This window comes from Nesoenas mayeri (assembly GCF_963082525.1).
Source record: "Nesoenas mayeri genome assembly, chromosome: 5".
Taxonomy (NCBI): domain Eukaryota; kingdom Metazoa; phylum Chordata; class Aves; order Columbiformes; family Columbidae; genus Nesoenas; species Nesoenas mayeri.
Window position 1 is genome coordinate 51064196 of NC_137548.1, and position 122331 is coordinate 51186526.

Genomic DNA, 122331 nt, shown 5'->3' on the forward strand with positions numbered 1-122331 from the left:
CACCAGTGGGAGTACAGAATTATTGCCTGAGTCTCTGATGGTGACCAATGACAACCTCATCAAATTCCCAGCACCCCTTAGTTCCTTAGAAGAAACTGCACTGAAGCTTGTGTATTTCTACAAAAATATTGTAAACCAAAAAGCAGAGACACAATTTTTTGGGTTTGTTTGGGTTGTTACAGCGTTTGGGTTCAATAAAGATTCCGTATTGTGGATACGAAAGCAACCGTGTGTATGGCTAAAGAATGACAGCTTCGTGCACAAAGATGCCGATCACATTCACAGCACCTGCTTAAGTCAAGCAGTTGTCAGATTTGCTCTGGGGCTCTGTCTGTTGGGGCTATCCACATAATAAATCATTACCATTATAGCCTTTGGCACTAAACATTATAGTTCCCACAAACTAACCACTAATGCATCATGCACTAGTGCTAAATACTGTAAACTGAGACACTAACCAGGCTAAGCAGAAGACAGAAATCACAGAGCCTCTCCTGTAACGAAATCAATTTAGAAACAAGGCATAAATTGAAATTACTGAGACTTTAAACCACTGCAGGAATTTACTAACATGAAAAAAAAAATAAACAGAGCTAAAGCTTAGCTTGTCAATGCTTGATTTTCAACCAGTTTTAGCGAAAGATATTTAATTGGTCTCCCCCCTTACATTTTGTGCTGACTCACCTTATCAGAAGAGAGCAAGATGCAGAGAGTCCAGCAGATATTAAATTTGCTGGACATAATCTGATGGATTTATTTGTTCATTTACCTTGGTTATTACCAGCAACTGTTTGAGAGGTCTCTGTCTTAAACTCTGATCAGATGGCATCAACTTGTACATTTTATTTCTTGTAGAAAACATTTCAGAAAATACATCCAACTCTGATGCCATCCCAGCTATGTTTGTCTGTGTTCAATGATGCTGAATTAAGGAGCTTAAACAGAAATTTCTGTTTTGGTTTGTTTTTTTTCCTGCTGAATTTTATCAGATACCAACAATCACATCTGTGCAGTAGATCAGACAAGGTTCTTTATTGGAAAAAATGCAAGTTTATTACAGATACGGTATAAATTACAGAAAATGTTTTAAAAATCACCTCTCCAGGATAACCAGGTTAATTGAAGGTGGAGTCTCAGTAAAGCAAATAAAGTCTTTCCCAGATCACCTCTTATTTTAAAGCAGGTCATAAAAATAGTCCAGGCCTTGTCCCAGTTCCCAGATGGATATTCCAGTGCCCAATTCTTTTGCAAGCTCTAAGCGCAACTGGATGGACTAAAACAAAGACACATAAAGCAATCACTTTTTAGTCAGAGACACTGGACACTCCATGCTGCCATCTCTTCATGCCATATCAGATTTTTTAAAACATCTATCCTTGAATCAGATATTGAAAAAACTAGTCTGTATTTCAATTACTCTCTGGTTAGCAAGCAATCATTCAGTAAGGGACAGTTAATTGCACCAGTTAATTCAATGGCCTAATAAAACATAACGAGCTAAACAGACAAAATGTCACCGAAATAAATCAGATTTATGAACTATGCAAAGGACTATTCTAATTTAGGCTATCATTTCACAATGTATAGGAATTCTAACTCTTCCCAGAAATGTCTCAGGGGTAAAATAAAACTTTATCAGTGAAGACAATTAGAACAACTTAGGAAATGACATCAAGATCTCTTACCTACCCTTGCCTTCTTCCAGGACAGAACCACAATTTTCATTAACAATTCTATTTTAAAGAGAGTGTGGGAGACTAATATTTAAAAGTATTCCTATTTAAGCTGCAGTCCCTGATTTAGAGTTAGTTTAGCCATTGGTTTACAAGAAAGAAGTGCAGAATGTGAACTGTGACATTGCTTCAATGCCACAGTTCACATTCTGCACTTCTTTTGGTTCAGACAATAAAAATAATTATTTTTCAATCTGTTACTTTCAGGTTTTCTTACTTTAAAGTGCAGTATTGCAATGTTTAAACTGCTTATGCTAAGGATGTGTTTAAAACTAATTTTCATGGAAAACAGAATGAAGTACCAAAGCAATATTAACAGATCCACTGGGTGTGACATTCGTGACTGCTTTGAACTAATGAACAAACCAGTTTTGAGCAACCTGGCAGTGATTATAACATTAAAAACGGGAAGAAACACAGTTATCATGGTGTAATAAAATTAAGTGTTCCCTGAACATCTTGATCACCACTATGTGAACAACTCTTTGATTTGCCCCAGCATAAAAAATCTCAAAATATTTCATTACAAGCTTATTGAAATTGGAAAGAAAACCCGTTTCCATAAATTTACCAACCACCATGGTTGAGTAGCTGTTAGAGAAGAAGTAATGAAAGAAATGTACAGGAGTGAGTGTTCTTAACCCGGTTAGTACTGACAATAGCAGGGTGAAATCCTTCTAGAAGGTCAAAGAGAATGTAGCATAATAACACTCAGCACAATCCATCTTTTCTCTTCAAGGTTTGCACTGAAACTTTCTAACACTCTAAGAGGGATACTACTAGCAAGAAGATAATTAGACAAGGTAATTAATATCCCATATATGCTAGTACTTCCACAAATATTAGATTAACGAAGGGAACAATCCTTGTACTAATGGAGCTTAAGATAACAATGCTGTTCAGAAAAACAGAGCCTTGGATCAATTCACACAAGTTTAACCATATAAAATGTCTCTGTTCTCTGTAAACATGAAGTACTTTCACTACAGAAGCAATTCCATTCCAATATTAAAAGCCAGCAGAGGCTTAAAATATTACCTGTAGCTTAATTTGAGAAAATCTAAAGACAGCTCCATAGGAACTAAGGCTGCAGGTAACCATTTTATTCTGTATTCTGGTGTGTTGCAGACTGTTATGTGGACAGAAACTGTATGTCCTGCCAAATGACTTCAGTAAGGCCAAATGCTTAAGTTTTCAAAACACTAAATTATGTTCCAGGGAAACAGAACTGAAGAAAATAGGGTGATGCAGGCCAACAGGGAGAATCAGGACCCCATTAAAGAGGAAGGCAAAAGTTCCAGCCAACCTGATCAGAGGGAAAATTTCTTCCATCTCTTGTCTGACAATCAGCATGTCTGTTAGCACATGAACTATGCACTTGAACAGATCCTCTCAAAGGACTGATTTGCCCTGATGTGTTTTATCTCTAGACACGGCTAATCTTCAAAGATCCCAAAACCCCATTATGCATGAAATAGAAAAAACAATCTTCTTGTACAGGCAGCCGAAGCTTTGAATCATAACAACTACACAAGAGTAAACTTATTTCACAAAAGCCTAAACCTAGTTCAACATTTTCTGAAGTGGCTTAATAACGCAACAACTCAAGTAAACATCTCCTTCCTCTTGCAGCCCTCTGACATGAAAAAGTGGTACCTACCTTCAGTGTTGGGTAGAAGACAGCATGTTTTCCTCCTTTATTTCTGCAAAACAGGAAAACCAAATAGTTACAATACCTTTGACAGATTCCCACAGGATTTCTAGCTGAGGTTAGAATTCAAAACCAGTTTTATTCCTTCCCACTAAGAGAAAACAAAGTCAGTAAGAAAACTGCTGATTTTATTTTGAAGAAGTTATTTCTATAAAAAATAAGATAAGCTAGTATGTTCAACACATGAGCATTAATACACCCATATGAAAGATGGGGACTACTTGCCATTTAGTAGCTCATATCTTTGAGATTTCTTACCTAGTGTTCATTTTTCTCTGGAAGCTGAGGCACTCTCTCTCTGAAATCAGACACTTTTGCTATCAGCTTCCACTGATTCCATACTTGCACTCTGGCTACTTTATCTACTGAGGGCAGGGCAGGGCCAAAGTCTTCTCTACTTCTCTTCCTTTTCCCCTGAAGATAAGAACTTCTACTCCTGCTTCTTTTCTACTATAAGCACATAAATCCAAAGTGGTGCAAAAAGAAAAGGCATTAAGAAAAGGTACTCAACATATCTAAAAGTCAAGTACTTAACGGTGTTACTGTCCTGCAGGTATCAGTTATAGGAGTATTTGTCAGAAAGGTCCTCCCAACAAAATCACCCTACTTCAAATAGGCTTTGACAATGATAGCAGCTGGAAAGTTAGAAAGTTCAAAACATGACAGTATAGAGTCCAAGACCTGCTAGGGGAGTCTTTGCATAGCAAAAGTCCCAAACTTCTTTGGGACTAACACTTCATCCAAGAACAGGTTACAATGAAATACAATACAGGCAGAGTCAGACAAGATACTTATTTACCCATAAAAGTGGCCTTTAAGGAGGACAACTCTTAAGAGAGGTGAAAAGGTTGACAGTGAAAATAGAGGATCAAATAAGAGCTCTCACAACAAAGATGGTTTGATAATAGCTGTAAGTAAACACATTGAGATATCTTGTTGCAACTGGATTATAAAACTGTCAGACAGTAAAAGACAATTGCATCTGCTAAATACGCATTTGAAAATGATGAAGACATTTGTTTTTCGAAAGCAACTGTGAAAGACTTTCCCCCATTACCCAAATTACTGTCTTTTGGGTTAAATTAAATGCTAGTAGTATAAAATATACAGCCAGGGCAAGCTACACTGGGCATAAATGCCAAGGCTGCATTTTAAATCCCTAATAATGAGAAGGATGAGTTACAAGTGGTCTCACAGCACCATTTTACCAGTTAGGCTAGGAGGAAATGCAGAGCGCATGGACAGACCTATTAGGCACTACTCCTAAAATCTCCCAAATTATGTAAATGCATACTACCCGTAAAATGCACTGGGACAAGCACTTGGAGACAACCAATTTCTGTAACTGTTTCTGCCAGCTACATGAAAGTCATTAGCTGTGTTTTGCTTAAAGATTCATGATTTGATTTCTTAGCAACTGCAGACATGTGAGATTTCCAGGTGAGATGCTTTACCAGTGAAGCCTATTTTAGGCCTGGCTGCCATCCCCATCCAATGTAAGTGAACCTTTGCAAAGCAAAGTGGTAACTGAAAAAGAGTTCCCTTAAATAACCCACCCCTGCAGCCAGCTGAACCGCAGCAGACACGCTGAGCCGCACGGCAGCCTGCCAAGCACAGCACAGCAGGTGACCTTTAGAGTGATTTTCAGATCCAGTGTGCTTTATGCATCAAAAGGTCTTCCAGGAAGCCCACAAATAAGAATCTTCAAATACTGGGTTTCAAAGGCAAATGATGTAGTACTAGGGACAAGCTATCCCTTTCCCACATGTTCAGCTTGCAAGGAGACATCTAGGAAATGAGTCTCAGAAATGAATCCCAGAAGCATGCCATTCAAACAGACCCCTCAGATTTACTTTTCTGAGAGCAATTTTTCATCCAGCAGTTATTGTGTCTCCAATTGGATTGTGCATTAACATGAGTAAAACAAAGCTTCTGATTTTGCCTCTTTAATTAACATGAAAAACTTGGTAATTGTTTAGCAGAAAGTAATTTTGCAACAGGATACCAAAGAATTAATTATAAAGGAAAACATATCCCAGTCCTTTCATTTAAACAGAGAAAAGATATTAAAATACTGTTGACCAACAGGCAAATAATTTTTTTCTGATAAAGAGATGTCGCTGAGAAGTCAGGAGAAAATTACAGGCTGAGAGAAACCTTGAAAATTAAACTGAAAATATAAAAGTAGGACATTTTTGGCTTTGGGTTAATTTTGTTTTCCTGTTGTTTTTTGGGTATTTTCCTTTGTTTTGTGTGTGTGTGTTTCCTTTGTCTGATTGGTTTGAGTTTTGTTTGTTTCAATATTTAAAATTACAAAAACCAATACGATATTTTGGAAATGACAAAATAATTCTCTTTTGTTGTTTTGTTTTTTTCTTAAAGCACTCTAAAATGTGTTCTACTCTTCTTTTCAGTGGTGTCTCACGCATTAATATACAACACATACTTTTGTAGAAGTAATAAGATTTTGTTTGTATAATTTTACCACATTTTTGTATATTTGCACAAAACCCAGCAAATTATCACTGAAGCTTGATAAGAAGTTATTTTTTTTTTAAAACTGTTTCAAATGGATTTTTCCTAGCGTCAGGAATCCTTTTATCATTTCTTGATAAAAAGGGAGGACAATCACCCCTTCCCTTCATGCTCATAGTCCTTTTAAAAACTTTATCTGGAAGTCACTTGATATGATTCTCATTACAGTTCTCTACAGTCTTTAGTGGAAGTCTGTTGATTGACCAATCTTGTCACTAGGACTTTTATACCACAGATTTTTCCAAGAACTGTTTTTGGCCAAGTCATTGGTAATCACCCAACAGCTCACAGTACTAATCTCTGAGTGTCTGATTAACTGACACTCAAGAAATAATTTTGATGGATAATTCTAAAGATACGACTCATCAGACTTCTCTCCTAAAGATTGTTTTAGCTTATGTTATTTCATTAATCCTTCTCTGATTTACTTCTCTTGCCTAAAGCATTCTTTTATGCTGCAGTTCAGTGTTGATATATGGATCACAAACAGCAAAAATTCCATTTGCTGAATTCAGTTGCATACAACAGTTAACTGATAATTCATTGTGTACTGGGCCATGGCCAAAAATATTTGCAGAATGGTAAGCTAATAAATGTAACTCACTTTTTGTATTCAAAGTAGTGTTCAGCAATTTGTTCATCCCACACAATTTTTGGTTTGTGCTCCTTCAACGTTTCAATGTACCTACAAATTAAAAACACAGATATGGAATTAGCTTTTCTAAAAAGCGCTTAGGAAATTACATTGCAGAAGGTTCTGAAAATGCAGTTTTACCATGTTTAGATTGAACACTGTATCAGAAACATCTTCTTGCTGACAATTAATTTCCTCAGCCACATTACAATTCACGGTGTTTGCATTTTTTGACACTTCTTTTTTAAAGCAATGAATTAATTAATTTTCATCAAATGACAAATCCATAAAAGCACGTGAAGGCAATGCTTCAATATTTCTACAGCCTAATTCCAATATGCTAAAGCACAGGAACTCAAGTCATCCCTTGCCTGTACCTAATTGTGTCCTCCAAGGCCAACCAATGCAATTCTTAATTATAAGCCATTATTATGTGATGAGAAAAGTTCTTCTATTAAAGGGGCTTAATTAATCTTCTAAAAATGAAATTTAAAACCAGCTTGTTTTCAAGGAAAAGTTACTGCCAAGTAACTCTGCATATTAATTTTCTCCACCACTACTTCCTTGCCATTATTCATGGAAATTTTGAATGTGGGATGACCTACCTCATACATACTTGACACAAAGTGAGGACAGAATATTACTTGTACCCAAAAAACTGCACAGTAAGCTGGTGTGGAATAGTTAGTAAGCTGTAAGTTCATGTTCTTGTTTATCTCACAGCATTGTCCCTATTTAGAGACAGTGTCTCCTTGTGTCTGCATTTCTGACTGCACAACAGAAACAAAGCTGCTTGCTGCCTCATGTAAGAAGACCAGAAGATGGCAAGCTACTCCCAATGATAGGGACCACATGAGTGTCACAGAAATAAGAGAAGTCTCTATCACATGTTCCTCTGTCTCTTCTGCATCTTTTTAACCTGTATCTTTGGCCTGCAAGAAGGCTGAACTCAACTCTGCTGATGACTTTCCTGACTAGACATAAGGGGGCTGATCTAGCTCATATAGAACACGGTACCAAGATGTTGCAGCCCAGAAAACAAGAATTACCAGCCAAGACATCCTGATACGTGGTTTTATTCCTGAATCATAGAATCGTTTCAGTTGGAAGAGACCCTCAGGATCATTGAGTCCAACCATAACCTAACTTTAGCACTAAACATTGTTCCTAAAAACTATGACTTTAGATGGGAAACCTAATTTCACTTGTTAAAAATCTCAACATAGTTAAACATACATATGAAAAAGCTTTAAAATTAGAAATGCAACTTGAAGCAATTACTATAGCCTATTATTAATACGGTATATTATTATTTTAAAGCTGTTTAAGGATGCACCACATTTAATGAGAACCCATCATGACCAGGCACAGAGAATTTATTTTCCTTTCTCCCACCTCTAGGCATTTATTACCATGTTATGTAAGAGCAAAACCAAACAAGTTCATCTTCAAATCACATCTATGGTGATGAGACTAGCTCCAAGCTTCAGTTGGGGAAAAAAAAAATAAATTAAGCCTCAAATTGTCACTGCTATCCCTTAATCTTAGGGGACCTACTTGAAATGTATTAACTTGTTTTTTACATTGTCTCTAGTAAGTACAACAAAAGTTCCAAGTACAATGTTCTAAACAATAAGCTCCCATTTACTCCGGTTGCAACTGTGTACTCAATTCTTCTGAAAGTCAAGTTCTGTATTTTTCAACCAGACAACAATGTTGCTGTGAAGAGTCTGGAAGAGGTGCAGCAACAAACCAGAGCTGTTTCACATAGGCTTTCTATTATCGCCCTAACCTGGGAAAAATCTGTGCCCTTCCTGTAGTCATCTGCCCCAGTCACTAGTCATTTTCTTACAATAAAACACAGGGGCTTTACAGGCAATATCTCCCAGCTACATCATACTTCCTATTATCTCTATGCTATCCTATGATGTGCATTGTAAGCAGAAAAGGTCCTGTGTATCACAGCACAAAAGGTCCTGTATCACAACATACTTGCTTGACTCAAACTAGCTGAGGCAGTACTTGAATAAAAAATATTTGAATGCAGTTATTTAAAAAAAAAAAAAAAAAAAAAAAAAAGAGAGAGAGAAAAGAAAAAAAAAGAAAGGAAAGAAAAGGAAAGAAAATAAAAGAAAAAGATACATTTTCCATCACACTGAACCAGATAAGCATAGGATATCAGTATGTTTGGAGTACAAGAGATCTAGATTCATTTCCAGGTTCTCAAAGAGGAAAAGGGATGGGCAGGGAGCTTAGCACAGCCAGCCTTCCTCCTTCTTTCCACCTCTCACCTCACTCTTCTCCTGTTGATTCATATTTATTGCTGTTTTCCTCTCCTCCCTTTCTAATTTATTCTTCTTTCTACCCCTATTGTCCCAGTACACATCTGCTTTTATACTCCTATTGAGACTAATTTATTTGCTTCCTCATTCATCAGCACGTAACTTACTAGCTTTCTTCTTTTACCAAGCAGCCTCAGCAGTTAAGAGTACGATAAACACTGAAAACTCAGCCTCACTGCCTTGCATTCCGTATCTCCTGGGAAGTTTGTGACCATTTGCAGAGAGTCATGCTATTTCTCTGGTCCCAGCCTGAAATGATGTCAGCACAATGAAGTATCTGGAGCATTGATGTTAGTCCCTCTCTAAAGTGCCAACATGGCACATATTATATAAATGATAAATTTGCATGGACGATCAGGAATAGTAACAAAAGGCATATATCACCTCCATGTCTACCTTGCACATACTTGTTCTCAGAGAACTGCCATTCTGGCTCTTTTAAATAGATTTTGGTTTAACTGAGCCAAAACAATGTTTTTGTTCCCCAAAACAGTCTTTCTTGAATGAGAAAGCAGCTAAGGTATCAATTCAGTTGTCACAACTGGGCTTTGAAAGTTTAGAAGTTATAATCTAGTAAAAAACATGGCCACATAACACAAAAGTGTTTGGAAACAATTTTAAGTTTGCCTGCCACCTTTCATACAAGACTTCAAATCTGCAGTACTTTACTGCAGTTTATTGCCATACCTCCATTAAAAAGGTCACTTCTTGGTCTACAGACACTGACTGTTATGACAGACAGTCCTGGTTACAGAACCACTGGGCAGGGTTGGACTACCCAGACATAGATTTTTTTATGAATAAGACAGTGGACTTTCATTAGTAAGAGCAGTTTTTTTCCTCTCCAAAATCATCATGTGGTCCCACAACTTTCTCTCTAAATTGGAGAGGTATGGATTTGATGAGTGGACTGTTGGGTAGATGAGCAACTGGCGGGATGGTTGCATCCAAAGAGTTGTGGTCAATGGCTCAATGTCTGGATGGACACCAGTAACAAGTGATAGCTCTCAGGGGTCCGTATTGGGACCAGTACTGTTAAATATCCCCATCAATGACACAGACAGAGGGGTTGAGTGCACCCTCAGCAAGTCTGCAGATGACACCGAGCTGAGTGGTGCAGTTGATATGCCTGAGGGATAGATGCCTGGGTAGGGGCAACCCATGGAATCAATACAGGCTGAGGGATGAAGGGATTGAGAGCAGCCCTGCCAAGGACTTTGGGGTACTGGTGGATAAAAGATTGGACATGAGCCAGCAATGTGCACTTGCAGCCCAGATGACCAATCACATCTTTTGTTGCAACAAAAGGAGCATGGCCAGCAAGTCGGAGGAGGTGATTCTGCCCCTCTACTCTGATCTGGTGAGGCCCCACCTGCAGTACAGCATCCAGCTCTGGAGAAAGACATGGACTTGTTGGAGAGGGGCCAGAGGAGGCCACCAAGATGATCAGAGGAGAGCAACAGTTCTGCTGTGAGGACAGGCTGAGAGAGTTGGAGTTATTCAGCCTGGAGGAGAGAAGGCTTCAGGAAGACCTTATTGTGGCCTTTCAATACTTAAAAGGGGCCTGTAAGAAAGATGGGGACAGACTTTTTAGCAGGCTCTCTTGTGATAGGACAAGGGGTAATGGTTTTAAACTAAAGGAGGGGAGATTCAGGCTAGACATGAGGAAGAAGGTTTTTACAATGAGGGTGGTGAAACACTGGCCCAGGTTGCCCAGAGAGGTGTTAGATGCCCCACCCCTGGAGACATTCAAGGCCAGGCTGGACGGCGCTCTGAGCAACCTGATCTAGCTGAAGACGTCCCTCTCACTGCAGGGACTTTGATTAGGTGACCTCTGAAGGTCCCTTCCAACCCAAACTATTCTGCGATACTACAAAACAAGCATTCCCTTCCACAGAATAAATGGGAAGCTAAAACATACACATGATGGAGTACCTGTAAAGTCAGTCCTGCCAAAGATGCGTATCTATGAACAACACTAATACGGCTACTCCTACACACTATTGCACTTTGCTGCCCATAAAGGATCCAGAAGAAATGTTCTCAGGATTTATAGCTGGCGTTTCTTTTCTAAGACACTTTTGTTCCAAAATATTAAAAGTAATATGGCACTGGAATATGTTAAGGTAAAAATCATGATCTATGGTCCCCCTGAAGAAGGCATTTACCTTCATGTGTAATGCTTTTTCACCAAGAATATAAAGAAACAAGTCTCTAGTATATATTTTGCAACAAGAATATACATTCTAGGAAAATACATAGCTGCATATATTATTTTTAGACTAGGAATTATTTATGAAGGTTAACTTTTTTAATCCTCAGGTGCTTTGCCTTACTAGTCCTGAGTTGCTCTTCAACAAAAAAAAAAGCTTTAGTGAAAAGGAAACCACTACTGTGCATACATCCCATTTTGATGCTCTTCTCTAACACTTTAAATTTTCTCCTCAGTTCTCACATAAACAAAACTCTGATTAGAAGCAACACAATCATTTGCTCCTTCTGCAGCAAACTGAGCTTATCTTACACTATAGCAAAATTGAGTGACTCAGTCAAAGGATAAAAAATGCTGTTCAGCTTGAAAATCTATACCATGCACTTCCTGTTCAGTTAGCTTCAGTTACAATAGACTTAATTTAGTTATTAAACCCTGAACCTACCAGGAATTGCATCTTCATAACTGACATTCAGCAGTGCTTGTGCAAGGCAATGGATGTTTTAGATTCAACTAGATAGGGCCCCTCCCATTCTCAGAGAGCTGTAGCTTGTAATAAAAGAGAAGTCACATAAAAGGCCATATTCTAAACCTGAAGAGTTTATATTTCTGATGTAATAGACAGAAATACCTACAAACCAGCTTTTACGGTACTGCTCCTAAGAACATTACCTGTCTTGGTACATATCTTCCATACAGTACTGGTCAGTATCCCCACTGCTCAGTATACATCAGAACACCCTGTGGAAGGGCATATACCCATTTTCAAAACAAGATTTTTCAGAGGGGTTATATATAAAACCCGTAAGTCAAACCACCTTCTATTTCATGTTTAATTTCAACTACCATGACGCTATCACATTTCAGATGTTTATGCTTTTCTTAAAGCCTAGAGTTCAGATACACTAATACATCTGCTGTTCAGCTTCAGCTGTAAATAAGAAAAACTATGCTAGTTCTGTTGTATGTAAAGTTGAACTTGCTGGGTTTTTTTTTTGCACACACCAAAAAAGATTTCCAGACTTACCTCTTGCTCAAAATATACAAATCAGCTATATCCATACAGTGCTACACACATTAGCCATGAAAACTGCTATACTAGATTTTAAGACTGGTCAGATTTAGATGATCTTAATTCAGTGTATAAGAGATGAAATTTGATCCACTCCAAGGTTCAGTGTACAGTCACCTACTTTGACATTCTTAATTATTCCATACCTACTTCATTAAAAAAGATGGATATTAAAAAAATGCTCTTCTTTTCCATCCTTGTTTTAAAAGTCAGATGACCTTTATGCCAGTGATCACTACTAAGTCTTCCAGTTGCTTATTACATCTCTCTTCAACCATTCCTGAATTAAAACCATCTGAACACAAACACAAGGTCAATAGAGGCATCATCCACCAGATTTAACAACCACAAAATCCAGCAGGAATATACTTTCCTCACCTTGTGACAGTAAACGAGCAGTGCAGTTCTTCTTCCAACCCTGTCTGACCTGGGTCTGGAGTACCAGAGGACAACCTTTGGGGTTGCCGGGAGGCCTGTGCCAGGTACGTGCTCAAGCCCACTGTTTCCACAAGGTTGCTAAGAGGCCCTGGCTGAGACATACGGGCAGAGGGCAAGCCCCATGCAGGACATGGTTACAGAAAGATTGCACTTGGTAGCAAAGAAGAATAAAAGGGAACATTAGATATAAGCAGCAGAAGGCATCAAGGATGGGACAAGGAAGCTGTGATTGAAGCAGAAGATCTGATAGCAGCTTAGCTCCCAGATCACCTTCTTAGTCAGGCAGAGCACAAAACTTGCAGGCTGCAGGACTCCGGGTATGTAAAACTGACCCAGGTCAGCAACAGCTTTAGGAGAAAAATGCTGGGTCTTTTCTCTCTCCAGGATTAGGATAAATAGTTTAGGCCAGACAGAAGCAGTGTTGTCTGCAAAGAACTAGAACTTCAGGTGATGAACAAAACTAACTACAGTAGGAGATTGTAGCCTGATAAAGCTGACTGCTATTTGGATTCCATGTACTTCACAAGGTGCTGAAAATGAGATACAGATTAGAATCTCCACTTCCAAGTAGCCTCAGAGGGTGTGCAGATTGCTTAGCTGACACTCATGTCAGGCCTACAATTTCCATTACCAGTATCTCTGCCTGCTCCTCCCTGGCCTCATGACAAGTGGGCTTTCAGTAAAATGTGACATGTGAAAGCAAAGTTAATACAAAATGCTAAACCATAAAAGTCATCCAGTGGTTGAACAGCCCACTCCTTTCAAAGCAGTGGGAATATCCATATTCTTCAAATCTCTTGGAGGAAGTCTCTGCTACGATGGCCCTTCACTTCGGCATAAAAGATATGCTTCATTCTTAAACTATAGGAAAAAACTGTCCAAGAAGCAAAACCACAGCATTTACCACTGCCTTGTGCAGGCCTTCTTCAGATCCTTGAGATCCCAAGCAACCTGCTGAATGCATCACATCAAATGCCTTTGAGAATGGTCTTAATGTCAGCCCAACAAACAAATTCATAGTATCATTTCCTCCACTGGGGACACTGCCAAACTCTCAGCTATCAGAGCCCTGGGACTGTAATTTTCAATGCTTCTATGACAAAAAAAAGGATAAAACACTTGTACCTATTTCTGTTCACTTGAAAGGTATATAGTAAATGCTTTCAAAATACAAGATTACTTACTAGTATTTAAGTGATTCCTTACCAAAAAAGTGATAAACTATGTAAAAGAAGCAATGAAATTAGAGAGTTGCTCAAGCTTTATGTGTCTTACTGTGCTGCTCTAGTTGATAAATGTTGCCCATGGTCTCTTACAACTAATGCATTCAAAATCTATTTCAGGTTATGTTCTTAAAAGGAAGCATATTGTGGTATTCTGACTTTTAGAAGTAGCAAATACCAAAATCCAGCAAGTTCTTCTCTTACATCTGAGAATAACCTGCCAAACTCCCACTGCTGATAAATCTAAAAGAGGACTTCCAGGTTATCACATACAGAGTTTTTTAAAATTTTCTGTGTTCTTTTGTTCCAGTTTTTACTTTACTTAGCTGGCATGTGAATTATATTTTGGTATTTCAACCTAGCTCTCACAAAGCAGACAAACGTTTCAAAGCTACTCCGTGTCTTCTAATTATCAACTGGTGTGACTCAAGTTCAACCTTTGAATACCTGAACACCAAACACTGTCTATAAGGTAAAAGAAGCATAATTCAGGGGTAGTTTTTTGGCATGAAGTAGTTTTAGATGTGCAGCAATGAATTTAAATGATCAAGCACAATACAGCAGATAGTTTTGCCTTCATGTGAAAAAAATCATAAATTCAATCCCTCACTGGGAGGATTGTAACCAAAGAAGGCAACTACACTCAGGGAAAATCTATGGCAGATCAGTAAACTCTGCAAACCTCCAGTGTCCTATGAAATCATGATTATATACTCTTTTCCATCTTTTGGGATCAGGCTAAGTGAAGAACGAAGAATATTTCTGCTGACTTTCAAGTTCATTTTTTATTCTTGGCAGAGGGATTTTTCTCACAACTGACCATGTTTTAGTCACTGTGATATAGATTTATTCTGGACTTACATCAATAGAACTAACATGAGACTTTCAACATTTGTTTTTGAAAAGATAGAGTGATGACAAATTCATGCAAATGACTATTAATATTAATGCAAATCTCAGAGGGTTAGTACATTTTTAACACACCTTAGAATAATCTGGATGGCATAAAATTCCTCCATTTTTGGCATGACTTGAAGATGGGCTACGAAGTAATAAACTATATTTTACCCAATGAGAGTGGAGATTTATGCCCTTTAAAGAAACTATCTTCATTAGGGCAGTTAAGTAAATACTTGAGAATGCGGATTTTAAATCTCTTGATATTTAGTTAATCTAATACATATTCATGTGGCAGTGTTCAGTTTTAAAGAAAAGCCCATCACTTTTCATCACGAAAAAGCAGGAGAAAGTCTTCCATATCTTTGCTGTAACTCTGACAAATATTTGTATATTTTTATCTGTTTAATTTGTGCTGAACAAACATATCTGTGCTGGCTGCTAAGATTTGTAAGGTTGAGACTAAATTTTAAAGCAAAAAACAATATGCAAATATTTATTTGAAATTATTTTCAAATTAACAAACTGGTATTAGACCAAATGGCAACAACTGGAGTGCAAATCAAGGGATGGAAGGATGGCCATATTATTTCTTGCTCATTAAATTAACTGGAAGTTTCAAAATGTAATACTATTTTACCTCTAACAGGTATGTGTGTATATATATATATATATTTAATTCTTAAATAAAACAGCACTACTTTTCCAATTAACCATAACTACAGCCCTCTACTAGGTATACAGCACTCTGTACACAAACTATCTTTGGTTTGCTGAAGAAATTGTTGATTTAGAGGAGCAGTGTAAGAGGGGATTATAATCACAGCATACATGGGATCTGTGTACATTCTCAAATTTTGTTAACATCTGGGAAAGTTAGAAAATAAATACTTTTCGCCACGTTTGAACGATAAAAAATTGCATTTTGCAATTATTCGAGCAAATTCAGACAGTAAGTGTTCATGATTTATCCTAGTACACTGCCAAAGGTAAAACAGCAGGGCATTTATGTATCTGAAATGGTTCCACTTGCAAATATATAAATTGCAAAACAATTTCAAAATACTATCATCATTTTGTATTCCCTTCACGTCATCCAACACAGAGTAATCACCAGTACAGCTGTGTAATTAATAAAAGAATAGTGTCCTTTAAAAACTTACTAATTGTAAATCTAAACAAGTTAATTATTAACAAACACTATGATATCATGTAACAGAAGGTAAATCCAGAAATCCTGAAGCAAAATTAAAAAGCAAAAATTCCTGCAAGGCATCAATTACTGAAAACATAGTGGAAGAGAGACTGATACAATGTGGAAAGAAGAAAAAAATGTAGTTTTTGTTTTTGTTTGTTTGGTTTGGTTTTGTTTTTTTTTTTATCACAATTTGGAAACAACTGTTGGAGGAAAATGTTATTATTTTCCTTTTTTTCTTCTGATTTCATGAGTGAACATTGCTTTTTTTCAAAGGCTCAATAAAAGTATTTGATTGTTTTAATTAAAAAAAATGGACTCAATTTAATTAAGTCTGGCAAGATACTGAATAGGTTCCTGGCCACAAATAAGTCAACTTTTCTACCTTAAGGCAGGCATAAGGGGAGAAGGAAAGCTTTATTTTACATTGCAAAGAATCATTTCAAAACCATATGGCAGAGATGCCACCTGGGAATAACTCCCTGTGCCCCACATCTCTAATTATCACAAGCTCCTGTTACAGCCCTGTGCACAGAGATGAGCTATGAATGACCTTGTTAAGTAAAGAAAACATAAAAAGAGGAGAATAGCAAAGCTAGAAGATGAAGAGAAACAGATGGGACAGTCAACTGTAAAACTCCAAAGCCCTACAATGCAAGAACATGAATAACAGGGAGAACAGTGCTTGGATTAGATGAAAAAGTTCCAGCTGCAGTCACTGAAAGACTTACTGACTGATACTTGGGACTGGTAGGGCTTTTGCTGGGTATTATTTTAATTGTTCTTACTTTTACAAAAGGTGGAGGAGTATACTCTGGTTCTCTTTCACTTTCCATTGCAGGTGTTGCAATAAACCTCAGTACTGCTTTACAAACATTCTAGTCTACAATATAGCTATTGCATAACTTCAGAAGCCCTTTTATTCCAATCCCCTCCACCTTCAGGATAGCAGTCTTCTCTTTAAGCAAAGAACTGTTACTGTCAGATGACAGATTCTGTACTTAGCATCAGAAAATGGCTGGTGAATCAAATCCAGAAGTTCTGAAGAGAAGTAAAAATTACCTCCTCAGACTATGAAAAAAATGCAGGTTCTTGAGTTTTCAATAAGGTCTGATTCCAGAACTGGGATTGGCTGAACTAGTTTTTCTGACTGATTTTGGCACTTGATGACTTGAAATCCCAAATATTATGTTGTGAGTAACCTTTTTTCCTCCCAAAGCTCTACATTTGTGGATTATGACAAGTGCTGTCTTTGACCAAGTGCTTAGAAAGTTTCCATGCAGAGGACCACACTAGGAGGAAAAACAAAAGTATGTGCAGACAGACACGTCTAAGAGCCAAAATACAGAGAAACACACTGAAAAGACAAACCCAGATTTTATTGGGTCACTTGTCTATGTGGCTATCACATCAGGGAAGGTCTAAATACATCATACAATGTTATAGGTTTCTTAAGCTGACAAGAAGAGACAAAGGAAAAAAAAAAAAGAGCGGGGCCAACGGTTAATTTTTATCCATTAATGTTTCTGAGCAAACAGCAATTCAAATATGCTGGATATTTTCTTGGATCCTGCAGAATTAAGAGACAGTTAAGATTATAAGACCTATTAATTCATATTCACGAAATATATTCCAATTACAAGTAGTTTCCGACCCTTTCTGGCCCCACAGCCATTGCAAGAACCTCTTTAATTACTTACCTCTTTTGCAATAAGATACAATTAAGCAGTACTAATTATTTGACACAAGATATTCTAAGTCTGAAAGAGGCTAAGCAGTTGCTATAACAACATAAATTATTGAAAATGACTGGCAAGTATTACAGATTCTCATCCCATGGCAAAACATTTCTGAACTACGCCCTCACTTTCAAACCTATCATCTTCGTTGCAATTTGCTATTTTGTACCTACAGTAACTTAAGAATATTTTGAATATACGAGTACTGAAAGAATTCATAAAACTGTCAAATTGTCACAGCACTTCACACTTTGGGATGATGCATAAACATTAAGCAATTAAGACAGAGGTGGGAAGGCTACTGTTGAAAATAAAGAATCTATTTGGAAATCCATTTCTTCCTCTGAAAGACAGAAGTCTGGTATAACAAACTAGACGAAAGCAATACCAATTCAGTTAGTAATTGTGAGGATTTTGTATAATAAAATAGTGACTTCTCCCAGCAACTAAATATGCCACAATATATCAATATTTCTTCAGAAATATTGCAACAGCATTAGCAGATACCTAGAAAAAAGAATTTAAGACTGATATCAGAAAATTATTAAAACTCTTGAAATTTCTTTATACAATTCCAGATAATCATCGTGATGTCCCCTAAAAGGATGCCTGGTCACAGAGGGAAAGTGAAAGCTAAGAAGTTATCAATATAATACAAGAACAGTTTTAGCGAAGTATATTATATGATAAGATTGTATCACTTCAGGAGCACTTTGCGCTAGCTTATAGCTGAACAAATTATACTGTTTGCCATTTGAATTTGGTCAGTCACCCAGATTCAAATTTTATTTTTAACAGAATGAAAGGATGAGTAATTAAAAAGGAATTCAGAAACAGGGTCAATTTTTACAAGCACAGAAACATCATTTCATAAAGAAATGGTTCTATAATTGAATGCAGAATGACAACACACAAGCTTCACAGACTGAGAGGTACTGTTTAATTCCACCAAATAGATCTCTGTTGTTTATTAGAAAATACAAGTAACATATCCAAGTTTTCTTGAGTTACTGGATACTCAAAATTAAATTTAAAGCTAACACAGAGTATTCATGCTTGTTTTTACTCAGTGGCTAAATAATTTCTTGAAAAGGTTCAGCTCTAATAATTAAAATGGACGGAAAATGCTAGAATTTTATAACTCTGTTATTTGTAAGTAACTAGAATCTCAAACATAACAACTAAAAAAAATTCTTGACTGATGTTTGATATTCACCTGCACCACCAAACCTTCCTTCTTGACCTTATGACTTCTTTAGCAAGCCAAACCAACTTGTGAGTCAAACCAAGACTCAAAAGTGCTTTAGAAAGCCACCCATAATTACTGTTCTGCCAGTATCAAATAAATCATCTCTCCCCTTCCTTGAACAAATAGGCAAAATCTACCTCTGTTCCTCTGTTAGTCATTGTTAGCAGAACACAAATATTTGCATTTTGTTCCACAGATACTTCCAAAATAATTTAGCTAAATAATAAATTAAAAAACTACTCAAAACATTAAGATATTTTAGTAACATTTAAGGAAACATAAAAATATAGAAATAAACCCAAAATGTTTATTTAGTATTCTAAACTAGTTAACTTCCTTTGTGTAAACAGCAACAGCTTTTTTTGGGTGTTGAATTTGATTTTCAAATGCATATCAAGGAATTTACAAGTAAAATTGTGTGTCTACTATTACGCATAACATTCTGATTATATAACAAAAAAAAATCCGTTCAAGGTTTTGCTTTGTTTTCAGAAGATTTTCATGAAATCTTACATAAATTTAAGGTTATTTTGTTCCTAAAATGTATACAGAGTTTTAAAGATTCCTACCTTAAAGTCTATGAAATATTTCAGTATCACATACTTGAATGTTTTCATATGAAAGCTCTTGGGTGGATGTATTGTATGGACTTCTGGGCGTAAAAATTAGGCATGTTCATATTCAAATTCATATACACGTATCAGACTTCAAGAAAGGAAAATGAATGAAAAGGATCAGAAGTGTTTTAAAGGGACAGAAATATATTAGGGATAAAAACAACTTACACACAAACCAGATTTTGCTAGAAACAGACGCATAAGAGACATTACATTTTACCTCCAATGTTACTACTATTCAACAGAAGAGTAAGACAGCTACACATAATACAAACATCCTCCACTTTTCCACACAGTACTGAAGTCTACTGGTTTAGGATTTCCACAACTATTTAAAAAAGCATTGACTACCATTTGAATTGCCTCTTAAAGTGTTCTCAAAGGAGCATAGAAGACTATGTGATCTGCTGTTTAGTTTGATTTGCACAGCCACTAAGAAAACAATACAACCATCAGTCATCTGAGAGTTGATATCAGTTAGACTGTAGGATGCTATTATTGATGGTATTCCACTCCACCCTCACCTGCATTGCATAATATAGTCCTTCTGTATGGAGAGAGTCCTTCTGCATGGGCCAGTACCAAAAAATTGAAACTAGAGCTTTACATTTTTTTTTAAATAGCTAAGATGACAATTTTCATTTACACAAGCAAACACAGAACAATTTAACTTCAGCACATCTTAAACTTGACTAATTGACCACTTAACTTTGAGTGCACTGAAAGTGTATTTTAATATAACTATGCAATCACTGTATGCAAAACATACTAATAACTTCCATAATTTATGTATTTCAAAGCATTATGGAGGCTAATGAACTTTGCTGCTTTATCAAGCAAGAAAATCTGGTTAGATATTTAGTCATTAAGAAACTGCTTTCTCATAACACAAAATAGAAGTCATATGCATTCATAGAGAAAATACTATAAAATACATCATGCACGTACATAAAGACTACTTCACCCATTTCCAGAATTCTCCTCAGATTTTTTCAAGGACAAGTTGAATAATTCTTATTTTCACAATGCTCTGGCATCTTCTAAATGCCTCACTGGCATTATCCATTTAACCTTCTGAGCATCTCACCTTCCACATGGAGGAAAAGGAAGAGATGGTAACTTATGTTACCAGCAAGAGCTATATATTCAAAATCATCACAGGAACAGAAGTCCGGCATTGTAAAAAAAGGTGGGTCTGTACTGGTAAATGACAGATTAATATAAAAATAGTTTATTGAAGAAGATTTAAACTAATATTTTAATACAATTATTAAAAAATAATGGCCCACATGATTAACATTTTTCTTCCTCAATATTTACAAGAAGGACAACTCTTGATTAATTCCCAGTTTGCTCCTCAGTTTGAGCATCACATTAGAAGTCAAGGCTGTAACTAGATTCCAACTTAAAAAACAAGTTTATTTCCTTCTGTTGAAACTAAATGCAGATGAAATTTATTAGGTGCCATGGAAATTTCAAGAGTCTGTACTTAGGCTGACATGTTCTATAGCTAAAGTTACAGGTGGATTTCAATTTAAACAACAAAGTTGCTTAGTCTTTGGGTAAGTTTGAGAGATTTGATAATAGCTTGTAAATAAATTTAGTAAAAATAAACAGATGTAGTAAACTGAATTTGCCGCAGAAGCCAAAAATAAAAAGCATTTGGAGTTCTGGCTTTATAGGTACAAAGAGCTGCAAACTTGAAGTCAGTTATTCAAGCCATACTTCCCTCTTCTTTGGAATCCTGTTTTAAGAGGAGTTGGGGGGAAGAAGACATATGAACCTTCAAATTACTTTGAATCTGTGAACCTTAAAGGGCTAACTTTCTTTGATATATGTAGAAGAATACTGTGAAGTAATATAGCATTTTATCTACCATGTTCCAGAGCAGAGATATTGAAGGATGCCAAGTGCCTTCTCACCTTGTTCTTATAACGATTTCAGAGGCAAAGACCAAAGCTCTTGCCTTTCTTGGGTCTCCATACACATGCCCAGAAAAAGATTTCTTTATGAGGATTGTCACCAACACATCAACATGACACACAGTTACTTCAATAAAAAATAGGTTCATCCTACCTCTGTGTGCATTTGCACAGTGAAACAATTGGTGTTATGTTCACACGGTGTGTTTCACAAAGAGTTAGTTTGGACTACCCCTAACCTGGTTACCCAGAATGAAGGTTCATGAGAAGAGCAAACTATATGCACTCGTGCAACTCAGCTTCCATTCAATGTTTTCCAAAAGGAATTAATTTTGTATATTCCAAGACTGCTCTGCAATGTGAATTTAAGTAACAGAAATGGGAGATGATGTGGAAGACAGACTTCAAAAGTGTATTCCAGAACCAAACTAAAACACACCACACTATTTTTAAATGTTTGTCAATAAAAGAATGATCAATGCGGGGGGTTAGCTGGTTGGGTTTTTTTTACAGTCTATATGCAGCGTATCTTCATCTTACCACATTTTTAAAAGTCTATTATGAACAGCCACACTATGTGTCAAGTCTGAGTTATAACTGTTACACAGAATTATTACCTGAATAATAACTTGTATCCCAGCTGATAAGTATCCTTAATAAGCACACGTAAGATCTTGATTCTATTGCTAAATGGTGTCAGAATTCAAGGTATCTCCAAAACAAAGCTGTAAAGTCAGATTTATCTGCATTAGAGGAAAGTGAGAAAAATGTTCACCTTTGGAAACATGATGCACACAACGGTGACACAGTAGTATATCTGAACTACTTGCTTTTGGCACTCCAGTAAGTTCTATTTAATTCATAAATAAGAGGGACATTTTCAGTAGCTCGTAACACTTCCAGATTCTACAAATTTCAGAATTTTTATAGAAAATGCATGTACTGACACACAATCCTGAATACAAAAATACATATTTCATTTTTTTCACCAAAAAAAAGTAGCTCCTGAGCACATTTGCTTGTTTTGTTTATTTCAGAAAGATGCAAACTTTCTAATTCAGAAAAAGAGCTTCACAGAAAGGGTCAAAGAGTAATTTCCAACAGTAGTTTTGTACTTACAAGAAAGCAATCTGATTTCTAGGAAACTTAAAACATCCAGGGCAAGGCTGGATGGATATATTTTCGATATACGCTATTGTAAAATAATAAATGAGTACATACCCCACTGATTTAAAAATCAAGTTTATTCATTTTTTGATAGAAATAATTTGGTCTAAATTTATTAGTTACTAACTTAATTCTGCAAATTAACTTAATTTGATAAGGACCTTAACACATGCTTGCTTTCATGCATTTTTCCTTAATTTATCCTGAAGTCTTAAGATTCCTGCAGTTTTCAGCCACCGGTTCTATCTTTGTGATGGTTAAATATTTTTGCTCAATGTAGAACTCCTGTTTATTTCTGCAAATCCACAAATCTAATGGTTATTTATGTGAGTCACTATTTGTTGGTGCTTAGTCTGAGTCTTCTGAAAAAAAAAAAAAGCCCAAATGAAACATGGCAGGATACAGAAGTAGTTGTAATGGCACACTCCTCTATCTCTTCTGTCCGTTTTTAAAAAAAAAATCAAGTTTGATTCTCACAACCTCAGCTACAGTCTAAATTATTCTGTAAAATTTTATCTTTTTACCAGAATAATTTTGCTAAATCTCTTAAGGATTTTCGTAAAGTGTTCTAAGAAAATACATTTTCTAGTTCCAATAATGTGTGTGACATTTCAATCTTATGCTTAAAATGATAATGTTTTTATGCTAAAAATCACAGATCACTAAGCATGTCTTGGGAAATCTCTGAAAGAACCTCCAAATTGAGATCATTAGTAAACCAAGCATGTATTAGAAAACAGTCTGACTGAATTATCTTAAGTTAAAATTTGCACACAGTTAATTTTGAAAAAAATGTACACTATTAAATACCCCTCCCGCCCCCTCCCCGCCGCCACACACACACACACACACACACACAGAAAAGCATAGTACAAACCAAGGGTCATTACATTTGTAATACTAGCCTGTAATCAAGGAGAGACAAGGGAGATTGTGTATATCAGGAGAAGGAGGAAATGCGATCAAGATATTAAATAAATAACCAACTAGAGAATCTCTAAAATGATGATGTAAGAAAAAGCTACAAGTTGTTGATCAAACCTTTCACAGCTGGAGTTGAACAGTACAGGGGTCTGGTTTAGCACACTTTCATGGACAAGGGAATGAAATCTGATCATCAGCAAGCCTCCCAGATGAAGCAAAATAGAACAGGAAAACAAGAGTCTCATTACAGAGCCTCAAAGTGTCCCCCAAGACATTCATTATGCACTAAATGTCAAACTCAGCTTTAAATCACTAACAGAACATTAAGTACATAAAAGAAAATGCTGATGTGTGATATTCTGGCACTGGCCATCCCAGTGAGGCATGTGAGCAAAGAGAATTAAGTAATTTGTGGAATTCTCCCTGTCTGAAGCAGGTTAAATGCAGAAAAGGGCCTTGAAAAAGTGTGTGGTCTGTTAAGACTGATGTGTCAGACAGGACTATGGCTGAATTGAAATATGATTTCAGGGGAAATAATAAACTACTTGGGAGGGCACACTGCAGTCTAGTGGTTACACTGTGTTAAATACTTACTCTGTGACAGCATTAATTGCTGTATTTGAACTATCTGTATATCAAAATACTGGGCAGCTCCCTTTCTACCATGACAGTACATTGAGTGAGGAGCATTACTAATTAAAAAAAAAAAAAAAAGAAAATATTTTTGTTTTATATTTCTTTATGTCATCAAATCAGCTGTCCAGGAATAAGTGAGCAAAGGAATCTACAACTGTCTAGGGTCTCGAAGCCCAGAGAGCAGTCCAATGCAGGAGAGGGAGAAGCGCAAGCAGGCTCCAAGAATCTTGCTAACTCCAAAAGTGCACAGTTTGCAACTTTGAATCAGAAAGCAACATAACTTGGCTAAAGTAACAAAGTAACAAAGTTAAAGTACAGTCTTATGCTCCTAAATCCAGCAAAATGTCTTGCTAAGTTATTTCAGGCAAATAATCGTAATCATCATGCATAAGCCTCAAACGAGTGGTTGTTAAAGTCAAGCCCATTCATTTTAGGAAAAAGAGCAGTGCCAGGCTGCTGCAGGGACAGCTCAGCAAGCTGAAAGAACTGTATCCTTTGGTTTGCAATTCAGTGTTTCAAAACCAGTGTGCACAGCCTCAAAAATATCAGGTATTTTAAATTGAAACATTTAGATACCAGTGTCTGAAAGACAAACTTGAAGGATTTATCTCTGGGAAAACCTGAAGCCGAATTAAAAGCAATCTACATGCCTCCATTTCACCTTCTGATTACTCAAAATGGTAGTCAGTACAGATTTTCTCCAAGTGACCTGTTTAGAATGTCATCAACAAATATAATGTCTAAAGCATATAAATTGTACAAAACAAATGTATAGAACCCAGAGCTGAGTTCATACAGGAGACCTGAAAGAAAGTTGGAAGCAGTATGTAGCTATTCTTGTTTATCATTCGGATGTTACAATCCAGATCTGATAAAACATGATTTGTTACTGGTTTCTCCTAAATCTAAATTTCTGTTCCTCCATATCAATTACCAATATAAATGTTCTTTTTGAAAAATCGTCATCATCGAAGTACACAAATAAAATACTGACTATAAAGGTGTATATATACAAGACTGAGAAATACAAATGCTTCTAACTGATTTGCACATGACACAGCAACAAAAAACTTGCATGCTAGGTCTGATCCTCTAACATTGTGCACTGCTTTTTAGGAGGTGAAGCATAGATCTTCAAACATTTTTAAAGGTTTCACTTCTGTTAAGTTCCTTCATTATAGAAAACTTCAGTAAGAATTAAATGCCCAAATGCTTTGTGCAATCAGGCTTGCAGACTCTAGAGCTTGTATGTGATGTGTCTGGGAAAAGAGAAGGCTTAGGCCTTAAGAGTTCCAAATCTCTCATATTTTATTTCAAGGGTTGGTAAGGGAAAGGGTGGCCATCTATCCTGTCATTTAAATATACCTAAAAACTTAAAAAAACCCATTGAAATGAATAATTAAGACGATCATAAATTTTGCACTACCCACAAAATGAATGTACTTTCCATTTTTCAAATAGAAAAGGAATGCATATTTCATTACAAAACAACATGGATTGTTGCTGGCAGTAAGAGCTGCGTTTATGCATTATTCACTCATGAAAAAATTCATTAATTCAAAGATTGCCTGATGGTCTTCACGCCCTTCTGCAATCCTAAGCCTGAGAAGGAGTGAAGGTATTTCAAACTCAAAACCTGTGTCACCCGCTTTTGCTGGCAGTGGAATGCCTGGGAAGCACCTGCACGCTGTCCAGTCACTGCCAGTTACACGTTGGTAGGCAGTCTACAGAAGAAACAACAGAAAGAGTATGGCAAAGCTAGACCTGATGGGCAATGTTTCTGCAAGGTTCTCAGCCTGGCCCACACACAGGAAAAAGCTGCATAAGCATTTTGCAAGATCTGAGCACCCAAGTGGATATGTGCTGTCACTTACAAAGAACGGTAACGTGTGGGCCCATCAGACTACATTTTTCTGCTATTCATTTTCTGTCAGCAAGCAAATGAGAGCAGAGGATGGAATGCAGATTTAATTGTGAGCACGTGAAATTATAGAACTGAAAGGCAAAAGCTACTTTAGCATGAGGAGACTAATCTGTGTGACCGAAGGATGTAGGCATTTATCTCCTACTGGCAGCGGAAAGGCAGGCTGCAAGTCATAATTGGGCATACTAATACATCACTAAAAGAGAGAAGAGTTGACATCTCAGAAGCCTGGCTTTTTATGACTTGAAACTCTCTCGAAATGGAAAGAAGATAACAGGAATCCACAGTTCTGCGCTGAATAAGGTTTTTTCATCAAATTAGTAAACATGGACTTTTTATCTGGCATTAGTAAGTGGCTGGTTTTACAAGAGAAGCAAGTAAGCTACTGCATTTCACAAATATCTGTGTTGTGACCTTTGCTACTCAATCTATATACATAAAAATACGAAAAAGGAGCAAAAAAAACGACGATGCAAAATTTGCTGATTATATGAAAATATTCAGAGCCAATTAAAACCAAACTTGACTGAAATGAGCTGCAGAAGTTCACACTAATGAATTACATGGCCATGAAATAGCAACCAAAATCTGATGCAAATAACCACAAAATAATAACTATGAGGAAAGTGAAGTATTGGTTCTGAATAAGCTGTTATCACCCAGAAAAATGACCTTGCTACACATCCCCTTGAACTGAGAAATAAATATCGAACCAGAAATAATTTGTATTACTTTTGAATGTAAAACCTGTCTTAGTCTGAACACTTATTTCAATTTAGTTTTTCCATGGGGCAAATAGGTTCCATTGCAGTAGATGAGGAAGACACACAGGAAATGAAAAAGTGTGGGGCACAGTTCCATTATTCATGGTTTTTTTCTCCATGTGGGAACATAACAGAATCTGCCAATCACCAGAAAACTTTGTAGGGTGGGGAGTAATTAGAAAAGAGGAGATGAGATATTGCATTGTATTCCAACAAGTGCTGATTTGGTCCATAACCTTTGCCAGGAGACATACCAAACTCAAAAGTAGGCATACTAATTTTACAGTATTTAGAAAAGCATTGGAACTAGAACCAGGTTTTTAATTTTAGTTGCAGCAGACCTGGCATCTTAATGATATCATCTGTCAACTTAATTGTACAATATATTTAAAGGATCAAGGGTTTTGAAATTGGGTAGAACATTTTCTTTTTAGAAACATACACTATACAAATATGCTGAGAAACACCTTAAAAAGATTTGTCATTTATGTATGAGTTCTGTAACACTAACTAGTCATTAAACATGGAAATATCTTTCTTTTTCCAAATTAAAGTCTTTTAACAGATAGAGATGAGCTACATTTTCTAATTGTTTGCTATTTTTTTTAACTTCTCTCACTGTAAGCACTATGAACTTTCAATACAGACCAGTTACCACCAAAAACTGACTCTAAAAAAGTCAGTGCCAGTGTAAAGTCTGTTAATATACAAATAGGTTTGTTACAAAGATTTTAACTTCTTTACTAAAAAGAAACAGTAACATCAAAATTATTTTCCAATTGGTGTGATAAAGCAGCAACAAACAAATTATTTGCAAAACTCCAAACATCTTCCTCCAGGATCAGCTGTTTTGAATAACATAATTGTAACATACTAGAACTTTATGTAAGCAACCCAGTATCACAACTGTTGGCAGTAGTAGGATGCTACTATGGTGGAACATCATGGTTGTAACTTCATTGCAATATGCTCCAGAGATTTCACAAGTGCAAGATCATGAGTGTGAGTGATCACCCTTAAGATGATGCTGTGAAATCTGAGGATTCAAAAAAGACATCTAGAGTGACCCAAATTCTGGAAACTTGCAAGAGAGACTGAAAGATGGGTATTCTTTACTTTTGAAATGAAAATAATAAAAAATCCATAAATAACAAACACTTCAGAGATCAAGCACAAATATCTCTTGCCACTCTAGCCACTTTGGGGCTACAGCATAGAATAATCCTGGCCTTTCCGTAAATGTACAACCCCACAAAGTTCCACCTTACTCTAATTGCTAATGCCAGCCACATTTCTGGATGAGACATAAAACCATAAAATATTAGAAGTGTTTTCCCTGTCAAGAAGACCAGGCTAATCTGTCAAGTGGTACACATTTAAATGTTCAAAGTAACCAGCTTGTCACGATTTAACCCCACTTGGTCATCCCTACAAAATGAAAACACGCCTTCAGGACTGACACAGTTTTTATTGGCAGTGCCTAAATAATTTACTCAATTAGAATAAGTAAAATAGGCAAAAAGAAACTGCAGTAGGGTGTGCTGGTTTGACTGAAAGCAACTTAATTTTCTTCATGCAGTTAAAAACTTTTCTTCTTCTTTAGTTAATGTGGTTGTTGTTTGGATTCAGTTTGAGAACAAGAAGATAACACCCTGGGACAGAGTTAATGTTTTTCTTCAAGTGACTTTCCTCTGTCTTTGAGTTGGAACAAAGAGAACATAAGAACTTACTGTTATCTTAGTTGTTGTCTGAGAGCCAAGGTCTTTGTGAGATCTCTGCCTCCAGGTGTGAGGCAGCTGGGAAGGGGGCATAGATGGGGCAGCCCTTGACTTACATCCAGAATGATCAATAAGAATACTCCATGCCATTAGCTTCGTATTTAAGGAGAGTAGTTTTTCCAGCTAGGGAGTGGAGACCTGTTCTGGTTCTGCTCCATTTCGGTGGAGTTCTGTTCAGGAGTTCTTTTAGTTCGGCATTTTGCCATCCTGCTGTTTTGCAGAGGCCTCTGGGCCTTTCTGCCTTTTTCCGTCTTCCTCCAGGATCAGCTGTTCTGGACCAGCGTTCTCTCTTCCTAGGACTGGCTGCTTGGTGTGGATGGAGTTTGTGAGGAATTGCACTGAGTATCTTTTACTTTAGATTCTATTTTCCATTTTATGTATCTTATTAGTAGTAGTGGTATATTACCATTATTTCATTAAACTGTGTTTATCTCAAACCACAAATTTCTCCCTTCGCTTTTGTCTCCCTTATTTGGAGCTGGGTGGGTGGAAGTGAATGAGCAGCTATTACGGTTTTGATTGCTAGCTCAGGTTAAACCATAACATAGGGTTTTATCAGTATAAAGCTTTGCTAGTTAAAAGCATAATTTTCATCACTCCTCCTCCTAATATTTTAGGTAAATACCATTCTAAACATTCTACATCTTAAACATCCCCTAGAGTAACAATTTTTGCATCAGTCCTATCTAACTTGTGCAGATTATGCAATGCAGACAGAATAGGAAAAAGAATAGTTTATCTGTTAAAACCCCACAGTTTATCTGTAAAACTGAAATATTTCAATGCAACCAATTTTCTCCATTTCTCTACAGAAGTTTAAAAAAATCTCCATGTGTTTTGAAGTCACTTGTCATTTTATGCAAGTAAAAAGAATAATAAAATAGTTAACTATGTAAACATAGAAAATGAAGATTTCCGAAGTAGAGAAAAGCTATTTACAAATGTAATCCAAATGAAAACCAGAAGCTGGACAATCCAGCTTTTTTTTTGCCTTTGTAAGCACATTTTTGCTGTTTAATAACAATGTAAAGCTATGATGCATGGAGTCTCACTGCTCATAATGAAGTGCAATATTTATATACTTAAATAGAACTATATTCCAGAATTCTTGCATTGACAAACTTCATTTTGTGAAAGTAATAAAGACATGTCTTCACGTGTTTCTTTCACTTCCATCCCTTTCCAAATAAAACATTGCTTTCACTGGTGTTAAAAAGCCTTTACATTGCCATTCTGTCCACGTTCTATCCAAAAGCAACATCACAATAAGCTTTTCAGAACATTTTCTCATAACTTCTGCAGTACCGGTCATAGAACATACCCCTCAATAAATCTTTCAAATTTCATTTTTTCAAGATGCATTTCTATCAACTACCTCTGACAACTAAGAGTATGTCACTAAGTTATGAATTTTTCTTAAGGTTATGAAAATGTCGCCTCAGGGCGCACACACTCTGCAGTTCTCCATCAGAGTGACATCTGGTCTCACAGGTCAGATGCAATAAAGCATCATATACTGACCACCTATTCAGAGGGAGCAACCTTGGAGAGGGCTTGCCACACAAGACAGAACTCACTTCATGTTTAAATTCTAACAGGCTCTAAATAGGCAAATGAACTTTGATCCTTAGACAAGGCTGTCTGAGAAAGAGATATGAAAAGAGACAAGGGCTTACAAAAGGAGCAGTTACATAATGGCTCTTTGGGGAGAAAATAGCAAAGCAACATTTTTTTTTTTTTCTAAGCAGAAGAATAAAAACTATGTGCAGGAGGGGAATAATGAACTCTTAGAGGCTCTGATGTTTACTTCAAATAACACTTAATGAGGAAAGTAAAATTATAAGAAATAAGAAGGCATTTTTTATTTTGCCCTCTGTATGTTTCTTTTTCTAGCTAAAGAGAAGATTGTTTGTTTTCTTGGACCCATTAGCAAGTCCCAGTGTGTCTTGACTTGTTTGTTTTTCCTGTAAGTAACACAAACATCTGATAAGACAAATGGCAAAATGAAACTGTACAACAGGAGCTCAGGGACAGTGTGTGTTAACAGTGAATTTGCAGAATCCATGCTCATCTGGGAATTTTAAGATGCCAGTTGCAACGTACAGTCCATTACTGGGGAACAAACAAGGATTTGCCCCAAAGAAAACTATCAGGAAGGCAAGGAGAATGACATCCCTATAACTAACCAAGCGAGACCCAGCAAAGGTATGGGCACAAGTATGACAATGAACTTCAAAACCAGCATTTGCAGCAATAGAACCAAGTGGTACTTGTGCCACCACTGCCATTGCTTCCCCAGACCTTTTGTTTCCAGTTTCTGCAAGAGTTTCCTAGGTAAGTCCCCACTGTAGAAACACATTTTTTCTCTGAAATCCCTGTGGAAATCTCACCACATTAAAAGCATTAATTACATTAACTAGAACGGCTGCAAGTGGAAAATAAACATCTAAACTTACTTAAAAGAGTTGGGTGAGCTCTTCTGGAGAACTTATCTGTGTACTTATTCTATTTCATAGGAACAGGCTATTACAGATGTATATTTCTTTTTCTACATGTAGCCACTAATTCCAGTATTACTTGGAACACACGCACCAGATAAAAGATTTGGTTATGGCTCACACAAAAAAGTTTGTGTATTTGATTGCACAGTAGAAGGAACCATAATTATCACCAAGTATAATTTTACATACTTCACTGTTTTGAATTTAGGCTGTGTTTAGAGTGACTCCAGAATAAGAAAGAGCCACTGAAGTGAACAGAAGCCAATACTTAATTGGTTTACTTACAATCTCTGTATTGATTCTATTCATCCTGCAGGTAAGTCTTAAGTTGTTGTAGCAACAGCTTTCACCCCAAACTTTTACTAATAGAGTGGCTTTTATTTATTATTTATACATTTAATTAACTCACTGCCAAGAAATCAGATGTAATTTCTAGCAACAACTCTAGCCTAAGTGAAGTTTTTGCTGGAACAGTCATGATGGTGTGATTCTTTTCTTGTAGCAGTATTTCTTATCTAGTGAGGTGTTGTATATGTAACAGTGTCTTTCACATACTTTAACCTGGAGTGTTTCCTCTGGTAGCTATACCTACAAATATTTTTAGTGCCAAATCCAAACATTTGCAGACTGTAACAAATATTTGTAAAGTCTTCAAGCAAACATTTACAAAAACACTCAGAGACTGTCAGTTACTCTAAGTGCAGAAAATTTTAATTAGAATGCTGCACCAATGAGGAAGATAAAGAAAAATTCTCCAGGACATGAAAAATATCTATATTAGAGGCATCATACATTACATACGAAGCCTACACTTTTGTGCAAGAATCTAATGTTTGAACTCTTAATGTATGGGGTTTATCTTACCTTCGGGCAAGTGCTTTTCATGCATAGGGCTAAAAAGAGGACATAAATTATGAAAAGTTATTTTCCATCCTTAAGCACGTAAGTGGATGTACATATATGCACACACATGGATCATGGCAACTGCCCTGAAAAACAACCTGATTTTTAGCTGAACTTACATTTCAGTAATGGTATCACCGAAGTAACAGTGCTGGACTAACCACGAGTAAATGTGACATCAGAAATTTTAAAAATGTAAATTATTAATTTTGAGACTGTTTGGAAATTAGGCAAGAACTTCTCAAGAATTCACAGTTACACTTTGTATCAGTCACCCATATGGAATTCTAGGGATCCCTGTGAATTTAGCCTATAAAAGTAAGACTGATTAAATACTTTTTGAGTTCTTCACTACATATGGTATTTTTAAACTTTAAGCAGTATCTTATCTGTCAACATTTTACTTCCTACAACTTCCTAATTCTTAAATATCTCTCTATAAATCTTTTATTTATCCTAAAAAAACAACCAACCAACTAAAACAAAACAAAAAACCAAACCCAACCAACCAACCAAACCCCACCAGCCAGTGTGTAATATTAAATAATCATTTTGGTTCAGAAAAATAACATTAAGCCAATCAGACATAGTACCAGACAAGTAGTTACCAAAGTTACTTAAGCCTTGTGTTTTTGAATGGTGTTTCCCCTAAAGATGGTTTTGTGTCATATGGAATTATAGATAACACCTCCCAATCCCCTCAAACCTTCTTGGTTTTCTTCATCGACTTTTCTGTGATTGCACTATGACTCCACAGCTGGAAGTCCCATCCTTGGTTTACTGACATGGAAAGCTAAAAAGATGACCCCAAGCCCTGATTTTCAAACTGATTGCTTTATCTGCTAAAGTAAATTAGAAATATTCCCTAAACTACCAGGATTTATTTGGAATGATGTCTCCACTCTTACATTTGGCACACAGTCCACTTAGTCCTTCCATTTCCAAACAACAATGTTAGTTGGAATTAATAAGTACTGGTTATGATCCAGCCTTTTAATAACAAGATTGATCCATGGGGTGTTTTATAGCTTGTTAAAAGTTTATTAGCTATCACAGATCATCAATAAAAACTGTTTAATTGGCTAACTGCTACAGCTGCTGCTGTCAGTGAGCTTGCGATTCTTCCTCTGCATATAGTAGCATCTACCGAGCACCACCTGTCTGATAATCCTTTTACAGGAGACTCTTATTGCCATTTTTTACTCTCTGATAATGCAGCAGTTTTTACTTCTTAACAGGTGCCATAAGAAAAACTAGATTAGGTTACAGCTGGAGTCAGAATAATGTTCAAAACATATGGAAAGTTAAAAAATTAAAAGCCTTTCAAGTGTCTTGTTTTGATAAGTAGTGAACTCAGAAAGCCAGTGACTAGGGATTACTACAGTATCTTTGTTCAAGCCTTTGTTGCAGCTGTTTCACAATCTCACATGGCTCAGCAAGTATTTGCACTGAAAAATATCAAGAAACCACACATTTGGCCAGCTGGAATTAAAATAATGATGATATTTCACAATTATTATTAGATATTATGTCACTTTATTTGAGTTTCATTCCAAGAGACAAAATTATCATGTTTGATGTGCAGAAACTTTTTGTTTTCTCCATAAATTACTCTAATTGCTTTTAATATGAAAATTGTGTTCAAATACATCAAGAGTGTATTTTTTGCTCACAAAACAGATCTTATCTATTGCATATGAGCAGCTGACTGCCATGCTGTACTGCAGATGTCTATAGGAGAGTATCAATTCCTTCAGTGTTCTCAGAGCAACCCAGAAAGTCAATACACATAAGGAATATGATCAAGATTTTGCTTGTTAGAATATGTTGAATACTGCATATATTTTGAGGTTTCAAACCTACACTAACCAAGTACAGCTACCTTCTCAATATGTATTCTGGATGGCAGTGCCCAGTCTTTCACCAGTGAAGAGCCAGCCCTTGAGCTGAAAGACAGGGACAGGGAGGAGAATGAAGCCATAATTACCCAAGGGGAAAAGGCTGGTGATCTGCTACACCACTTAGACACACACAAGTCTATGAGGCCAGATGCGATCCATCCAAGGAGACAAAGAAGCTGGTGGAAGTGCTCATCAAGCCATTTTCTGTCATTTATCAGCAATCTTGGCTAACTGGAGAGGTCTCAGTTGACTAGAGGTTAGCAAATGTGAAACCCATCTACAAGAAGGACCAGAAGGAGGATCTGGGGAATTACAGGCCTGTCAGTCTGACCTCAGTCCCAGTGAAGATCATGAGGCAGATCATCCTGAGTGACATCACATGGCACTTTACAGGATAAACAGGTGAATGATCCCCATCAGTATGGGTTTATGAAAATGCAGGTCCTGCTTGACTAACCTGATCTCTTTCTATTACAAGGTGACCTACTTAGTCCATGAGGGAAAGACTGTGGATGTTGTCTACCTGGACTTCTGTGAAGTCTTTGACACCATTCTCCACAGCAATCTCCTGGAGAAACTGGCAGCTCATGGCTTGGACAGACATACTCTTCACAGGGTAAAGAACTGGCTGGATGGCCGGGCCCAAAGAGTTGTGGTGAACCGAGCCAAATCCAGTTGGCAGCCGGTCACAAGTCATGTTCCCTAGAGCTCAGTACTGGGACCAGTTCTGTTCAATATCTTTGTCAATAATCTGGACTAAGGGATTGAGTGCACCCTTAGTAAATTTGCAGATGATACCAAGTCAGGTGGGAGTGTTGATCTGCTGGAGGGTAGAAAGGCCATATAGAGGGATTTGGGCCAGCTGGATGGTTGGGCTGAGGCAAACTGCATGAGGTTTAACAAGGCCTAGTGCCGGGTCCTGCACTTGGGTCACAACAACCCCAAGCAGTGTGATAGGCTTGAGGAAGAGTGGCTGGAAAGCTGCCTGGCAGAAAAGGATCTGGGGGTGTTGATGGACAGCCAGCTGAATATGAGCCAGCAGTGTGCCCAGGTTGCCAAAAAGGCCACCAGCATCCTGGCTTGTACCAAGAATAGCGTGGCCAGCAGGACAACAGAAACAATCATCCTCCTGTATTTGGCACTGGTGAGGTCCCACCTTGAATACTGTGTTCAGTTTTGGGCCCCTCACTACAGGAAAGACATTGAGGTGCTGAAGAGAGTTCTGAGAAGAGCAATGAAGCTGGTGAGGGGTCTGGAGCACAAGTCTTATGAGGAGTAGCTGAGGGAACTGGGGCTGTTTAGCCTGGAGAAAAGGAGGCTGAGGGGAGACCTTATCGCTGTCTACAACTGCCTGAAAGGAGGTTGTAGCGTGGAGGATGTTGGTTTCTTTTCCCAAGTAACGAGTATTAGGATGAGCGGAAATGGCCTCAAGTTGTTCCATGGGAGCTTTAAATTGGGTATTAGCAAAAAATACTTCACCAAAAGGGTTCTCAAACATTGGAACAGGCTGCCGAAGGAAGTGGTGGAATTGCCATCCCTGGAGGTGTTTAAAAGATGTATAGATGAGGCTCTTAGGGTCATGGTTTAGTGGTGGACTTGGCAGTGTTAGGTTAATAGTTGGAGTCAATGATCTTACGGGTCTTTTCCAACATATATTATTCTAAGTGCACAGGCCAAGTATTCTTCTGAAACAGGGTTATATTTGCAGAAATTCCTAAGAAGTAAATAAATAGAATATTTATTTGTTCATTCATCTATTCCTTCTGTAGATGCTAAAACACTACATGCCTGAATAGATTAAGCCCTCAGCACTTCTCTGAAGTAGGTATTTCTACAGTACTCCTCTTTAAATGTTCTGAGTAAAGAGCAGCAGCACAACAGCTGAGAACACTTTGTTATGCCTGTGAATTTATTTATAAATGTACAAAAGCTGGATAAAGGGACAGGGGATGTTCTAGCAACAAGTCTCTCCAGACTTTCCAATTTTCCTGCTGCTGAAGGGTATTGTAAAAGAGCTAAATAGAGACACACATAAAAGAGGGTTCTAATTTCAGTTATTTCTATAGATCATCTAAGGTTCATTTTACAACTGTATGTCCCTTATGTAGCACAGCTCCACATTCCTGGCATTCAAATTCTAAAGCCAGTGTTATATATACCATATTCTGTTTTACTTTGCCTTCCAATATCAGCTTGATATTGATATGATGCACAAATATTCTACCCTGAAATCCAGCAACACATTATCTTTGCTTGTTGAACAACAGTGCAGATATGACAATCTTTCTCTTGTGGCTTCCTTCTGCCCTGGATTTTGTGAGATATGAGCACAATAGTTACGCAATGGGAAGTATTGTCCTAGCAGATTGTTAAATCTGCTTGCTAATTACCCATTAAGCATTGACCGGTGCTGAAAGTGAATTAATGCACTACAAGTACATGACACGTATCTTAAGCTACTTAAGTCTACAGTCTTCTGAATAATGAATGAAGTAGCAAAGAATTTTAACAACAGTTTAACAGCGTAATCACACAGAACAATAGTTTATGGTACGCAAGCCTGAGTGCTTTCAGAGCCAGTATGAGCTTATCAGGTCATAAAAACCAAGGTCAACTGCAATTCATATTACTGTTTTAGAGTCTTACACATAATACTTTAGATCATCTCTACAAACAGCTATAAGTATTCAATTTTTAGTAGTATTCCAGTTATTCCAGTACTTCTTACCCTTCTTTGAGCCAACTTAGATAGAAAGGCAAGAGAAGAAAATATCTAATAATTAGAAATACGACTAGCACTGTCAGTTGTAAACAAAAAGAAAGATTAATTTCTCAGTGCTGAGCTGCTGCTTCTACTCCAGACCCTCTTACACTCTCACTTATTTTCTCATCATTTCACAGAATTCCATCAGTACTGTGGACAAATTTACAAAGATCGTTACTATACTAATTCTGCACGGATGCAATGTATCAGAAGCTAGAAACAGAATAGTCTCTATAGTTCTGCCTCTCTGAGATTTGAGTGAATTCACATGCCTAGATCTCAGTTCCATATTTAGATAAACAGAAACTCTTGAAGCTCCTAGGAGCTGTGACAATGGCTATATCTAATTCCTTCCATGAATAGCGCCAATGTCATAGGCCACTTTTTGACAGCTTTTGGGTTATTCTAGACAACCAATATCTTCTGTTCTATTCAGCCAAAATAACTAAAAATAAATATGTTGCACAAGAGAATTTAAATCAGTATACACAATAAATATTAAGATCAAACATATATAAAAGCTACTGGAGAGTGTCCAGAAGAGGGCTACAAAGTTGGTGAAGGGTTTGGAGGAGAAGCCATATGAGTCACTTCATTTGTTCAACCTGGAGAAAAGGAGAATGAGGGGAGACCCCATTGTGGCCTAAAACTTCCTCACAAGGGGAGGAGGAAAGGTAAGGTGATGATCTCTTTTCTCTGGTGACCAATCACAGAACCCAAGGGAATGGCAGGAAGATGTGCCAGGAGAGGTTTAGGCTGGACATCAAGAAAAGGTTCTTCACTCAGAAGGGAGTGGAGCACTGGAACAGGCTCCCCAGGGAGATGTCACGGCCCCAAGCCTGGCAGTATTCATGAAGCAATTGAACAATGCCTTCAGACACACGGTGTGAACTGAGGGGTTGTCATGTGCAGGGACAGGTGTAGGACTCAGTGATCTTTGTGGGTCCCTTTCAACTCAGGACTTTCTATGATTCTGTATCTTGAAATTTCTTTCCTCCTTGTGCTGTGTTTCTATGTCTTATAAGTGTTCTGGATATTCACAGATATGCAAAGCTTTAAAAAAAAATGGAGTCTCAGCTCATCAGTACTAGGATGCAAATAATAAATAAATTCTTAAGCAATATGATGGTCAACAGAGCATTCATTAAGCCAAAGAAAAGGTCACAGAAGATGTACAGCTATACGACAAGGCCATATTCAGAAAATATCTATATGCTTTGTGGGAAAATCTGAAAGAGAACAAAAATTAAGAAAAATACATAAATTCCACTGGAAGATTTTTATTCTAAGACAGAGTAAAGAGGATATGCCTGCAATGCAACCAAGGCTATGGATAAGCTCAGAGCAGAGCATGCAGCCACTGACTCTGTGGGTTACAATGCAGTCTATCACCTATGCTTTTAGGAGAAAAACTCTTAGAGCTTTGTGATTTCCAGTATCTTCTGTCAGGAAACAGAAACCTAAAAACAAGGATCCTCACAAATGGCATTTTGAGACAGAACAGCCAGCCTTATGATATGCTTCAGAATCATGGTTTTGTCAAACTTCAACTTTTAAGTCAAAATTCTTAAGAGCAAGTTTTGCCAAATAGAAAATTAAGCAGAGAAAATTTTATTCTAAAGTAGCAGTCAGCAAGTCTTACAAAAAAAACCATACTGAACTTCTTCTAATACTATCTGTTAATACCAGATGAAGATGTGAGTACTGGGTTTATGCTTTATGTTTTCAGTTGTACTTCAATAAACCCCACATGTTGGTTAATGACAGACTGTCTGCAGAGTACTGAGTAAGTCCAGCTGGGCTGATTAAGAAAACTTTCATACCATTAAAAGGCTACCATTTTCCTTTAATGCAAAGAACTGAAAGGTGTAACAGGATTCATAGGATCACAGAATCATTTCGATTGGAAGAGACCCTCAGGATCATCAAGTCCAACCATGAGCAAAATCACAAGCCAGTATGAATATGCAATCAAATGCATCAAGATTTTGTTGTGATTGACTGATAGTTCTCACCTAAAAATATATAGCTGTTTCACACACAAGCTGGCTGTTCATACAGTCTTTTATCAAGAACTCGACCCATTATAAGCAGCTCTTCCCAGTGACTATCTGAAACTGGAAATAGTATGTCTCAAATTTAATGCATATAGCACTGTTGGCTGGTACAAAAAGTAACCCTGCATTCAATACAACTAGGCAAGAGGAAGAATCCATGTGTTTTGGAATAACTTTTTTTGCTATTAGCTCCTGATACAAGAAATTACTTAATAGTACCAATCTTCATCTAGTGAAGAATAAATTAAGTGCTACACACTGTGGGACTGACAATGTTCTTCCTATAAAATGCTTATCATGCTACTTAAGATAATAATTAACCTCACCGGCACCTTTACAACTTCTCAACATCATGACAAACTGAGCCCAGGAAATAGAATTCATTCAACCCCTTGTGAGGAGTCCTTTTAGTCATGATAGTAGATTTCAGATCTATTTAGTTAGAAACATCAATGAAATAAAAAAACTGAATACAGAGACAATGAATAGTGATTTTGTCAGCATGTTACAGAAAATTCTCCATGTATCAGTCTAGTAGCACCTAGAATGAAAGTTTAAGGTATGATATTTGGGTGCTAAATAGTAACTAATTGTAAAGGATTACAGTGTGAGAAAGATCACTGTTATGGCTATCAACATAAAATGTATATATGTTTTAAAAAGTTAATTCAGTCACTGTATAAACCTCTAGATTACCCAGAAGTTTATTATACAGCCTCACAAATCATTTAATCACCTTGATCTAAAAGGCAGATAAACTCGCATGATCTGTTCATGAAATCAGCCAATCTCACATGAATCAACAAGTCTGAATCAGTATTTTTTAGTCTGTAGCACTACAACAGTTTGGAGGTTTTTGTTTGCTTGTTTGCTTTTTTAAATGCAAAACTACACTTTCATTTAACTGAAAACAGTCAGGCTGGTATTTTTCAATTTATTAATCAAAAAGGCTCAGTACACTTGGTAAGAGATAAAGTTACATTATACCAGTTATTACCTGTGCCCCAAATACTTTTATTTGTCAGGCACTTAACTTTGGCATTACTGAAATCCCTTTCCACTTTAGAAAGCCTTGATGTGCTACTTATGAGGACAGCACCATCACCACTGAATGATCTTTGTGCAACATCGCTGTCACCAGCTTTGCAATACCCTTGCATGCTATTAGGTTGGTGCAAAAATAATTGCGGTTTTGGACCATGAATTTTAAATCATTGTAACTAGGCTTAAACACATATTTATTAATCAAAATAGGAACCATTACAATCAACATGTTTTTGTCAACAAGAATTAAGTTTGTTTATTCCTGTAGTGTGAAAATCCATGCTTTGGGATTTGATGAACTCTTGGAAAGCATTTTCTGCATCCTGCTGGTTGTGGAAGCATTTTCCCTGCAAAAAGTTGTCGAGATGCTTGAAGAAGTGGTAGTTGGTTGGCAAGAGGTCAGATGAATAAGGTGGATGAGGCAAAACTTCGTAGCCCAATTCGTTCAAACTTTGAAGCATTGGTTGTGTGACATGTGGTTGGGTGCTGTTGTGGAGAAGAATTGGGCCCTTTCTGTTGACCAACGCTGGCTGCAGGTGTTGCAGTTTTTGGTGCATCTCATCAATCTGCTGAGCAGACTTCTCAGATGTAATGGTTTCTCCAGGATTCTGAAAGCTGGAGTGGATCAGACCAGCAGCAGACCACCAAAACAGTGACCATAACCTTTTTTTGGTGCAAGTTTGGCTTTGTGAAATGCTTTGGAGGTTCTTCTTGGTACAACCATTCAGTTGGTCGTCACTGGTTGTCATATAAAATCCACTTTTTGTTGCACGTCACAATCCAAAAAAGAAATAGTTCATTGTTGCTCTGTAGTATAAGAGAAGATGACACTTCAAAATAACATTTCTTTTTCATTTTCAGTCAGCTCATGAGGCACCCACTTTTTTTTTCCAATTTGCTTGAAATGCAAAATGACCACAGAATGGTTGACGTTGAGTTCTTCATCAACTTCTCACGTAGTTGTAAGAGGATCAGCTTCAATGATTACTCTCAACTGGTTGCTGTGAACTTCTGATGGCCGCCACTACACTCCTCATCTCCAAGGCTCTTGTCTCCTTTGTGAAATTTCTTGAACCACCACTGACTGTACATTCACCAGCAGTTCCTGGGCCAAATGCATTGTTGATGTTGCGAGTTGTCTCTGCTGCTTTATGACCCATTGTGAACTTGAATAAGAAAATCTCTTGAATTTGTTTTTTGTCTAACCTATAGTCTAAAATAAATATAAAATAAACAGCAAGTAATGAGGCAGTAGTAAAAAAAAACAAAGCGAGAAAAAGGCATTAAGTATAACATAACCGCATTTATTTAAGTATGTATTCCAATATCAAACAGCAAATTTCAACAACACAAAAACCAAAATTCCTTTTGCACCAACCTAATAATGTCAAAGTCTTCACATCTAAACAATCATTTCAGGGCATTGGGTGTTTTTGCACTGAGGGAAGGACGGGGAACCCAACTTCAAGCTCAGATGTCAAGTTCATAGCTGGAGCATGAATTTCACAAATTAAAGTAATTTCTGTTGGTTACAATTCCCTGTGCAAGCATAAAATTAATAAAATGGGAATAAACCTTGCTGTACAATTTGTGCCAGCACTTGCTCTAATTTCCCAGACAGCCATAGCCTCATTACCTTCAGATTTGTGCATCTCATTATGATGCTGACACTTACACTTGTGCGATTAGTGCTGAAATTACAGATTCATCCTGATTTAGTGTGGCCTTTATTGCTGTTAATTAGGCAACAAAATGTGAAAACTGTTACGGCATTTTAATTATCTGAATGGAATGAGATTTGTATACTAAAAAAAAAAAAAAAGGAGAGAGAATGCAATCTTTTCTTTCAAACAGTTGCTAGTTTGGATGGAAACAGCTGACTGGGAGAAATTTGACAATTTATTTTGATGTTAGTTGAGGTGACCCCTTCTGTCTGTATCTGCCATGTACAGTTTTATTTTTTGCAAAAAGATAGATAAAAAATGCATCAAAAAGGGCATCAAAATGTGCACTAACAAAAATCTGAATGAAATACAGACAGATGAATTGCTTAACCTAGGTAATATTTTTGTATTATTTTGGCCGAGATCCTGGAGGAACAGCTACCAGTAAGCACAGCTATGCAGAAACACAGCCTCAAAGCAGACAGCATCAAAACCCCAAGGGAAGAAGCAATAAAGTCTCACCCTTGTTGCTGAACCCAGGTTGAAGTAATTTTAGAAGCTGAGTGGTCAGCGTGATGCCCATCCTCATCAGTTATCTCAGCCAAGTCCTCCTGCAGTCAGTTGCCACGGAATGTGCATGAGAGTAAAACTTAGCTGGTGTAGCATGGGCTATACACAGCATGTAACTGCAATGTGCAACTGAGGTATGTGTCTGTGTCTCCTACTATTTGATCTTCTTGATGTTTAAATGTTTAATTGAGCATTATTGCTTTGCTTCACTAGTTTTAGTTATTACTGGTTTATTAATTTTTACTAACATACAGTAACAGATCAATTGCCATAGCACACTGTGGAGGACTTCGGTTTGTGGGCAGAAGAAGGCTCTAAGGAAATGGAGAGCCACATAACCTTGCATGCGGGCACCATGGCTGCCCTATGACAGCTTGCTGGAGAAGTCAGGCAGCAGGAGGATGCCCTTCAGAGAAACAACTCCTGATCTCACTAGTAGTTCTCCAGTGGTTGTGTACTTCTAGGCTTCACTTACTAAAATGGTATTTGAGGCACACAGATCACAGACGGGCACTTACATGTACACATGAACGTACAGGTCTGAATCCGAACTGCACCACGCCTTCTGTGTTTGTATTTCTGCAAATAGTTATGTCAGAGCCTGTCTTTACAACCACTCATAAGAATGCAGAGCCTGGCAAGCCTGCAGACAGCTGCTGATAAAACACATGCAATCTGTAAAAAAGCACTGCCATCCCACACTTTCTATGATAGACTCACATCTGTAGGACATTATCCTCACTACAGCCATTTAAAACAATCTTCAATACTAAACTGTTACTTTATTTTATTATAAATAACTTTTTATACATAAAACTTTCATTTTGATACTTCTGATTAAGCTCTCTTAAACCTATCTACTTCTTTCATCATATATTGGATAGAATTTTTTGCATTTTCTTCTACAACATCACACACGCAAATTAGTATTATGCTTATTTGCAAAAAGGAAATTGAACTGGTGTCATAGTTTTTCAATAGGTATGAGATTTTAAATAGATTTTAAACAGACAAGCGTCAGGAAGGCTCTCAAAATGTCAAATTTAATAGATGTTATGCATATAGATATATATACACACACGTATATATATCTCATGCATATGCATCCATCAGTAGTCCATAACATTAAAATATAATTGGCATGGTGCTGCATTGGGAACTTCTCTGATCTCTCATTTATATTGTCAATTTATGGACATTTCCGGATTTGTAATTTTTTAATGAAATAGCTAACGAAAATATTCTCAAGTAACGTCCTGTCCCAACTCAGCTGGGGTGGAGGCAAAGGTTAACTCTTGAAATACTCTGCACAGTAACACAAAATGACAACAACCACCTGAGAGGTTCAATTAAATCACAAATTTACTAAAAACCTTCAGTGGAAGTACAGCAAATAGTGGCTTGGCAAAAGTTTGTAACTGTATCACTAAAACTTAACAAGAATTTAACAATAAAACTTGCAAGGTATTACTCTCATGTGCCCAGAATAAAGTTAGAAAGAGAGAAAGAGAGAGAGGAAAAGGAGAGAGACAGGTTAAGATATCAGAAGAAAAGGTAAGATCTCACCACTCCATTGTTCTCTGTCGCTGTCTTGGTGGTGAGTGCAAAACTTTGTTAATGCCACACAGCACACACACACACACACAAAACCACAAAACATCCCCCAGTGTCCCAGGTGAGGAAGTTTCTTCCTCATAAGGAAGCTCCTCCATTTGTATGCGAGATAGGAGAGGGGTGGCTCGTCTCCTCCTTCTGCTTGCTCTTCATGCTAATTAAGAAGATTGTTCCAGAAATGAGTTGATGGTCGAAAAATTAGAGGAATGTATGTGTTTGTTCTGCAGGGCCTTGAGGTGAAAAAATGAAGTGTCTGCGTTCACAGCACCTATCTTTTCCTACCCAAAGTTGCAAAAAACAGCTGTTAAGGACACTATACTATTTAATGGGTCTTTTGCTTTGCAAAGGATGGGGGCGAGTCCTTCAAGGCTGTCACAAGTAAGACTATTTTTTACTGTTCTCTATAACTCTAGTGAAACCAAATTCAAAATACTATGGTGAAAATACTGAAGTGCTTGCATTATTGCTACTACAGACCAAGTAACTTTCATGATGTAAAAACCCAGCATGCCATCATGTCTTCAGAAAGCATGGAAAACTGAGTGTTTCAGATATCCATTGTTTCTCTCATGTAGATAAAACGATTAGTATATTTTCTGGCAAAGAAGTCAGTAGCTTTCCATGAATGTTGATTAGGCACGAGGACCAAATTTTACTCCAATTGAAATCAAGGCCATTACTTTAATATTTGGTTTAAAATCCTCCTTGAAAACATCGTTCTCTTAATTTCAAGACAACATATTTATAGGTGTGCTTATGGAGTCAAAACTCATCACCTTTTCCTTCCACTGTGACATGCCTGTCTGGACATTCTGCTTAAAAAATGGAAGTACCACTGTATTTGGAGCTAAACCCTGCTCTGCTGGGGGTCAAAGCTTGAGTATGTAGGAAAAAACCCCATGTGATTCCCTGCCTTCTACCTCCTCTGTACTTTCAATATCACCATCAGTCCCCTGAAAATAATTTTGGGAACTGTACAAGAAAGAAGATACTATTGATTTGAGCATCTGCCTGAACTTTATGAGGAAGAAAACCTAGACTGATGGGCTTAATATATAGAAATAAACATGAATGTATCCAGCAACTTTTCACTCTAAAGCCAGCTTCCCCCAGAAGTATTATTCAAGAATAAACACCAACATTTTTCAAATACTAGAAATGCAAATATCAGGCAATTTGCCAAAGGCTACACAAGTCAATAAGAGAAACATGAGCACAGTCCAGTTCCTCGCTGAATTCATTACACTGCTAATCAGTAAAGTCCTTAAATCCAGGGCAAGCAATGCATATTTCTAATATAAGTACAGAAATTATGTTGACAGAATATACATAAATAAGTGCACACACTCAGTCTGACAGTATTGCAGCCCTTTAAGCTTCCTGAAAAAGCAGACATCAAAATCTATAAAAATAGAGTGATCTTTATCTTATTTTCTACTCAAAGATACTGCATAGTTTTCTGTTCCATTTAAAATGCTCAAGTTCACCCGCTCCTTTATGCATTGTTCCATAGGATTTATCTTCTAAATCCCATAAAATAGATTAACTTGCTGCCTACATTCTTAATAAATATCCCTTTCCCCTTGTCCCTTAAGCACTACTACCTTGGAATTATTGTTCTTGCCAGCCAACCTTTCACTTTTTGACCATTCATTTGCACACAAATAATGAAAAATCTCCAGCTGGATAGACACTTTAAGGAAAATTTTACAGCTCTCACAGAATGGTAGAAAGGATGGTACTGGCTCCGCTAGGCCAGCTGGCTGTCCCAGCTCAGTGCACATGTTCCCAGTGAAATGGATACATCTTCCTATGAATATGATATTTCTGGAGCACAAGGATGAGTGCAGCCAGTTAATATAAAGCAGTACGACAGACTCCAATATGTGAAGTTAAATGTATTAGAAGGTACACGGACCAGTTTCATTAAACCAGATCAGAATAATGGACATCTTTAAACTGAAAGCTGAATTAATCCCAAGTAATTCATGAAGTATATTTTACCCATAACTTCATACAGTCTTTTTCAATGGCAACTAAGGAGAAAAACAATGAAGTTATTCCTGCCCAACCCCTTATTTTTTGGCTCTGTGTGGAGAATAAGACAGTGAACTGTTATTTCTCCAGCTGAAAATCAGAAGGTTTATGTGTTACACTGAAGTCTAGAAGATGCTTCCCTCAATAACTTTGCAAGTTAATGACTCACATTTTAATAATTCAGCAGACTGCTATACAAGGATATTTTCCATACAATAGTATCTAATTAGTACAAGATGGGTCATTTCATTAAACATTTTTAAGTGATAGAAGAATACAGGCACTCACATTAATTCTAAAATAAGCACACTGAAATATCATACAACAGTTGAAAAAAAACCCTACTGTACTACCTGGCAAAATGACACAGATTGTCATAAAACCATATTCAGCACCTGAAATGTCGCAGTCATACCTGAAAGAGACATTTGCTATTACAGTATTCAACTTACCTTTTTTACAAATTCTGTCTTTGCGCTAATAGTATCCAATATTTCAGACAGAGAATATACACAAAGTTCTTATCTCATACATACATAATAAACAATTCAAGAATATCTTTTGCCAAGGAAGTCCATCATTTTATGAAGCAATTTTCCATTATGAATTTAAAAAAACAAACAAAACAACAACTAAACTTTGCCATCAGCAGTGTAGACTGCAAAATCACTCAATTATAGGGCAATATAATACAATACATAAGGCAATTAATGAACAATTACTAAGTGTTCACAACAGCCAGCTTGGATTAATAATATAAGAGCGGATTGTCACTCATGAAACACTCACTCCCTGAGCCTGTATTTTTACACCAGATATTAGATCTCCTTTTCCATATTCTTTGCTTGTTGAGACTCACTGATTACGACAGTATTTGATACAAAAGAAGATGGACAAGAGAGATGTTGTACGGGAAACCTGTATTATAGAAAAAGTAAACGTCAGAAAGAATTTAACTAATCTTTGGCTTAGTAAGAGGGACTGTGTCTGTCTCTTGCAAAGCTCACAGAACTAGAGACAGTGGAACACTAATTTCACCTGAGATTACAAAAAGCTCTGCACATAGCTTAAACACAAGAACATCATAGCACTCCAACAGAAGCATTAAAAAAAGAAGGAAGCTGCACCAATACTGCAAATGAACACTGAAACAATTAAAATTAAGTGTAGAGCAGTTCACTTTCAAGAATGGCTGTAAACGATAGTGTATACCTCTGTTCCATTCCTCAGTCCTTCAACATTATGCTTCAGCATCATCAGTACAGCACACTCATGCATGGTTGATAGAGTACACATCATTTCATCATCCAGCATCCCTGTACTCAGCTTTTTTTTCCTCAGAGAGGAAGGCTGATTAAGAACCTATTTTAAATCCTAGGCATGCATGTTCTGCCACTTGTCCTCAGCCCCAAGATGAGTACTACATCTTTCACTATATCTATGAAACTTGAAAGAAAAAAATAAAAGGCATTTAAAGCCTGTAATTCAAAAAGAAAACACCCAGGAGCAGAAGAGATGGGGATGCTGGTGAAAAGTAGTCAAGCATGAGTGCATTGTAAAATCATTGTCAAGGTAGCCAAGAGGGCACTAATACTGATAGACCACAGCAACTACAGGGATAGAGTACACATGAATTCTTTGTAGGTGGTAAGCATCATCCTTAGATCATAAAGCAATAGGTAACTGTCTCCTGAATCTTTTTATGAACACATTAAGTTACAAAGGTTGACTAAACATAAAAAACTGTGTGACTTTGTAAAACACTTTGAATACCTAACAAGCAACTTAGAAAGTTGCTTAGTTGCTTAGAAAGTCAAAATGTCCTAACACATAGAAAGTTTACATAAAATTTTGTGGCCAGTGTTATTCAAGACAGTGATTCAGATACAAGAATTTGCTGTCTTCTGTAAACCACTTATTACCTGAAGGCAAGCTAATTCCCTTTTTACAGAAGTCAAAGTATTATGTCTTAACAATACCTCTTGGATCTTGAAATACTGTCTTAATGTGAGACAACTGCGCTTCTGTTGGTCCATCACAAGGGTTACACCCTTTCATCAAGTACTGGCTCTTATGCACCACTCAAGGACAATCTGCTTAATGTCATTCAAGAAGTGCTGACCCACCTTTTCTTGGATATCATTTCCAAAATTGCATCATCTTGAAAGAATACATAAAATGCCAAGTACACTGTCTACTAATAGCCATTATTAAAAGAAGTATGCTTATTATCCAGTGTAATATGCTACAAGCTTCTGAACGTCAATTGACCACACAGGGCTGAAAGACAGGAGGGGAACAGTCAGTTTGACCACTGAGGTCTTTCTGAATTGCAGACATTAGCAAATCTCAGTAAGAAAATGACCTGAAGTGCATATTTGCAATTTCACTGCTATTAGAGAGTATTAGAAGTTATTCATATACCACAGCTAGAATGAGATGAAAATAGAAAGCTTACATAAGCTTCTATTATGTAGAATGAGTATTGAATGTAAAAGTAATTGAAAATGATATTTTAGGCAGCCACTGGAAGGCTAGACTTGCCTTAGCTCTGAAAATACACAATAATGTATTTGCTAGTTAGCGGTTGTGAAGGACATACAGCTGATCTGCATCAGCTTTCAAACACTGCATGTGACCTGGTTACTGAGCTAGTTACTGTATGTATATATGAATCTGGCTTAGTAAAAGAGCTTTTCAGAAGCTATACAGAAGCATTTGATTAGCAATAACTGCCAGGTTATGAATCAATTACCTGGTAAACATCACTGATTGGCTCCAAAGTCCAAGAATAATTTTGCTAAAGTTGGAAAAGCAAAGATCTAAAGGATAGTAAACAACCAGGGAGTAGTTTTCAACTTTCAGCTCTGCAAAAAACAATGCAGGGGCTTGCTAAGCAATCACAGTTTGTACACAAGTAGATCACCCAGCACTTAATTTAAAAGCAAATCCTCCTGTGGGTGTGTCCTGGTTTTGGGTAGGATAGAATGATTTTTCTTTTTTCCTAGCACCTGGTATAGTGCTGTGTTTTGGATTTTGTATGAAAATAATGTTGATAATACATTGATGTTTTAGTTATTGCTAAGTAGTGCTTATACTAAGTCAAGCACTTTTCAGCTTCCCATGCTCTGCCAGCGAGGAGGTGCACAAGAAGCTGGAAGGGATATTCCATATCATATGACGTCATGCTCAGTATTTAAGGACTATATGGGGGCAGTTTGCTGAGGGACTGGGATCACTGCTTGGGGACATTGGTCAACAGTAAGTAACCGCATTATGCATCACTCGTTTTGTATATTCTATTATTATTATTTTCTCTTCCCTTGCTGTCCTATTAAACTGATTTTATCTCAACCCACAAGTTTTACTTTTTTTTTTCATTCTCCTCCCCATCCCACTGGGGCAGGGAGGAGCGAGCAAGCGGCTGCATGGTGCTTAGTTGCCAGCTGGGGTTAAACCATGACAAGGTAAATGTCAAGAATCCTTTAGTTTTCCTCAGGAAACCTCTTTTCTCTAATACTAGGAGGTTCCAATGTTCAATATAATATATGGATTCACTACCATGTATCAATCACACAGTGATTTAAAGTGTTCTGGTGTAACTAACTTAAATGCCACGCTTGTTAACACCAATATGTTCTAGCCTTCCCTAATACTTACGAGAGTATGTATGGAAAAAAAAAACCAAACACATTAAGTGATTCAAAAGCATTATTTCATGCTTCCTATAAAAACACACACAAAATGGAAATTTCTGGTTTTGCTCACAGTAGCAGATGAATACATACAAAAAGTATTGCTAGTAAATGGTTGTTTGCTCCTTGTTTTATGGATTTTAACTGGTATTTGCATCAAGCTTGAGCAGAAGCTATATAATACAACTGATGCAGAATGAATTTCATCTTACTAAAATTAATACAAAGCTTCTTAGGTCAAAAGGCAATGGAAAAGTTGTTTCATTCCACCTCATACTCTGGACTTTACCTGGAGTTAAGTAGAGTGCTTTAATATCTGGATGAATTTGGATCTGCTCATATCAGATTTAATATCCTTCTATAAACAGCAAGTTCTGTCTAAGTTAAGATACCACTGGTACAGGGATAACTCCTGCAAGTGTTAGTATATTTATTGGTAAAATATATACCATATTCTTTATGTGCAATATTCTCCATACACATATGTAGAAAATGTAATAATGAAATAAACATCTTTATACTGCAAGTGCTTGTATTCCCACTATGATAAAAACAGTTCTGTGTGGATTAGTAAAATTTCTGCTAATTCTAAAGGAAAAAGCACCTACCAAGTTACTATATCAATTAAATGGAACAGAGACAAATGAGGAATCTACTATTAACTTCTGGAATAAGAAATGTTAATTCTTTTACATTAACTGGCCTTCTGGGGTTTCTAATAGGCTGAATCTAGCATACTGTGGGATTTTAGCATTGACATGTTTCTAATGAGAGGTTAATGAATCTAATCTCTCATACCATGCTAAAACACAAGACTGGGACTCAGGGAGCCAGTTCTGACAGTGTTTGGCTGTGTTCCAGTTGAGTTAACTTATTGATGAAGAAGTTTTCATAAGATGCTCCACTTCTTACTGAAACGTGAAGTGAGTTGGAAAAGAAAGGTCCCTGTGGTGTAGAAGGAACTGTCAGCAACCCAAGGAAAAGGCCAAATTAAAATTAAAATTAATTAACCTCCACATCTGTCAGTTTTGAAAGGAGGAAGGAAAAAAAGAAGGGTGAATATAGTAACCTAAGACAAACAGATTTACCACTCACTACATGTTTCCCAGAAAACTACCTACTACATCAACAGCCTTATTTCTCTAAGAACAGTATCTTTTTTAAAGAGAAATAACGTAACCTAAGTAGGTAAGATTCTTCATTGACAACTCCCTTAATCTATCTGGCATTTCACAGAATCACAGAATGTTAGAGATTGGAAGGTACCTCTAAAGATCATCTAGTCCAATCCCCCTGCCGGAACAGGAACACTTAGATGAGGCTACACAGGAAGGTGTCCAGGTAGGTTTTGAATGTCTCTTGAATAGGAGACTCCACAATCTCCCTGGGCACCCTGTTCCAGTGCTCTGTCACCCTTACTGAGAAGAAGTTTCTTCTCAAATTTAAGTGGAACCTCTTGTATTCCAGTTTGAACCCACTACCATTGGTTGTCACCAAGAAGAGCCTGGCTTCATCCTCGTGACACTCACCCTTTATATATCTGTAAACATTAATGAGGTCACCCCACAGTCTCCCATTTGAATGTGATGAGAGCACCTTTTCCAGTCTTCCTGTTATTTTGTTTCCCAAAAACCCCTCTACTTTTTCCAAATTCTTTCTTTAAGGAATGTAAAATCCAGTAACAGTTTGCAGTCATGTAAGGCAGAGATCTTGTGGGGAAAAAAAATAAAAGAAAAAAAAAGTTGAAAGATTACTTAAGGCTAATGAAGCATCTATACAGGACCAAAATCACTACCAGTGAGACACAGCATTTTTAATTTGTACTGTGCTCATGGAGTCCATATCTGGGTTTCCTACCTGCTACTGCAGTGCAAATAACGTATAAGAGAAGTCTGGCAAAAAAAACCAAATCTTTTGCTCTATTCACAATTTTTTTTTTAACATTTTTGGTGGGATTTGAAGATGGAAGATCACAAGAAGAAAAGCAAGACCTAGTATGAAATAAGACTAGCACTACTAATGCAAGAGAAAAACAAAAAGAAGGCATAAATTGAAATATACTGATTATTGGATATATACCTTGTATCACATCTGTATCTACCAAATACACCTGTGTCTATGAAATAAGCCATTTTAAAGACCTGGCTCTGACATGTGAGAGTGATAGTATATTAACAACACTCTTTATAATTTAAAAAGAACTTTGTAAAATAACTTGGCTTGTTTTCAGCAGAATTGTTAACACTGAATAAAATTTTATTTTTATTCACTTTTGAAACTTTCATGGTGATAAACTAATACTGCTCAGCTTTAGTACCAGGTAGAGCCAACAAAAGGAACATATGAGAACTCTCTTCTTCAGGAGACAGAACAAGTTAGTGATAGCCATTGAAAGATGAAGTCTTGTCACTGTTTAACCTGAGCTAGTAATCACGACTACGATCACTGCTCACTCCCCTGCCCCCAAACAGGGAAGAGAATTGAAAGGGAAGGGAGAATCTCATGGATTGAGACAAACACAGTTCAATAAAATAACAAAATAATAGTAACATTTATCAAATGGAAAACAAAGAAAATACAAGTTTACATACCTCGCTCGCAGCAGAATATTGCTTGCTGGGCAAACCGACAGCAAATACATTTTTATCATCTTTTTGAGCCTTAGATCAGTGTAAAGCAAATAAGGTTCTATTCCTCAGATGTATGTAAGGTCAAGCAGAAAGCATCCTACCAGCCAAGTCTGTCCATCAAAAAGCTGTTGCAATATTCCATGCAATCCCCATCCAAAGAATCACAGTGAGAAACTCACAGACATAACTTACTCTAGCCCAACTACATACACAGCTCACAGCAGACAGGAGACCCTAAGTACTAAAACCAGTGAAGTCTCCTGCAAATTTTCTCCCCCAAAAAACATCAAGGTCTAGAGTTATAGCAAGCAATTGCATGTGCAGCACAACTCCCAAAATCTGATTTGCTGTCTTAAGCTGAATTTCCCTCTATTTAATCAAATGCAAACTTCCCAGTTGAGCTTTACACAGATTCTCTGGCAACCAGCAACCAGCTTATAGTAGGGAGGCTTAATCTCTTCACAACAATAACTTTTAATTTACCGCTCTGCTAAGCCATTTATATTCAGAAAAGTTTTCATATCTTTGACAATATTGGTCTTTGTCAAACTTGGTTTAAAGTAGTTCATAGAACCAAAGGGCACTGCAGAGAACCACTGCATGGAAAAGCTGACCAGTAGAGACAACACAAGTCATAAAACTTATTTTCTTAAACTAAGAATAACAGTAAAAATCTGGGTGACTGAGTGTAGAATATTCAAGATAGGAAATTTATCAAAGTAAATCAAACAATGTATTTGAACACTAATATATATGAAACATGGAATAGAATCTAGTGAAACTTAAAGCAGTTCGTAAGGAGATATTATTTTTCACTGCTACTTCAAAAATCGCTCCTTTGCATCTCAATACATAATCTACTTCAGCTGTCCTCAAAACAGCCTTTTTTGCAGACTACGCTAACAAATACTTTGAATTTGTTTTCATACATTTTACATTTCTTAGCAGCTGGGAGCACAATGCTGCACTTTAACATTGCCATAACATGGATAAATAAATAAATAAACTTTACGCAAATTATTCAGCCAGTTTTATTGCTTTTCAAATGTTGAAATATTTCTACTATGCAGCTGTGAATGATTAGCATTCCATCTTCATCCCTCTCTGCTGAGCTTCCTTTTAAGTTTGCTCTTGCCTAAAATAAAACTCTTTTTTTAATACAAGTGGGTCAAGGTGATCAAAAGTCCTATAATACTTCAAATATGTGACTTATATCTCCAATTTATTTTAAGAGAATACGCTCTTTGCTTCCCTCACCATATCTTGAGTTGAATTTCAGATGCTAATCTAATTCATTTTATTTGAAACTCTGGTTCCTTATTTGGCTTAGGTAAATTCCATCTCCGGCACCAGGAATGTCCCTTTTTGGTGATGCAACACTGGGAGAAGGTTGAAGCCACAGTGAAAGCAACACACTCAATATCAGCTTGAAGCATTCTTATTTGAGAGCTTTTTATTATGTGTCAACGTTGGAAAAATTTGTGGAATCTGGAATAATAAACAGAATCACTTTTTAAAACTATGCTTTAGCACAGTGTAGGATAAGAGATCATGAGTGAGTATGGTGAACATTCCATGAAGGAACTGCAAAAATTAAAAATATGTAGTAGAAAAATTAAAGATTCTGAATAAATAGCTGAAAAAAAATCACACATCAAATAACAAGCCTAAATAGAACAACATGGTAAGTATAACAAGGTTTACAGCACTGGTAATGTTATTGGACCATTATTTGTTTCCAGCATAGAAGAAATCCATTACAATGGGCCTTTGGTACTGCTACAAGACAGTATCATGTATCCTTCTCTGACAAGGAATAATCTTTCTTGAATGGACAACATTCAAAACATTTACTCTGTGCACAGAGTAAAAACCCCACAATAAAGCAACTCACTTGCCAAAATTTAAACCTATTTCATTCCTTCAAAGGCTGTAAAAAATGGTCAAAAAAGCTCCCCTTCGTCAGGCTATCAAATAAGGCAGAATATTCAATGACTTCCCCTTATTCTCTCCCAGTAGCTCTGACAACCATGAAGAGAAGAGAGCAGAGGTCAGAATTGTTATGCACTGGAGGGCTGGATAAAGGTTGAGTTCTCTGGCTCATTTCATGAGATGATTCTCACACTGTCACTTGCATGATAAAAATTATTTACCTGAACTGCTGTTAGTATGAAACACATTTAAGAAGCAAAAGTTCAGTTTATTTGCCATGAGAGTGAATTATTTTTCCCCCTGACTTTACAACAACCATGGGGGAGATTTTGCTAGTTTAATAGACTTGACATTCATCATTTTTCTCCCTGTCAAAAACCTATCCTCCAGACAAATTGTCTGGAGAGAAAACACAAAGTGACTCCATTCATGAAGGAATAATAAACTAAGACAAACAACTACTAAGAGTGTGAAGGTGCAGGACACAAGGCAGTAAGTGACGCTAACAGGCCTCTAAGAGAAATCAGAGAAGTTGGGAATCAAGTAGAACAAGAGATAATGCCTAGGACTCATTAAGTAACTGATTAAATCTACATGATTAAAGTAATTTAAGAAACTGGAATATATGAAAATCCATTATTGGGTAAAGCAAAACACATCTTTGCTTTCAGTGAAAACATCTAATGTTCTTCTAGCGTCGCAAAAAAACGCAGAACAAAATACAAGCATAGCCCAGTTAAGGTCTCTAGATGACACCCAAATATTTATTATACTATTACAGTTCAGTGTTATGTAAATTTGCATTACTATATCCACCATTGTTCTGAACAACATATCATGGATTTTAAGTTATGGTAACTTTCCAATTTTAGATACAGAATTGCTACAAAAGCACAAACTGCACATCAAAATTAATTCTAAGCTGTTTCATCTGTAACAAAAATCTCAACATTTGCCAAAGTTCAAATGTACCTACTTGTTGGTGGGGTGGCGTGAGAAGCAGAATAGGCCTTGACTCTGTGTGAGCAACTGCTTAGCAATAACAAAAACATCCCTGTAATATCAACACTGTTTTCAGCACAAATCCAAAACACAACCCCATACTAGCTACTACAGAAAAGATGTACTCTATCACAGCCAAAAACAGCACAGAAAGGAAAAAATTTAGTACATTTCAGCACAGGAAAGACATGGACCTGTTGAAGAGGGCCAAGGGAAGGGCCACCAAGATGATCAGAGGGCTGGAACATCACACTTGTGAGGGCAGGCTGAGAGAGTTGGGGTTGTTCAGCCTGCAGAAGGCTCGAGGGAGACCTTACTGTGGCCTTTCAGTATTTAAAAGGGGCCTGTAATAAGGACAAGGACACACCATTTTGAGAAGGGCATGTTATGATAGGACAAGGGGTAATGGTTTTAAACTCAAGGAGGGGAGACTCAGATTAGACATGAGGAAGAAATTCTTTGCAATGAGGGAGGTAAAATACTGGAACAGGTTGCCCAGAGAAGTGGTAGATGCCCCATCCCTGGAGACATTCAAGGCCAGGCTGGATGGGGCTCTGAGCAACCTGATCTAGTTGAAGATGTCCCTGCTCATTGCCGGGGGGTTGGACTCAATGACCTTTGTAGGTCCCTTACAAGCCAAACTGCCACAGTTCTGTGACTTACACAGCACTATTCTCAGATAGCATGTTGGCAAGTAGCCATTAGTGAAAGATGGAGAGGCTCAGTATGATAGTCCTAGCAAAAAAACCAACATTCTGAAGGTGAAAAGTCCTATGTCACAAGGTCAGGTTGTTTAAAGGATGGATCCAACTTAGAATAATAAAAGCTGTATTTAAACATAAAAAGAAACTGTTCAATGGTGGTGCAAAAGGCAAGGCAGGTCATCTAGTCTAGCTTCAGGCAATGGGACTGGAAAGTTGTGGTCAAGGGTCACAAAAATGCATTGTTTAAATTAGATGTCTACTTCAGGACAAACTGACTATTTAAAGCTGTTCATTTTTGTTGAAACAGTGGAAAAATAAGTCCATATAAAGATTCCATTGATCAATGATTGCTTTATTATTCTATTAAACTTGGAAACAAGGCTACAGAAAAGTAGTCACTATATTACGATAACAAAATGGCAAAATACTGAAGGAAAGAGAACAGGGGAAACTGAAGACATATTTTGTGCCATTGCACTAGAGCACTATAACATGGTCATCCACAGTGTATGTTACACCTAATACCCTAATGTTAAAACTACTTGGGTTTCATGCATACTTAAAAGGTAATCATATTAAATGGCAAGACACTCCAAACTTTAACAGCTATGAAAGAGATTACATAAAGGGAATCATTGTTCCACATACGGAAATGAGATACTTTACAAAGAAGTTAAATTCAGGATTTGAGCATTTTGCAGTAAATAAGTATATAATCTATCAGCTACACCACAATTTCATGGGTTTTTTATTTCTTTCTTCAGGGTCTGGCACCTGTGTAGAAACAGTCAACCTTTTTTTTTTTTTTAATATGACTCAGGGTTATTTCTGCAATTATTTTTTCCCCATATTTCTATAAATATTGCTAGTTCAACTTATCTATTACTGGATACCAGGGAATACAATTAGACCGTGGAAAGTAAAATCAGCTTTAAAACTGACATAATAGTACTGAATAAATAAATACACCAGCATTTTTCACATTATGCATTTATATAAATGAGGGAATGTTAATTTCAAAAGCCTTCTCTATCCCATTACTCTTCTTGCCTTTATGTCTGATTTTGTGCCAGCTGAGGACTCATTTTCATGAACCAGTAGTTTTTCAATGGATGTGGATTATCTGAGCTGCAGGCTTTACGTGCAAAATATGCAAAAACAGATAAATGTTAAAATGCGTTTCTCATTCCTAATAACAATCAAATAAAAGATTTCAAGCTGAATATTTAATGTGAAAATAAGCTCTGAAAATAAATTAATTACCCTGTGAACAAAAAGCTTCCATTGTATAAATCAGGGCAAGAAACATCCTATTACTAAAATTCAGATACCAAAGAAATTAAAGCTGCCAAAAATATTTTAATTGCAGAGATTTCCAAACTCATGCAAGGAGGAACAGAGACACTTAAATAGCAGATAAAAAAGTGTCAGAATCCAAGAAAGATTCAGAACAGTGGTCAAAATATAAACAATCAAGCAGAAAATATGATCCAGATCAGCTAATACTATTCTAGTGGTCTGTGAGCATATTTTGGAATATAGGATACTTGGGAGGTAGAAAAAAAAAATGGAAATAACACATTCTTAAAATGTTAAACTCTCTATAGGTATCAGAATTACACAACATTGCTTCAGTGGGTTTTCTACAAAGAATGAAAGATCCTATTTCAAATGAGAATTTGCTAACATGTTCCAGAGCAGAGAGGGTGATCTTAAATTATGTCCGTTGCCAAGACAGGAATCCTAGTAACTAACTGCAGTCAACTTGGAGAAAGTAAATGGAAAAGAAATGATTTAGATTGCAATTCTGAACAGCATGTCAATATATGCATTTTACTGTCTTTTGAAACAAATGGCTCCATGTCAACTCTACAAAACACTTTTTTTCCATGCTCCAAAACTATTAATACTGCTATTTTTTAATACATTCACTTTTCTTTACTTCAGCTAAAAGATCACTTCTTTTCTTATTCACATACAAGATTACTGAGTAGTCCTTCAGAAAAAATTGTTTCACCTGTTGCCACAGACTCCCTGCTGCTGAAATGTATCTACTAATGCGCTTAAAGATTTTAAGTTTATGTTCCTAATACACTCCCATTTATACATCTCTTTCTCACTGTACCATAAAGCAGATTCTAACAAAGTATTACTTGCTCTGTAAGATCTTACTGTACATAGTATTGCATGCCATCACTCCTTTACTATGCAGCTTGATAGTCACCATTTCACAAAAGACTAATGGCAAATGGTTTACTTGCAAATTATTAATATCAGTGTTTTACTTCAGGCAAGCTCACAATTCAGTATTATTAATAGATTTCTGCTTTAAAAACCCACAGATTTTCACTTATTCTTAATACAGTTGCTAAATAAATGATGCCAGTCAACTATGGGGTTCCAGGCATATCTTATGTTTAATATTCCCTTTATGGACTTTCTCAAATAAAACTCTAGGGGTAAGGAGCAGGAAGAAAACTCTTCATTTTTGAAAGGGTTTTCAGATCTGATTGAAATTTATTGGTGGGTCTCTCTATGAGCTTGACATACTACCATCAGTGGTATGGGGCTTTTTTTAATCTGAGGAGAGACTAAACTTACTTTACACTCATCAAGTATCTTAGTTTTTCCTGACTTAAATTTTAATTGATGTTCTTAAGACAAAACTGGTTTTGGCTGACAGGTTCCACCACTAGACTGATCATTTTTCTTTCCTGATTAGATTTGCATTGGAGAATAAAGAGAACAGCTAAAATATCCTTGAGTATAATTGTTTCTAAGTCAGAATAATTATCACACGTACTGCTATACTTGGCCATGCATTTAAATGGAAGCACTGTGTCTGCTGCCCTTACCAACTCATAATTCTAATATCCTTATAATTGGCATCTTCAGGTAAGCTTTACAGAGACACTGACACAAGATTTAAAACTTCACAACATGATATCCACTTTACACATACAGATGCTAATAGTATTGGTTTCTAGGGTCAAACATAAGAGCAATTACAAATGACAAACAATTTACCATTCATCTTTATGTACTCAGCCTATTTCCCCCTCTTCTAATTCATTTTCCCAAGGATACACACATCAGCAAATGAAAATTGTTCATGAATTGTTCAATATGCAAACTCAAATACAGAAACAAAACCGGGGTGAACTAAACACTTCAGAATGCTTGGACTCAGCTAAGACATAATGTTAAAAAAAAAAAAAAAAAAAGGTGCAATCTCAATACAGAAGAAACTAGATCTTTAATTTGTAAGTAGCAATCAACGTGATATGAGACACCAATACCATATTTATAACTCAAAATTTCAGTGTTAACTGCAAGAGACACTATGCTCCCCATGATGTTTTCATTGTGTGTTCATTGGTTAATGAGGGCTCAGCAGTGCCAGTCTGCAATAATCATACTAGTTTCTCAGGTTTGGTACATAGAGGTCTCTGTAAGGATGCGTGTCTCATTGATTTCTCTCTTAACTCACAAATACTAAAATCTAGGACCAATTCTATAGGTGATTATTCCCAATAGGAATCATAACTTCCCTCACATTGTCAATACTAAAATATATTCCACTTGGATATTGAGTTTACTCAAACTGTCTAGTGCCTCATTACTATAAAATGTACTATAAAATGTATAACTTCCCTCACACTGTCAATACTAAAATATATTCCACTTGGATATTGAGTTTACTCAAACTGTATAGTGCCTCATTACTATAAAATGTAGAATCCAGTGAAATGTAACTATACTTAAATCCATTAAAACTGACTCAAAGCAGTGCAAGGATATGGAAAGTAACAGCTTCATTGACTTTTACCTTTCCAGGTTGATGGCTCCAAGTAATAAGCATCTTAAGCAGAGACCTCTAACCCGCAACTACTTTTCAGTTGGAAACACCTTAAGAGAATAAGTTACTCGCACTCAAAGCCCAGAACTCATGGAAATTTTGCTTTCACTCAAACAGCAAAAAAATGTAAAACACTAATGTCTCTAAATTTTAGTAAATACAAAGGAACTCTAACGATAGATCTCTGCTGGGTTTTAACCATTGCAACAGATAATTTTATAAAGATCGGAAACATCATCTGCCATCTAAAGCAGCAAACTGTATTTGAGGTTGGCAGTAGGACTACCCCCCGTCTTACAGAAACTGGCTCACAGAACTCATAGACTCCATTTTAACCCTCTCACCTGATCATCATCCTTACTCATAAACAGGGAGGTCCACGTATCTGCTCTAAGTTTGGAAATACAGCTACTGTGAATTTTATATGAAACACCACTTTAGAGGAATTTTCTTTCCCTTCCTCAACTGTAAGGGCAGGTAAATAACAAAAGGAAGAAGCTATTGGCAAAAGGTTTACAAAGATGTGGTATATGGAGAGATTTTTAGTTTTTTCAAAGACAGTTTCTTTCTAAAACAGGGTAACAAACCCAACATTTGATTTAAACATGAAAATGACACACATAATACTGTCAGAGATAACTATTTAGGACATACTGACTAATTTGGGGGCATAATCTTGTAAATTTCATGGAGTTTCCAAATAACACATTTGTAATAATTTTCATAAGCCTGTATTTTTTTCCTAAAAGTAGATTAAGTATCAGAGTCTGCCTTGATTTCCATTTTAGCCATGAACAACACTATATTCCAGTAACATTCTGAAATTCAACTCTCCTGTTTTTAGAGCACAAAATCAAAACACTATTTTAGCTAAAATTTATTCCTCAACTTTTCTAGATCCATTTTCCTAAATTAGGCATGGACTAATTTAGTCTGGAAAAACCTCCCCTCCCTCTAATTCCTAGTGTTGATAATATATTGAAATATTTCATAAAAATAGAAAGAAAAAATTTATTGGACTTTATATTGCTACTGAATGTTATTAGCAGAAACCTCATTCAATCATCCGCTATGTAACTCCAAATGTAAACAAGCTCTTTGCATAAAGCAAAAGCTGTTAATATTGTGGAACATACCTATATGCTCTATTACTGTTTTCTGTGAGTATTATTTCAAGGTTTCAAGCCTATTCTAAGTCTTACATATTTCCACACTGGCTCTTGACTCAGTTACCAAGTCCTTCCATCAGGAATTAGATCACTCTGCATACTGTGTTGTTGCAATTGCTACTTTTCTCTAGAATTGTAATAAGCACACACATTTATTTTTGCCCTCTGAAAGGACTGTGCACAAAAAACTGCCTTGAGAGATATTAAAATATTTTTACAGATTTTTTCCCACTACCTTATGCAACGAATAATCAATTTTTTTTACCTTTTATTTTTTTTTTTTAATTCTACTGTTTAAAAGCAGGCATTTCAGTTTAAAAGGAGGCATTTAGATCAGATGATTCTGCTTACATCAAACTTGGAGTTCACATCAGGATTGAGCTTTTACAAGAAAAACTAACACCATACTTTGGGCTGCATCATGGAGACATCTCAGAGTGCATGAAATAGATGCTTTTTTTGGATGAAACAATGGCAGAAGAGGCACTCTAACTGTTGAGTTTCAGTCCATAGGATCAGACTAGAGTAAAAGTATAAAGCCTCAAAGACTCATTGTATAAGGGTCCTCAGCACCAATTTTGTGCCAGCTTGCTTGACAGCATACACGTTTCCCGAAAACAGGCCCTAGCATGATTTTTCGGGATTTTTGAGGATGCTAAAATATAAGCTCTACTCACAGTTCATTTAAAAAGTCAATTTAAATAGGGTCCAGGCAGTTATACATGAAAAAAAGTAAGCACCTTTTAGAGCAAAAATTAATACTGACCCTGTCTTATTTTCAGGAAAATAGGGTAATGAAGACATGATTTCAGCAAATCAGGAAAACATAAAGCAAATAATTGTGCTTTATCAGGATCTACCCTAAGTATCAGAGCTTGCTAAATCATAGAATCATTTGGGTTGGAAAAGACCTTTAAGATCATCCAGTCCAACCATTAACCTAACACTGCTAAGTCCACCACTAAACCATGTCCCTAACCACCATATCTACACCTCTTTTAAATACCTCCAGGGACGGTGACTCAACCACTTCCCAGCGCAGCCTGTTCCAGTATTTGAGAACCCTTTTGGTGAAGAATTTTTTGCTAATACCCAATTTAAAGCTCCCATGGAACAACTTGAGGCCATTTCTGCTTGTCCTAACACTCATTACTTGGGAAAAGAAACCCATGCACTCCTTGCTACAACCTCCTTTCAGGTAGTTGTAGACAGCGATAAGGTCTCCCCTGAGCCTCCTTTTCTCCAGGCTAAACAGCCCCAGTTCCCTCAACTGCTCCTCTCAGAACTCTCTTCAGCACCTCAATGTCTTTCCTGTAGTGAGGGGCCCAAAACTGAACACAGTATTCGAGGTGCAGCCTAAAGAAATAAAGCTTTGAAAGTGGTGCTCTTTAGAAAATGAAGGAGTATGTAATTGTCTTCCTATAAAGTCAACCAACTGAAATTATACTTGTATTCCCAAGAAAGTTAATTCCAACTTTTAAATCTATACCGATGATATTCAGATTAGTTTCAACAGGTATATAGGAAGTTCTATCTTGGTTTTAATTCTGACTGCTTCTCCAATAATCATGGCAATTCAATTCACTGAACAGTTTAATGTTAAAATTAGGTAATGAGGATTGAAAAATCAGTTTAGAATTAGAAAAACCCCAAGTTGCTCTCTTAAAAGAAAGACTTAAAAGAAAAGCCTGTCTGTTAAAAAACAAAACAAAACAAAACAAAACAAAACAAGCACACGCCACATATCAAACAATGCCTCTCCTTCAACAAAATACAAATGATCTCATTACCGTCAATTTTATAGGGAATGGAACAGATTCAGACTCTGGGTCTATTTAAGTTCCAAAATAAACAAGCCGTGTCTTACAGTATCTGTATTCAGAAACATGTATTCCATTATTTTTCAAGCCAGCCCAATTTTTCAATCATCAGACACCAACAGTAAAAGTAACTTAGACATAAACCAGTTGAGGGGTGAGCAGGGAACCAGGAAAAATATAACAAAACATAAACACAAAGAAACAAACAAAACCCCAGGATGTATTCTTTTTCTCAGGAAAGGTCAAAAACTCTCCCAGGTTAGAAATAAGGGAAAAAGATCCAGCTGCTTGGAGCCAAGACTTTTAGTCTTTAAGATGGGGCAATAGGAGCTGAACGGTTGATAGCAGGGGAATCTGGATACACACATAATGTTACCTGTTCCATGTTAATCACCATATATTTGAAGAGATTCAGTCAGGGCTAGTAGTGGGTATAGCTCCACCACTAGTGATCTCACAAGCCTAATCCCAAAGCAATGAGTTTCTTTCACTTTACACTTGGTGCAGACACCCACATGCAAATCTATGAACATAAGTAAATGTAACTTACAGTAAAGGTTTCTTTTTCCTCCCTTTGTTTTAAACCATAGAAGTATTTTTTTCCCAATTCCATCATTCTATCTTCTAATGGTTAGAGTATAACAATGAGACAGTAAAGAACTATATAATTATTTTGTCAACATTTGACTGGGTAAATATTGCCTATAGCAAATTTAGTATCAAAAAAGATCCTGAAAGACAGAGAAGAGCACATTTCACAGCAATATGCCCACCATTTAAAATGTGCATCACAATGACTAATTTTTTTAAAACAGATGTCCTGAGATATACACACTCACCCACAACCAGTATGCCATTGTACAAATGAATTTCAGAACCAATAATGTGCCTAATAAACACAAACCACCTTTCAGTTATTTAAAAAATAAAACCCAGTTATAACAGCTTTTGTATTTAATATTGTATTTACAACTTGGGCAAGCTGAGATATGATAAAAATTTTACTTCATAAGATGTTCTATCTACTTTATAAGAATTAACTAGTCTGTCACTTTCAGCTAACAGCTCACATTCACCACCATTCCTAAAGGGAAGGAGACACAAATATACCATGGAAGCCACACATAATAGAATAACCCAGAGGGATTTTAATAGAAGAAACCTCTTGAAACACTCCTGAATTATTTAGATATTTGTAATACAGAAATGACTTCTTTCCAATTGCAGGCCCAATTGTAACTTCCTCCTATCACTGCCATGATTTTACCATCTGATCCAGCTGTACAATTTAAGAAGAAGGAGCTTAACACTTTCTCCACTGAAGCAGAGAGGTGAACAACAGATCAAGAGGATGTTCAGTCCTACAGAGCTAATTGGTCCATTGGTTTATTTGAAATATTAGTATCTCCCCAATGTTACATAAAGTATGAGCAAAATTGATTAAATCAGGAGACAGAATCCTGCTATGCAGAGAAGTAATGCAAATTCTGAATTACAGCATGAAGAGAAACATTGTAAAAGCTTGAAGAGTAAAAGCGTCTCCTGCACAAGGTTTTTGTTACCTTCCGTAAGACAAAATAATGAGTCACGCTTGACCCAAGTCTTCTTAAATTGCTGCTAATAAAGGCACTGCCCTCGTAACTCAGGGAAAATGCTCACCTCTAATTGTTTCTAAGCACCACTTCTTATTATCTGCTATTTACAGAATGGCGGGCTGCCAATAAAATTCTCAGTAGAACTCTGCATCCTCAGATAGCTTGCAAGTAATCTTATTTTCTATCTCTGAGCTATACAATGCATTTTCAAATTAGTTTCTCCCTTTTTTTTTTCAACCAGCAATTTATTATATCAGCCTTCTTAATTAAAAAAATTAACATAAAAATCCCTATTTGGATTCCTTTAAATAAAAAGTAAGCACATACAGCATTGTCTCACAGCAATGGAGTTATTCACATATCTATTTTCAACAGCTATATTTGGAACAAAAGCAGCTTGGATGCAGATTATATTCCAAAGTTATATACAGCTGGGTGGAATATCAGAGATGTATCTTCCCTCTATCAACACTATATGCAAAAAAAAAAAAAAAAAAAAAGGAGGACAGAATGTCTTCTTTAACATATTAAACTTAGCAGGGATGTGCTCAATAAAGAAGGCTGAATAAACCTAAGTGGCACCATTAGCATTAGCCTTTGATTTACATTGTTTTTAATTCACAGCCAGCAATGAAGTTTCTCAGGTCCCTTTTTGGCCCAGGTCATAAAGACTACAGATATTAGATGGCATGAATCAAAAAAAATCACTGCACTGCTGTCTAACCTCCCACGAGAAGGTCAAAGAAAATAATGGGTATTAATGGGTATTACCACAACTGAAATATAATGTCCCAATGATTAAGACAGATTCTTAAGAGTAGATTGCTAAAGGTGAAAAAAGTACATTGGAAGTAAGAAGCTTGTGCGATAGAGGGGCTTGCTGTCCTGCTAAAGGCCTCAAAAAGGACTCTAAGGTAAACATTCTGCAGAAAGGCTAAACAATTTCTTAAGCTTCAGGGTATACTGAATAATTATTTACCCACAACACACACTTTTGAGGTGAAGAAGAAATGCTGTCAGGTTGTGGTATCAATAAGGACACACTGTAACAAACTGATCATTAGAGCAGCAATTCAGAAACACCAGATGGTTATGTTCTGACAGGATTTTAATACAGTGGTAAGTTTTAATGACTGCATCTTAGCAGTTCAGATACCTGATTCTTCACAGTTAGAGGGCAGAAAACAACTCCTATTGTAACATCACTCAAGCACAAACTACATTGTGCTGTAAAAGAAAAACTGTTTTCATTTCATTTAATCCTGATATACATGTGTACAAAAGCACACACACATATATATTACTTTTTATGGCGCCTACAAAGGAAAAAGGGTATTACATGGAAAGGTTGTATATTTTTTCAGCAAAATGGTAACCAAGTACACTTCTACCTTTAGATTATATTCTGCAATAAAAAAAAAAAAAACAACACTGCAACATAATATTTCATGCAAATAGGAATTCTATTGGAAGTTATTTTATGAACTTCTGGACTAAAAAAACATTCAGTGAATGAAAGCTACCCATGTTCAGAGCTTCTTTGCATCACATAATTTTTATCCTAAAGAAAAACTCAAACATTAGATCAGCAAAGGTTTCTGCACTCTGCATGTAATCCTATATATGTGCTGTATTAATACTCAATTTAAATGCATGCTACCTTTACATCAACAAACTTGAGAATATATATTTTGCCACTGAAGCTTAAAATTCTCTAGCTGTCTTATTAGACATGATCAGATTCTTCCAATGAATATGGTTCAACAAGACAGTGTGCACTTCACAGTGTGCCAAGGAGCACTGGCATGTTGGAGACCTGTACATGAAATCAATTTCAGATGCAAAAACCTCAAGAGGAACCTGCAACAAAAAAAGTTGATACCCACCATACTGCACTTCACTGATTAGATTTAAAATTCACTTTAATACCAGTATTTTAGCTTAACTTCACTATCACTACAACATATGGAGGGTGCCTTAAAGGAGCCATGACTCAATCCATCACTTTTTTACAGGTCATTACTAACACTGGACTACAGTCATCAAGAAACCAGAAGCTCAAATTCACTAAGGAGCCAAGGTGAAAAAAAAATATTCAAGCCATCCACTTCTACACTGGACACAGCTTCAGATCAGCCTTTTAATGTAGCATGAAGCAAATACAAAAATGAGAAGGAATAGCATCAGCCTCAGTCATGTTTCTTGTGAGAGAATGAAAAAGTCTTATGTAGCCAGAATATTAATAATGAAATGGGAGGGAGGGAGGGAGGAAAAGAGGGAGAAAGAGCATCTCTGAACAAGCTGTACATATTCTGGGATTCAATTGGATGTGATAGCTATAGTTTTCAAAGACTCATAGATGCTAGAAACTAGGACTTTTTTACAAACAGCCTATTACCAAATAAGTGGCAGAAAGATTATTTTACACTAACCTTTTCTCTGTTTTCCTCATGTCAGAAGCTCAGCCTAATGTGGAAGTTGGTTTACCTTCAACCTATTTCACTATTAAAATACTATACATGACATATACAGCAAATACTAATACATAACTGTGCATGCTCAAAAATATATTTCTGGAAAAATAACCATTGACAACATTTAGCAGGTAAGGCAGCAAACGGAAAACTAATGTGTTTTATGTTTAAACTCAAAGTCTCTTAAAGACTTTGTCCAGAACCTTGCTGCTTGTAGATATCCACAAAACGACAACATCATGGTCTGTCAATAAAGAATATTTTAACAGGACCATTCTCTGTATAAAACACATCGTCCCATACCGTGTGCCAGTGCCCTACATACAGGTCAACATAGCCTCTTTTGGTAAAAGTTAGATTAATTGTACATTACTCTTTTTTTTGCCATTAATTAAAAAGCAACTTGAACTTACACTATAATATAGGCCAGAAGAATCTATAAAAAGTAAATGCAGATGCCATCCTAGTGTGAAGTATGTTTTCAAGTGGAAACTTCATTCCAAATGTTGCAGTTCAGGAAAAAAGTGAGATCCTTTTATTCTGCTAGATAGTGCTACACTCCTACCTGCAAAAGGTACTGTAACGATTACAGTGAAGCTCCAGTAATTGTACTGAGCTTGTAAAAACAGGCCTGTAAATCAACAATGTTTAGGCTGTTGAGTATTTTTCCTGCCTATCCACCACAACTAACTTTACAGAAGCGACTCTGATATACTCATTATATATCTTTCACTGTAGACAATGGTTTTATTTTCCCCACCCTGTAGTAATTTTTTGTTATTCAGACGGATTCAGACATAATTCAGCACTGGGAAAGAACTCTGCCTACAGTATCATACCCCTTCAAACAGCCAAGGTGAAGCAAGAAGATAGCTGAAGCAAGTGCAGGGATGACAAAGTGTTTGTGTAATTGAAGGCATGGACATAAAAAATTCAGGTCCTTACCTTATACAATCCAGCTCAGACAGTATTTCAGTGCCCAACAAGCAATCTGTTACCACATTGAAACATCCTGGTGTAATAAACTTAGTAACCTGTGAAGTGAGTACAGTCACCTCTTGTGCTTCAGATTTGTTTCTACTTGGCTTAGTTCTATTTTGTAAATTAATAACCAATTTATGAACAAATCTGATTGTCCTCACAGATTCAGACTGTTTTTCCTGCTTTTTCTTCTGGCTTGATGTTACTGTACCCTGACTGTATTTCTACAAAGCTCAATGTTAGTATAGGTGGTTATTACACAAAACTAAAACAACCGTTTTCCTCTGAAAATCAATACAAAATTTCAGGCTGGCTTTGGAATACTTCCCTTTATCTGGTTAAAGATTTTTGTCTCCAGCTAAGATTATTGCAGTTTTTTTCTACCCAAAAGAAAACTGGTGGCATATTGCTGTTTGAAACCAATATCAAATTTCAAAGTAACAGGTAACAACTTCAGGAGCCGAGAGAAACTATCTTTAGGTCAACTACATTAACTCCCCCAATGATACAGAGCATAAGAGAATACTGCAGGCCAGTTTAACACAAAGATGGCAAACTGCAGGTACAAACATGGATAGAAGAAAGAGGGAAAACTATACAAATCATTTTTCCATAGGAGTTCTGACAGGATAACTGTGCCATCTATCTGCATTTCTGTGAGAACACATCATACATAAGTACTTACTACCCAGAGAAGTCTTACCTGCTACCAAGGATTGGCTGCCCAGAGGCTCCCAAAGCAGAATAGTCCATGCCATAGAAATTCAGACCTAGAAGTATTTTATTTCTCCATTTTGAATCAGGATCCAGTACTTGAACACAGGCTCGTACCCAGGGAAGAGGGGAATTTGGACCAGGTCTGTCAAGTTAGTAATTATGAAACAGCTTGTCAGAAACAGAACATATTCATTCTCAGCTTTTTCTTTTTGACTAGTGTAATTGACAAGAGCAAACTATGCTACACAAAAATCAGTGAACGTTAACCTACAATCCTATGAAGTACTGATGCACAAAACTTGTTTGCCCCACTCTTGACTTTGTGATTAATTTCTAAGGTGAAGGGACACAAAACTTCTTACAGTGGGTAAGAAAATGTTTCCAGCTAGCACATTTTCGCTGCCACTGGATCTGACAGAACGTCCACAGGATAAATCAAAACTCTGTACAAACTCCATTGTTTTCCAATACCATCCTCAATGTTTTAGCACAACATAATGGGTCAAAATCCACTATTTACTTACAGAAAAAACTGTAGAATCAGTTACCGCTAATCAAGACAGGTTTCAATGATTGTTTAACCCTTACTTATGGATAAAACCCTTAACAGGCAATTATCTAACAAAAAGCTACGTTAGGAAGAAGGGTAGAGCCTTAATACACAGAGTAATTAAATTGTCATATGTTTAGTATCAGAATATCATGCTCATTCTATTCACATCTCATCAGAGAGGAGAGCAGGCATTATCACAAACACTCACTAACATGATAAAAGGAAAAGCATATTTTAGTCTTACAAATATCAACATATTCTACTTCCTCCTAATTACTTGCCTCAAAGCCTTTGGGATATCTGTACCATTAAAACTCAATGTGCTAACACAGTATAGGAATGTTGCTGGAAATTGTGTTCATATTTAAAAGCAAAAAAATTGTGAAAATATACATTTATTATTCTGTATTTCATATACTCAAAGCAAATGCAAGCAAAAAAGATTTGAACTCTTTTTACTAAATATTTTCTCAGATTAAAAGCACTACATCTCAAAAACTAAGTTTCTTCCAAATACTATAGGTGTGAATTCAAGAATACTTCCCTCCTCCTTTCAAGTAAAAAAGATTGGCAGCTCTCCAAGTGAGGTCTAAGTAACTGAAAGTGCCAATGAAAGCATAAAGATGTGACTGCACCATAACAGAACCTGTGATTTTAACATGGCATGAAGCGTGGTGCAGCTTCGCCACATTGTAAAGATGCAGCCTATAGCACAGTCTTTAAAAATGCATTCAGGGTTCCAGATGGGTTTGTATAACCTGTACAAAAGCCCTTGGCACTTCACCCTCATAGATGTCCATTTACCTAGAGGAAAGCTAAAGTGGATACATCTATGGTACATTATTCCAGCAAAAGAGTAACAAAAAAATCCTGTTATAACTTCAGTAAACATTACTGTTTATGTTCTCCCGTAGGCTGCAAGGCTTGAAGATGTAGAGAGAGGCCTGGGGAGAGATAGGAAGGAGGTATATAAATTCTTTTCAGAAGAGATAAAAGTTCCTTTCTGTTAAACCCGTCTAGACATTATCAGAATGCTAATATACTACAGGTGATAAAGGTTTTAGTGAGGTAATAAACACAAAAGGATGGTATTTCTAAATCTGCTGGTCTACCACAAATATGAACTCTGGACAGCCATGTTGAAGCAAGATATACAGAATCTCCCAGGAATTCCAAAGCATATCCCTACCTGTACTTTGGAGGTGAAATGAACATGCTTTTGCAGAACAGTAACATAAAGAGCCTCTTTAGAGTTTAAGGACCTCTCAACTACACTGCTGTTCCACAATCACACAGCTAAAAATGTTAAGTTCCTAAAAATGAATATTCATGTGTAGGTTTTTGTGTTAGTTTTCAGTCACATCAGCTCCCTGCATGAGCAGCTCTATAAGTACAAGGGAGGGAGCAGTGGAAGAACTGAAGAACATACTAAAGCATGTCCACATTACCAGTGCCGCCAAAAGGCAGTCTGCTGCCTCAGGATGAAAAAAATGAGTTGTCAATTATGCTTTAAAGCTATTTTTTTCAACAATGACATGTAGTAGATTATTCATGTACAGAATTGTGCTAAGTAACTAAAACCAAAAGAACCTGGCCTAGAAAAAATAAAGTGTCAGGGAACTATTAAAAGGATAATTTTTTAGCTTGAGTGCAAAGCCTTTCACAATATTAGGGTGCCAAATATATACTGCTGTTAAAAATGTTCTGAGTTATTGGCTTGTTCAAAAATCACCTATCCTAAATACTAATCCAGAACTTCAGTATCTGATACAGTTAACACGCACTAGCCACTTTACTAAAAAAATGAGCTCATACTGTAGATTTAATAGTGACTTAACTGGGAATCAGTTTCATCAGCAATTTTTTTTTAATTTTAGAGTCTTACCGTTGTGGTGTCGAATAGTCGTATGTCATGAGACTGAAGCTGTCTATTGCAGAGGCCAACTGATCAAATTCTTTCTTTGTGAACAGTCCTGGCTGGTTAGTCCTTTTAAAACAAAAACAATGGGAAGAGATAAATAACCTGTCTCATTCTCACCTTCAGGTTTCATACCATTTGATCAGGTAAGAAAAATCTTTCATTCTGAGGTGACCAAAAAAAGACACTTCAGTACCATTCTTATAATAAATATGTAAGAAAAAAAATATATATTTGAAGAATATCCACAGCATACTTACCAAATAAGCATTTCCAGCATGGCTACAGTAGTGACTAAAAAGGCTGTGGACTAATCAAATTGCCTTATGTAGCAATCAATTGAATTCAAAGCTTTTACAAAATCTTTAATTGTTTGGCCTAGTTTTGATACTTATAAAACTAAGTTATCTGAGCCATACTTAAATAAATCGATAGGTGTAGCTGTTAATACAAAACCATAAACCAAAAGTATTTTTTCTATTAATCTCAAAAAGAACTATAACTTCAGTTTATACTGTACTTAAGAAATTTTATCTCATCTGTGAGAAACACTTTGGTTTCTCTTAATTCCCTTTCAAGAGAGTCCTAAAAAGCAGAAGGCAAATACAACTGCCTTATTTTAGCAAAAGACTATACAAACCTCTTTTCTTTAGACAAAATCAAGCCCATTTCTTTCTTCCTTTAGAGGGGAAGAAGAAATCCATTCTATGACCTTCTCTAGACAAAAGTCTAGTTAGACCTTCTGTGTATCTTTGTAGGAAATATGGAACATAGTTCTTACTTTCTACATTTTTTTGTTTATTCTTCATTTACAATTTCTATCACTGGGTTATCACACAGTATCACAGTATCACAGTATGTTTGGGATTGGAAGGGACCTCAAAAGATCATCTAGTCCAATCCCCCTGCCGGAGCAGGAACGCCTAGGTGAGGTCGCACAGGAACATGTTCAGGTGGGTTTTGAATGTCTCCAGAGAAGGAGACTCCACAACCTCCCTGGGCAGCCTGTTCCAGTGCTCTGTCACCCTTACTGAGAAGAAGTTTTTTCTCAAATTTAAGTGGAACCTCTTGTGTTCCAGCTTGATCCCATTACCCCTTGTCCTATCATTGTTCGCCACCGAGAAGAGCCTGGCTAATATCTACCTGAGCTTTGTGGGTGAGGAGGTGTATTTTTGATGGTTTCAGATGCATGGAAACTAACTTCCTTCAGCCATTCAACTCAGGAATAATGCCCACAAGTTTCCTGAAAACGCTGAATCTTAACTTAAAAGTAGGAGCACACATAGCACAGCAGGAAACACAAGGCAGCCCTAATAACCTTGCAAAGATGGGACTGAACTAAGAAGGAGAAGGTGCTGCCAGGAGAACCATATCCTCAGTCAGAGGGCTCTGAAGCACATTAAGATGAGACAGACAGGTACCTAAGTAGCATATTGTCCTAAATAGCCTGGGAGAGCAGGGCTCATTGAGTGGAGAGGGGGGAGGGAAAGAAGGGAGGAAAGGGAAGGAAAGGAAAGGGAAGGGAAGGGAAGGGAAGGGAAGGGAGAAGGAAAAAGTGGTTTAACTGTTAAACAAACAGTTAAACAAACTCTGTGGTGCAACTCTGCCATTTGAGAGGTAGGCTTAAGAAGACTGAACAAGATTCCTCTAGAGAACAGAGGAGAGAGACTGAAGAATCCAGACCTTCCCAGTAATGTAAACCACTACTTCATCTAGAATTTAGTAGTTAACCCCTGTCTAGACAAGGTACACATTAAAACTACTTGTATTCCATCTCAAATGTAAAAAAAAACCCAAAAAGATGTGCATTGACAGATGCAAGCAATAAACTGAAAAATCACTTATTTTGACCCTGTCCTGTTTTGTTAAAAACAAGTTTCTCTTTTAGTGATTTTGCTTGTCAGCTAAAGCCTTCATATTAGCTGCATTTTCCTGGAGAACCAGACATATGTTTTGGTAAACCTAGCAATGGAATCCAAACTTATTGATAAGCACAAATGGACATCTCGCGAGAGGGGCGACGAGAAATCGGTGACCAAGAAACTGACCAACTGTGTATAACATTCCATTCACGTGAATACTTCATATAAAAGTGGGAGATCACGAAGATCTCGTCCCTTTTGCCTTTGCTTTTTCCCTTCTGCTTATGGCCGACATTAGGAGAGGACCTTGCTAGTCGTCCCTGCGAACTGAGGCCTAGTGAGAGACTGAATCCAGCTCTGGTTGGCTGCAGAGTCTAATCCAGGACTTTGGTTGCCGGCTCTGCAGTTGCTGAGACTTTCAAGATTGGTTTTGTATATTTTGTATTATTTTCTCTATTCTTATTAGTAGCCTTAGTAAAAACATTGTTAATTTTTCCAACTCTCTTCTCTCTGTCCTTCTTTCCCTCCCAATCGCCTGTCCTTAGTGGGAAGGGGGGAGAAGGAGGGGCAAAAGGGGGAAGTGGGGGGGGAGAGGAGGTTAACAATACATCTGCCAGGGTTTTATTGTCACCCTGCAATCTAAACCCTTGACAGACCCTTATCACTTTTGGATCAGTGTGCAAATTCTCAGCTGAACAATATGTGCTGAGTGGATCACCAGAGCATAACAGCATTCATTTATCAGTTTACTGATAAATGAACAACATTACAACATTTTCTGTTCCAACATATTAGGAAACAGGTTAACAGAGTACAGGTTACAAAGTGGGGCAGATCAAGTCACCTAACATGCCTGTGATGTTATAAAGGAGCAAAGCATGAATGATATTTACAAGTCAGGTCAATGAATCTGACCAAACATACACTGGACTATGTAGCTCTAATTAGTATGAAGCACAGTGGTGTTCCAGAAATTGCAAGTTTTTAGAACCAGCAATATACTTGTCATATTAAGAAGAAATCCTGTCAGTTCCATGGTTTTAACAGATTAAAACAAATCTTCACTTCTGGAACCTATTGTTGGACCTCAGTTTTTTCCATAGTTACCTGCTTGTTATTTACTGCAACTGCAAACTACAGTTGTTCTACAAGAATAACAAAAATGAAAGATATATTTGAAACAATATCATGGCAACTTGGATGTCTGTAGGCAAAGCAATTCCCCAACACACAATCCAGCAAAACACATTTTCAGTAAATTGATTGTGATTACTCATGAAGGGAAAAGTGTAAGAAGTAATTATGTATTAGATTTTAAGGCAAGTTGGATTGCTTTATAGATTAAGCTAGGCAGTACTTGAACAAAATTTGTATATGTAACTTGCTCTCTACATCCTTTTTTCATATACACTGTCGAGAAATATTAAAAAAAAAAAAAAAAAAAAGGATATTGTCTTTATTTTCTCCAAAGAAAGGAAGCTTGTAAGTGAACTATTTCCACTACAAATGAAGGCCATTTGAGGAACGAGGTCATACATTTTCAAATTGGAAGAAACCCAGTGGCAACAAATATGCTTTGTCCATTCATGAACAGAGTTAAATCACCATCACAGTTCACAGAAAAAAAGCACCACTCACCAGCTCAGTCAGCACCACCAGTCAACTCTGCTCTAGTCAAACACCTGAAGAAACTGTCCACTGGAGCAAAAACAAGACTATTGATTCATACCTCTAGAATTTTTTTTGTTTTTAATCACAGAATAGTTTGGGTTGGAAGGGACCTTCAAAGGTCACCTAGTCCAATCCCCCTGCAATGAGCGGGGACATCTTCAGCTAGATCAGGTTGCTCAGAGCCCTGTCCAGCCTGGCCTTGAATGTTTCCAGAGATGGAGCATCAACCTCAATAGCCTCGATCTTTAGTTTAAAACCATTACCCCTTGTCCTATCACAACAGGCCCTGTCTGTCCCCATCTTTCTTACAGGCCCCTTTTAAGTACTGAAAGGTCTCCACAGAGCCTTATCTTCTCCAGGCTGAATGACCCCAACTCTCTCAGCCTGTCCTCACAGGAGAGCTGTTCCAGTACTCTGATCATTTTTATGTCTCTCCTCTGGACCCTCTCCAACAGGTCTACGTATTTCCTGTACTGAGGGCTCCAGAGCTGAATGCAGGACTCCAGGTGGGGTCTCACCAGAATAGAGTAGAGGGGCAGAAAGCCTCCCTTGACCTGCTGTCCACACAACCCTGATGCAGCCCAAGATAGAACTGGCCTTCTGGGCTGCAAGAGCACATTGCTGGCTCATGTCCAATCTTTTACCTACCAGTACCCCCAAGTCCTTCTCCACAAGGCTGCTCTCATCCCCCAGCTTGTATTGATACTGGGGGTTGTCCTGACCCAGGTGCAGGACCTTGCACTTGGCCTTGTTGAACCTCAGGAGGTTCACATGGGCCGATGTCTTGAGCTTGTCCAGGTCCCTCTAGATGGCATCCCGTCCCTCAGGTTTGTCAACCACACCACTCAGCCCAGTATCAACCACAATTGTTCTGAGTCAAGAAAACTGGCACTCAAGTTAAAAAACGAAATATTTTTCTACAGCTATTATGTTTCTCATTTTAGGTTTCCCAGTCATTCTGGTATTTAATAATAGAGTTAACTCAAGGGCAGGTATGTTCTACTGACTATATGGTTGGGAAAATGAACAAGGAGAAAGTCAAGAAACTTGGCACAAAAATGTGCAAAGTCTATGAGAATAAAATTTTCTAAGTCTAAGCCAAAAGCCTGTAGTTCTTCTAAGCCTTGAATATAATTTCCAAACTATTGAGTAAAGTGGCAGAAACTTCATCATCATTTATCAACATTGTACAACATACATGCTAAAGACAGCTTACATACATGCTAAAGACAGCTATTTAATGGTCAGATGACAAAACCTTGGTGATTTTATTTGCTCACTATCAACATGACAAATGTGAAGGAACAGATGTCAAGTGTATGAACATGAATAACAGGAAAAGCATATTATTTAACATAGCTGGAAAGTTTCTTCACATGCAAGCAGCCCTGACCTCTGAACTGCTTCATTTGCTTTATCTTTGAGTTCACCATAAGTCATCATTCAAAAGTTACATCTCATTTGGAGTCTAACAAATGTACTTATTAAAAGAGTGAAGCTGAACATCGAATAAAAGAGAAATATGCTGTTTAAAGAAACCTGCCCCTATTGGCATAAAATATACTGAAATGATGCAATATGTACCATAAATATGAAATAATTTGGACTCAATAAGTAAATTTAAGCAGAAAAGGGTAATTTTTTTATGTTAGCTTATACTAAATCCTTTTTATTGCTGTTCCAAGAGGCAGACACTTCATATGATATTTGCATTTGTACTTTTCTAACGCAATACCTTAAGCAAATGTCATTCAGTTTCCTTAACATTCTGCTCAGAGGCACTAGTGCTCTTAAGTGATTCTTATTTCATTGTTCAACATAGTTAAGTCTGAAACTTATTAAATACTAGCAAACCCCCCCAACTATTCAGGTTTGGAAATGTCCATCTAATCTTGGCAAAATCTGCATCTATATGGACTGTAAAAGTTGCTCCATGGGGAGAAATTCACCACAGAGATGAAATTCATGGCACTTTAAATGCAGTAAAACCACATCCAATACTGTATATACAACAAATCATTAACTTCAGTGGAGGTCTCAATATGATGTTGGTAGTGATGTGTATTGGACATTATCCCAGGTGCTTGTGCTGGCTGACAACAGGCTCAATATGAGTCAGCAGTGTGTGTCCTGGCAGACAAGAAAGTAAAGCACATCCTGGGTGCATCAAACACAGTGTAACCAGCCAGGCATAAGTGGTGATTATCCTGTGTGTTTAGCCTTGGTGTGGCCTCATCTTGAGTACAGTGCAGTTCTGGGCCCCACAATTGAAGAAGCATGTGAAGGTCCTTGAATATGTCCAGAGGAGGGCAACAAACTGGTGATGAAAGGGCTGGAAGGAATGTCCTATGAAGAGTGGTTAAGGACTTCAGATTTGTCTATTTTGAACAACAGGAGGCTGAGGAGGGACCTCATTGCTCTCTACAGCTTCCTGGGCAGGGGATGTGGAAAGGGAGGTGCTGATCTCTTCTCCCTGGGATCCAGTGACAGAACGCATGGGAATGGTTCAAAACTGTGTCATGGGAGGTTTATACTTGACACTACGACGCAGGTAGTGGTGCGTCTCTGGACCACTCTCTGGAAGTTTGGTATTGTGAATCTGTATCGAAAACACTGGAACAGGCTTCCTAGAGAGTTGGTCAATGTCCCAAGCCTGTGTTTAAGAGGCATTTGGAAAATGCCCTTAATAGTATGCTTTTACATTTGGTCAGCTGTCAATTGATCAGGCAGTTGGCCTAGATGATTGTTGTAGGTCCCTTTCAATGGAAAATATTCTGTTCTATTTTTATTGCCCCTTTATAGAGAATCACTGATTTACTGAGAGAAAAAATACTCTACTTGTTGAGCACAATGTTTAAGACAAATATTTCTAAGAGGTGACACACTGCTTTTCTTGTACAGAGAACAGCTGTCCCTGAGACACACCAAACTTTTGCTTTAGACCAGCTCATCACCTTGAGAGGTGGTAAAGCTTCCACAACACACTTTTAAGAGATGCATTTTCTTGGATAAAATACTGACTTTCCTGCTGAAACCTTATTTACATAGCCCAGTATTAATTTCTTCCCATTCTTAGCTATGTCACTTTTGACTTGACTTCCTAACTTTTGACTTCACTTTGTTGAGAGATTCATCATTTTCACTTGCAGGTTCCTGACCCAAATTTCTGCTAGACAACACAGCAAGAGAAGAACAACTATTACCCTGAGAGCATAGGTCTTATTTGCACGTATTTCCAACAATTTGTCAGTATTTTCCAACGGCACACTACTATCTATATATATGTATATATACAGCCTAGAAATTCACAGTCCCTTAAGTGCAGCAGAGTTTGTTTCATAGCATAGAATGTCTATTACCTGAATCTTCCAAATAGCATATCGTTATATGTATCAAAATTCCCATTAGTGCTTTACTGATAAGTATTTCTATAAGGTTTTGACTTTGTAGTCTTTCATATTGAAACACTAGAAAAAATACTTCATGCATGCAAGTCACTTTCACTTACTTTCAAATGAATCTACATTCTCAATTATTTCTTGTGTCACTATGATTACTCTCAAAATGAAATAAGATAAGAAACAAAAAAAGGTCTTGTAACTGACTGCTATTCCCTGCAAGTTCGAACTGCATTCTTATTTGGTTACATTCCCTTCTCCGTCCCTTACAAAGGAGAAGTTTTCTGTATCCTCACATCTTTAAGTAGTCATTCATAATGAAAAACTGTCTGATTTTCTGTCTCCTGTACATATCTATTTCAGAAGTCATCTTCTCAGTAATAACTTAATTTTCTCGTTGTGCATAATTCAGTTTTCTCTGTAAAGCAACTGTTAGCAGATCTTCCCTTCTCCCATCTTTCTTCACCATCATTTATCATTGGTTTTCATAGCTCCTTGCAATTAGCTGTACTAAAGTATAATGCTACTGCATTTTATGAACACAGACCAATGAATTCAGTTAATGCCTAATCACTGAATAAAAATTCACCGTTTCTTCCTGCACCCAGTCTGTTCCACAGCAACTATGAGAAAGAGCTGAAATCTCTACTCTGTGCATCCACAATTATAGACATTGATAATGAAGCAGTCAAATGCATAAACAAGTTAAATCTGATACCATTTTCTTTTCAGGAAAAATCCTCTTCGTGGTATTGTAACTACCCTATGTCTTTTTAGGTTTTCCAAAACTCTGTAAGGATGACAGCTACTGAAGTAATTCTCCACTATCAGTATTTAGAAAACAGCTCTAAGTAGATCCTGGTTTCTGTGGGTGTTTTGCAACTCAATTCTCTGGTGTCTTATAGATATTCCATTTACAAAGCCCTCTCACTGCCAGGTCTTGGGAAAAAAGGTAGGTCACCTTCCTCCATCCAGCGGCCTATTTTCATGAAGTGGTAGACACCTGACTAGCAAAACTCTATGCCTATGTCAATTTTGTTTGAAAATGGTCAAATACTAAAAAACTTTCATTGAGAGATGAAGAACAGAAGAGATAAAGCTTACAGACACCTTGTTTCCTCAGAAATTATGCTAAAAATAGGATTAAGGTCTGTCTGCAGTAGTATTGGATAAAGCAGGCAAGTCAACAACAGGACCTTGACACAATACTGATATTCAAAGATATGAAAAACAATGATAGATTTAATTCTTGCTGTCAAAAAAGAACATGACTGAAAGGTAACTCCATAAAACCAGTACAATCACCACTGCTCACATACATTCTTCCAGTTGTGGCTTTTCATCTGGTTCTACTCTTAGAACACTCTCAATTTCGTACATCATCCCAAGAGATAAAAATTCTGAAAGAATAAGTAAACGAAAATAAAAGGGGGATATTAATTGAAATATAACAATTTAGCAGTTAATTTCTAATGAGTTAGAACAGTCTGAATATCCCAAGATAATTACTTTAGCAAGCCTGGACTAACAACTAAGGAGAAACTTCTAATGGTGCAGGTAGTCTGGAAGTAGCAACACTCATTCATTGGTAGATTTTAAGAGCTTGTCAGATAAAGTTCTATCAAAAGTTACCAAGTTATAGTTTATTTTGCCTTAGGATAATGCACATTCCAATATTACTGTCTACTACTCAGATCAGTAGCTTAAATTCAGGAAAAAACCCCTGCAACCCTACTTACGTGCTGTCTCTGGCTGCTGCACTAATTTCGTGATAAGGATCATAAAATTCAGATGCCTTCAAAGAGCATGAGGGCTATCTGTCAGTTGTCCATAGAAAAGATCACAATTTAAAATTAAAAACAAAAATCTCTACCAAGCACACCCTAAAAACACAAACATGTCTGATTTTATTAGCATTACTACATTAGGGGGACTGTAAATGGTAACAGACTGGTGAGTAAAAACTTGCTGTATTTTCATCAGTAAACAAAACTGCGCCTATGTACCAAATGAAATTTTTGCAGAGCATCAAGGGCTGGCACTCATCCTTAATATGCATATCCCATCCCAGCTGTTGTCTTTGCAGTACTTCCTCTTCAAACAGAGAGAAACATGGGATCTGTTCCTGTCATGGAGTAGCCTACACTGTTTTCATGAAGCCAAACTAATTGCCTGTGGCCCATCTGGTTCAAACCAGTAACAGAAGTCAAGAAGGAGAATTATGCCAACAATTATATGTCCTGAAAAGAAAGTATGAAATCCCAACAGACAATGAGGGACAAATAAGCCTGAAAACTGCATCCTCAGAGCTGAGGCATACTGACAGGCCAGTCTGCATAACCTACACTGTATTTTTCAAGTAACTTAAGAATTTGCACATGAATCACTTACGCCAGCATCAGAAATTCATCTGTTTGTCAAAAAGAGACAATCTGAAAATATCAAAGAAGAAAAAATGTCTTTTGTCATTGCGTATACCGTTTCCATTTTTGGGGAGGTTAACTGCTCTCCTTTAATGCTGTTTCTGTTGGGTTGCTTCAGCCTCTTCAGAGGAGTCACGCAAGCAAGACTATGCATAAAAGAACATCCACTGTGTCACCATTTGGTTCTCCTAATTTCCAAATTATTCTAGTGCCCTTCATGCCAGGGCTTCATGCCTAGGCAAGCCATGCTCCAATAGCAGAACATCATGCAAAACAAGCTTGTAGTCTGGAGCGTATGAGCCTAATTTAAAAACTCTAACACACCAAATGTAGGCTTAATTACTCCTTGCAAAGATTAAAATGCTCTTTTTGTTGGTTTTTTTGGTTTTTTTTTTTTGTTTTTTTAAAAGTTTTCTAACTTCATCCTGAAACTTATGCAGTAATTGCTCTATAGCAGCTGTCTCAGAACTGGTAGAGCTACAAATGCCAGACACGGTGAGGAACACCTTTCACTCTTTCTTCTCTTTGGCTGCCACTAGTTGACCTACAGATTATTTTAATGATTCTCCCTAGTGGAAGTTCAAAAACTGATGTGCACACCTGTTTCAGCACATGTCAGTGGAGTCAGACCTTGGCTGCATTAGTTTTATATAGTCAGGCATAGCCTTTAAAAAGCCACTTCTAAGAATAGATTCGTTCCTCTCAAGTCCTCTCTGAATCTATGCAAAATCCATTGAACCTACCAGGGCTGCAGTCAGAGACATGCATTACTGAACTGGCAGCCCAAAAAACAGTAGCAAAAACAGGGAAGTCATTGGCAAGGGGAACAGATGTAGTTTAGAGCCATTAACAAGCATCCATACTGACTGTAGCTAACAGAATTCAGCTAAAAAGAAATATCACTGACAGACCTATGCTTTAAACCTTTATACAGGGAAGAAATAAAATCCATGAGCCCAACAGCATGACTCTGAGTATGATTCAACAGTATTACTATAATTTGGAGAGGTTATTAAACTTTCTCCAGTAATTGTTACTCAGAAGTAGACAGTAGTCATTTCCTACCCAGTTTTCTGCTCTTCTCAATACAAAGCCCCATCTCAAGCTGTATCTTTGTGATCCAAGCCACTCACATTTTTTATGGTTATCTAATACACAATAAAAACAATTATGCCAGTCTACTAGCCTAGACAGCCCACTTAAGAGTCATTTCTATACCTTCTGGAGCGTTAAATTTTACACACAGAGTCCAATTTCAAAATCTCTTGATATGTAACTGTACTCTCCATATTCCTGACAGTGCCTTTTTTTAGGATACTCACATGAAGATTGACAGCTACGTGAAAAATGGAGGGCAGTGTGTTATTATCAACTAGGCACAACAAACAGGAAACTCTGCATAGTTATAGTTTACAGATTTTCCTTCCCAAGTCCCATTCTGTATATTGCTTGCCCAAAGAGATGGTTTTCCAACATCAAATTCCTTTCTTAGCAACAGCAAGCATGTGATACCATACTTGGAGTGTAGACTAGATAACTCTATAATGAATACAGACTGATCATCTTTAGAATTGCTTGCTTTTATGTGACTTCATTTGTCAAACTGAAAGGAAAAGAAAGATAATCAGACGTTTAGAAAGATCAAAAAAGTACAGTGATAATATTGATTCCAACAAAATAAGATTATTATAGTCAGCTTTCTTACCAACATTTTAACCTTTTATAACATTAAGTGTAGGCATTGGTAAAATTGAATCCTACTTAATAAACACAAAGTTGTTTTTCTAATATGCTGTTATTTGATTTGCTTTCTGATAATTTAAAACTCCACCTGTAACAAACAACAGGCCTCCTATTGTTTTGATCTCTGGCATTACTTACGTACCAAAATTTCAAAGCTTTACCTACTAGATCGCATAGCCCTGCCTGAGAATAACGTTAAAAGTAAGTGAGGGTTCCCATTTCACTCCAAAACAGAGAAATATTAGAAGCTGTTTATAATTTAATATAATTTGTTTACTTTATATTATCATAAAAATTACCCTGTTGTTTACTTGTGTATTCTGCATGATAATTACTGCTTGCTAGAAATGCTTCTAAGGAAAACAGTGCATAGGTACTGGAATAGTGAACCCACAAATATATCAATCTGCATGCACAAAGTTATGGCAAGGCAATTGAATCTGCAATAACTTCTAAAGATTATAGACTCCTGGTGAAAAACACAGATCACCTTAATCGTTACAAGTATACATTCACAGTCAACTTCTAAGAGACTAAAATACCTGTTTCCTTTATCACATATGCAAAACAGTGGTCAATTGTGGCATCCATTGAGCTGGGAAACTGTGAGGTCAACAAGCAATTTCCCATCATGTATTCTTCATACTTTTCAGCTAAATATATATGTATATTTATAGAAAAGGAGAAAAAGAACAAGAAAACACAAAGAAGAAGGAGGGACAAATTGTCTGCCCTGCTGTCAATCTTTCCCAAGCAGCAGGGTAGAAAAACAAAGCTGATATCCACTACTGGACAGTAGTAATGAAGGCTGCATAGATTATGGTAATTTTAATTCCACAGCAGCTCTGGCAAGAAAGAACTGAAGTCTTTCACATCTGCAATGTTTTTGCAGTCAAAAAAAAAGAATAAACTGAGTAGCTAAAATCTTAATTTTGGAGAAGCGGGAGTTCAGAGGTAGAAAATACTGACAGTGCGTACCTAGAGAAGCTTTAACTAACAGGGAGAGAGGCTGTAGGTTGTTGGTTTTTTTTTTTGTTTTTACTCTTACATAGGCAAATATGAACATCCGAAGTGAAGAATGCTTGCTGTATTTTGAATGAGCAGCATACATTATGTTCAAATATTTGAAGAGAGAAAAGTGGTTTGGGTTCCTGTGGCTTTCAAATGAAAGCTGCTGAACCACTGCTGTGCATCTCAAGAAGCCAATAAAGACAGACAAATTTGATATGGATTATTTGCCAAGACTGCAGTAGCTTCAATATGCTCTTTTCAAAGCCTAGAATCTAAAAAACTGAAAAACAAAAGACATGCTCAACTACAGATTCACCTGCATGTGTTTCACAGGCAAGTAACAAGCTGTGAGCAAGACTGCCACACAGCAAAGGAGTATTTTTCAAACTCTTTCAAGAAGAAACAGGTATTAAAACAGCATTACAGTGGGGTCAGCTGAAGAATCTGAATATCAAAACTTCTGTTTTGCAGGGTGTTTTGACTTTGACTGGCCTGCTTTTCAGCCATCTCTGGTTCCAGCTGCCTAACAAAGAGATTTTCATTAATTCAGTTGTCTGGCTTTCTTTTAAAGTTTAGAGAGTAAATGCATACTGTTTACCATTTTCTTCTTGTATTTAACTTAAGAGATTATCCTAACTTTAGAATAACAACGGTAGTAACAACTTGAACTTTTTTAGCAAGTACATTTTTAAAAAGATAAATAACTTCAAAATGCTGGGAGGTGTCCATTCCCCAAAGCCATTGTACATAAATTGCTGACAGCACACAGAACAAATCTAGGATTCACCCCATATGAAGGTGGATCTTGATCCATAAAACTTATAGTGAGGTGTAAGAGACAGCTGATTCTCACAAGAAACGAAAAACACAAGGAAGCATCCACCTATTCTGAACAGTTAACTAGTGGTCTAAAAGAACGAAACCCCATTACATAAATATCTCTCCATAAACAGCAGAGACACTAGAAAAAGTTTCCCAATTTGTCCAGAAAATTTTCTCTTCACTTTTTACTCCACCAGAAGAACTGTTTTTCAAAAAGATAATATATTGTGTTCCTGGAAATACAACTCATTCTTTCTCATAGAAGTAACTAGTATACTCCAACCTTTGCAAGTCCACATACAGTGCTGGAGGATTTCAGCTATTTTTTTCTTTAGAAAAGACTAAATATTTGTCCAGATTACTAACAATTCTGCCTAAATGGGATACACTAAATATGAACCTGTGTTAACCGTCTCTTGTTTTCCCCAGGAATCTCCTAAAAGAAGCTAGGTTAATTCCATATATTTACATCTCACCATAGCAGACCTTACTGTTCAACAAACGACAAATGCCGTTTCAAAGCTACCATACAAGACAGACACCTTTTCGTTACAAACATACGCATATTTAGAATCAGTATTGACTACCCTCTGCCCCCGCTACTATAAAACTAAAGCAAAACAAGTATAAAAAATTCCTCCTGACCTTGTTCAGGAATATCAACAGATCCAGCTCCTAGAACAATGGCTGCTATCATGAAGATTTTCAAAATAGTACTAAACAACATTTGAGCATAAAATGCATTCTCTTTAATGGCTTAAATCAAAAGCACTTTGAGGCTGAAAAGAAGAAAATTACTGAATCACAGTAAAAGACTGTCAAGGCTTTATAATCTCCCTACTCTAAAAACAGTGATATAGTAATGCTTCTTAAGATATTTTCAGTTTTTCTTGAAGTTCCTTGTCTCATAATGCATAAGTAAAACAACAATATCTTCTGCCAGCAACTTCTCACTGCTTTTTGTCAAGTGTCAAATCTCAGCATAACCCAAGTCTTAAGACTTCAGACTGTTTGAAATGCAAAAAGTGCTATTATTTTCAACTGTTTTTTGTTTGTTTGTTTGTCTGATCAAACAAGAGATCAGCCACAGTAAGAAGCAGCAGTTAAAAATAATGGTTGGGATATAACTGCACTTAGCTCAGGATGGATGGGAAGCAGAAACACACTTTGAGATGCTGTGCTTCACATACAGATGTGGCAAACTTTTCAGAGCAAGGAGAAAACAGCCAGCACAGTATTTGACAGAAAATGTTTTGCCATAGGCATGTTTTGTCAATTTTAGACGACTCATGAAAATTCACATAAAGTCATACATTTAATAGCATGGGCCTCTTCGGTGTTTTAGACATTATTTTGGAAATGTTTACCTGTCATTTTAATTCACTGACGCAGAAAGCAAGCATAGAAAGTCTCAATTTGAGAAAAGAATGCCAAAACCTGAATAAGTATCTTCAGCACTCTCCATACTTTTGCTGTGTCTGCCCCACCCACTCCTTTTTAATCACAACTAAAAGAAAAACTTACGTTGGTTTCTAGCTTACCTAAAATTTTAGTAGGAAGACCTAACAAACAAAGTCTTCAAAAGTAGCTATAAAAAAAAGAATAAGGCTCGCTTGAGTCTTAAGTATATCCTCCGCACAAGGAATTGCCCACAGCTCTTTGCAAGAAACCGGGTGAAGGTGTATTTGTGAATGTTTGCTTTGTTTCTGAGACAGAGGAAGGACGTTTCACACCAAAGCATACTTTGTCTTCTTTTGCCCACTGGCTTAGCTCTGCTTCCTTGCACTCTTCTGCTGAACAGACATTTATGAAGCATTGATTATGCTACCAAACAAATGAACAAAGGTGCTGCTTTTGCTTTTCTCATACAGCTCTGCATCACCTGCTGCCTAGGTGTGCATCATCAAGTCAAAAATGTATATGAAGACTGCAAAATTTTGCTCGGTGTTTCTACAGTGTTTTGCCATCTGACGTTCTTTTTCTAGCATTCAATCTAAGAATTCTTCATCATGAACTAAGAGTATTTTTATCTGTTTCTTCCAAGCTGATGTAAAGATCAATGTATCACCGTCATTTATACAGCCCCTGTTGACACATTTGAAGACTTATTATGTCTCTTGACACTTTTTTCCTCTTTTTAATATACTAAATACAGTTTTTCAAACTTTCCTCAAAGGAGACATTATCAACCTTTCTAGCCATTTTTCTTGCTTTCCTCTTAACCCTCTCATTTTTCTACATCATCCTATAAATATAGTACCCCAGACTCAGTTTTCATTAGACCTGCCTAGCACTGAAAGCAGAATAATTACCTTTCAACACCCTGAAAGCTCCCCACCAATCATCTCCAAACAAAGTGTCCCTTTCTCTACATCTCATAGAGCCATCGCCTCAGCATTTTTAAATTGTCTAATCCTCTTCCAACACAGGTCTCCCCAGAAAGTTTCCGTGAATTTCCATGTTTTACTTCCCCCTCCTTAGAATTGTATTTTATATCCATCTTTGCCTAATTTCACGACATTAATCCCAGGTAAATATAATGTTTCTGGAATATATTCAAGATGTGATCACCTCCTGTTAAATGTTTACTTACCAGTCTGGTATCTTCCACAAACTTAAAAACAAGCCACCAGAGCCACACTTTTAGGAATATGCTTTAGGTCACTTTCATATGAGATACACTGCCCTGCCACAAAGGTCCAGCAGCCTCTGCAGAGGACCAGCAAAGATCAATTTTTATACTTCATATACAACAGGTCTAATGTGTCCAGAATATACTAGACTTGCTAGGCATGTGCCACACAGTTTATATGGGCCATTCTATACAATCTGTTCTATACCATGTGGACACAAATTTCTTCCTGGAAAATGTACAGACCATGGCTTAAAATAGATGGTTCAGGGAACGATAAATTAAGGAAGATGTAGATTTATAAAGAATCCAGAGAAGGATGGTCTAAGGTCTAGAAAATATGACCCACACTAAAACACTAACAGACTTTCATTTAGTTATTCCATACAAGGTTTGTTGATGGGTCCCACCTGGGAGGTCAGTCTGACAGTCACACATCTGCAGAGTGGACTATTTTAAGCAAGCTGGTGTTTACATCAAATTCCTAGAGAGATCTTTTGTTTTGCAGATGAGGAACCATACTTCGTATTTCCACTAATGCTTCTCAGTCCTTCTGCAGATGTCAATCTGTGAGGTTAAGTGCCCCTTTTATCAGAGACAAACATACTTGGTTTTAATTTAAATACTACTTTCACAGAACCATCTTTGTTGGAAGAGACCCTCAAGATCATAGAGTCTAACCATAGAGTCCTAACTCTAGCACTAAACCGTGTCCCTAAGAACCTCCAGGGATGGTGACTCAACCACTTCTCTGGGCAGCCTGTTCTAGTGCTTCACAACCCTTTCCATGAATGATTTTTCTTAATATCCAACTTAAACTTCACTTGGAACAACTTGAGACCATTTCTTCTCACCCTATCACTTGCTACTTGGGAGAACAGACCAACACCCTCCATGCTACAACCTCCTTTCAGGTAGTCGTAGACAGCAATAAGGTCTCCCCTCAGCCTCCTTTTCTCCAGGCTAAACAGCCCCAGATCCCTCAACCACTCCAGCCAAAATGATTCTATGATTGTAACATCAGCAGTCTTTCCCTTATGCACTAAGCAGGTCACCTTGTCACAGAAGAAGATCAGGTTGGTCAAGCAGGATTTGCCTCTCATAAACCCCTGCTGATGGGGCCCGTTTGCCTGGTTGTCCTGTACATGCCACATGACGACACTGAAGATGATCTGCTCCATGACCTTCCTTGGCACCAAGGTCAGACGGACAGGCCTGTAATTCTCCAAATACTCCTTCCAGCCCTTCTTATAGATGGGCATCACATATGCTAACCTCCAGTCAACTGGAACCTCCCTGGTTAGCTAGGACTGCCGATAAATGATGCAAAAGCAGCTTGGTAAGCAACTCCACCAGCTCCCTCAGCACCCTTGGGTGTATCCCATCTGGCTCCATAGACTTGTGAGTGTCCAAGTGGTGCCTTCTGTTCCCCTTAGGAAAGCATCACCTATGACAATGATACCTTTTTTTTTTTTCTTTATGGAAGTGGTTTTGATGCAGGGTGTAGGCTAACTTAACCTTGGTAACTCTTCCAATCTAGATGAACCTTCATCCTCGTCACTGCTTGGTTCCATTTGCAGAGTCTCATATCTATTATGCAAGAGCACATGGGAAGGTGGGGTAGTCACAGAAGAGATGCGTCTGCTGCACTGGGCAGGAACTTGTCACCATTGCCCTCTATCCATTGAGTCACCACATTCAGCAAAGTGGAGAGAGGACAGGGAGTCCTCCACGTCATGTGCCCTGTCTGCCTGACAGACCTGTCCCAGGGAAGGTAGGGTGGGATTCCAATAATCTGTCTCTCTCTCGGACTCTCTGACACTCCTCAACCTACTCAATCTCCTCTCAGAGCTCTATCACTAAGCAGAGGGAGTTTCTCTACCTAGGTGCACCTCCCACAGGTGTGCTCACTGCTGCCATCCTGTACTGGCATACGAGCAGGGCACATCCTGCAGCCTGACACCTGGGTGGCAGCATGTTCCCACCAGAGCTCTATCTGGAAAGCTGTGTCCACTGTGATGGGTGCAGAGTTTAGAGAGGCTATGGCTTTCTACTTGCTGGATACCATTTTTCCCTGGTCAAGCTGGCAGAACTACAGTGCACTTCTTACATGCCCTTCTGTGCAAACCACCCTGTTTGCCCTCCCTGATCACTAACGACTCCCCATGGGCTGCTTCTATAAGCTGGGGGATTGAGGAGCCAAACCCCAGCCACCATTGCTCCTGACCCCACCAAGGTGTTGTCAGCCTCTGAGCCACCAGGAGCCTGCAGCTCATGCCAGTCTCAGCTCCCCCCAAAGCTGCACCCAGTCTGGGAAACTCCCCTGTGCACCTCACTAGAGGTGCATATCTTAAGCATCAAAACACAAGTAAAAAGCAGTGCTATACTATGAAGTGACACAGCCAATGCCATTTTTTATTGCTACTTTGTGTAGAGGATTATACTTCAGGGGACAATAAAAGTGCAAGAAGAGTGACCACTAACAACTTGTCTGTAAATATGCAGTTATTTAACACTGGGTTTAGCAAAACTAACAGCTTTTAATGACTCAGTGTATATCAAGCTGATCCTTAACACAGTTACACCATATGTCTAATGTCTGTAATAAGCTACAAATGCCAGAAAGGCCATGGTTATGCAACTATGATTAGATTCAGAATCCTAGTGAAGACAACATCCTATTTGCAGGGTGTAGGCACCTTTGCTCGTTCTCAGGACAGCAGGAAACAGGTGTATTAACCAGCCAGTCCCTGTAATCTTCAGACTTAAGAGAATAGGTGCAACCAAATTTCAAGTCCCATTTGGCTTTTTTTTTTTTTTTTTTTTTTAACAGCACATTTAGGCATCAAGGTAGTTCATTCCAGCACAGCTATCCTATTAAGAGGCTTGTGATATCACTGTAAAAACATCCACACAGCTTTCACCATTATAATTTCTGCAGTACAATAATCACTGAAGTGCACATATTTAAGCCAGGAATTTAATCAAGCCTAGGATTAGTCAGCATGAATGGCATTACCCACCATCACCAATGGGCAGAATATGCCTGGCTACCCATTGCCCTTTCTGGAAATGGTACTCATATAATTTATACATGCCTCCATATCCATGCATGTTAAAAGCAGTAACACTCTAACATTTTGAGACAATCTGTTGAAAGACAGTCTGGAAGTCTTCAGCAAACCATCTGCTCTAGCAACCATTTACATAACACAGCAATCCTAGCACCTCTCTTCAGACACACGCAAGCACAAGTTTCCCAATCCCAAAGGAGAGTCACAGTATAACACACACACTTTTTCAGAGCATTGCTTTGGCTCCTGCTGTTCCCCTGTTGCAAATCACTTATGTTTGCAGGAAAATCATTAAATTTCTGGACATCAGATGGATGGAAATACTATCTCAATTTTTGCTGGCCACCGTGGTAGCTCTACATGCATTCTCTGTGACAGCAAAACTTGCTAGACAGATTCCTGCCTCTTGATCAACCTCCACACATATTCCCACTCCTTGATTATTCCAGTGCAACTATCTGTTGACAATGCTGCAAACAAATACACAAAAGTTCTGTAAAGAAATATATGAAATGTCTGGATTTAAAAAAATAAGTTGCTTTGCAAGTGAAATTTTATTTTGGCCCAGAACATTTCACAAGCAAACCAAAAACCAAAGGCCTCACCAGATCCTTTAGTTATGAAAGCAAGCTTCAGCCAGTGGATCAGTCTCACTTTGTTTTTGTTTGCAAAAGCTGAATTCGCGATGACCCAATATGTTTCCTTCCTGCATCATGTACTTGATCTCATGCACAATGCTGCATTTTCCAGGCTGTTTTTCTCTAAACAAACCAGTATTTTTACTTCTTAAAAGCGTCTCCTTTCAGACAGCATTTGCTGTCAGACTGCTTTGATGTTAATGCATATCAAAAGAGTTTAAATTACAAATTCTTAAATAAATTGCTTACATTTAACTATGCTCTCCCTTTAAATCTTAATCGGGTAAAACACAAAAGGAACAATGTTTCAGCTCCTAGCATCCCAGCTGGTTAGGGTATTCCACACTCAACTCATGTCTCCTTTATCAGTCTTTTGCCAGCTGCTGAACTCTAAACTATTATTTGATTACTGATGGTACTTATTTCCATGCCTTTTGCTGTATTTTTGATTAACAGTCTACAGTGATTCAAACAAATAAAGAATATAAGACACACAGTTGAAAGTGCTTTAATGCATAAGTGTTAAAACCCAAAGTCAGTTTCAAGACACACAGAATTTGGTAGCACCAGATACTTAATACACAATGGGAAGCACTTTTCAGTTGAAACCTTGTTATTCTATAAATAAAAAATCTTCAAGTATAGCTACTTTCTAAAACATCAAGTAAGGCAGTGTTGTGGTCTAACCCTAGGCTAGCAATTAAGAACCATGATAGACGCTTGCTCCCCACCTCACTCACCCCAAATGGGAGAGAAAACTAAAAGGGAAGGAGAAATTTGTGGGTTGAGATAAAAATCATTTAATAAGGCAACAAAATAATCATAATAATATACTAATAATAATAAAATGATAAAATATATATTTAAAAAATAAATAAATTATATTCAGTGCTATCCCTCACGTAACTCCAGTCACATGGAACAGCCAGTCCCAGAGAGGAGAGCACCCTGGTCCCAAAGAGCTGTTTCCAGTGAGATAGCAGAGAAAGCAAAAAGCCCAAAGGCAGAAAGGCCCAAAGGCCAGCTGCAAAGCAGCAGAACGGCACAAGGCTGAACAAAACTAAATGAACTAATGAAACTCCCAAATGGGACCACATTGAACTTGTGAGCCAGAAAACCTGAACTCCAATTATAGATAAAGTGTGATGCTAATGGTATGGAATATTTCATTGATCAACCTGGATGTCAACCAAAGTCTGTTCTACCTATGTCACTCTTCCTAGTTGCCTTGCACCCACAGACAGAGAGCCTAGAAGGACCTAAGGACCTTGGTCTCCCTGACAACAGCTAACATATCAGTCAGTTCTTATATTCTTTCCATACTGACTCAAAGAACAGCTAGCCACTGAAAGAAAAACATTATTAACTCTATCCCAGAAAAAAAAAAGCCATGTTGTCTCATTATTGTTATAGTAAATCCAACTCAAATACCATGTTAGTGAGATGGAGGGAGAAAAGGAGGAGAAAAGGAGGAGAAAAGGAGGAGAAAAGGAGGAGAAAAGGAGGAGAAAAGGAGGAGAAAAGGAGGAGAAAAGGAGGAGAAAAGGAGGAGAAAAGGAGGAGAAAAGGAGGAGAAAAGGAGGAGAAAAGGAGGAGAAAAGGAGGAGAAAAGGAGGAGAAAAGGAGGAGAAAAGGAGGAGAAAAGGAGGAGAAAAGGAGGAGAAAAGGAGGAGAAAAGGAGGAGAAAAGGAGGAGAAAAGGAGGAGAAAAGGAGGAGAAAAGGAGGAGAAAAGGAGGAGAAAAGGAGGAGAAAAGGAGGAGAAAAGGAGGAGAAAAGGAGGAGAAAAGGAGGAGAAAAGGAGACATTTTCTAACTGCATAAAGAAAATTAACTCAATTTCAGTCAGATTATCACAGGCAGAAAGAAAATTTCAGGATTCTGCTTGTTGATATAATTAAATCCAATGTAGTTCTAAGCTTTAAAGCATGCATGGACACTGAAGGTTTTAGGATGCCTCTGTAACTGATGAACATACTTTCAGCTACCTATTTACTGAAGAAGTTGAAGTGTTTTTTCTAGCTAATGCAATAGGAAGACATACATGGAAGACACAGAGGTGTGGCTTATATAACAATATTAATTGAAAATAATGTGACTAATGCATTCTCCTGGGCAATAAATGCTTATGAATCAACCCCAGAAACTTTAGGAATGCATAAAGAAACAAAACAACTGGTTTAGAGGAGTAAGACTTTCAGATTCTTTCACATAAACCATGGGTGTTATTTCCTACAGTTAGAAAACAGGAATATTTCACTACTCATCTACAGATACAGCCACTTAGTGACAGGTATACAATACATATTTCAGATTAAAAGTTGCACTTCTCAGCTCTAACAGAGTGTCTCTAAATCCCAGTTCAGAAAGGTTTTGAAACTGTGAACCCATTATCCTGTTAATATGCAGGACAGCAGCAGGAGGGGCAATGACAACACAAGGTCCAAACCTCCATGTGGTGTTCAACTGTGAAGCAGTCCTGAAAGATAGTTGCCATACCAAGAAAATTCTAGTCAAGGCAAAAATGTGTTTAAGAACCCAGAGGGCTTACAGTGGCTTCAACTCTTGCTTCAGGAGTATAGAGAAAGACCGTAGATCTCCATGTGGCTGTATATAAAGAAAACAGATTTAGGTCTCTCTGGCTACGAGACTGAATCTGGTCATGTCAATAGGCAACATGATGAACAGAAATTTTAAAGTCCGTAATATTTTGCACTTTCTCCCTAGCACAAAAAGAAAAAAATGCACTTTAATGTGAACACTGTTTACAGCAATTACTTAAATTCTACCAGAGCACACATTAGCATTTTAAAAAGCTTCTGTGTGATAAAGTGACTGATAAAGCATTTTAGAAAAATGTTTTAAAGTGCTCTCCTTTGCTTTATCTGTAATAGACTACAATTAATAGCAACAGAAAATTGCTTTATAAAAAGAACTACCAACTGGGATGAAATGTAGATCATAAGAGAGCAGCATGAATTATTGGAATAAATGACAGACAGAAGACATAGTAATTTCTCATTATTTTTGACTTAACCAAAGCACGAAAATCTCAAAGTATTTGTTATCACCCCTGAACATCCATGTGAGGCAAAGGCAAACCAGTCCACAATTTTCCAGAGAAATTTGCAAGAGGTAAGTGTATTAATGGTCTGTGAATGTTGCAAAGGCTCTCTCATGAGCCACAAATAGATTTTAAGGACTTAATTTGTAGGTTTTAAAAAAATAAGCATTACAGCTACTGCTCTGTGGTACGATGAGTTAATACAACAAGGCGTATAACACTTTGGCTTACTGGGAGCCATACTGGCATTTCAGAGGGCAATAGCCAAAAGTGTAGTTCAGTTTCTGGAACCTTCCCTATAGTAGAAAGTTTTACCAGCACAGCCATCCATGCATCAGAAAAAGTTCTTAAGTATTCATATTCTAAATGAAATCTGAATGACTCTCAACATTCTCTTGAAAGAGAAAGGTGGCTTCCTAAGACTCAAGTATTATCCACCACAAAAGTGGCTCTCAACAGCCATGCAAAGACATCCATGACAGTAAGGAACAATGTACGTGCCCTTATAGCTCTGTTTACTTGCAACACATATGATGTCTTATCCTGAGAAACAGTGCTGATTAAAAGCTTCCTTCTTTCTAAAATTCTCTGCATATTATGACCTGAACATTCTTCCAAGTAATTTTGTGGTGGTCAAGCAACTACTGCTTCCAGCTCTGCAAATACAACGTATAGAAAAGGTCTGATCAATCTGAGGAATTTGCACAAACTTCGAACTTCAGCTGAGAGCTGATGAAGAGGAAGAAGATTGTGACAAGAAAACATGTGAAATAGCCTCAAGTGAAACCCAAGGCTGACAAGAAACCTCCAGCACGAAGGTCACATTGCACCAGAGAAAGACCTCACCATGCTGATGACTCATCATTCTGCTCAAGGAATAATGAGTGTCAATCCCAGGACCCACAGGAACAGTGGAAGGGTGAGTGTAACACCACAGAAATAGGGTAGAAAGTGGGAAGGCTCTGCATAACAATTCTAGCTGTGACATTAGTGACACTTTTCTATATTAACTAGATAATTTGGACTACCAAACCTTTAAAACATAAGTGGACAAACAACAAATTCTTGACCCCATTTATATAGTACATTCCTTTTACACATCACAAGATTTAGAATGTAGCAGCATGCCAAACTGCCTCAAGATTATTGAGTGTATTTTCAGACATGGGAAGACCATTGAAAATTCAGAGCACAGGGAGGAAAAGGGAACAAGCCACTCTGTATCTAGAGAAAAAGAAACAACAGCATAAGTCTAGTGTTGTCCTGAGATTTCAATCTACAATCCTCATGCCATAAGGCACTATAAACTAGTACTGTTCTACAAATAAAGCCTCCTACAAAACATGACACAAAAAACACCAGAATTGAGGTAGAAGCAGAGAGGCTTGATAGGAAGAAATCCCCAAAATGCAGCTAGGCTGCAGAGCCCTTTAGTCTGTAAAGGGCTCTGTACAGGTATTATTTTACAGGACTGTCTACTTTACCAATTTACATGGAATTTATTTTGTTTACTTTTGCCACAGCCCTCAACACATTGCTTCTCTCTCTCTGCCTATCAAAATTTGGTAGCCAGCCACACATAGAAGCAAAGGGATTTTTGCATTAAACTAGCTACTTAATTTTAAGGCTATAAAACTATTATATCTTGCAACAGAGGAAAATATAAAACAACAAAAAAACCCCCGAAGTACATAGTTTTACAGAAAATAAACTGCAATCAGATTTCATGCAGCTATTGAAGAACAAAATTACAGGTAGCTAGTGTTCTGGGCTTACAGTCTTAAGATGGTAGAAAGTACATATCTTGTATGCAGGAATTGGTCTGGATGTCACTAACCTACAGAAGAGATAACATCATAGCTGTAGTGCAGACACTAACTGACCTCAGCACACACAAGTTTTTAGTCATCTACTACAGGGTCCCTGAATCTTTTCAGCAGGCAGCAGTTAAGCTCTGCACAGGTATCTGTCAGCAGAAATACTTTGTTTCCTCCTTGTGCATTTGGACCTCCTCACAAAACTCAACAACTTGAGACCATCACAGAGAAAAGTCCAGCCACAGAAGAGACAATGACAAGCCTGCTCAGCCATTCCATTTTCTCACCCTTTTTGGCACCTTGATAATGAATGCACACTGAAAGACTGTGACAGCCTACGAGAAATGTAGGAGGTTGTACAACACCATCCTGAAACTGTACTGTTAAACTGTCATAAACCCTGGTGGCTATGACCCTGTCCATACTATTACATGGCCCAAGGTGAGAAAAATAAGACATTGTAATATTTTTCTCTAGCTGTCTACTAACTCATCTGAAAAATACTTAATAATGGCTGTCTATTTAAGACTGACTTACATTACTGAATATTCATGTGCAGGTATAAGGTTGTGGAACAGCTTGAAAGAAAAAGGACACTTGGAAAAAATAAATCCTACATTGCCAACTATGCAAATTTTTAATGAGTTCTCCATTATAATTATCAGCAAGTCAAGCCCAGTAAACCAAATATATCTGCATAACCAGGAGGTACCTATTCCATTAGGTAAAATTCAGGGATAAGGAATAAGTATGACATGGGATTAGCACATGTGACATCTGTTACCTATTCTGCAGTTAGCAGAACCCACTGTAACACAGTCAATTACTTTATGAAGACTGTTTCATGTATGTAATCCTCTACAAGTTATGCTTCATTATTCTGAAGTCCCATATAACAAGAGTCCCTACCAAACCTCTTAAAAATAGGGATCTGTGGCTTCTCAGTCTGACTGTAAAAGGCCATCATCCATGACATATACATAACTAACATTTGGTCTATCCACAGTGTAACAGGGACATTCATTACCTTTCAGAAAATTTAAGGATAAGATAACTCTTATTACCACAATTCTCTGAAAGGCATGATGCATTCCTTGTATCCATGTAGCACAACAGTAACCACATACACTTTTCCACAAGGTAGCACAACAGAGAGCTATGCTCACAATGCAAGGATACCAAGCGTATTTTCACCAGAAGGGCACATAAATGTGAACAAATGTTACCAAATGGCAGATGGATACTGGTAAAACTCTTGCTAATAAAGCTGAATAGCATTGGCATAGCCCACATTTCCATCTGAAAATACAATAATGAAGTCACGTTGCTCTGCTGGTATTGCGAATCATCTTCTATGCTTATCTTCAGTACTGTCTGCTCATTCTCACATGGATGTAATCACTGATTGATCATACAAAACCCTGAAGGACTAGACACAATCTCCCTGAAATACTGGAGCGTGGTCTTCTTTCCAGAAAGAGACTAGAGATACAGTAAAACTGATTTTTCAGTTTTACTATGTATCACTTAAAGACAATGTAGACTCTTTTTCTAAAAATGTAAAAACTTAAAGAGGATTCAAATGAAATTACATTCACATTTTCCATATAAGTTTTGTTTTTTCAACAAATACAATCTTAGGAAGTAAACATCTCTCTGCTATGAACACTGAAAGATAAGAACTGCTTACTGCTGCTGAGCCAGAAGAGCATATAAACTGCTATATCTGTCAGATTCAAATCATTGCACAAATAAACAGAATCATTAAGAATTCTAAATATTATCCTCTCACTAAATGCACTTTCTGTACATATGAAATCAAAATAAATAATTTTAAAGCCTCACAGCCCTACTATGGATATAATTCCTTCCTGTAACTGTTTTTCTTACTTAAAGAATAACTTACCTATCATAGCTGAAATTGTGCCCAGAGGCTTAAAATGTTCTTTTATATGCTACCTGTATGAAACCCTTTTCACTCCTTGGCAACAAGTCATTAAGCTCCACAATAGTTTCTGCTCTTGTTCTCCTGGAAGTTCTTACCAGACATTTTGGGTTAACACCACAATAGGAGGTCCCTCTACAAAAAGTTATGAGGTATATACGAATGCACAATTACTAAGATTACGCAGTGCAACATGCGTGAAGATAGGACTACAAAATTAAAATAATTTCTTATTCATTTAAGCTGCATGGCTATAAACAAAGCTTTGAATTGATTGTATATCAGACAAGAAAGTATTTATCATCCTGAACCTGCCTTCAAAATAGGAATACTTACCCTGCTGCAACTGCAGGAGGGATGACCAGTATGAGTTTGAGTTGTGCTTCATGCAGAGCTTCAGAAAGGTGAATGAGCAAGTGAATCAACTCCCTGAAATATAAACATATTGTTAGAGAGAAAGGCAGTAAGACTGGCGCTATATATTGTCAAGAGCGAGTTAACAAGTAGCAGTAGAAATAACTGAAAAGATACAGCTGGCAAGAAAGCCAAACACAGTTTGCAGTGAATGACCATAGCAGAAAAAATTAGGAAGACTGATCAGAGGCTTACCCTCTTTCAAGACTAAGAACACTGAACTGCTGATGATAGTCTTATTGGAAAGGGTCATCACCCTGGGACTAAAATATTTCCTAGTTTAATTCTAATCTAACAATGCATTGTTAGCATGTAAAACCAGCACACCTTATCAGAGTAGGTCACCACTTGAGGTCATATTCAGTAAAAAGAATTAAATCAATAGAAGAACCAAACACTGTTGTGAAACAAGCAGTTGTTAAATGGATTCAAGTTGCCACTGTACTACTACACGTGAGATCTGAGAATTTGTAAAGATGCTTTTACAGCAAGACATGCAATCTTCAAAGGTTATTTCTGAGGCCTGTATTTAGAAACATTTCTGCTGCTGTTCTTTTTCTGTACAAATAATCCTTTCATTTCTCAATACATTACTGTATAGCTACAAAATAAATGTTTGACAATGCCATATCTGTAAGTATAATCTTCCATATGCATCATTTAAAGGCCTTCACAAAAGCTGATATAGATACCCATGTTCTAAACATTTCAATAGAAAAATAAACTCAAAAATTCTCATGTAAGCTGTTTTCAGTCTTCCTGATTTGAAGGGTGATATTAATAGAAAATCCTTCAGAGGCAGATTGCAGAAATATTTTATGGCTATTTTTATCTTAAGAGGACTGATATTACCTTCAATTTGCACTATAAATATGGCCCTTCTGCGTGCCTTCCTTAAGTCATTTGATTTTTCAGAACGAAGCCAACTTGCGTATTTACCCACTGGTAGGGCAGATCCACAAAAGTAGTCAGACAGATGATATTATTTCTGTATCTGTGCAGAACTATGCTTAAACCTGAGCTGAGTAGAAAGCAGCTACACGACCCATTCCAGTAGGCTAAGAGTGCTAAAGCAGGAAAGGCAGGACATACATAAGTGACACCCAAGTTGTTTATTCCACTTAAACTGGACTAGACATGAAGTCTCAGAAACAACTTCTGCTACTGTCAGGCCTTTCAAGGCAGTATCATTCTAGAGATATTCCTCTGAAATCATTGATCTTCCAAAATAATTATCCATCACAGTAAAGGTGCTTGACTTGCACAATGTAGACACTACCCAAAGGTAACAAAGTATTTTAATTTTCCCTGAAATGGTTTGATGCCTGATGAAAACTTCTTAAGGACCCTATAAAAGCCATTACTCTCAAAATCCTGGTAAACAAACAGAGCAAGTTTTATCACTTTCCCAATACCATCAGTATTTTGTGCTTGCAATTTGAGAGCTGGCTGTGCTGAACAGCTCTTGACAATGAACTGTCACACTGACACCCGTATTTCTCTTCCAGGGAGAGACATGAGATTACAGGAATCAGCTTTTGGTCTATTTACAACAGGTACTTCTACCATTCTTGCTCTGGGAAAGTAACAGCTTTCCCTCCCATCTTCTTATAATATGCACTCCACATGAAGTACGTCACTATTCAGACAAATCAACTACAGCAAATAACAATCCTTTTCCATAGGAATTCATTCAAAATTACAACATTAAACTAAACAGACATTTATTGACTCCACCATACACATCACAGCACCCACATGACATAATCTTATCAGAAACTATAATCAATATTAAATCTAGCTAAGCCTTCTTTCCCACTGATTTGTGTCTCACAGTTAAGTGACCTTTTTGACTAATTACGCCCAAACTTCAGTATGAGTGCACCCCTTTATGAGATGTCAGAGATGCTACATACAAGAAAAATTTGACCAAAGAATCAATTCCTCTGGCACTGAGATTATTCTACACTGTTCATCAGCAGGGATCTCTATTCTCTGCTTGGCTGCCTTGGTTAGCTGTAGGAACTTTGAGACCTCTACACCATTCAAAACATTTGCTGACTTTTAAATTTAATTATTTATAAGGTGAATGGATAGAAAGAGGTGCAGAATAGGCCAAAAGAACCCATTATAGGTGCAGAGCTAGACAATATAATCTTCATTTAGAAGCAAGGCTCTAACACCCTCACTCCCACTCTGCATCTTCACAAACCTTTCCCAGTTCCTAAAATGCTGCTATCCAGATAGCAATGCTTTGAAGCATAAGAGGAAAAGCAGTTGGGATTATTTTGAACCAGATGCAGAGAAAAAAAGAAAAATAAAGTGAGTATTAAATTCAAAGTTTCCCCTTTCCTTACAATCTCAGATACTTGTGGTTTGCCAGCATGGGTAAAAATGTTTCCACAAAAGCAGTGACAAAACAAAAGCAGCCATATTTTAAAACTAGAAGGGCATACAGCACAGAACCACAATCTGCATCTGTAAATGAAGGACAGATTCGTGGCCTGATACAGGGGCAGGAATGCAGTTTAGATTATCAGTTTTATTTTGTAGCTAGTAGACCTGACTCTAACTAAAACCAGACCTCATTAAAACAGCGTTTTCCTCTCCTCCTGCCACCAAATCCAAGCAGTATAGCTCTGGCCAAAAAATAATCAACTTCAACTTGGAGGAAGTCAGGAAGAAAAGAGGTAGCTGGACAAATGCAGATTCTTGCTTAAGGAACCCAGGTAAACATCTCCTCACTAACAGGTCAAACCAGGTCTCTGGGCCCTGAAAACCTTCTAGGAAATCAGACAGGACTAATGGTTAAATAATTAATTTAGGCTCACTTCCATTTGTCAGCCAAGACAGATTATGTAAATCAAAGTGTACTCTTCCCCTCTCCCCCAAACAGCAATAGCAGAATGTTCATTTATTGTGTGCCATAAATTAAAACTACTGTGTACCAACAGTGCTTTCTGGTGTTTTAAGCACAATAGTCTCCCATACTACCATAGGTAATTTTGAAATAAAAGCTACTGACATTTAAAACATTTTAATGAGGTACAGAAAAACATGAATAGAATCGGTCTTCCTAAAAAGGTTTCATTAAATATTTACCAGAGACTTCATCACTGTCAAATTTAACTTCCAAGTAGTTACTAAAACATTGGGAGCTTTAAGACTTTATCTTGAGCTAATTAAGGTCTACTTCATTCCTACTATTTCAGGCCTTTTTTTATCACTACCATTTGTTAGGTCAATTTTCCAAGAGTTCATGATTTCAAAGTATCTTGTCCCCTAGAAAGTACGCAGACCTCCAAGTTTTCATCACCCAAAGTTTGAGGGAAAACTGCCTTTTCCTGGCATTGGTCTACTGTGTTTGAGACACCTTGCAGTACAGTTTACTTCAGTGCACAAGAGTGGGCTGTAGGTATATTTGAAAAGCCTTGCAGAAGACACGTAAGGCTGTTACATCCCTCCCTTGAGTTACATGATCCTTTAGAACTCTGCAACTTTCAAACTTCAGCTACTTTTTTGCACAAGTTGGTAGTCAGTACTCCCTAAAATTTATGCCTTGTCAAGAAAATTGGACAGAATAAAGCTGTCTACTTCAAGAAGAAATTGCCCTTTTGTGCCATTTCATTGCCTAGTTAATACTAAGAAACTGGAGTGAATTACGGCAAATCTTTGATTAATAGATTAATTTTTCAGGGACTAACATGAAGGATAGAACTGCCAGAAGAGCTTTTTGCTCCTATACTCCTACCAACATTAATAAGATGTCTGAAGGTCATCTTCTGCATGATACCAAAAGAAAAAAATCTTGTTTTTTAGAATGATTCTGTGTGATGGCAGTGCCATCTATCAGCTAATGCTAGACTAATCAGAATAATGTGTGCACTTTTATATATGCTGTGAGATTCTTATGAGACTCATGCCTTTTTCACATCATTACCCAAGTGCCTGGGGAAAAAAAACCACAACAATAAACCCACAACTGAGATTAGCAAGTGAGGCATCATTCTGTCTAGCAGTTAACTAAATAAGCAGGACAATTTTGCTTGCTCAGTTATCTCAGTATTTCTGCCATGTACACTGCTAAACTTAAATGCCACAGGATTAATAACTTGGAATATTTTATTGCAAAGTCAGTCAAGAAAGTTTTATCTGAAAGACGGTGATTTAATTACAAAGCAAGTTTAAGCTATAAGAAGCAGCGAAACATTACAATTGAGGTATCATCCACATAGGATACCTTGGTTGATTTAGAAAATTAGTCTCCTAACAAAAACCTATGTGTTAGAATAAAAGATGGGAAGCTGAACACTTTTTCACTGTGCAGTGATTGTCAGCATGAGAGGAAGCAGTACCAGTTATAAGCAGCTTTTCATCTCACATTAAATTTGACTTCACTGTGATTTGTATATCTAGAATTCTATTCCCAGAAATCACAGGAAAGAAGTAGGTATCAGTACTATAGAGGGTACTTCAAAGTATCTGCATTAGATGTCTACAAGAGCATGAATTGGTCAATATAAAGCCCCTAAAACTTAGGTACACACACACACATATCAAGACAATTCAGGTTCTTCAGATTGAACAGGTAGTATTTTGACACCTAAATATAGGAACCTAATGTCATTTTATACACCCAAAGGTATACAAAGCATGCATACGGGATTGCTGTATAAGACTTTAGGCATCTAGGACTCTACATTAACAGTCAGGCTATCTAATATGAGACTAGGCAGCTATATTTAGGCACATGATGTCTTGGTAAAATCAACATTTAAATGAATATGCAAAAGAAAACAGCACAAAGGATTGATATAATTTAAGACTAAAGTCTGTTGAGAATTATAAAGCAATTCTAACCCCAAACCAGATCAGAACATTTTTTTTGTTCTTGAAAACAGACAAAACCAGATTAAGTTAGTTCTGCTTAAGAAGATGTAAAATAGAAGACAAATGGTGAGCCTGAAACCACAGAATTTCACATCTTAGTGGATGACAGCAACATAACTTCTGAGCAGCATCTCACCTCATCTGTAATGCCAGCCAGGATAAACAGGAAACCAAAGACTCTTTTTAGATAACTCCACAGGCCTTGCAGGAATAATTTTCATTCATTTATAATGTTGAAGTGAGTACCCCAAAAAATCAAGATTTTCTAGAAACATGCAAAGGATTGACAGAGAAGTGTCTAAATTTGCCTCATTTTAAAAATGCTTAGTGATCACAAGTTCCTAAGGAGGCTGGTCACAGGAATAATGGGTTACAGAAGCTCTGCACAGAGATAACACAGTTATTTGGAGATGATTTACAAAATTTAATTGCCACAAGGTCTCCAGGCAACTCAGTGTTTCAAGCCCCAACATCAAACCAAGGGGGAGAGCATATGTTATGAAGATGTCATCATGCCATTTTAATCCAACAATAATTCATGTTCAGCTATTGAAAAAAGGTATCTCATGGGGACACTTGCTCAGCTGAGGTCCACTAAAAAAGAGACCGTTAGCTGCAATTAATCCCGATTTCTGATTTATGAAGTAGTGCTTAAATCATAATCCAATTTATTAGTGAGTTTAGGACACCAATTTGCAGGTTTTCAGATTCTTTTGCAAACCCACCTGCCTCAAGAAATATTGCTGCACTTCACTAAAAAGTATCACTGCACATTGTCTTTAAGAGGGGATGTTGATTTCATAGCTAAAACACCATATCAAGCACAAATGTTTCATAAGCAAATCCCACTTCCTGGTCATTTTAAGTCTGATAGAGAAACCTGTGCTGTATTAAGTATTCCTGCACCATTAAGGTAGTGCACTGGATAAGATCATGGCTCTTTTCAAAAGCACTGCTAAAAAATGACAGGAATCATTTCCACAGCTTTTCCCTCAACACAGATAAACAAAATGATGCATTAGAATAACTGAGTGCCATTTTATTATTTATTAATTTAATAGCTAGATATCCACTTATGTAGGTTTTGAAAAATGAAAACTAGAAATATTTCTAAGTGAAATATTTTTGCTTAGATCCATACCACTGCTCTGCCATTTCAAAAGTCAAGCTGCAGCATATCCCCAGATATTTTTATGCACCTATATTGAGTCTCAATAACCTGTTGCTAACTGCTTCTGTGAGACTATTCCTTTTATTTCAGAAAAATAAAAGCGTGATACTTAATTTTCTTTTTAAACTAAACCAGGTTCACACTAAATAATAAAATGTATTAGCTAGGCAGGTCTCCTTGTATTGTCAGACAGCTCTGAAAGTAATTTGAAGACAGACTACCTGTTCCTAGGAGTATCATTATGATCTTTTGTTCCTTTACCTAGAAGCCGGTTAAGCTACTTTCATGTGTTTGACCTTGAAGCATCTGAGATAGGAAGCCTACTCTATGTACCCAACAGTTAATCCAGATGCTTTATATGGAGCATACACAATTGCTGTTCTACGAACACTTCACATCTCTGAAGTATTAGGGGTCATCTCTGTTGACACCTGTCAGCTGACCCACAGCCTTTCAAGGTTAAGAACATGCTTTACTACTGGTGTTAGTAATTTTCAAAAAAACCACAATCTGACAGGATCGGTCAGGTATTAATCATGTTACAATGCTGCCACTCTGTGGGCTAAAGAGGTCAGGGGCTGCTCCAGTTCTTTTCTGGCAGGGACAATGAAGCAAAAGACCATCTATGCTTACCCATTTATCAAGAACAAATCTGCTAGTCAAAAGGAAAGTAACAGATCCCAAAGTAAGCACTCAATGTGCAACAAAAAAACAGGCTTGCTAAGGTGCTACGTTCACTTAATTCTGTCTTATGATGTGTCAAAGCAACTGTTCACTGCAAAAAGCATTGATAGGGAAAGCCACATGTGCACTGGATACCCAAGCTATCCAGTTTTAGAGCAAGTGACAGATAAATTGACTTAATCTCAAAATGAAGACACTGGTCCATAACTTACAAGCATCAGGAGAGAAATTTTTACTGTAATTATATGTTTCTACTCTCACAAACCAACTGTTACTCCACACGCAAGTCTAGCTTCAGCTTGCTGCCTACATTAGCCTTATTCAGAATGCTTACCTCTAAGGAGGTAAGCTCAACACAAAGTATTTTGCAACTTAAAACACCCTAACCATTTCTAGGGGAGTGGCAATAAAGAGAGGAAAAAACCCCACAGAACAGTTACAATGAAGCACTTAAAACTAGTCTTGAAGAGGAGGGAAATCTGCAGTTCTTAACTTTTCTTTCCTATTCATGTTTTCCTGCCAAACATCATTTTCGGTTAGGATAATCCTTAAATCTTGTTCATAGGTAGCCACATATGATCAAATATTACTGGTTCAGAGCAAAGGAGGCAGTTACCATTCTGCTCTATGAGAATAACACTTTCCTTCTCTGAAGTTATGGAAAACACTTCCCACTCATGTCTATCAATAACAGACAGTGAATATGTAAGTGGTGCTTCTATACTTCACCTAAATAACACACTGTACTGAAGGCTAGAACAACTACACAGCAGTACCTCCTATAGTATAAAGTTTGTAACTACACAAGATGGGTCAAGCAATGCTGTTCTGAACCAGCATTATGCCTGGCAAAGCGTAACATTTTTACCATGTCAAAAGTAAACTCACCCTGGAGCTAATGAAAAAATCCCATGTTTTTTCATGTGTGTCATTTGCACTACAGCACTTTGATGCTAGTGTGCTTAAACTGGTCTTCAGTGAGTCTTAAAATTACAGTAATACAGTCTGTCTTGCATGAATGTAAGTTAACTAATAGGAAAAACATCAATTTTACTAAAATATAGTAAACACAGTACATAAACTGACCACTACATCCAGCTTCCAGCTGGCAGTTACTAAATGCTTAGATCACCTTGTTGGCTGTCTTATTACGACATTACAACAGATTCAGAACTCAGTATGGATTCTTAGGAACAACCTCACAAATTACTTAATTATGAGCAAGAACATCTATTTTAAGGATTATTCGTTCCAGTGCAAATGGTGGAGCCGCTGACAAAGCTCTGCAGTTTCGATTCTTTGCTCCCAAGTGTTGATTTTATAGGGAAAAGGTACAACTCCACTAATAGCACACTCAGTTCCAGAAATAACTATTATATGCCACCGGTCAATAACATTTGCCCTAAACGGAATAATCTGTAACCACTTCTAAAAGGTGAAAGACTTCCATAATGAAGTCTACCTTCTGTGGAGCTTTCTTTCAAGCTATCAACATTTTCCCCCAGACATTTTAGGCAATAGACAGCTGGTAGGAATGCTGTGCTTTAGGGAATGGATGCCTGAATTTCCTGAGGCAGCTAAGACAAAATCCTCAGAGTGCTGCAGTGCCTCATTCATTTCACCACACATTCTACCGTTTCTTCCCAAAGCAGCAGTTTTGAGTTTGCCTTGTCTTGACTCTGTCAAAGGTTTTAAGACATCCAAGGGGCTTTTGTTCAAGGAAAACAGATTAGAATATGACAGGAAACAGCCCTTTACTTTTCGCAGCTACAATAAATTCAGACTCGCTGAAACTTCATAGCAGAGCTACCAAAAGGTGGAATCAACTATTCCAAAGTTGTGCTTGCAAGAACTGGAAGCCAATTTCTCCCTAGATTTGCTTCAGGTTGGAGATTTTGGTTTTAGTTTCAGTATGCCTAAAAGATCTCTAAATAGAGGTTTGAAAGGTTTCCTAATCAACTCAAATTTGGTGGTTCTGAAAGCATACCACAATTTCAAGCTTCACCCAGTAATCCAAACCAATCAATGTTGTAATAAAGGCCAGGGTCAACATCTGAGTAAGCAACACAATTGCGGTGCCCTCCGCACCCTTGTAGAACGGTAACATCTTGCAGAATGGTAGTATGAAAGGCTAATGTGTTCTGCTAGGTCTAATACGAAGATTATTCTGTAATCTTTGAGTTTATGTAGAGTGGAGTACATTATCCTACTTCATTCAAAGCAGAACAATCTTCAGTTGTCGCAGAATGAAGTGCATTTATTCATAATGACAAATTTGAATCAACATGGACAAATTAAAAAGATGCTTTAAAAGAGTTGATTTTTAGGACTTGCATCCTGAGGACTTATACTCACGTTTGCTTCTGATTTCCCATCTGACTCCAAACTTCGACTACAAAACCATCAAAATTTTCATTCTAAATAAAGGCAATTAATAACAATATACAGTTAATCATCATGCTTGTTCATTAGGCTTGTATCAGAGATGATACAAAGCACACAATCACTGTAGTTTTTCTTGTACTATTACAGATGGAACATACTTTGTATTCATTTACCAGCTTTGTCTTCAGTGCAGCTTTTCATGAAAAAGTGTAAGAGAAGTACAAATTAACCAACAAGCAAAAGCTGAAAATCTCTATTAGTTATCCATTACTTTTACTCTTACAGGATAAACCAATATTGGATGGGAAAATTCAGCCATTAATGAAAGATGGTTGTTAAACAAATCATTTGATACACATTCACAGGTATCTTGGCAAAAAACTCATGAGCTCTTATGTCTAAAGATGTAAATGCTAACTTGGCATAGGCATGATTCCAAACATCTTCCACAATTAACCTCACTTGTGATAATTTATGTTTAGCATCACGAAGCATACTGTTGCACTTGAGCACCGTTTCCTTAACAGGTCAACTGTTACCAAGGGCCTAAAATTGATCTATATTAGTTATAAATTTTAAGAAACTATGCAGTTTATATCCATATTCCTCTAGAGTACACTAAAATTTCTTTACATCATGTAGCAAGTGAGAAAACTTATTCTGACAGTCTTTAAGCTGGCTGTCATGAATCAACCCCTAAAGTTCAATGTCTTTTGGGTGCAACTTGTCTGTCCCTACACATACATAGCTCTAAAGCCACTAGCTAAGAGGCTGCCCAGAAAACCTTAGCAAAAAGCAACCATTCCTTAAAAGCAAATCCTCTTATCCTCTCCCCAGTCTCTTAACATTTGAAAAGAAATGGTTTATGAGACCTGAGCAGAACTCTACAGTAATAGATATCCAGAGTTATTCTTGATATTTAAAGTGGCTCACTAACTAGCACACTGAGCCTGAATGTACTCCTGTAACACAGAAAACAGCACTCCTTGCATGCCTGACCCTTTTTCTGCCTATCAATCACACCACTAACCAGTTTAGCCCTTGCTTAATAGATTTATATAAAATAGATTTATATAAAAGAAAGCAGTCTGCTCACTAGGCAACCTCTATGAGAAGTTTATAAAGTATCCACTACTGCCTCAGTAACATTCAGCCTGTCAGCTATTTGGAACAGATTTTATCAATCACAATTTATAGCACACAAGGTTATGTTGATCAGACTTACACAGCTTCACTTTAGACTTGTAGTTAACTACACTTAACTGTTGCTATACTTCATATTTATAGGAATTGGACACATACTATGACACACTCTTAAGAATCCCACTTCATTATTGTTTTCAGCAGATTTTTATTTTGTAGAATATACACCTACTGGAAATGGGAAAATACGCATTACAAAAGGAATCAAATATCATCTCACACTATTTTACAAGCATTAGCAAAAACTTTTACCTTGGCTAGCAGAACCATGTTCTTGGAAAGCTCTTCTATCTCATCTTCACTGCCAAAAAAACTCTCAAAGTCCTGGTAAGTCCATCCATCAAACAAAACTCGAGGCACTATCAATCAAAGTCATCAGTCAGTAGTGAAAACTAAGAATTTATTATTGACACTGGAGTATTTCTGCAGAAAAAGAATACAGCAGGTACAAGCAGCAATGCCACTAAACAACATATCCCATGACTGAGATAAGTGCTTTTTCACTCTGTCCAACTTCAGCAGCACAGATAAATTGACACTGTAGAACATTCTTCATTTTATGTTTAATCAACGATCAGGAAGTTTTAAAAAGACACCTTCACTTGATTGAACTATCTTAATTGAACTATCACTTAAGGCCCCAAGTAAAGTCTTAAAAGGACACCAACATGATACAGCAATCTTTCTGGAAGTTGTGCATCTCTTCTACCACAAGATAGAAAAGTTCACGTCAGACTGTAATTTACTCGTTTGTACACAGCCTTATATCACTTCAGTCTTCTACTCATCTCAAGACCTTATGACAAATTTTTATTTTGGAAAACATGGGCACTCGAGCTCACATCATTTATTTTTCTAATGACACACTGAAAACATTAAAAACATTGTTTTTAGTCAGCAAAACTGCTGTTGGAACAGTTGATGACCATGCACACTGGAAAAGCCAACAACTTATACAGAGCTATGTCTAAGACATTTCTAACTACCAAGGATGTAAAAGAGTATTTTAGAAGAGTCTAGAGAGATTTCAAAGGCTTTATCATCTGGCAGCTGAAGTAATTTAAAATATCTGAGTACTCTACTTTTTAAATGCATTTCAAATTTCATACTTCCTTCTGAATCAAAAAAAGGTTTCACAGTTCCATAGGAAACTTCTTCTCAGTGAAGGTGACAGAACACTGGAACAGGCTGCCCAGGGAGGTAGTGGAGTCTCCTACTCTGGAGGCATTCAAGACCTGCCTGGACACTTTCCTGTGTAATCTCATCTAGGTGTTCCTGCTCTGGCAGGGAGATTGGACTAGATGATCTTTCAAGGTCCCTTCCAATCCCTAACATTCTGTGATTCTTGCTATAGACAAATGTGAGAAGTGTAGCACAGTATGACCTCTATAGCAATGTTTGCCATTTTCACTAAGGAGACACACTGTAGCACACCCCTTGAGTTCCCAGCTTCAAGGGGAGAAAAGTCCAAGGAGGACCTTTCTTACAATCATACAAGAAAATCTGACTGACTCACATTTGGATTTTTTTTTTTCTTTTTAACTAAGCAGAACCCCTGAACAACAAGTCTGACGACTGCTCTCCCAGGTAAGCATGTAGTGCTATATGCAAAGTACTCCTCGGAGAGGGCCCTCTGACACAGTGTTTATCCAGAGATAAGAACTAAAGACAAAACATTAGGGCACCAACATGATCAACACTTCAGTTACTTAACTATCTGCAGTTAACTGCTGTTATTTTTCTTCTCAGACTTCTGTCTTCAGACAACTATGCTACAGTAACCTCCCTTTCTCCCATATACACCAGGAACAAAGCCTTCTTTTGTTCTGCTACCGGTTAAAAATGATAAAAAAGCAAACAAACATAAAACAGAGGCTCACCTATTCTTATGGTTTTGGAGTTCTTTCTGACATCTTTTATCCAGTCTGTCAAACAGTATCAAGTAAGAGAACAACTGTTAACACATAAATGATGTTGACAATAACATGTTTTCAAGCATTCCTCAAAATAATGTAGCATAGTTCCATCATACCTGTCTTCCTGCCACAGGCTGCTAGCTCATAACCACCACAGATGGAACACCTTTTGACGCACAGGATTTGAAGCTATTCACCTCCACCACAGCATAACTAGCATTTACTACAATCTTACCGTAGTCCCTACCCAATGCCTTTCTGCTTGTAACAGTTCTGTCTCATCATGGAAACTATCTTACTGCCTGCTCAGAACAACACTTTTGTAGTCACTTTTTCTTTTTTTTTTTTTTTCCTAAGATGGTATTTTCAAGTGTACCATCCCCTCCTCTTGGCAGTCATTGCTCTAGAATGAATTTGTTAGTACACAGCAACATGGTAAGAATTATAGCTGTTTCAAATGAGATTCCACAGACAAATTTTTCAATCAAGTTCAAAACCATAAATTATTTAGTTATTATTTAAAAACATACTAGCAAAATATGAACTTGCTGCCAGTTTCTTTGCAGTGAAGGAAAAAATTCTCTTCAGATTAAACGTATCTTCCATTCCCAAAACAAATTTACAAAAAGGTTTTTGCAGACAGGGGAAAAAAAATATAACAGGTAAACAACTACACAGTACAAACACTAATGGCTATGTCTGCCTGCACAGATTCTTTGTCCCGTTGTTGTTTTAAGAGAGGTTTTGTAGACTGTGTGGCAGATGCACACGCCCCCTCTCCACCCCCGCTCCCCCTAATTTTCCCTTCGATATGGAAGGTGCAGACACATCCCCACCCTTTCCTACAATGGGGGTAACAACTTCTTTTGTTTGACCCCAGAACCCATTGATGCCAAGGAGCATCAGGGCACAGAGAAGCTTCTGGAATGCCCACAGTCAGATCTGACAAGGCTTTAAAAACAGGACCTCTCCCACTAAGGTTTTGCCGCCCATTGTGTGGACCTCTCAGAGCACGGGTCAAATGCTGCTGTCAAGAGCCCTTCCAGGGCAGGGACGCTGTTTGCCTCATCTCCACGTCTAGGTGAGTGAAATAATTCCTTGCCACTTGGGCAGTTGCTTATTCCATGCTTAAATACAAGCACGTGTATTTTCTTTAATAATTCCTTGCCAGATCCAGCCAAATGTATACTTTTCCTAGAGTCAGGGATGGCTCTGGCATTGTTTTTGGTGAGCCACGTGTATGCACACTGTGGATTCCCATTGTTATTATTTGTTCCACCTCAATAATTACCTCGACTGATACTCGAACCTGTATTTATGTCACTATTGGAGAGCTAAAACCCCATTTTCTACCAGTTAATCTGCTGCATCTTCTTTATCGAATAAAAGTTTGTTTTGGACCCTGTTGTCCACCTAAGCTAACTTCGGGGTGCCTCCGTGACAGACAGCCTAGTGGAAGAGCCAATCTTTCTTTAAACAGATAAGCTATGCACACATGTGGAAGCAGGTAGGGACAGAAAAAAGTTCACTCTGAAGAAAACTCCCCCAAAAATGTAACAGAAGCAAGTACTTCACAATGAGGCAGGGCCAGAAAAACCCATATGCATTTATTGCCAAAGCTACCCAGTCTGCAACAAGACCAGTAATCCTACTTGCAATGCATATGCAAAAAAAATTAAAATAACAACCTTTATCAGCATCGTGGAGCCCAGTGAACTGGAACCTTTCCTTTCCTCTTCTTTTCACTTGTAACCACACTGGTGAGATTAGTGTAAATTTGTTTCCAAATATTTTAGCAATGTCATAGCCATGGCTGTTCCACTTGCAAAACAAAGAAGAAAAAAAAACCAAAAAGTGAGAGCCTCAAAAGCAAGATATACAATTCACTTTACTTTTGACTCATACAAATTCTTTTACACAAACGTAATCATTTGCTAGACTCCCATTTATCAGTTTGAGGAAACCTTCTGGGACATTACTTTTATTTAAGTAAGAAAGTGCTCATGAAACTCTGATAGCTACATGAAAAGCAGTCTTCAAATTGTGCAAATTCACCTAAACCACAGGAATTGGCATGCAGATTCCATCACAGTTTTGCATTTATAGACTTGGGATTTATGTTCAAGAGAACCTGAGAAAGGTGAAAACTTACTGGGCACCTGTTTCTCTTTTTTTCACCAGTATAAGACTGAAAGAAGTGAAAAGCATTCTCTAAACAAAAGGAAGAAACATTTATTATTCAAGAAAGGGTGCTCTGAATAATAGTAAGACTGGATAGCAAAAGAGATCAGTTTGACAGCAGCATAAAAATGTTACTGCTTATTTAAAAGGTTCAAGTTGGTAGCTGCATAGTATGAGAACACTTAGCAGCCCTCCTGTTCTGACTTTACTGCAACTTCTCCTGGCTCATCAAGGACAAGAGAATACTACCATCTCTGTTTCAGCAGTGAGAACACAAACAGTATGACCTAGACATCCTCGAGGAGATGGATGAGAGAACAAAGGTTTGAGACCACCTGAATCCCAAGCCTGCTCTCTAATAATCCTCTGGCTATTTGACTGTATTTGACCAGGAGGTCCATCATTATAAAAATTATTTTAAAGCAAGGATGCAAGATTGTAGATTAGCAGAGTCTGCTGCATGTTTATTCAGAGCACCAATTTTATTCATTGTATTAACTTACAGGAGTAACATATCCCAAAACATCTCCTGAGAAATGTCTTTCCTTCATCTTCTTGGAGCAGTAACTTCTGTGTTCCACTATAATATCCTTTGCCTTTGGATTCACAACTACCAGTCCTCGGTCCTGCACATTTTTATCAGAATGCAGCATCTGGGGGGAGAAAACAATTTTTACAACCAGCTGTATGAAGTAACCGTTTTCAATAGCAACAGACTTCAAAAAGAGAGGGGGGGAAAAAAATAAATCACATAATTAAACTCTGAGCACTCCTTTTAAAGGATGCAGAGCAGTTTGATTAAAAACTGAAACAGGAAAGTGCTCAGAAATTGTCATCATCAGTAAACTTTGTTTTCAAGACAAAAAGCATATAAACAACAACAACAACAACAAAATCAAGAAGCAGTAAGATTAAAGAACGTCATTCACCATAGCTGATGGTGCTTTGCTCTGCTCTCTAGTCAGTGCTTTCTGGCATGTTAACCCTAAAATGATAAAAAGGGGTCAGGAGTTCTTAACCAAGAATTTGAAGATAAGTTTTAAACTGGATATATTTTTAACTGAGTGTGCCGCATTGTGGTTATTCAAGGCCAAGATTCTGAACATCTTTCTTTAAGGAGGATCTGCTTCAACTAAAACAGCACAAATAGTTTTAGCAGACAGAAAAAGAGTGAGAAGACCTAATAAAGCATGCATGGTGAGTACGCAGAAATCGTCTATTGATTCAGTGTAAGGACTTCAGGGATAAGCCTTGTCTTAACACTTTGTATTATCCTCACTACCTGCAGAGTAGATTTTCTTCCTGTAGACATTGAGCAAGCAAGCAATAAGAACAATGAGAGATGTATCTGGATGAGGAAGGATTAACTATACTTAAAATTTAAGGGGAGGATTTTGAACATGTCTACTTTTTTACTTAATGTGCTTTAGCAGCATTAAGTACATATACTTGGTATATGCATTGGTAAATATACTCGCTCTCCATACACACCCTTTCTATTGCACTGCTGTGCCTTCTTGCAGTTTTGAACTAAAACAGGCAGGAAACAAGAACATGCTCAGCAAATTAACAGAGAATTCAGCATGTTGGCTCTGCTTGCTCAGATTGCACAGGACTCTGAGCCATTTCTGCCTAAAAAGAAATTGCTGGTTAGAAGGCTCTTCAGATCTTATCAGGGTACAGATTTCCCACTGGCAAGGCTGAGAACACCCTCCCTTCCACCAGGAAACGATCTAGCACTCTTGACCCAAACTACTGCTCCTTGCCCCCTCTTTCCAAAGGGATGGAAATATGTCTCCTCTAGGTATTGGAGAGGAGAAAAAAGCTTCCTCTTTCTGCAGGCCTGCACAGTGGATAAAGTTCCAGAAGTCTACATCATATTTGTCACAGAGTGAACCATTTGTGACATTCATAAAAGCTGAAGGAAAGGACAGTTTCAAGTGCCTTATTTATGAGCATAAGCTTCAATAGAAATGCACGGTTGCTTTTAACATTTAACTTCACCAAAGTTCAATTAGCTCATCGCACATGTTAGATAAGATGAGCATTTCAGTTATTTCTCTTACCTTTTCTTCCATTTTTTTTGTAGCACCTTTCTTTGCATCTGTTTTTGACAAGGTACCTTCAGCTAGCCAGCAAACCATGGTAAGAGAAAGTGAAGTACAGAGAAGCCTCATGGTAGATTTCCCCATGTCAAATTCTCCTGCCCTGAAAACATACAGGTTCAAATCTCTGTGAACAGAAGAACAGAAGTTTAATTCAGTTCTCTTGTCTAAGAAAAGTCAAGCAATTGTCTTATGTTCTGCCCTCTAAAATCAGACTTATTAAGGCAATACTGTATTCATAGCGGTTTTGCTCTGGCAGCAAAATAGCAGAGTATTTTAAGAGATTCCTAGGCTCAAACATGGTTTTTTGTCCCTTGTTTTAGTAGGTGTATCACAGAGAATGTGGGTTGGACACTTTCTAAAGTGTCCTAAAGAAGTAAAACAGTTTACAGCTGAAGTGCCCAGAACAATTATAGTACCACCTTATCTTTCCTATAGCAAATAAGAGACACCATTTGCTTCTGCTCCTGCCTAACCCATTCAGCAAGGCACAAATTAATTAAGAGACAGAAAGAATTAGAGCTATATGCTTTCAGCTATGTGTCTTTAACAGGCACAGAGCTTTGCTTTCAATTCCTTGCCAAGTTACTGATAAACACAGAGTTAAGAAAAACATAGGAGTCCTTTTGGTCTAGAAGAATTATTTTGACAGTTTGTCCTCACTGCAGATAAAAGAATAGAGAATTAACAGAGAACAGTACTGTTCAGCGCTACTTATCTATCACACCTTAGTTCTGTCAGAGGAAAGCTTTCCCAAAAAAAATTCAAATACAGCCAGAGCTTGTTTTTCAACCTCTACCCATTCATGAGTTGCACTGGTTTTCCAGCCTAATTCCCAGAAGTGGATAAGAAGAAAACAGTGAAAAAATACTTAGCATTAGGGGAACCATGGTTAAAGGAGATAAAAACCAGAATGAAGAAAAACAACCTGTTACTAATTCTGGAACTCCTAATTATCAAACTGGGACTAGCTTTAATCTATAATAAACTAGTGGCTCTAGATCTGTATTCAGGCTTATTCAGGCTGCTTCCCATAATTACGAGATCCTAATGAAAAAGAAAAAAAAAAAAAAGGTCACCTTTCCCAGAGTTTTCTGAAGTTTTATCAAATTTAAAAAATATTCATGCTTCCTGTATTACTCTGAAGAATTAACATTTCTATCACCGGCTTTAAAGACTTAAGAGTTCATTTCCTCAAGTCATATTTACAAGGCTTCTTGTTCACCTGGCACTGGTAACAAGTGCTGCTCAAAGTTTTAGTGTTTTGCTTCTGTACAAAACATCAGGCCAAGGATGCCACAAAAGCAGACTGAGAACTCTAAAGTACTGTGGCAGTAATACGGTGGCAGAAAGACTGTGAAATGTTAAATGGAAGTTTACTCAATGAAACAGCAGTTACTTGATGCCATCAGTGGTAATGCAGAGACTAGGTCAACAACCTAATCAACTTAAGCATATTTGGATGTGGCTGGCTGTGAGGTTTGAAATAGCAGATATTTACTGCAGGAAAGCAGAGAGAAGTATGTGATTAGGGAACAAAGCAGAAAGATGATGGTAGCAGAAGTGCTTGGAAAAAACAATGCCACTAGCACCAAATAACAAAAAGCATAAAAAAATTCATGAACAAAATTATTTGAAGGCTTTAGTCAGTTCTTACAAAGACTGCAAAATAAAAGCAGAAAGCCTTGTAATACTTCTTGGATCTAGAGGGATACAAGCTAAATTGCTCCAACATTTGAAATTCACTATTATTGTGTTAGGTTTCTACTTTGACTTCAAGGTTACTGGTAATCCCCTTGTTCTCCACATCCTAAAAAATTAGACAAAGCAGGTTGCTCTTGATAGCATCTATACTGTTCCATCTAGCTTGGCAGGATCTATAAACTCTTGCAAAGAGGAACAATTGAGAGTCCAAACAGTCAATATAAATCTTAACTATTTTGACAGGATATCAATTCTTCCAGAAGCTGGTATGTATTGATTTGGAGGTGTTTGATTTCACTTTCAGAAACAATTAGCAACAGCATCCATTTCCCTGAAGAGAAGTTAACATTTAACAGTTGAAACACAGGACTTCTAAAAAACCATCACTGAACTCTAATTAGACATCAAAATGTGCTCATTTCCTTGACATGATCATATCCATCTGCCAATTATTAAGTCATCATCCACTCCTGGATCTATAGGAAGCAGTGAGCCTGTGGTAAAATGGTTTTTGCCAGTGACAGTCCAATATTGACTTCTGGTTGGAACCTTGTTTTAATAAACTGTTCTTTAACATCAGTTTAGTGAAAAACAAGTAGACAGGATCACTCTACTACATGAAGATGAATTAGTCAAACTTTAAATGCTCTTTATGGAAACTATAAATATTAATTTCTGCAAGCTTTACATAACCAGATCCCCATCAAGTTTTTCTTCTGCAAATCTTCATTATTAATTTTTTAATTCTCCTCAAACTAAGTAAACTGAGTAGAACTCTATGAACCTGGCACTCCTTGTTTATTTTTTGTATCACTACAAAACACAAGCAAAATTGAAGACTGACTCTGTGTTCTTGTTCAACTGATACTATGGACAACTTAAGGTTTAAAACATCTTATGACAAACTGATCTAAGGCCCAGGCTTCTCTCTAGCTCACACATGTTGTTTAACCTGAGTGTACCACATGAGCTGTTTTAAATGCACCTTTTTTAAAAAAATGGAGAAAGCTGGCATAGATTTACTCCGTCCAAGAGAACCAACCAAATAAATCAAATAATCTCAGAGGCTACCACAGTAACCATTTGGAAATCAGAGTTAATGTTTATACTTTATTTCTAAAGAAGAAACTAGATTCTAACTACTGCTGCAGGAGTCTGCATCACTTAGTAAATGGAGCCCAGGGAGCATACTGTTTATGTGTTTTCAAATTAAATCAGCAAGCTAAATTCAGGAGTAAAAACAACCCCTTTTCTAACCTGTGTAAACACCTCTCCCTTTCCTCTTGTAAGGTGCTCTACTTTGACAGTTAAGAATTGCCTGCCATACTCGTCTGACTCTCCAGATACCAAAGCTTTCCCTGCAGACTTCAGAGACCGCCAGCAGGCCCCCCCCTAAGCAGGCCTACCCCTGACCCCCGGGACCACCCTCAACTGCCTCACCCCCTCACCGCGGCCGCGGCGCAAGCCGACGGCCACCACACCACGGCCTCACCGCCCGCCCCCATCTGTCTCCCCAGACAGCACTCAGCAGCCCACTGCCACCACCTACCGCCCGCCGCCGCTTCGGAAGTACAGGCGGCGGCCCCGCCCCGCCGGCTGACGGGGCAGCGCGGGGAGGGCGAAGGAGGAGTAGGAGGGCGAGAGAGAGAGGCGGGGATGGTTGGTAATGAGCCGGTGGCGCCAACATGGCGGCGAGGCAGCGCTGGCAGGCCCGGGGAAGTGGCTGTCTCTTGGCGCCGGCTCCCCAGGCGGGGCGAGAGGGGCGGGAGCCGCTGCCTGCCCAGCCGACCCCGCCTGAAGAGACGCTGGCTGGGCGGTCCTTGAGCGCGGCCTGCGCTGGTGCTCATCAATACCCGAGGAAAGCGAGTGCTCGTCAGGGTCTAACCGTAAATTCCTTTAGAGAGCCTCTTGTTTTTCTCCAAGCTGTAGCAAGTAGTCTAGGTAAGCAGGGAGTTTGGGCCAAAATACATGTGCCGGCCTGGAGAAAAAATAATATGGAGAAGGCTGCAGAGAGCAAGCAATATTACTAACCCCAGGTGCATAGAAAGAAGTTCAAGCTTTAAAATAAAAAGTTTATGTTTTTAATTGAGATTGTTGTTATCTTTGGTTTGACCTTCTGCAATTCGTGTTTTTACATAGAATGTGGCTGCGCTACTACTATTTTTAATGCAGCACGAGTTTTGATTTAACCCTGTTATTTCATGGGCTGCTTGTAGGGACAAAATACCATATCAAAAGACTTGATAAAAACAGATGTGATGTAGTGGCAAGACTAGCATATCCTGGCAGCATGCTTCCCGACAGAAGCCTTTCTGTGACCTATTTTCTGTGTTGGTTACAGCTTGGTGCAGTCTCCAAGAAGCTGAACTGGAAGGTTACCTTATTTTCTCCTGATCTGTCCATCTCTTTCATACCCTCTTGTGCTATTAAGACCTTCAGGAACATTCTTCAGCAATGAAAAGAAAAATAGTAGTGTTTTTCCTCTGAACAAAAGTCTTGCCAGTGAACTAGATGTATGGTCTCTCTGTCAAGTGCTAAAAAGTTACACTTTGTGCACTAAATCACACAGATTTAAATTCTAGCAAGGACTTCAGAAAGAAAACTGGAATTCACTAGCACATTTGGATCCAAATAGACTAAAGAGCAGGAAAAAGGGATGTCTCATCTCACTTTTTAGTGTCACAAAACACCTCTGAATCCTCCAGCTTTCACTTAAGGAGTGGTGGTTTTTTTTTTTTTTTTCATCTCATAGGACTGCGTGAAACACAGTACATTTTCATGTATAATCTCCTCAAATTTAAAAGGTACATAACTAAACTACAGCACCTTAAGTAAATTACATCCATGCAGTATCAGATTTTCTGTTGTTTCGTAACATGCTGTTCATCTCTCACAACCTCTAAATGCTTCTAGTTTACACCTCTAAATGGCAGGAACAACAGAGATAAGGCATGAGGTCATGAAAAATCAGTTTTGTTTCCAGACTCTCTGTAATGAAATCTGTAATTTTCCATGTTGCATTCCCATCTCCTATTGACTCTCTCGTAGCCTTAGCAGGACTGATCCAAGGGTTTGCTGCAAGTAGTTGACAGAGTATATGCTGCCATTGAGGAGACCTGTAGCTACCTGTAAGGAAATCACATATGTAAGGATGTAGCCAAATTTTTAACACACCTTACAAGGTATTGGGCAGTCCCTAGCAGAGGCTCACATTCCACTAAGCAAGACTAAAAGGGGATTTTATCTTTCTACATTTTGAATGTTCTCCAAAGAGAAAAGAATCTGTACCTGTTCTTGGAATCATAAATGTAACTTGTTTCACTCTCATGCAGTACTTACCAAGTTCAGTAACTGAACTTGGCATTATGAATTCCTTTCCTAGAGCCAGATAATTGAAAGCTGGGTGCCACAATGCTGGGCATCTCAGCACCTAAGTTCCCTGTACGTAAGTAACTGTACCTCATTAAATTTCACTTTGCTTGCGCAGTTTCCTGTTTGTTTTTTCCTCATACTCCAGCAGTTCTTAATTATTATTATTACTGACAGTGTCTTTTGCTTTAATTCTATGCATTTGTGGCCAGACCAAAGAGGCATAAATAAGTTTAAAGATGGGGTATGGTTGCCTGTGAGAGACCATATCAGTTTTATTTCCATGTTTTCAGTCTATACACTATTATTCCTTTAAGTAAGGAGTAACTGAGTAAGATAGGACACCTGGGGGAGAGTTAGAAGTGTACTTCTTTCCTCTTAACTGTGCATACTCAGAAAATAATAATTGTGTGGCAGCAAGAAATGAGTGGAGCCTGTAGTTAAGCAGAAAGAAAGCTGAGAGAAACAGTAAAAGGACCTCAGAGGTTAAATTAAAACAAAACAAAACCAAACTATGAACTAGAAGAAATTATACAGAGTTTATTGCAACTCACAAATCCATCCAGCTGGCTGATGTTACTCTGCCAGCATGCAGGTAGCAAAGAAGATCTTGTTTGTAAAACCTTTATTCACCCTTATTGTATCTGATCTATTATCATTTATTTTAAAGCTTAGATATTCTACTATACATTTTAATATAACCCTGATGTTTTGAGGGTAAACCCCTACTGATCAGAGAAGCATAGAATCATTTCGGTTGGAAGAAACCTTTAGGATCATCGAGTCCAACCATAACAAATCTAGCACTAAACCATGTCCCTAAGAGACTCATCTATACACCTTTAAACACCTCCAGGGATGATGACTCTATCACTTCCCTGGGCAGTCTGTTGCACTACTTTACAACCCTTTCTGTGAAGAAAAGTTTCCTAATATTCTATCTGAACCTTTCCTAGCACAACTTGAGGCCATTTCCTCTCGTCCTATCACTTGCCACTTGGGAGAAGATACCAAAATCCTCCATGCTACAACCTCCTTTCAGGTAGTTGTAGAGAGTGATAAGGTCTCCCCTGAGCCTCCTTTTCTCCAGGCTAAACAGCCCAGTTTCCTCAGCTACTCCTCATAAAACTTGTGCTCCAGACCCTTCACCAGCTTCGTTGCCCTTCTCTGAACTCTCTCCAGCACCTCAATGTCTTTTCTGTAATGAGGGGGCCAAAACTGAACACAGTATTTGAGGTGGGGCCTCACCAATGCTGAGTACAAGGGGATGATCATCCCCTAGTCCTGCTGCCACACTAATCATTGAGGAACTCACTAGAAAGAGAAGAACCTGGCAGATCCATCTCAAATTTCTGGAAGTTCAGGGTTTTGTGATTTATCATAACCTTGTGTTTCTTAATTTTGAAAGCAGCACATCTGATACTCTGACATGACAGACAGCATTGCTGATAAGCCTGTGCTCTCTGTTAATGGATAATGAATGTTAGATGTCAAGTAGAGAAACACAGTTGAGTGTGTATGTGGAGGATCCACCAATTTTGTTTTCTTCTTAGCTCTTTTTGCTTTCAGTAATGTTTAGAACAACCATGAGGACCAGAAGATAGCAATAACTGATCAGGTGAGGGACAAATCTGACAGAAGTAATAAAGGGAAAGAACAATTCACTTTTTGTAGTTCCCACAAATGGATACTCACCAGCTGAATCCATACAGTTTAATGGTAATAGTTTTATGAAGGTCAGTATAATTATTCAAGTCTTTGTACCAAAGTGCAATAAAACTCTCAAAACAATTAAAGCAACTAATGTATGACATGGGAAAGAAGGGATAGAGATTGTGGATTTGTTGGTAGATGTGCTGCAAAACATTTTTGGGTAATAATAAAGCATTTATTGAAACTATTTCCCCTTTAATGCTGCTTTTACAGTAATTAGAGATATCTTTAGAAAGATCACAGTGTCTTAGGATATATGGAACTAACAAAGTCTGGTTTTTTTTTCACAGACTGGTATTTTATAGATGTTAAGCTCAAACTAAAACATTTTCCAGAATTATTAACTCACTGTATTTGTAAAGGGCTGTGCCTAGCGTGAATTCTGTGCTGTGTTAAGAACAGCTGAGCCCACATAACAATGTTTCCTTCAGTGAGGACACATCTAGGGACTGTTCCAGAACCTTTCCTCTAGCTAACTGTTCTTTAAATTGTTTATCTTTTCACTACCAAATCTGTCTGAAATGGGCTAGTAGATTCTAAATTACAAGGCAATAAGGGCAGACATATACCTATACGTTCTCCATAATTGCATAAGCCTTTGTTGAGGCAAAAAGAAGCAGGGAGCAAAGATAAATATGGTAAAGCCTCAAAAGTCAGTCAAAGGAGGTTGACATAAAATAACCAGGGTATGTGTACAGCATACTGAGCCACTTTAGATGAACTATTTAGAAGTGTAGTTACAAAACTAGAGAGCACCGCATGGGTTTACTACTTGAGTATTTACCCCAGTTCTCAAGCAGAATTTGAAGTCCATGCTTAGTTTGGTACTGCCACAGCTATTCTGCTAGCAGTATTTAAGATGACATGTATGAGGCAATGACTTGCAGTTACAGTATTGACTGGAATAGAGCCAGACAGAACTGATATACTTAGCCTTTAGGTGTCACTGTCCTCTTAACAGTAGAAATTAGTTCAACCTTATGGCTAGCTCAAAAATTATTATATTTATTTTATTTTATTTTATTTTATTTTTTTTTTCTGAAATAGAGACTCCTACATAGAGACATCTTATGTTTTCAACCTCAAAGATAAATGCAAATTATTGTTAGGCATCAAAATCTATTTGTAAAGCTAAGAAAAAGGAGGGGTTTCTTCATGTAAGTCTACAGATGCAGAGAATCTGAGTTGAATATAAGACTAGTTGTGCACGATCATCTAAGTGCACAACTGTGCACTTAGCCTACAAAATGGATCCAGGGAGAAATGGATATGTGTGTGATTACCACATACTGTCCTCCTTCTAAAAGATACTTAAACAACTAAAAAGCACTTATGTAACAACGTATCCTGAAACATGCAGAACGGATTCTTGAGAGGTGACTTGACGTATACAGCCATCATAAGAGAGTACCAAGTATTGTGTAGTTCTTTATGATAGAAAAATGTATCATTAAGTTAAAGGCACTGGAGCTTGATAAATTTAAATAAGATGCAAGCTCTGCATGAGGAGGATTAACTGTGGGAACAAACTGTACAAAGAAACAGTGAATTTGATGGTATCAGATCAAGACTGAGTACCTTTCCGAAAGTTAGGCTGTAGCTAAAAGCTAGATACTGGCTCAATTCAGGGGAAAAACAAACAAACAAACAAACAAATGAACAAAAAAAAACCCCAGGTGAAAT

General features: G+C 37.5%; 1 protein-coding gene across 1 annotated transcript; it reads right to left on the minus strand.

The window, feature by feature from the left end:
• Positions 1-1174: 1174 nt before the first annotated feature.
• Positions 1175-113949, minus strand: CHID1 (chitinase domain containing 1; the record flags this gene model as incomplete). The annotated part of the gene is made up of 12 exons (XM_080344541.1): positions 1175-1273; positions 3394-3436; positions 6584-6664; positions 68332-68487; positions 70784-70885; positions 97250-97342; positions 106428-106489; positions 107913-108019; positions 109541-109585; positions 111265-111397; positions 112261-112410; positions 113824-113949. 12 exons carry the CDS (start codon positions 113947-113949, stop codon positions 1175-1177), a joined length of 1197 nt encoding a protein of 398 aa, XP_080200667.1.
• Between the last annotated feature and the right edge of the window lie 8382 nt (positions 113950-122331).